The sequence below is a fragment of the Electrophorus electricus genome, chromosome 17, assembly GCF_013358815.1.
Source record: "Electrophorus electricus isolate fEleEle1 chromosome 17, fEleEle1.pri, whole genome shotgun sequence".
In the NCBI taxonomy this organism is placed as follows: domain Eukaryota; kingdom Metazoa; phylum Chordata; class Actinopteri; order Gymnotiformes; family Gymnotidae; genus Electrophorus; species Electrophorus electricus.
In genome coordinates, this window is record NC_049551.1 from 16,463,979 (window position 1) to 16,602,635 (window position 138,657).

General features: G+C 46.2%; 11 protein-coding genes and 1 long non-coding RNA gene across 24 annotated transcripts in view; 6 read left to right on the top strand and 6 right to left on the bottom strand.

The window, feature by feature from the left end:
- Positions 1-3,702: 3,702 nt before the first annotated feature.
- Positions 3,703-34,694, bottom strand: pi4kaa (phosphatidylinositol 4-kinase, catalytic, alpha a). Of its 2 annotated transcripts, none has more exons than XM_035535400.1 (55): positions 34,532-34,694; positions 33,702-33,818; positions 33,479-33,572; positions 33,304-33,392; positions 32,975-33,047; positions 32,598-32,857; positions 32,138-32,201; positions 31,712-31,863; positions 31,557-31,622; positions 31,368-31,464; positions 30,416-30,607; positions 30,215-30,315; positions 29,627-29,756; positions 29,339-29,468; positions 28,900-28,995; positions 28,590-28,773; positions 19,548-19,648; positions 19,290-19,458; positions 18,705-18,755; positions 18,440-18,548; positions 18,194-18,330; positions 16,828-16,961; positions 15,900-15,982; positions 15,743-15,813; positions 15,532-15,656; positions 15,232-15,313; positions 15,052-15,135; positions 14,880-14,969; positions 14,677-14,796; positions 14,434-14,526; positions 13,902-14,058; positions 13,404-13,531; positions 13,077-13,235; positions 12,456-12,607; positions 12,247-12,354; positions 11,974-12,101; positions 11,121-11,279; positions 10,598-10,677; positions 10,255-10,454; positions 10,057-10,147; positions 9,610-9,777; positions 9,184-9,237; positions 8,940-9,060; positions 8,491-8,620; positions 8,334-8,404; positions 8,121-8,193; positions 7,917-7,987; positions 7,255-7,364; positions 7,061-7,165; positions 6,696-6,821; positions 6,407-6,527; positions 5,845-6,004; positions 5,636-5,725; positions 5,438-5,521; positions 3,703-5,158 (listed from the first exon to the last, which is right to left on the bottom strand). In XM_035535400.1, exons 1-55 carry the CDS (start codon positions 34,625-34,627, stop codon positions 5,107-5,109), a joined length of 6,288 nt encoding a protein of 2,095 aa, XP_035391293.1. In that variant the 5' UTR covers positions 34,628-34,694; the 3' UTR covers positions 3,703-5,106. The 2 variants fall into 2 exon arrangements, with proteins under 2 accessions (XP_035391293.1, XP_035391292.1); XM_035535399.1 differs by having other exon boundaries at positions 11,881-12,101.
- Positions 34,695-34,804: 110 nt separating this feature from the next.
- Positions 34,805-44,920, bottom strand: slc25a1b (slc25a1 solute carrier family 25 member 1b). The gene is made up of 9 exons (XM_027032267.2): positions 44,783-44,920; positions 41,031-41,138; positions 40,446-40,545; positions 39,666-39,804; positions 38,203-38,287; positions 37,648-37,752; positions 37,455-37,570; positions 37,296-37,369; positions 34,805-37,024 (listed from the first exon to the last, which is right to left on the bottom strand). The coding sequence occupies exons 1-9, from the start codon at positions 44,892-44,894 to the stop codon at positions 36,910-36,912; spliced, it is 954 nt and encodes a 317-aa protein (XP_026888068.1). The 5' UTR covers positions 44,895-44,920; the 3' UTR covers positions 34,805-36,909.
- Positions 44,525-51,070, top strand: zgc:56235 (uncharacterized protein LOC393186 homolog). Of its 6 annotated transcripts, none has more exons than XM_027032270.2 (10): positions 44,914-45,318; positions 45,441-45,510; positions 46,814-46,885; positions 47,024-47,073; positions 48,168-48,320; positions 48,411-48,463; positions 48,554-48,775; positions 49,060-49,210; positions 50,069-50,126; positions 50,274-51,070. In XM_027032270.2, exons 3-10 carry the CDS (start codon positions 46,819-46,821, stop codon positions 50,363-50,365), a joined length of 846 nt encoding a protein of 281 aa, XP_026888071.1. In that variant the 5' UTR covers positions 44,914-45,318; positions 45,441-45,510; positions 46,814-46,818; the 3' UTR covers positions 50,366-51,070. The 6 variants fall into 6 exon arrangements, with proteins under 6 accessions (XP_026888072.1, XP_026888071.1, XP_026888070.1 ...); XM_027032269.2 differs by lacking the exon at positions 45,441-45,510 and having other exon boundaries at positions 44,914-45,177; positions 45,278-45,318; XM_027032271.2 differs by lacking the exons at positions 44,914-45,318; positions 45,441-45,510 and adding an exon at positions 44,525-44,804.
- A 98-nt stretch (positions 51,071-51,168) lies between these two features.
- Positions 51,169-56,315, bottom strand: tor4aa (torsin family 4, member Aa). Of its 2 annotated transcripts, none has more exons than XM_027032265.2 (2): positions 56,012-56,315; positions 51,169-53,414 (listed from the first exon to the last, which is right to left on the bottom strand). In XM_027032265.2, exon 2 carries the CDS (start codon positions 53,412-53,414, stop codon positions 52,191-52,193), a length of 1,224 nt encoding a protein of 407 aa, XP_026888066.2. In that variant the 5' UTR covers positions 56,012-56,315; the 3' UTR covers positions 51,169-52,190. The 2 variants fall into 2 exon arrangements, with proteins under 2 accessions (XP_026888066.2, XP_026888067.2); XM_027032266.2 differs by lacking the exon at positions 56,012-56,315 and adding an exon at positions 55,661-55,973.
- A 1,950-nt stretch (positions 56,316-58,265) lies between these two features.
- Positions 58,266-65,602, top strand: brap (BRCA1 associated protein). The gene is made up of 12 exons (XM_027032278.2): positions 58,266-58,620; positions 58,911-59,066; positions 59,203-59,395; positions 60,407-60,596; positions 60,807-60,920; positions 62,407-62,555; positions 63,021-63,096; positions 63,207-63,345; positions 63,483-63,592; positions 63,829-63,918; positions 64,038-64,141; positions 64,233-65,602. The coding sequence occupies exons 1-12, from the start codon at positions 58,542-58,544 to the stop codon at positions 64,600-64,602; spliced, it is 1,770 nt and encodes a 589-aa protein (XP_026888079.2). The 5' UTR covers positions 58,266-58,541; the 3' UTR covers positions 64,603-65,602.
- An 897-nt stretch (positions 65,603-66,499) lies between these two features.
- naa25 (N-alpha-acetyltransferase 25, NatB auxiliary subunit) lies at positions 66,500-81,906 on the bottom strand. 2 transcript variants are annotated; one of them, XM_035535837.1, is made up of 24 exons: positions 81,837-81,906; positions 77,591-77,676; positions 77,286-77,424; positions 76,814-76,932; positions 76,627-76,701; positions 76,413-76,520; positions 76,254-76,332; positions 75,976-76,087; positions 74,891-74,980; positions 74,025-74,197; positions 73,828-73,940; positions 73,332-73,539; positions 71,753-71,842; positions 71,290-71,470; positions 71,101-71,200; positions 70,863-71,014; positions 70,545-70,670; positions 69,931-70,201; positions 69,690-69,816; positions 69,545-69,610; positions 69,320-69,417; positions 68,799-68,909; positions 68,553-68,699; positions 66,500-68,378 (listed from the first exon to the last, which is right to left on the bottom strand). In XM_035535837.1, exons 1-24 carry the CDS (start codon positions 81,892-81,894, stop codon positions 68,256-68,258), a joined length of 2,952 nt encoding a protein of 983 aa, XP_035391730.1. In that variant the 5' UTR covers positions 81,895-81,906; the 3' UTR covers positions 66,500-68,255. The 2 variants fall into 2 exon arrangements, with proteins under 2 accessions (XP_035391730.1, XP_026888078.2); XM_027032277.2 differs by having other exon boundaries at positions 69,690-69,819.
- On the top strand, positions 68,893-73,398 carry LOC113591671. Of its 2 annotated transcripts, none has more exons than XR_003412224.2 (3): positions 68,893-69,086; positions 69,288-69,387; positions 73,324-73,398. It is a non-coding gene; the product is annotated as an uncharacterized LOC113591671 (long non-coding RNA). The 2 variants fall into 2 exon arrangements; XR_003412223.2 differs by having other exon boundaries at positions 73,295-73,350.
- A 155-nt stretch (positions 81,907-82,061) lies between the features above and the next one.
- ddx55 (DEAD (Asp-Glu-Ala-Asp) box polypeptide 55) lies at positions 82,062-86,913 on the bottom strand. Its single transcript, XM_027032264.2, has 14 exons — positions 86,532-86,913; positions 86,408-86,458; positions 86,252-86,338; positions 86,028-86,119; positions 85,876-85,938; positions 85,306-85,455; positions 84,998-85,187; positions 84,695-84,777; positions 84,457-84,588; positions 84,097-84,189; positions 83,867-83,981; positions 83,591-83,759; positions 83,045-83,334; positions 82,062-82,657 (listed from the first exon to the last, which is right to left on the bottom strand). The coding sequence occupies exons 1-14, from the start codon at positions 86,637-86,639 to the stop codon at positions 82,475-82,477; spliced, it is 1,806 nt and encodes a 601-aa protein (XP_026888065.2). The 5' UTR covers positions 86,640-86,913; the 3' UTR covers positions 82,062-82,474.
- A 461-nt stretch (positions 86,914-87,374) lies between these two features.
- tmed2 (transmembrane p24 trafficking protein 2) lies at positions 87,375-90,385 on the bottom strand. 3 transcript variants are annotated; one of them, XM_027032260.2, is made up of 6 exons: positions 90,044-90,385; positions 89,412-89,604; positions 89,229-89,279; positions 89,121-89,141; positions 88,456-88,563; positions 87,375-88,315 (listed from the first exon to the last, which is right to left on the bottom strand). In XM_027032260.2, exons 1-6 carry the CDS (start codon positions 90,221-90,223, stop codon positions 88,191-88,193), a joined length of 678 nt encoding a protein of 225 aa, XP_026888061.1. In that variant the 5' UTR covers positions 90,224-90,385; the 3' UTR covers positions 87,375-88,190. The 3 variants fall into 3 exon arrangements, with proteins under 3 accessions (XP_026888061.1, XP_026888062.1, XP_026888063.1); XM_027032261.2 differs by lacking the exon at positions 89,229-89,279; XM_027032262.2 differs by lacking the exons at positions 89,121-89,141; positions 89,229-89,279.
- A 392-nt stretch (positions 90,386-90,777) lies between these two features.
- On the top strand, positions 90,778-100,739 carry ptpn11a (protein tyrosine phosphatase non-receptor type 11a). The gene is made up of 16 exons (XM_027032259.2): positions 90,778-91,024; positions 91,776-91,898; positions 94,334-94,528; positions 94,647-94,839; positions 94,953-95,072; positions 95,361-95,474; positions 95,581-95,677; positions 95,839-95,918; positions 96,260-96,418; positions 96,705-96,836; positions 97,180-97,334; positions 97,435-97,502; positions 97,630-97,781; positions 97,958-98,070; positions 98,163-98,263; positions 98,427-100,739. Exons 1-15 carry the CDS (start codon positions 91,011-91,013, stop codon positions 98,230-98,232), a joined length of 1,785 nt encoding a protein of 594 aa, XP_026888060.1. The 5' UTR covers positions 90,778-91,010; the 3' UTR covers positions 98,233-98,263; positions 98,427-100,739.
- Positions 100,740-107,360: 6,621 nt separating this feature from the next.
- Positions 107,361-123,563, top strand: rph3aa (rabphilin 3A homolog (mouse), a). 2 transcript variants are annotated; one of them, XM_027032275.2, is made up of 17 exons: positions 107,361-107,579; positions 116,026-116,160; positions 116,890-117,019; positions 117,405-117,488; positions 118,233-118,401; positions 118,546-118,584; positions 118,677-118,895; positions 119,091-119,267; positions 119,429-119,508; positions 119,687-119,761; positions 120,598-120,707; positions 120,799-120,925; positions 121,006-121,065; positions 121,379-121,530; positions 121,843-121,924; positions 122,136-122,232; positions 122,702-123,563. In XM_027032275.2, the coding sequence occupies exons 2-17, from the start codon at positions 116,054-116,056 to the stop codon at positions 122,833-122,835; spliced, it is 1,842 nt and encodes a 613-aa protein (XP_026888076.2). In that variant the 5' UTR covers positions 107,361-107,579; positions 116,026-116,053; the 3' UTR covers positions 122,836-123,563. The 2 variants fall into 2 exon arrangements, with proteins under 2 accessions (XP_026888076.2, XP_026888077.2); XM_027032276.2 differs by having other exon boundaries at positions 118,680-118,895.
- A 6,577-nt stretch (positions 123,564-130,140) lies between these two features.
- ttc28 (tetratricopeptide repeat domain 28) overlaps positions 130,141-138,657 on the top strand; it is a 155,397-nt gene continuing 146,880 nt past the window's right edge. Inside the window, exons 1-2 of the mRNA XM_035535197.1 lie at positions 130,141-130,435; positions 136,488-136,775. Of these exons, the coding sequence (XP_035391090.1) occupies positions 130,406-130,435; positions 136,488-136,775 (318 nt within the window). The 5' untranslated portion in view covers positions 130,141-130,405. The remainder of the gene's footprint in view (positions 130,436-136,487; positions 136,776-138,657) is intronic.

The following is a 138,657-nucleotide window of genomic DNA, read 5'->3' on the forward strand; positions in this document are numbered from 1 at the left end:
GCCAGTGAGCACCTCCCTACCCCAGGGGAATACAGGGTTGGCATTTTTATGGCCCTTGTGCCGCCGATTCCACGAGGCCATTTAGCCCCGCCTCAAGTGGTGTCACATGCCAAATGACCCTGAATGGGGTCAGTTTCAGGCACAATGAGCTGTATGTTGATGCGGCCTCCCCCACTCTCCTCCGTCTGCTAAGTATAGATTAACTATAGTCACATCTGTGAGGAGGCCAAAACGCATGGAGGTCTGTTAGCACGGCCCTGAATGCATGAAAGGCAATTCAGCGGTCAGATGCCCCTGATGCGTTGACACCCCCCTGCCTGCCCTTTTCATAAATTTGGCATCTGCTGCCTCATGCAAATTTGCACTTCAGATTTTGAAACGGGCAAGCTTGCCAGGGGTGCCACAGCTGATCGCTCAACACTTTCAGAAAGCAGAGGTGTTCGTGTTCCCCACACCACCCATGCAAGTTCAGAACCTGCGTCCACGCTGTCCAATAGTTCCTTTCAGCCTGTTTAGCTGGCCTTGCATAAAAAAAAGTGAGTTTTTTTTTTCTTGTTCTCTTTAACCAGCAGTGTTGGAGCAGGTCTCTGCCCCATCACCACAGCAGCTGCCTCTCAGACCCTGGATTAATTCAAAAGACGGGGGGGAGGGGGGTGGGAGATAACATGTGAGCCCGTCCAGCAGTATTGAATCTATTCTTCTCCTTTCATTCTCCCCTCCTGCACTGGGCTGAATGTAACGGCCCAGTCTGCCTAGGCCGACGGCAAGAGCCCCAAAGAACTCGCACTACAGGTGGCTGGTACAAGGAGGCTGCACAGATACCATATTGATCCTTTCACATGGAACAGTACAGCAGCTCGGGGAGAGGGAGGGAAAGGAGTCCTCCCTCCTCGGCCTTGCGCCCATGGCACCACACAAAAACAGGCTTTAGAGCTCAGTATAATGGACTCTTTTCTCGAGCTGTAGAGACCAGGCCACAAAAGACTGGGCAAGAGAGAGAAAGATTCAAAGTGAAATCTGACATCTGTTTTTTTTTTCCCCCCCCCCGCCCGCTCACTCACTCTCGCTCTCTTTCACAATCTTCCTCTCCAGTCTCTGCTATACCAGACGCGGCATTGCTAGATGTGGCAATGCAACACACACAAAAAAAACCCCTCTTGATTCTGTTTTTTAAGGTGGCTGGAAAAGAATTTTGGAATTAACTGAGTCTTAAGAGCCGTTTCAACTGGGTTTTATGCTTTGCTGTACGTGGACTGACCTTATGGAAAAGGCTGACAGAACTTGGTGAAATCATGACCTTTATTTAACCCATAATGCAAAAGTGCCAGTAATTGTGAAATAAGTCCATCTTCATTATATGATGCACGTTATAGCAGTTGTGCCTCTGTGATTATGTTAACAGCCTTTGTTTGTTAAATGCTGTAAGTGTATTTGGTTTAGTGGTAACGTGTTCTAGTGCAAAAATTCCAATCAAAGGCTATAGACTGCATTTGATTAGCATTAATGGGTCACTGAGACAAAGTTCCTGCTCCCCAGAGCTGAGTGTATGCAGATTTAGAGTGGGTTCAATAGCAAAGCGACCCTAACGCGCACGCACACTCTTGTGCTGCATCCAAATTCACTAGCACCCTTAGCCCCATTCATCACTGTCAGTTTGTATTAGCTGTGTTGGGAGAGAGCAGGCTATGCGATAAACCTCATACCCCCACATGGCTCCTGTTTTCCTGGGCTTGAGGTAATTAGGAGGACAGCAGTCAGAAGAGATTCACAGCACCAAGATTCCAGGAATACTCCAGGATTCCAGGAATACTGCCCCAGACCAGGATCACCACTGTCCGAATGCTATCTGGGGGTTTTCACCTCATAATCCCACTCACCTGTAATCACATCTCTACTTTTGCATGCATTTCTGTATGATTTGCACCCCACCACACACACACCATGTAGTGCTCCAGTTTCTCAGCTATCTGTTAAGGAGGAAGAGACTCACACCCGCATCCACTTAAAGCAATTAGCTAACTGGAGTCCAAGCCGTTTATGTGCTCAGATTGTGCCGCATGCTAATAGACCTCTCAGAAACGACGTGTAGCTGAAAGCACCTTCTCACAAAACCTTAAAGCTTCTGATCTTGAAGCTCACTTTAAAAAGGGCTAACGTGAGCAGTCCGTTAATGGAAAGCTGACGCCCTCTTCTGCTCTCTGTAGTTGGAGGGTTAACCCACAGTACACTGAGCTCATATACTGTGTAATACTCTTAACAGTGACCTCTTGTGTATTTAGCATGTGTGAATAGCAGAAGTATGGCAAAGTGCTACAATATCCAAAACACAACCACAAATTTGATGCATTAGGTTGCATTACTGTGCAATGAAAGGTGGTCTGTAACAGTACGGGAAAGGATGTGAGGATGCGTATGGTCTGTTCTGCAGCGCGGCAAGCATCTCGGAGAGGGTCACTGAAAGGACTGTCAAAGATGCAGGCGTGTGCGCATGTCTGCGATTGGGGGCAGTGCTTTCTGAAAATTGCCCTGTCGTGAATGAATGGGTCATGTTTGAGGAGGAAATCATTGGCAAAACCTTTTACTGCCGTCCCCCCACCCCCTTGTGGCTGAGCTGAAGGAATCGGTTGCTATGGCAATCCAGTATTTGGCCTAATGTATGGATGGAAGTGGAATTCCAGTACACACTGTGGGCTCTGAGAGGATATCTCCTGTAGGAGGGGCGGTTCTCTCTCTCTCCGCTCCAAATCCGGGGCTGAAACACCACTCAAAGGCTCCCCTCTGACCATGGTACGTGTACTGGATTGAGGATGAATAGAGCGAGCGAGCAGGAGGGAGGGAGAAGAGCTGGTATTTGGAGACTAGAAGGTATGTGTTTGGGGGGGTGGATGGCTGCTTGAGGTGCATTAATGAGTTCTCTGGTGTTTAACGGGGGAAACTCCGCTGAGAGGGCAGCTCTTCCTCGTATGGATTACCTCAGCATTTCTCCACCACACTACATCTTCACTCCATTAATATTTCAGTGTAAGACCCAGTGTCCAAATAGCCTTCTGTGGCTATGACAGACTGGGCAGGAGCCGGTTTTCACAACAGCTATGATCTCTCATTGCTACACAGTATAACACTCTCAATTTCATTATACAGATACAAAATACCCCCCAAAAAAACCTTTTTTTCTTTTATGTTTAAATTAAAAATGTTTTTGATATGTACATGTGCTGTGGTATTCATTCACATTTTTCAAGCGAGACCTTAAAACTGTGCTTTCCCATGACTTATAATCGCATAAAGCAGCACTTGTCAAACGCTTTCGCATTGAGCAGCTCTGTGCTTGGCTGCAGTGTCTCACCAGACATTAACAGTCCAAACAGGGCAACAGCTTTCAAACACAGTAGTCATGTAGTAGAATCTAGTAGAGTATATATGTCAGTATAGATGTCTCTAGATCCTTTACTGAAAACATCCTCATTCACAATCCTTTGTCAGACTTTACTGATTTTATTTTTCCTGTCAGCAACCTACATAAACCTACACCTGCCCAATAAGGTCAGTGCAACCACAGCATCAGTTTTAATAAGGTCGAGCGGGGGGTGTGTGTGGTTTACCCTCTATCGTGTTAACTGTTAACAGTAAGTAGATTTCACATTAGCATACAAAACCTTTAAAAGGTTTCAGAGTTTCTAACAAAAAATAACAACCCACACCTTTCTTTCAACTCTTTGTATTTCGTTGGACAAACATGAACACATTGCTGGGATTTCAATCTGGAACGGAGTACAATTTCTAGCATAGGGGCACTGCACATGCTGAGTGGTGACCAGACCCCTGTTCTTCACGCCCTCAACCCTTGGTAAGGTCACACAGAACTTTGGCCCCGGGTCCATAGCGCAACAGCTAGTGAGCTCACGAAAAAAGAGAAGCTGTGTCTCAAATCCCCTTTCCATTTGGTATGTAACGCAACCCAAAAAAAAAAACCACGGCGACAGTTAACATGAAGGTTACTGCGCAGCAGTGTCTCACACCCCACAAACAAATGAAACACAGCGCAACAGCTGCAGAAGGCAACGATAAACCATAAACAGACCTACTGTTATATTAAGACTTTAAAAATCCTTAAGTGCAGGATCATAGATTATCATTCAGCGTTTCTCTCACATATAAGACATATTATATACACACACACGGTTCACTAGACTATTTTTGCTATACTAAAATTGTTTACTGATTATTGAATAATACCTTTTAAAAGAAAATTATTTAACAGACTAATGGATTGAATGAATTCTAACGCAGACGTGTGGGTAAACTCTCTGAAATAACCTTTAAATAAAGTGAAGCTGGTTGTCTTTGCAGACTTCCACCGGGCAGTCACCCGGCATACAGGCTAATGGTTCAGATCCTTTTAGCCACCCAAAGGTTTCTCTGTGATTACACCACCACAAGATCATACAAATACATGCAGAAATATTGCAATTACACATGTCATTCAGATACCACCACCATCTGAACCGAAGCACAATTAAAACACTTAAAAAAGAAAAGAATGGAAAAACAACACCATTGGTTTAGTTTCCCTTTAAGGTTACATGTACAGTGCACCGTTTGCAGCACAAACACGACCAACCTGCACAGGTCGACATATTGCATAACAGCCAATCAGCAGGGGCACACACATACAGTACTAGTAGTGCCAGGTCAAGTGATGGCTTCCTGGGTTAGACGAGCAGAAACCCAGCCCTGAATTTCAAAGTAGATTAGAATACATTGTTAGGTGCAAAAAAAATGGAATGTTACCAACAAACTAGAAGGAAAAAACAAACAAACAAACACGACCACATGTGACTGCATACATTATTCTGAGGAACAGTTTACAGAGAGAGAACAGACACTCGGGCGACTACAGGGGCCCCGTGCTGGCAGGAGGAAACTACTGATCTGGACTTCGCAATTACCTCTGCCGTGACGGGGCCTGTGAATTATTAAAATCTATAAAGTGCTTGTCCTTGCGGATGCTAATCGAACTAATATGGCTGTTGACGTCAGACAGAAGGCCGTGGCTATCCGGCGCGGAAGCTGGAGACGACCCGGAGCGGGAGAGGGGCGCGTGTCTCAGTAGGGGATCTGGTTTTGGTAATACTGCAGCATGTCATACGTTTTGCTCCTGAAACACGGAAACAGAAGGTGGGGAGGGGGGGATGGATTACAAGCAGCTCTGAGCTTAAAAAACAACCCAGGATATGGCTATCGACATGGCTATTGACTTACAGAATACATGACCACAACACGTGACCATGATTTTGGCTGTCTAAGGCATTTTGGATATCAAATCAAAAAGCATCGTAAAAAAAACAGCAGGCTGAGAGATGAGAAAGCGATGTTACGCTGGGTTTGAGGGCCAAAGCGGAGAACCAAGAAACCCGGTAAAACGCTGCATACGCACCTGCTACTGAGGAAACAGCGCTCGATGACTTTGATGATGAACGCTGCTGCCTCCTTTTCACTCATGTTGGGGTTGAACCTTTGCCTGTTGGACACAAACGACAGAACTCTGAAGAGGGTGTGAGGGCTCGCGGCCATCCAAACCCCAAAAACGGACATCAGTCGGGTGTGTCTCAAAACAACCGGACTTGTAACATACTTGAGCAGTTTTATGGTCTGTCCCCTAAAGCACGGAAGGCCAGTGTCCAGCATCAAGGTCACCAAGGATACTACAGCATCCATATACGGCCTGAGAGAGAGAGACTTCAGTTAAAGAGAAGAAACAATAGCTCTTCTATACACACTAACATGCGTGTGCCCTCAGGCCTTGAGCACGGCTCTAAAACATTTCCGCGTGGCCCGTCTCACCTTACTGCGAGGTAGCCGCGCACGCACATCTCCATGAACCATTTAAAGGGTGTGGCCTCCATTTTCCCGCCCATAATCATCACCATCTCGTCGGTCAGTTTGATGTCTGGCTCCCAGCCTAGGTTCCCGCCAGGAGAGCTCTCGAACATGAAGCCAAAATCTACAGCCCCGGACCGAACAAACACCGCACGTTACTCCTGTTACACGTCCATACTGGAACATGCAAACAGTCAGTTACTCTTGGTGTGCAGTTATTACTGCACCTGAAGCAACCTTGAAACCTGTTGCAAGAAAAATGCTTCCGCTTTTACATATACTGTGTGTGTGTGTGTGTGTGTGTAAGCATGCATGCATCAGCTTGTATTGAAAGCTAGAGAGTCCGTTGGCCCATTCTGTTTTGGGCCCGCCAAAACAGAATGGATTGTGATGTGTACATGGGTGGTGTTGCGGGTGGTGTTATAGGTGGAGATGTGGGTGGTGTTGGGTGTTGCAGGTACACCCAGCAGTGTTGCTGCAGGTGGTGGTGGTGTGGGTGGTGTTGCGGGCGGTGGTGCGGTCTAACCAATATGGATGAGGTGTCCTTTGCTGTCCAGCATGATGTTGCCGTTGTGACGATCTTTGATCTGCAGCAGGAACAGCAGTAGACTGTAGGCGGCCATGCTGCGGATGAAGTTATACCGCGCCTGGTGGAGCAGAGGGGACAGACCACACGTCAGCACCACCCACCACACGTCAGCACCACCCACCAGGGCACAGACCTCCACACAACCAAAATAATTCAAATTCTTCAAAGGGAGAGTTCGTTTCATTTTGCAGATAATTTCAGTGAGCAGAGCTGAAACGCATGTCACCTTCTGGAAGGCCAGAGTGGACTCGTCCCCGTACCGGTTCCTAAAGTAGTCGTACATGCCAAAGTCGGTCTGCCTGCCTAGCTGGTCACGGGACTTGCAGTCAGGGATGCACTCAATCACACCGCACTTGGGTAAAAACAAAAAAAACATGCATTTTATGCATATTCACTTTGTTTAATTCCATTTATTCTTCAATTCCTTCAGGAGTTCAAAAGCTCAAAATATAGGAGAGGTTTCGACTGCACTAAGGAAAGGAAATCCAATCCAGACCATTAACACACCGAACCACTCGGTTCCGAGGATGGCGTGCATCGTGCCTGACAGCGAGTGCTCATGATGAGTAGCACACGAGGCGTATAACTCACCCCGGGGGCTGTGGCTACCACTCTGTAGGGGAACACGAACAGGTCCAGCCCCACCAGCTGGAAAATGTTCTTAAACAATCCGATGATCTGCAACGCCAGCATGTCCTAGCACAAGGGACACAGAGGGGTGGCCTTTACTGGGACGTTCCTTGTGGCTGAAGTGAGGCCCTCTGAACTTTTCGAGCAAACCTGACCTGTCTGCAGTCGTCTCCCACTTTAAAGATGGCTGCCTGCCAGCAGACTTCCCGAGCGCTCTCCGAGCTGCTGTCGCCGTTTTCCGAGGAGTCGGAGCTGCGGCGCATACCTGCAATGGGCCAGAAAGAAACCCAGACTCCTTCAGTTCCACGTCGGTAGAAGCAGGGCGATGATCAATTTTCCATTTTCCATTATTCACGCATAACTTCCATTAAGGATACTTTAAATAAAGGTGTTAAATCACTGACGAAAGTTTGTTTTGGACTGCAAGCATCTTTCCAGACCAAAATGCCCACTGCTTGCATCAACAATATTTTAAGCTCAGTGGCAAAATAAAGTGGCCAAGGAACAATCACTGGAACATTTATAATCTCACAGTTCCAAATCCCAATCCCCTATTCCCAATCCTAATCCTCCTTTTCCCAACCTGGGCACATTTTAAAGATAATATGAAAAAAAGAAACTGGTATCAAAATATCAACCATAAGAGCCAATATAGTTAACGTGTCTCTGAGAAGGGTTCTTGTGTTAACAGGGGTATTAAGTAGCAGTCCTAAAACCTTTACGTACGTTTTTGACCATCAGCATAACCATAATGTTCAAATTTATGATCATCTCAGCTCAGTACACAAAAGGAAAGAGGAAGTCAGTCACTACACACCTTCTTTCTCCAGTTCACTCACTCCACATCTCTTGACTTTGAACTTTGCGAGATAAGGAGCTTTGGCGGCACTGCAAAACACAAACACGTGAATAAGAAGGCAACCGATTAGTGGGCCACAATCACTGGTGCTATAATCAGCTGTAGTGGTACATAAATGATGCATGACTGCACGCTATAGTCAGCGTTTCACACACATCGCACCTCTGCATAGGAGTGCCAGACTTGTAGTCGATATCCAAAACAATGGCTTCAGGGTTGCTTGGTAAGTAGCAGCCTGGGAGAGTAGAAGGAACAAAAACAGACCACGGACTGACATGAGAACAAGTCGGGGATGGCGAAGAAGGGGAATGAAGGGAATCCACGAGGAAAACACTCCGAGGTTTTTGTTGTGGAAGGTTACGGCGGTCCACTGACCTGGCTGGACTTTAATCTCGGACAAGGCTTTGAGACAAGCTCGCTTCCTCTCCTCGCCTTTGGGGACAGGTCTGGCCAGATGAACCCAACAGAACACAGCCACGTTATTAACGGAGAACAGAAGGATGGCATTAGAGGAGTTCAATCGTCAACGTACTTAATGATGGCGGAGACGTTGGTGATCTTGTTGAAGAAGTCAAACTCGCGCTGGTAGAAATCTTTGGCTGGGCCTGACAGGGACCCTATGATCTCCTCCATCATCTGCTCCAGCAGATCTCCAATGTCCGCTGGAGAACCAGGACAGAGGACAAGAAGCAAAAGAAAAACAACCCTTTAACTTCCATGAATGTTCTACAGCACCTACAGTGCCAGTAAAGACCCACTATGGGCTTGAGACCTCAGTCTCACTGCTGGGAAGTTGGGAACTGACAGTGGTCCACGGAGCACAAAGGATTATTTCACCCCAAAAATTAACTGATTGAACAATACTAATGTTGAAAGAATGGTTGCAGTGGTTTGCTGAGATCTTGTTAATGTGTACTGAATGCTTTGCAAGCAGTTATCTGTCCCATCGAAGAAGCTTTCCACTTTGTGCTCTGCACTTACGATCTTTCTGGTGACCCTCCTCATCCACGTAGATGTTGGTCTTCATATTCCAGATGAACTGGTGGGCCAGGAGTTGTGACTTCTGTGCAGCCCACAGTATGTACTCACGCACATAACCCATCTGCCATGGAGGAAGGAGGAGCATGAGTCAACAGAAACCACTGCCCTGCGGATTGTTATGAAAGGGCCTGGGCATGCTAGGGAGGGGCAGGGCAACCCAGGGCATAGCAGAGTGTCCCCCTACCTTGTCGTACCGGAGCGCTTGCACGATTTGAGGAATGTAGAAGAGAATTGCATCCTGTTACAGCAAAGAAAGGAAAGTTACACGGGCTGGGACGTTTCACGAGAACCACACGACTTCCCGGAGTAAAATCAAGACTGACAGTGTGGAATGATACACACATGTTCACAGCGCCTTCACACAGCTCAGAAAAGATAAAGGAACACCTTACTCATACTCAGTTGGCAATAGAGAGAGAAATTACAAAACGACTGATGGTGACGAGGAAAAGTGTGAGTTCAGCTCCAAGGAGCAACTCAACTCAGCTAATAATACACAGGAAACTGGGTGTAGGAGGTCACTGACACACATCTGCTTTATGGCTCCCCCTACAGCACTGATGAGGTCACTGCACGCCTCTCTAGCGCGCCTGCGGGCAGTAGAACGCACCGGCGGGAAGGAGCGCAGCACTTTCACCGCGTACTGGGCCGTGAGCGGGTGTGGCGGGTACATGCTGGAGAAGTAGGACAGGCCGGTGGGCGGGTCGGCGGGGGCCCAGCACAGGATGTGGCTCAGCTCGGGCGAGTCGGCGTCGATGGTGTGCCACGTGACCAAGAACTGGGGAGTGGAGAGAGACATGGCGAGGGCCAATGAAGACGCGAGGCAGGAGCAGCACAGGCCAGGGCCCTTCACGCCTGCCCTCTATCTTACATGGAGAGGTTTCTACATGGGCTCACGTGCCTGCACGCAGGATACCGGTACCTCCTACGCTGTGTACCTTCTACCACATGTGGTGCTTATTATTTCAGGCTTTACACTGTAGTCAAGATCAAAAACAAACAAACACACGGTTCACAGCAGAGTAAAGGGAAGGTTGCACGACCTCTCCTGCCTCACCTTGACGGCGTCTGGGACGTCACTGACCGATCCGGGGTCCAGTCGGACCAGCCGGGTCACTTCAGCTACGATAGCGTCCGTGTTTTTAAACCTGCAATACAGGTCAAGACGGGTCACTGCACCTGTCCCCGACGCAACGGCGTTATTAGGGCCAGCTGAGACTAGAATGGAGAAGCAGGAACGCTGCATGGGGCGCACCTGGCTGGCAACTGCAGCGCGAGGTAAGGAGAGATGCTCCAGGCCAGGTTGACGTTGTCCTTCCATTGCTTCTCACTTAGATTGATGTACTTGGACCTCCAGTTGGAGATGCTGGTCTCCACCGATTGCTCGGTAAAGATGCCCAGCTCCTGGGCGGACAGTGGGTTGTACCAGGTAGCGAGTCTCTCGATCTCGCTCGCCTGGACAGGGACAGACAGAAGAGATTGCCGATTGAGAACTTGGGTCTAGAGGGGGATCGTTTGAGCAAAACATGCTAACTTGGCTAGCAATAAAGGTGCTAACTGGTTAGACTACAGGGACAGGGACAGAGTGGCTGGCTTACCAGTAAGGCCAACAGTAGTGTTCTGCGCTTCATGTAGTACTTGTGCAGTTGAGTGCCTCTGTTGCTCTTCTTTGACATTCCTGAGGTATATGAACGAAAGGCATGTACAGGGGGTATTTATATAGCCCATGTATTTATAGAGGTATTTACATAGCCCAGGCATGTACAGGGGGTATTTATATAGCCCATGTATTTATAAAGGTATTTACATAGCCCAGGCATGTACAGGGGGTATTTATATAGCCCATGTATTTATAGGGGTATTTATATAGCCCATGTATTTATAGGGGTATTTACATAGCCCAGGCATGTACAGGGGGTATTTATATAGCCCATGTATTTATACGGGTATTTATATAGCCCGGTCATGCACAGGGAGTATTTATATAGCCTGGGTCGGTACAGGGGGTATTTATATAGCCCATGTATTTATAGGGGTATTTACATAGCCTGGGTCAGTACAGGGGGTATTCATATGACCCTGATCATGGTTGTGTTGCGGAAGCACCAGGGAAACCCGTACCCGATTTCTTGGAAGTGGTGGACATTCCGCTGGACAGCGGGTACGTGTTGATCCAGCCCTGGGTGCTCTGCTGCCGGGTAGCCATGGACACGTCCGTGGTGTTCCTGGGGTCCGCAGCCGTCATCACGGACAGGCTGTTCAGTGACGGGTCCTGGTTGTCTGCCAAACGTAAGCGGAGGGGGCCGTCAGCGACCTCCATTCACGGCCCCCCTTTTTAAAAATATTATTTCACATTTTTACTTTTAAACAGCTCTGTGTTCTGTATTAACTCGCCAACTGAATTTTCTCTTCAGTCTCATCATCTACCTTACGGACGAGCCCACCTTTCACTCCAGCTCCTCCTGGCTCTCCCTTTCGCAGTCTGATTGAATTAGTCAAATTTGCACTACAAATGGCACATTTAAACATATAAATATCAACAGAAACACTTTGTGGTGCTGTCTCAGTGGTACAGCACAGGGATGGAGTCTTTGAGGAGGTGGCTAGTCCTAAAATAGTCCTCTGATGTTTGAATGAACATGCATTTTACATGAGTGCTAATGTATGGGATGGGTGATGCTAAAGGGATCAGATGATGGGCTGGTGGGGACACCATTTCTCAATTTGCGTTCAGGGCCAAACTGAGAAATCGGGCGGGGCAAGATGGCAAGGGCGTGCACTTTTTGGCGTAGGGTTCAAATTTGCACGGCAGAAAATTTGAACTGACACAACATGCTCCCGAAACGTTGAAGCTCCCGCGGTTGGAGCGAGGAAGGCTTACTCAAGATCGATATCGGAGAAGTGCTGGAAACGATTAGCGATCCGAAAATCCCAGCAGACAAGGAGCTTTGAGGAGGATTGGCGCTAGGCTCACCAGCTGGCACGAGTTGGCTAGCGGCTAGGTACTTCTTGTCCGAGAGGATACTGGCGTAGAACTTGATCATGACACTGATGTCCTCACGAAGACACTTGTCCCCCTGAGTGGGGAACTTGGACGCCACACTAAAGAGGGAGACAAATCAGAGGCAATATTAAAAATCCTCCATGATTATAATGTTCATCACTACAGATGTTGGGTAGTAACATCATTATGCATTTTGCAGTAATCAAATCCTGTGTAGGTCAGTGGAAACACGTTCTGAAATACCTGAAGTAGTCGAAGGCAGTGGAGTAGATCTTCTCTCTGAGAACATTCCGGATGGTGGCATTGGTGACCACATCAGAATGGAGCAGGGAAAGGCCAAGGGTCAGCAACCTGCATACAAACCACATCAAAAGCTACTGCGTTACTGACCTACGGGCCCCCAAAAAAGGTGAAAGTGGGAATCCCAGAGCTGCTTGGCATCAGTTGGGAACCTGAAGCGCGGTCCGATGGCAGCGACGTGCCGGTTCAGGCTGCTCTTTGACCCGCCCACAGTGAGCGACAGTGACCTCTGCAGGAGACTGCCGAAAATCTCCACCTGGTCCACACTGGAGTACTTGGCGATCTCGAAGCGCTGGACAAGGAACTGTAGGAACATTTCAGAAAAGAAAGGTCAGTCTATAGACCGACTGAAAAATGAATACTATATATATCACACACACACACACACACACACACACACACGCACGCACGCACGCACACCAGAGCTGGAATGGACAATGGATAAATTTAGTCCACAAAGTGAATGAAACTGATTAACTTTTAAAACAGTACATATCATTTAGGGATTATATTTCTGATCATTGGTAGAACTGAAACCAAACTGTAAACCAAACAGAAACAGAACTGAATCCCAACCTTCATATCTGATTATCAATTTTTTGTTACAATATATAGAAAAATGTTCCTGAACTTATTGAATAAAGCATCAGAAGTGAGAGCGCTCCTCTACCAAGCTGAAGGTCTGAAGGACATTGGGTCTGCTCCTTCTGGGGTGGAGCATAAGGAGATTTCACGCTACGCAAATCCAATCGAGCAAGGTCCATGCTGCTGACCTCGATCCAGATGTAGTGGGGCGTGACGTCCGGCGGGCAGGGCAGAGGCTGGCTCTCCTCAGATGCTGCCAGGGGGTCGGCCTCCAGCTGGGCGTCTGAGAACAGGCCCATCTTCAGCTCTACTGTCATCTGCCACGCGCTTGCCATCTCACGCATGAACTGCAGGTGGGTAGATTCCAGGACAATTAAAATGGGGCGTCCACTTTTCAAAATGTCCAAATGTCCTTAATGGTGCATCAGAGTGAACGACTTGCTAGCACCTTGAACATCTAGGTGAATTACTTCAGAAGATGAGTGCTAATCTAGGCCAAGGGTAAAGAGACTTACCGGGACCTCCACGCCAGTTCTAGCTGCTAGCAGCCATTCCCAGCAGGCAATAGCTGTTTCCATGCCGTTCTCTGTAAACATCTTCAGTGGAGACCAGCACAAGTGGTGCAGGAGCTGTGGATCACAGTCTGCAGCACATGCAAATCCCGTCTAATTACACAGTACAGTCTGGACACACACTTCCCTCTCCTCGCACCACACCGCACAGCCTGACTGCCATCTCTGATTACTAGTATTGCTAAAATTCAGAAGAATTTCTTGGTTACGTGACACAACAATGGTTCATTTGTATAACAATCATCTTGTACAGTTGAAGCGATCACATCACATCTGCCTGCACTGTAAGATGAGGTGTGTGCGTGTGTTCTGGATCAGTAATCTGTGGTAGGGATATATGTGTGTGTGTGTGTGTGTGTGTGTGTGTGTGTGTGTGTGTGTGTGTGTGTGTGTGTGTTCGTTCTGGATCAGTAATCTGAGGTGTGTGTTCTGGATCAGTGCCTTTCGAGCTGATGAGGAGTGCTGCCAGTTTGAACATGGCCTCTGTGAAGGCCTCCGGCTGGCCCCCGTCCAGAGCCGCACTCAGCTGCTGGACCATCAGCTTGTTCAGATCTGACGTGCTCTGCGTGGCCTCTGAGAACTGGATCATCCCTGCCACCTAAACGATACACACACACACACAGACACAGGCAGCACTGTGAAAGTTGATACCTCTGCTTCAAACCCAATGGGATGTGTAATCCTTGATTAACCTTTAACCAGTTATTGCATGAGGAGTCGATGATAAACTACAGGAAAGGAGTTGAGATGTTGGGCTGCAGTTCAGAGCAGCTTCTCTCTGAAGAACCAACAGACAGGAAGAAAGGGTGGAGACAGAGAAGCGGCAGGAGGCAAATGCCGGGAATATAGCAGGAATGTAGCGAGGGAGGAATTTTTGGCACAGCCTTTCTCCCAAACATCCGTTATTACCTCACTCCCTGAAGTAAAGTGGTTGATATTGAAACTGAGAGATCGAATAGGAATGAATCATCACCTCCCCCGCATAGCGGTTCCTCAGGTTCAACGAGGCCATGAAGTTGGAATAATCTTTCTTGACACAGGCCGGCCTCTCCGTCAGCAGAGTGGTCTAAAGTCAGAACAGATCCGTTAGCAGGCACGAGACCCAACCTGTTCTCACAACAATCCATCCGTGCTTCACGTTCACTAAACACAGAAAGGTCAGTTCAGGTCAGCAGGTCAGCATCTGCACTGCTGCATTCTCCCGGCGGACACTCACGCCCAGGGCGGTGCTCTGCCGGTTGTAGCCCGCGAAGTGCAGGATGCTCTCGGTTGCCATGGCAAGGCCCGTGTGCTGGGACAGGCCGGACACCCAGTTCTGGTGCTTGTTAAGGTACTCCTGCGGCAGAGACGGACAGGTGAGGACCAGCTGTCGGCACAGTCGTCGTGGCGATCGGCTGTCGGGGGCGGTTCCGCACCCACCTGTAGGTGGGACTTGGTGACGGACGGCGCCCACTTCATGGCCTCCTTCAGGATCTCGCCACAGCGCGCGGCAAAGTCCTTCACGATGCTCTGCGTCAGGACAGAAAAGTGTCGGGCAAACTGGAGCCAGAGAGGGAGCGGAGCGGCGTCGGGACCGGCCACCTCTGCTCACCTCTCTGGCTTCGTACGTGTCAGGAACAGTGACGCGGTGTGGGGTGTCTGGGATGTCGTAGTACGGCTGATCTTTGTGGATGTCCTGCGAGGAGAAGGAACGAAAGCGTTACGTAGGAGGGACGGCACGGCCCGCGGCTCGGGGGACGCTTCCCGGTCGGCTGGCGGCGAGCACACTCACGGCACTGAGCGAGAGAGACAGGGTCTGCAAAATATCCAGCATGGTCTTCAGTACACGACCGCTCCACAGCAGATGAGGGAAGCTGGAATCAAACACTCGCTATTAACGTCCATCCTCATAACACTGATCACCAGGACTCACTACTGATCTGACAAGTATGATAATCTAATTATCTTAGTTATGTTTCTGTGAAAGAGCGCCAGAACCCCCAGCAGACATAACGGTTATATTCAAACTCCTTCACAGTCGTCCCTCAACCCCATACGCGAGTGCTGCACAGAGTGGAGGAGGGCCGCTCACGTTTCGGCCAGGCCAGAGAGGTACTTGTCCGCCACTCGCCGGATCCTCTTGTGGACGTGGTTGAAGTTGACCAGCAGGAACTGGGCGTGCCGTTCCAGTTCCTCCTCGTGCGCCTTGGTCTTGGGCTGAGAAAGGAGAGCGAACCGTGAGAGGCCGCAGGCCAGTGGCTCCGGGGAGCGGGGTCGGCACACATCTACGCCCCCCGCGTTACCTTGTCAGCCATCATCTGAAGGAAGACGTCAAAAACCTTGTCGCTGACGGCGATCACACACTGCATCATCCCTGAGGAAGGCGGGAAACGAGGAAGATGATTGGCTGGTGTCTGTGCCTCGGTGCAGAAAGAGGGACCGTTGCAGGCCTACACCCACCTGACTTGTCTTTCTGGATGGCTCGGTCTTCAAAATAACGAAACATCACCTGGAAGCGGTCAGAATCCAGAGAGCGCAGCATTCTGGAATTCAGAGAATGAGACTTTGGATTACATGAGCAAGCCTGAGGTGTTTTTAACAAACATAACGAGAAATGACAATCTATTAACCAGTTTCAGGAAGAGAACACTGAGTCACTTTAGTCGGACAGGTTTTAATCTGTTAGCACTGTTGGCACACATCAGAGCTATTCAGGCATGAACCTTCAGTCCAATTCAGATTATGGATTTAGTAAATTAAATTAATAGATTAAACCACCAACCACTTGTATCTTCTTGACTGCTTCCTCGTGATTCTTGGCTTCTAGGTAAAGGCGGGGTGGAAAAATCTACATCACCCTCTCGTATACGTCTAGAACGTCTGAGAGCTAAAATGCTCAGTGACTTTATTGTGTGAAACGCTGGCGGAATCCGCTATGATGTGGGCGATTTCTACTGAAAAATAATCCACACATCACAATAAATGTATAACTACACTTTGTCGTGATAGAACTTCCCTCACCCGCTGTGAAACTGCCGTGCAGTGAAGACACAGCTACAGGCCACGCCAAACACGACTTCAAAATTACCTCACTGTGAGGAACACTGGGACATTACGCAAATAAGATGCCACGGGCTTTTACGTTCATAAGGCATTCAACACTGCAAGATGGTGATAAGTAGAAAATAAGTGATAATTATAAAAGGCAGATGTGTGGATATGTAAAAATAACGCACCCTGTCTCGAGTGAAAGAGAAATTTAGGTCTGAAATGAAGATGCTATGAGCGTCTGCAAGGTACCATGTGACGAGCTCACTCATCACAATAATTGTGCAGATGATAACCGTGTATCAGAGTGACACTGAGGTCTAAGCGCACACATAAATACCTCATGTACTCCAGCCGGTAGACGGACAGCAGGTAGGTTGACATGGCAAAGTCCAGTTTGTTAATGAGAGCAGCGACTTCAGGAGGCGGATCCAGCAAATTAATGATGGTACTTCTCAGATCATTGAGCTCGGCCTGAAAACAGCCAGACAGCTCGGTTCAAACTCCCTCTCCCACACACACGCCCACTCACGCACTGCAACAATAACTAATAACCCACACCGGCTCAAACTCTCTCACACAAGCACACTCACTCACTCACTAAAACATCAGGAGAATCTAAATGCCATTAATGGAAATTAGAATCTGGGCCCAGCTGATCATATGCCACTTAAATCCAAACAGGCTGGTTTGGACCTTAAAATGTCTGTGCTGGCAGTCCAATTACTGTCACGGACAATTTCAAGTTTCCATAATGCTGAAGCAGGAAGTGGCAGAAAGCAGCTGATCGATAAACAGCGTAGACTTCATCACCATCAGTTACACGTCATCACTGACCTAATCTTGCACCTCACTATATACACGACTTGTTTTTCATGCTTAGAGGACGCAGAGAGTGTTAGAATATTTGACAAAGCCTATAACTAATACTGATTATTGACAATTATAGGTGATCAATAGTTCTAGGAAACATTTCTGTTAATGGAAGTGGATTATTTTTCCCCCGTAAGTGTAGTTAATAATGAAGTCTGCTTCTCTGGGACTGTATGCTACTTTCAGGCAGCACACGCCTCCCTAGTGCGTCCGGAAATCCTCGGCAAACAAGTTAAACTTGGCCTGGGACAGAGTTCTCCAGGCTACTGCACGTCCCCATTTTTGTGTACAGGACAGTCCCAGGTCCAGAGAACCACAGTGCAAAACACGGCCTCAGCGGGGCATCCGATTAAATAACTCCAGCCAGTCTGAAATGGAACCTTTCTCTAAGCAAACTGGTGGGACTGCCAAAGGCTCTGGACAATCTCACGTTATTGACATTACTGCGAGCTGCTCCCAGAGGAATGAGTCAGCCACGGTTGGGACAGACTTCATTTACAGAGGTTGAAATCTGTGATGGAATCGTGGTTACTCCAAAACGTTACTCTGAAAGTCCTCCAAAAATGGCTACAAAAAAACGGAAGATTTGAGAATTATATCAAACCCGCAACGATTCAATCCAGCTAACCTGGTAGTGCACATATGAGGAACAGGGCCCTGATTTTTAAGCAAACAAACACTGAAGCATGCAGCATCACAGCACTAATTACTACCAAGCACTCCTCCGAATTCCACCATCCTACTTTTTCTTTTTTGGACATCGCCCTTTATTTTGAGCTAATGGTGCCTATTAGCTGCCACAGCTGGGCCACGGCGAGTGCACCGAACCGTACTGGGGTGACGGTGTCATTCTTGAGGGCGGAGTTATACTGCAGCTCGGAGCGCAGGGGCTCCCCGCTGGGGAACGTCAGCAACGGCGACTTGGTGGCGATTTCACACACCCCCTCATACCACTCCTCCGGCCACAGTCCTGCAGGGAGACGTCACACGCTCAGAGCGCAGATGGAGTCACAGCGCAGGGCTACCGTGATTGCCCACACTTAAACGCCGGTTGCTAGGGTGCAGCCATGGCGACTCACCCGAGCCTTCCACGGCAAAACCCATGACAACCGAGTAGAGCCAGAAGTCGCGGAAGAGCTTCTGTAGGCGGGGCTTCGCCTCCTTTATTGGTGGTAAACGTCTGGTCAGCTGGATGTGAAATAAAGTAGACTGGGTTAAGTAGTGAGAGCGACACCAAAACAGCTTCCTCCTAGCGATACGCAGTGCACTACGGAGGGAGTAGAAGAGTGAATGCCTGTTAAAAGAGCATTTTTAGGTGGTTAAGAACCGGAATAAATCTCTTACCACAGCTATGACAGGTATGAGCACTCCCAAGTTACCCGCGCTACTGGAAGCCTGAAAGAGAATAAGAAAAAATGTGTCATTTCTCATGGTGGATGGGTAGGAAAGTTCCTTAAACGGCACGTAATCTTATTACCCTCACGGTCCCTCTCTGTCCAATCCATAATGACCCTTTAGTGGACTCTTTCACACTAACCCCTGTGAACCTTAACTGCTTTCTGCATTAGCATGTCACTGAGCGCCTCTACAGCCAAACCCTGTTACATACGCACGCGCACACACGGACCTCCGTACTTATCGAGTGCAGATTAACGCAGCTACCATGAGCAGCGGCCTATACACTTCCAGCAGTGTTTCAGTGGAAGGCCATAACTAAGACAACACATTAATAACCCAGCATCTGAAATACAGCGCAGGCTGAACCCCGCAGACAGTCCTGACTGGTCAGGCCTGTTCCAGTACAGGTACTACACACCTCCAGACCACGCACAGGCCAATCACATCAAAGCATGCTAGAGAAAATTTCAATATTAATGCCTTGTTTTCACTCATTTTCACAGCATGGTGCTGGGAGTGCGGGTCCGGTACCTTAAGCGCCGGGCCCTTCTCGCTGGCCCTCTCGCTGGCTCTCTTCCCCTCGAGGCCCAGCTGGACAAACAGCTCCAGCAGGTTCACCAGCAGTTCATCCACCATGTGCTCCGCCTGCAGGTTGGCGGCGATGTTGGCGAGCGCGTTGATCACCGCCAGCGAGCAGTGTCTGGACAACACACAAACGGCCATGGTCTCAGCCTTCACAAAACTGCTCCCACAGCCGAACACTGACAGGGATGACAGAATGACCGTTACCGGTATCCATGGTCTTTGTAGTCTTTGGTGGAGTACACCATTGAACTGGCCTTCACGCTTATTTGCTGAAACAAGTTCCAGACCTCCTGATATATGTATTGCTGAAAGAGTAAAACAAACAAACACAAACAAACAGAGAAAGATCAATCTTATAACTCTCAGCACTGAGACATGGTGACTGAGCTCAAAGTGACACGCCTGTCCGGACAGGATCAGGTTTGCAACGAAATGTTTTACGCCTCTCCTCAGTGGAGAATCTCACACGTTCTGACAGCATTAAAACTACAGGATGAACGAGATTACAGTGTGTTACCTGGATGTATGCAACAGTCTGAATATAAACAATCTTTTACAGTTAAACAGGAAATCAGGGATACAGCTAGTAGTTGTGATTATATTTATCATCTCCCCCTTAATAAGCCTGCGACGTTTCACTACTCTCAGAGATTTTTTCCTCTGCATGATGCTCTCCCAGACCGGAAGATTTAACCTGCAGACCATCTCTTCATTTCACAATTCAGGCCAATATTTGATTCAGGAGCATCTCTGGTGGATCTGCACGGTGGACTAAAAGCAGGCAGTAGCAGAAGACAAAAACCAGGAGACGAAAATGATCAGAAGAGAGTGACAGAGGGGAATGTCGGTAGGTGAGGCAGCCTGTAACTGTGTCGGGGGAGGACGGAGGACGCAGGCAGATACCTGTGATGTGTGTGTGTGTGTGTGTGTGGACCCACGTTCCCTGTGATGTGTGTGTGTGTGTGGACCCACGTTCCCTGTGATGTGTGTGTGTGTGTGGACCCACGTTCCCTGTGATGTGTGTGTGTGTGTGGACCCACGTTCCCTGTGATGTGTGTGTGTGTGTGGACCCACGTTCCCTGTGATGTGTGTGTGTGTGTGGACCCACGTTCCCTGTGATGTGTGTGTGTGTGTGGACCCACCTTCCCTGTGATGTGTGTGTGTGTGTGTGGACCCACCTTCCCTGTGATGTGTGTGTGTGTGTGTGGACCCACCTTCCCTGTGATGTGTGTGTGTGTGTGGACCCACCTTCCCTGTGATGTGTGTGTGTGTGTGGACCCACCTTCCCTGTGATGTGTGTGTGTGTGTGGACCCACCTTCCCTGTGATGTGTGTGTGTGTGTGGACCCACCTTCCCTGTGATGTGTGTGTGTGTGTGGACCCACCTTCCCTGTGATGTGTGTGTGTGTGTGTGGACCCACCTTCCCTGTGATGTGTGTGTGTGTGTGGACCCACCTTCCCTGTGATGTGTGTGTGTGTGTGGACCCACCTTCCCTGTGATGTGTGTGTGTGTGTGGACCCACCTTCCCTGTGATGTGTGTGTGTGTGTGGACCCACCTTCCCTGTGATGTGTGTGTGTGTGTGGACCCACCTTCCCTGTGATGTGTGTGTGTGTGTGGACCCACCTTCCCTGTGATGTGTGTGTGTGTGTGGACCCACCTTCCCTGTGATGTGTGTGTGTGTGTGGACCCACCTTCCCTGTGATGTGTGTGTGTGTGTGGACCCACCTTCCCTGTGATGTGTGTGTGTGTGTGGACCCACCTTCCCTGTGATGTGTGTGTGTGTGTGGACCCACCTTCCCTGTGATGTGTGTGTGTGTGTGGACCCACCTTCCCTGTGATGTGTGTGTGTGTGTGGACCCACCTTCCCTGTGATGTGTGTGTGTGTGTGGACCCACCTTCCCTGTGATGTGTGTGTGTGTGTGGACCCACCTTCCCTGTGATGTGTGTGTGTGTGTGGACCCACCTTCCCTGTGATGTGTGTGTGTGTGTGGACCCACCTTCCCTGTGATGTGTGTGTGTGTGTGGACCCACCTTCCCTGTGATGTGTGTGTGTGTGTGGACCCACCTTCCCTGTGATGTGTGTGTGTGTGTGGACCCACCTTCCCTGTGATGTGTGTGTGTGTGTGGACCCACCTTCCCTGTGATGTGTGTGTGTGTGTGGACCCACCTTCCCTGTGATGTGTGTGTGTGTGTGGACCCACCTTCCCTGTGATGTGTGTGTGTGTGTGGACCCACCTTCCCTGTGATGTGTGTGTGTGTGTGGACCCACCTTCCCTGTGATGTGTGTGTGTGTGTGGACCCACCTTCCCTGTGATGTGTGTGTGTGTGTGGACCCACCTTCCCTGTGATGTGTGTGTGTGTGTGGACCCACCTTCCCTGTGATGTGTGTGTGTGTGTGGACCCACCTTCCCTGTGATGTGTGTGTGTGTGTGGACCCACCTTCCCTGTGATGTGTGTGTGTGTGTGGACCCACCTTCCCTGTGATGTGTGTGTGTGTGTGGACCCACCTTCCCTGTGATGTGTGTGTGTGTGTGGACCCACCTTCCCTGTGATGTGTGTGTGTGTGTGGACCCACCTTCCCTGTGATGTGTGTGTGTGTGTGGACCCACCTTCCCTGTGATGTGTGTGTGGACCCACGTTCCCTGTGATGTGTGTGTGGACCCACGTTCCCTGTGATGTGTGTGTGTGTGTGGACCCACGTTCCCTGTGATGTGTGTGTGTGTGTGGACCCACGTTCCCTGTGATGTGTGTGTGTGTGTGGACCCACGTTCCCTGTGATGTGTGTGTGTGTGTGTGGACCCACGTTCCCTGTGATGTGTGTGTGTGTGTGGACCCACGTTCCCTGTGATGTGTGTGTGTGTGTGGACCCACGTTCCCTGTGATGTGTGTGTGTGTGTGGACCCACGTTCCCTGTGATGTGTGTGTGTGTGTGGACCCACGTTCCCTGTGATGTGTGTGTGTGTGTGGACCCACGTTCCCTGTGATGTGTGTGTGTGTGTGGACCCACGTTCCCTGTGATGTGTGTGTGTGTGTGGACCCACGTTCCCTGTGATGTGTGTGTGTGTGTGGACCCACGTTCCCTGTGATGTGTGTGTGTGTGTGGACCCACGTTCCCTGTGATGTGTGTGTGTGTGTGGACCCACGTTCCCTGTGATGTGTGTGTGTGTGTGGACCCACGTTCCCTGTGATGTGTGTGTGTGTGTGGACCCACGTTCCCTGTGATGTGTGTGTGTGTGTGGACCCACGTTCCCTGTGATGTGTGTGTGTGTGTGGACCCACGTTCCCTGTGATGTGTGTGTGTGTGTGGACCCACGTTCCCTGTGATGTGTGTGTGTGTGTGGACCCACGTTCCCTGTGATGTGTGTGTGTGTGTGGACCCACGTTCCCTGTGATGTGTGTGTGTGTGTGGACCCACGTTCCCTGTGATGTGTGTGTGTGTGTGGACCCACGTTCCCTGTGATGTGTGTGTGTGTGTGGACCCACGTTCCCTGTGATGTGTGTGTGTGTGTGGACCCACGTTCCCTGTGATGTGTGTGTGTGTGTGGACCCACGTTCCCTGTGATGTGTGTGTGTGTGTGGACCCACGTTCCCTGTGATGTGTGTGTGTGTGTGGACCCACGTTCCCTGTGATGTGTGTGTGTGTGTGGACCCACGTTCCCTGTGATGTGTGTGTGTGTGTGGACCCACGTTCCCTGTGATGTGTGTGTGTGTGTGGACCCACGTTCCCTGTGATGTGTGTGTGTGTGTGGACCCACGTTCCCTGTGATGTGTGTGTGTGTGTGGACCCACGTTCCCTGTGATGTGTGTGTGTGTGTGGACCCACGTTCCCTGTGATGTGTGTGTGTGTGTGGACCCACGTTCCCTGTGATGTGTGTGTGTGTGTGGACCCACGTTCCCTGTGATGTGTGTGTGTGTGTGGACCCACGTTCCCTGTGATGTGTGTGTGTGTGTGGACCCACGTTCCCTGTGATGTGTGTGTGTGTGTGGACCCACGTTCCCTGTGATGTGTGTGTGTGTGTGGACCCACGTTCCCTGTGATGTGTGTGTGTGTGTGGACCCACGTTCCCTGTGATGTGTGTGTGTGTGTGGACCCACGTTCCCTGTGATGTGTGTGTGTGTGTGGACCCACGTTCCCTGTGATGTGTGTGTGTGTGTGGACCCACCTTCCCTGTGATGTGTGTGTGTGTGTGGACCCACGTTCCCTGTGATGTGTGTGTGTGTGTGGACCCACGTTCCCTGTGATGTGTGTGTGTGTGTGGACCCACGTTCCCTGTGATGTGTGTGTGTGTGTGGACCCACGTTCCCTGTGATGTGTGTGTGTGTGTGGACCCACGTTCCCTGTGATGTGTGTGTGTGTGTGGACCCACGTTCCCTGTGATGTGTGTGTGTGTGTGGACCCACGTTCCCTGTGATGTGTGTGTGTGTGTGGACCCACGTTCCCTGTGATGTGTGTGTGTGTGTGGACCCACGTTCCCTGTGATGTGTGTGTGTGTGTGGACCCACGTTCCCTGTGATGTGTGTGTGTGTGTGGACCCACGTTCCCTGTGATGTGTGTGTGTGTGTGGACCCACGTTCCCTGTGATGTGTGTGTGTGTGTGGACCCACGTTCCCTGTGATGTGTGTGTGTGTGTGGACCCACGTTCCCTGTGATGTGTGTGTGTGTGTGGACCCACGTTCCCTGTGATGTGTGTGTGTGTGTGGACCCACGTTCCCTGTGATGTGTGTGTGTGTGTGGACCCACGTTCCCTGTGATGTGTGTGTGTGTGTGGACCCACGTTCCCTGTGATGTGTGTGTGTGTGTGGACCCACGTTCCCTGTGATGTGTGTGTGTGTGTGGACCCACGTTCCCTGTGATGTGTGTGTGTGTGTGGACCCACGTTCCCTGTGATGTGTGTGTGTGTGTGGACCCACGTTCCCTGTGATGTGTGTGTGTGTGTGGACCCACGTTCCCTGTGATGTGTGTGTGTGTGTGGACCCACGTTCCCTGTGATGTGTGTGTGTGTGTGGACCCACGTTCCCTGTGATGTGTGTGTGTGTGTGGACCCACGTTCCCTGTGATGTGTGTGTGTGTGTGGACCCACGTTCCCTGTGATGTGTGTGTGTGTGTGGACCCACGTTCCCTGTGATGTGTGTGTGTGTGTGGACCCACGTTCCCTGTGATGTGTGTGTGTGTGTGGACCCACGTTCCCTGTGATGTGTGTGTGTGTGTGGACCCACGTTCCCTGTGATGTGTGTGTGTGTGTGGACCCACGTTCCCTGTGATGTGTGTGTGTGTGTGGACCCACGTTCCCTGTGATGTGTGTGTGTGTGTGGACCCACGTTCCCTGTGATGTGTGTGTGTGTGTGGACCCACGTTCCCTGTGATGTGTGTGTGTGTGTGGACCCACGTTCCCTGTGATGTGTGTGTGTGTGTGGACCCACGTTCCCTGTGATGTGTGTGTGTGTGTGGACCCACGTTCCCTGTGATGTGTGTGTGTGTGTGGACCCACGTTCCCTGTGATGTGTGTGTGTGTGGACCCACGTTCCCTGTGATGTGTGTGTGTGTGTGGACCCACCTTCCCTGTGATGTGTGTGTGTGTGTGGACCCACCTTCCCTGTGATGTGTGTGTGTGTGGACCCACCTTCCCTGTGATGTGTGTGTGTGTGGACCCACCTTCCCTGTGATGTGTGTGTGTGTGGACCCACCTTCCCTGTGATGTGTGTGTGTGTGGACCCACCTTCCCTGTGATGTGTGTGTGTGTGTGGACCCACCTTCCCTGTGATGTGTGTGTGTGTGGACCCACCTTCCCTGTGATGTGTGTGTGTGTGGACCCACCTTCCCTGTGATGTGTGTGTGTGGACCCACCTTCCCTGTGATGTGTGTGTGTGTGGACCCACCTTCCCTGTGATGTGTGTGTGTGTGGACCCACCTTCCCTGTGATGTGTGTGTGTGGACCCACCTTCCCTGTGATGTGTGTGTGTGTGTGGACCCACCTTCCCTGTGATGTGTGTGTGTGTGTGGACCCACCTTCCCTGTGATGTGTGTGTGTGTGTGGACCCACCTTCCCTGTGATGTGTGTGTGTGTGTGGACCCACCTTCCCTGTGATGTGTGTGGACCCACCTTCCCTGTGATGTGTGTGGACCCACCTTCCCTGTGATGTGTGTGTGTGTGTGGACCCACCTTCCCTGTGATGTGTGTGTGTGTGTGGACCCACCTTCCCTGTGATGTGTGTGTGTGTGTGGACCCACCTTCCCTGTGATGTGTGTGTGTGTGTGGACCCACCTTCCCTGTGATGTGTGTGTGTGTGTGTGGACCCACCTTCCCTGTGATGTGTGTGGACCCACCTTCCCTGTGATGTGTGTGGACCCACCTTCCCTGCGATGTGTGTGTGTGCGGACCCACCTTCCCTGTGATGTGTGTGGACCCACCTTCCCTGTGATGTGTGTGGACCCACCTTCCCTGTGATGTGTGTGTGTGTGTGGACCCACCTTCCCTGTGATGTGTGTGTGTGTGTGGACCCACCTTCCCTGTGATGTGTGTGTGTGTGTGGACCCACCTTCCCTGTGATGTGTGTGTGTGTGTGGACCCACCTTCCCTGTGATGTGTGTGTGTGTGTGGACCCACCTTCCCTGTGATGTGTGTGTGTGTGTGTGGACCCACCTTCCCTGTGATGTGTGTGGACCCACCTTCCCTGTGATGTGTGTGGACCCACCTTCCCTGCGATGTGTGTGTGTGCGGACCCACCTTCCCTGCGATGTGTGTGTGTGCGGACCCACCTTCCCTGTGATGTGTGTGTGTGTGTGGACCCACCTTCCCTGTGATGTGTGTGTGTGTGTGGACCCACCTTCCCTGTGATGTGTGTGGACCCACCTTCCCTGTGATGTGTGTGGACCCACCTTCCCTGCGATGTGTGTGGACCCACCTTCCCTGCGATGTGTGTGGACCCACCTTCCCTGCGATGTGTGTGTGTGCGGACCCACCTTCCCTGCGATGTGTGTGTGTGCGGACCCACCTTCCCTGCGATGTGTGTGTGTGCGGACCCACCTTTCCTGCGATGTGTGTGTGTGCGGACCCACCTTTCCTGCGATGTGTGTGTGTGCGGACCCACCTTCCCTGCGATGTGTGTGTGTGCGGACCCACCTTCCCTGCGATGTGTGTGTGTGCGGACCCACCTTCCCTGCGATGTGTGTGTGTGCGGACCCACCTTCCCTGCGATGTGTGTGTGTGCGGACCCACCTTCCCTGCGATGTGTGTGTGTGCGGACCCACCTTCCCTGCCGTGACCGCGTGCTCACCTTCCCTGCCGTGACCGCGTGCTCACCTTCCCTGCCGTGACCGCGTGCTCACCTTCCCTGCCGTGACCGCGTGCTCACCTTCCCTGCCGTGACCGCGTGCGCGTACTCACGTTCCCTGCCGTGACCGCGTGCGCGTACTCACGTTCCCTGCCGTGACCGCGTGCGCGTACTCACGTTCCCTGCCGTGACCGCGTGCGCGTACTCACGTTCCCTGCCGTGACCGCGTGCGCGTACTCACGTTCCCTGCCGTGACCGCGTGCGCGTACTCACGTTCCCTGCCGTGACCGCGTGCGCGTACTCACGTTCCCTGCCGTGACCGCGTGCGCGTACTCACGTTCCCTGCCGTGACCGCGTGCGCGTACTCACGTTCCCTGCCGTGACCGCGTGCGCGTACTCACGTTCCCTGCCGTGACCGCGTGCGCGTACTCACGTTCCCTGCCGTGACCGCGTGCGCGTACTCACGTTCCCTGCCGTGACCGCGTGCGCGTACTCACGTTCCCTGCCGTGACCGCGTGCGCGTACTCACGTTCCCTGCCGTGACCGCGTGCGCGTACTCACGTTCCCTGCCGTGACCGCGTGCGCGTACTCACGTTCCCTGCCGTGACCGCGTGCGCGTACTCACGTTCCCTGCCGTGACCGCGTGCGCGTACTCACGTTCCCTGCCGTGACCGCGTGCGCGTACTCACGTTCCCTGCCGTGACCGCGTGCGCGTACTCACGTTCCCTGCCGTGACCGTGTGCTCGCGTACTCACGTTCCCTGCCGTGACCGTGTGCTCGCGTACTCACGTTCCCTGCCGTGACCGTGTGCTCGCGTACTCACGTTCCCTGCCGTGACCGTGTGCTCGCGTACTCACGTTCCCTGCCGTGACCGCGTGCGCGTACTCACGTTCCCTGCCGTGACCGCGTGCGCGTACTCACGTTCCCTGCCGTGACCGCGTGCGCGTACTCACGTTCCCTGCCGTGACCGCGTGCGCGTACTCACGTTCCCTGCCGTGACCGCGTGCGCGTACTCACGTTCCCTGCCGTGACCGTGTGCTCGCGTACTCACGTTCCCTGCCGTGACCGTGTGCTCGCGTACTCACGTTCCCTGCCGTGACCGTGTGCTCGCGTACTCACGTTCCCTGCCGTGACCGTGTGCTCGCGTACTCACGTTCCCTGCCGTGACCGTGTGCTCGCGTACTCACGTTCCCTGCCGTGACCGTGTGCTCGCGTACTCACGTTCCCTGCCGTGACCGTGTGCTCGCGTACTCACGTTCCCTGCCGTGACCGTGTGCTCGCGTACTCACGTTCCCTGCCGTGACCGTGTGCTCGCGTACTCACGTTCCCTGCCGTGACCGTGTGCTCGCGTACTCACGTTCCCTGCCGTGACCGTGTGCGCGCGTACTCACGTTCCCTGCCGTGGCCGTGTGCGCGCGTACTCACGTTCCCTGCCGTGGCCGTGTGCGCGCGTACTCACGTTCCCTGCCGTGGCCGTGTGCGCGCGTACTCACGTTCCCTGCCGTGACCGTGTGCGCGCGTACTCACGTTCCCTGCCGTGACCGTGTGCGCGCGTACTCACGTTCCCTGCCGTGACCGTGTGCGCGCGTACTCACGTTCCCTGCCGTGACCGTGTGCGCGCGTACTCACGTTCCCTGCCGTGACCGTGTGCGCGCGTACTCACGTTCCCTGCCGTGACCGTGTGCGCGCGTACTCACGTTCCCTGCCGTGACCGTGTGCGCGCGTACTCACGTTCCCTGCCGTGACCGTGTGCGCGCGTACTCACGTTCCCTGCCGTGACCGTGTGCGCGCGTACTCACGTTCCCTGCCATGACCGTGTGCGCGCGTACTCACGTTCCCTGTGATGACCGTGTGCGAGCGTACTCACGTTCCCTGTGATGACCGTGTGCGTGCGTACTCACGTTCCCTGTGATGACCGTGTGCGTGTGTACTCACGTTCCCTGTGATGACCGTGTGTGTGCGTGTGTACTCACGTTCCCTGTGATGACCATGCAGCCCAGCTGGTCTATGATGAGCACGTCCAGCTGAGAGGGTGGCTGGCAGAACTTCTGCTGGAGGATCTGTAGAATGGGCTCCATCACGCGTGGCGTATCTCTGAGGGCCACGGCGATGTGCCCTAGGGCCCGGATGGTGTGGTCCGGAATCAGGTGGGCGTCCCTGCAAGGACACAGCGTAGCAGCCGCGTCAACACGCCAACACAGCCTGCGCGCTCACGCAAGCGACTTGGCAGGGCAAGAAGGCAGATTTAAAGGGTGTCATCTCCCAAAGGACACAGAGACGTACTTGTCGTTTTCCTGGGAGATGTAGAGACGATTGGAGAGGCTGGCAAGAAACGCCTCCACGATGACCGAGTCCATGGTCAGACCCGCTTTCAAGCACCTAAAACGGACCACCAGTTATCAGAAACTGCAGTGGACTGAACAAGTTCTAAAGACTAAGTAAAGTCGTGATAAGATTGCAGACTGCATTTTACAGTTTATAGATTACAGTATTTTCAGGCCATGTTTTCTGATCTTTCCACCATGGGCGACCACAGTGAGCAGGCTGCCAAGTTACGCTCTGCATGGCAACTGCAACATACAGAAACACGTAAATACTGAGTTTCCAGCGTAACCCCGACTACTTACAGCCCAGTCTGTTCCTGAGCAGAGCAGTGCATCTGCTTTTCACACGGTTAATCTGCCAGCTGCACCTCACATACTTCAAACTGGCGTTCCCTCACCTGCAGATGTTGTCTATGGAGATGTCTCGGAGCTGCTCATACATGGAGGGCTGGCTTTTCTTACTGGAGTGTGCGCTGAAGGTGGACTGGGAGTGCTCGTTGGTCACGTGGATCTTGATCTCTCCGGTCCCTACGGGAGTGAAACGAGACTCGTTCAACTTCCAGAGGCTCGCTGTGGTCGGACCTCCCGATCAACTCACAAACAAACCCCCGCGTTGCCACGGCGCGTGCACACATGCAGGTGCAGCGGTGGTAACACTCCTCGTCCGCCGAGCAGGCGCGACTCACCAGTGGCGTATTGACTGTGGTATTTGTAGAGTTTAACCAGCACGGGAGAAGGAACCACCAGGAAGTCTCTGAGGGACATGGTGACAGAGTGGGCCACCACAGGGAAGCGCTCGCACAGACGGCCCAGACCCTGAAACAACACCCCTTCAACGTCACATCCATTCTTCACATAACACTGTGCTCACAGACCCAACACTTCATAGCCAGCCTCTAAGATTGGAGATCTCCGTTACCATGCAACAATACTTCCAATCTAGAAGGGTCCACAGCCTGGCGTCTCATGCATTCAAACTACTGGTCACGCCTTGTCACATCCCAGTGCTTCACGGACAGCGTTCTGTGCGGCTAAGGCTCAAGTCTAACTCTCAGCTGCAGGGCTCTGAGGAGGCCAGACGAGGATGGACCCCCCCCCCCCCTTTGAGTCTTGGTTCCTCTCAAGGTTTCTTCCACATGCTCTAGAAGTTCTTCCTTGCTACTGTTGTCCTTGGACTCTGACTTGTGTAAAGCTGCTTTGTGACAACAGAAGTAAGAAAGGCTTCAAGCACACCCCCTGGTCCCCTGCCCCACCCCCTGAGCAGGAGCACTCACCTGCAGGCAGCAGATCAGCAGAGGCATGTGGGCAATGATGACTTTACTGGACGTCTTGGACTGCAGCTTCTCTGACAACCTGGTGCAAAGATTCTCAGCACCTGCCGCAAACACAACCGATAAGCCAACACATGCCACGGCACTGCCAACGGACGTCCCACGCTTCCGGACGGTGGGGGGAGGTGGGGGCCGGGCGCTTACCTTGTTCCTCTGTGACGGCCCACACCATGAGATCCACGCAGGCGGCGTTGGCCTGGCAGCGGAGTTTAAGAGGGCTGAGCTGACTGGACAGGCCCTCAGCATCATGCAGCACACGCTGCAGCTCCGACTGGCTGTTGCTGAACTCCTCCAGCACGAAGTCGTGCACATCCTTCACGAAGGCCGTGTGCAGGTCTGGACAAGCAAATGCAGGTGGAAAGCAGGACCAGATTTGTCAGGACTGTGGCTTTTCTGCAGGTTTAGGTTGGCACACGGAGGGTTGGCGTCATGTCTGCTTTTCTGGATGGCAGCGTTTTCCCTCTTAAACCATTTGCATGTGGATGACACCATCACACAGCCCCCCCCCCGTGCGCTCTCCGTGGTGCTGAAGCCGCACTCCCTGACGGATTTCAGCAGCACTGTTTTGGACCTTCGGAGGAGCCAATGCAGCCACTACGGGGGAGAACCTGGTGCGGTCTCACTTTCGGCAGCGACAGAGACATCACCCGGGCACAGGGAAGAGGAAACGGGCTCCTCTCTAACCAGACTCTGTCTGACCCATCCCCCCCAGAGCCTGGATACGCCTCAGCATTCAGCCCTGGCACGCGGCGCTCCAGGAAAGTGACAAAAAACAAACAAACAAAAAGAAGCAAAAAAAAAACAAAAAACAAAAGCCCTGTGAAAATCCCGCTCCTCTGGAGTTCGGCTACCTTGGGTGTGTGCTCCGTCCTGACAACACACATGGTCGTTATTAGTCAGGTGGCTGGACTGGTGTGAACCAGTGTGCATTTGATCTAGTTTAGCTTTAAATGATGGAATTCAATTAATTGAGGAAATGAATGAATGTGACTCAGTTTCATGTCTCCTCATGCACACACACACACACACACACACACACAATCACCATCAACATGGAGTGTTACAGTACTAAAGAGTATTCCAATACACTTCTTACCTTTTGTATTGTACAGAGTGTCCCTCAACATTTTAAATATGGCCACATAAAGAGGATCACTGAAGGTTTTGTAGAACAGGGTCACACCTGGATTAGTCTGGAAGAGAAAGCACACATTAGTGTGAACGCAACTCCTCCGCCTCCAGACCGACACAACACCAAACAACAGCAGGGGAGTGTGTGGTCTACCTCCAGAAACTCAACCAAGGTCTGATCCACAGTCTTTAAAAACGACTCGGCCACAAACTGCTCAACCTGTCGGGAAGAGAGCATCAGTACACACGTGCGTCTGTGCCGAGGTGCGCGGGGGAGGTTACAGAAGTTCGTGCACGCGGGACACGGACCATGTGTAGGAGACGCCTCAGCACATCCAGGGGCACGTCGAAGCCCTTGGCACTGCTGCCAGTGAAGAGAGGAGAGATGGAGAAACTGGAACTGACGGTGGAGAAGTAGTAGACAGGGTCCACGGTGCTGCCGTCCGGCAGGTACGATCCAGCTGCGAAGTGCGCGCACAAACATTTAGTTCCCTGCCCTACATTACTGGCCTGGAGCAATTAAAATTCAAGCCACTAGACCGCTGGCAGAAGAGCTGCTCAAAGGGCACAAACGAACCACGCCTTCAGTTACACGATAAAGCCCATCATAAAGCTAAATGATTCGTGCTCCATTATACATCAGTGAGCACAGGCGCTTTAACAAGCTAGGGGGCGCCATCCTATTATGAAGGAAATGCACCGTAGGTTCTGAGAAGACGTCATAGCTGGCGTTACCTTCGAAGTAATGAGCAGAGGGGTTAGCGGGGGACCCTGGTAGCCCCGTGCGCTCTGGACTGGCCTGGTACCAAAACATGGAAGACAACACACTGCATCATTGTGTTCAACCTCACGTCCTGTCAATCACAGGTCTGATACACCCACTGAACCACAAAAAAAAGCCCTGAAAAAAACAACTTTTACTGTTTTACTATTCAGAAGCTGAAAGGCAGAATCTCTGGGGCAAAGCCTTGTATAGTTTTACACTCTTCAGGGTGTTATATAAAAATGCCAATAAAAAAAGAAACCATGGTGACACAATTGTGTTTGGCATGATATCAACTTTAAGATCGAGCTTGTGTTCCTTATTCGCCCGTTAGCATTACTGGCCGAGCCAGCACTGTAAGCCATCTATCTCTCAACTAAACAAAATCAGGTGTGCCCCTTGCTGGCGGCAGGTTGCACTGCAGCGGGGCACCTGGGAGATGCTGGACACACTGCTGGCTTTTTGCCGGAGCGTGTCGCTCTGGCAGGCGGTGAGGAGCGAGCTGGGAAGGATGGAGCGAAAGTCGTTGAAGGAACGCCGGCGTGTCGACTCGACGTCCTCGGCCACGCCCGCGGACTGCAGCACAGCCCGGGGGAACAGCTTGGAGAGCAGCGGCTCCTCTGTGTTACTATAGCGACCAAACGCCCGCGCCACGCCAATCAGGCACGGCACTGCATAGCGACATAGGAGTTCTGGGTGAAGAAATCATAACAGAGACATCTTTAAAAATAATAAAAATGCAAGCTGCACACAACTTGTGTTTACATGCACACACACGCACGCACACGCACATGCGCGCACACACCTACCTTTGTCTTGTCCTTCAGGGTTCCCGCATATCTCCAGGAGAACCTGCATGAGGTCCATAACAGCTTCCAAAATCTGTAGGAGACATCAAGAACATGCCACTCAACCCCCATCATTTAATGTTTGCTTCTTAACAGCTTACATTTCTCTGAAACAGAAGCCAAGGGGTCATAGCTTAGGTGAAAACTGAATTTTCAGGACAATAGGAGTTTCAGGAGTTTCACCAAGAAATCCAGGTCAGACTAGCCTAAAAGCTAGATGTGTCTAATTATTTACATAAACTCCTGCTGCTCTTGGTCACTCCAACAGGCTGTAGCACTACTGCACACACCTGAGTTCGCAAGCTCTCATCTCTCTGGGCCACATCAGAGAGCACAGTCACCAGGCAAAAGCAGAAGTTCTCAGCAACAGGGAGGGTGTCTGCAACAGTGACATGCACAAAGACAGTAAGAAAAAAGCCATAAGAAATATCAAGAAGTACTTTAGGAAACGTCTGAGCTGCCTGCCTCTCCCTTTCCGTTCTGAGCTCTCCTCGATCCACTGCACTCGCGGTAGTCCCTTCAGTAAACCCAGAAGGTAAGGGACAATTGTGTCTTTGTGCTGAAGAGAAAGAAAACAGACAAAAAAAACAGTTTGGTTCAAAGGCGGGGGCGGGGGGTAAAGGACACATTAAATATTTGCCACACATTCACTTGAAACACTTTTAAAGTTCATCATCTTTATTTGCACCTGCAGATCAGATTCCACTAGGAAGATACCCAGTGCTATTACAGCGTCTCTCCTCCGCTCGTCCAGCTGGGACACACCTCGGAAGTCCACTGGACACATGCATTGTAGCTTCTGAACCTAAATAGGCATCCATCAACCAGTTAGTTAACAAATCAACAAACTGGTCAGCATTTGTCCGTTTGTCGATATTAATTAACTTTCACGTAAACAGTAGTATGTAAAGCAGACTGGTGATAGCTAGGTCAGAGACGTCGATATATCACATATATTAACTATACAATCCGGTATTAATATAAGATAACTTCCAAAATAACACACATTTAAGGTCAACGACATTAAGCTAAAGAATACTCTCATACTGTCAGCAGAATAGTGACCCTTTTCGAAGAACTGATAAACAAGCTCCGACTGCAACACTAGTTTTTTTTTGCACAAACAGCTCGACACTGTTTCTTGGGTCGGAGCAGGACGGGCACATTAGCCCGCAGGCTAGTTAGCTGTTAGCTCCCTGACGCAAAGGCCGCTAAAGGCGACCGAGCTGAACGGGTCATTGGCCATTTCCGTTCAGTCAGTTCCTATTCAGTCATCTGGTTGCATTACTTTACTCTCATTCTTTTACAAAACCAAAAATTAATGAATAATGTCAACAAGTTACGTAGTTATCGAGCTAGGTAGCAAGCTAAAGACTGTGTACAGAAGGCTGACAGGCTAGGATAGCCAAGGCTAGCTAAACCCGTAGGGGACTATGGGAGGGAAGTTAGCATTAGCTTGCTAGCTAATGCTAGTTTACGTGACACCTATCAAATGTTAACCTAGTTACGATACGCTACCTTGTCAATGGGAGCTTGGCGATGAGCAGCCAATGACCGGGCCAATGACAATACTGTGTTAAAATAAAATCCTCTTGACCCCCCTTTTGCCGACATTGTTTATTTATAAAAGAAATAAATTAAACGTTGTTACATCTTCCAGGTAGTGAATCGCCTGCTAAGGACAAATATGTACCAACAATACGGAACGCTAGGAAGGCCACGGCAAAAGGACTTTGAAAAAAGCGATTTGTATAAACCCTTATTAATTTTAGGCGCAGAGTAAGTCAGTCATTCAATTTCATGTCACCACCATTTATTTAAAATTAAAAACAATCTAAAGGCACTTTACATGGTTGACTAAAATGCAAACATAACCATAACAATAATAGTACAGATTATCACTTTTCAGTGGTAATTCAATAACTTCATTTGCTTTAACTGACCAAAATTACAATAGTTATATTTCCAAAAGCAGATATATATCCAAAAGCAGATTTATGAAATCCCCTGAACAAAGTTGTTTCAAATAAAGATGGGTACCACATGTCCCACAACAAACAGAGTAAGCAGTTACATAATTAGATTAGATTATTGCAGAAGCAATTTTTCAGGCATGGACATAAACAATCATATATTAATCAGGCACCAGTATTGTTTTTGACAAACACTGAACAGAAATTTTCCCCACATCAGGCACAACATAGCACATATATCTACATTTCTGCATCCCTTTCTGCTTCCTGACTTAAAATGCAAATCATTTCCACAACAGCTGTCAGATATTGATATACATTTTGATTTCCAAAATTGCCACGAGTCATTTTAAATAAGGACCTGTATGATCTTTGTGTATTTTATAAAAATGTCGGTTTGCATGGTATTGACAGGGAGATGCTGAGCTGTCCTGTACTCAGAGAGTTATTGTAATGTCTCAATCCTGAGTTTTCAGTTAATAAATTTTTAGGGTTTCTTGAGGTAGAACAGCTAAATAAGTGGCACTGAAAAGCAACAATCAAAAGCAGCATGTCATTTAAGGCAATTTCTGCATATAATTCAGCATATAACTTCATCATAGAATTTCAGGCAATTTCAGATTCATGAATAGGTTCTCCTGTCAAATAGTTTGGACAGATTCTCTTTAGCATTAATAAATATTTTGTAACTTAGTAAAGCCACTATCAATTAAATGTGATCTCAAGCACATTCAAGTAGCAGGTCAGCAGTTTGCTGTGTGACATTTTGGTTGTTGCTCAGAGTCTAAGCATTATTAACGCAGGCAGGCATTAACCCTGCTGGTATATTACCACCACAGTGCAGAGGGCATCACTGGCAAAGGGGTGGCCAAGGTTTATGCACAATGCTACACACTGATCACGAGTACTAGTAAACATTGGTCTAGGCACTTAAAAGTAAGTTTGTTACCCATCTTAAATTAGTATCATGTCCATTTATGTTGGAAAGTGCATGTATTTGCTGAGGAAAGAATGCCCCAGAGAGTTAAAGGCTTTGGTGGTTCAATGTTACCAAGTTTTATGCACCTTTGGATCAGAGTACTTCAGACTGAGGCCAAAATCAAACTCCCAAAATAAGTTGATTATTTTAAGAAGCAGCTCACCACCATAAACAAACAAAAAGCGTAACCCCACTGAGAAAATGATTGATTAGGCAAAAACCAACAAACACCCAAAGTGCTAGGTCATGCCATAACATATTATTTTTCATTTTAAAATCAGTAAGTGTACTTTAATTTGTATGTAGTTACACTGTCTGTCAACAGCAGGAAATGAGCTCATGTTAACTGTATCCTGTAGCTTTATCATATAATACCACCTCTGTTGGTATTTTTGTATGGTACATTCATTTATGAAGCTGTTGGATTCATGGTGGTAACATGAGCTACACTTCCATGTGATGACAAATTATTTTTATCACTGCTAGTATATTATACATACTATGAATTTTAGTGTCCTCACATATGATGCAAAATCAATTGATTAGAAAATAATGGAAAAGTAATGAGAGGCATGAGCTTTCAGTGGCCTTTTAGAAAAAAAATCTCAAAAGTAAAACAAATACAAAACTATAGTAAGAAAGTATTTTCATTCTAAAACGACTGTAGCCTCTTTTTCTCTCTTCATTAATAAAGTTAAATATTTGGCTTTTCAAATAATCCATTACTAAAACCAACACCAATTTTTCAAGTATTGGCGTATCTCACATTATTTGTGGAAAATCCTTTCTGTTTTGGTTAATATTAAGGAACAAGGCTATGACACGTTGCTTTGCCACTTGTGAGCACATGTTTGGCCTACAGCAGGTTCTCACTGCTCACATCACGTTCTGAACGTCATGCCATGTTTAGCAGGATGCACCAGAATCCCAATGCACCATCTGCATTAATCTGTCTTCCACACCATATTGAGAACCTTCACCACCTCCTCATAGATCACAAACACGATGGCCACGTCCATGCAGACTCGGCCAAGCCTCGGGATAGTCCCTTTGTAGAACCTACAGCATAAACATGAAGGTGAAGGTAGGCGTTACAGTATGACTACAAGGTAGGTGTTGCAGAATATCTACAAGGGAGGTGTCACAGTATGACTACAAGGTAGGCGTTACAGTATGACTACAAGGGAGGTGTCACAGTATGACTACAAGGTAGGCGTTACAGTATGACTACAAGGGAGGTGTCACAGTATGACCACAAGGTAGGCGTTACAGTATGACTACAAGGGAGGTGTCACAGTATGACTCCCCATTCTTTGCAATGTTCACTTACGCTGCTGGTCCTTCATGTTTCATGATCTTAATGGCACAGTCCACAGTGTTCTTATATTTGTGAGCCTCCAGGCCCTGTAAACAAACAGTTTTAGATATAACCTAGATAAGGACAGATTAGACTTAAAACACCATAGATCTTTAAACTAATCAATCATACCTGCATTCTAGTTTTAATCACATCAAGCGGTGTGTTTCCAAACACACTGGCAGCTCCTGCTATGGCTCCAAACACTCCAGTCACCAAAGGGTTTAGGGATTTGTTCGGGTTGTCACCTGGTTTTGAAATGAACATCAGTCAACAGTCAACAGCTGCAGAATATGGAGAGTAAGTATTTAGAATAAACACAGACCTTTGTACCAGTTTCTCAAGGATGTCATAACAAAGAAACGAATAGCCTGGTTTGATCCTTGCTTCAGTACTGTTGCGGTCAGTCCCTGATATGTTCCCCTAAACCCTGGAAAGAATGGAATAATGTGATTTTGAATGAAAATGAAAAATCATAATGACATGTTTGTTCTAAAATTAGCTCTGTTGAGGTTCCTTTTGATTAGAAGACAATTGATTCGGGTCAAAGTGGGTAACGGTCAAATCACATGACTAAACAGGTTAGATAATCAATAATATATTGCATTCAAAGTATGATACCTGTGAAAACCTTAGGAACGCATTGTGCCAGTCAGTTTTTAATATAATATATGCTTTTGATGGCATAAATATTTGTATTATTAGTATACGTACATATAATGTGTGTGTTTATAAGCAAAATATACATTTTTCAGATTTAAAGAAGATTTCAAATGTTGAAACTTAGGTCAGCTAAGTCTGACAAAGCACGCTCAGTGATTACCTGCTAAACCTTAACCTTAATCTCCAGTAGGTGGCAGTGCATGTAAATATTACACACCTTGTGTTCTGACTATTTCTCTTACTCCATGAAAAAAGCCTCGATACTTGGGGTTTGCTGAGGTCTGATCATGAATAAATTTGACCTGAAATTGGAGTTAAAAAGATATTAAGATAAAAATAGTACTCAAAGATACAGTTTAAAGATCACTAGTTCAGTCTGGTTTGCAATCAATTACTCCCTTATACATCTTCGTTAATGTATGATCACAATGACAAGCTCAAGGACATTTGAGCTTTGAAACTTATTTGAACAGGATATTCACCAAATGTGGAGAAAACAGCCTCTGGAGACAACACGTACATAACTGTAAGCTGCCCCAGTCATTTCTACATGTATGTGACTAAACTGCCCCAGGCATTTCTACATGTATGTGACTGTAAACTGCCCCAGTCATTTCTACATGTACGTGACTAAACTGCCCCAGTCATTTCTACATGTACGTGACTAAACTGCCCCAGTCATTTCTACATGTACGTGACTAAACTACCACAGTCATTTCTACATGTACGTGACTAAACTGCCCCAGTCATTTCTACATGTACGTGACTAAACTGCCCCAGTCATTTCTACATGTACGTGACTAAACTGCCCCAGTCATTTCTACATGTACGTGACTAAACTGCCCCAGTCATTTCTACATGTATGTGACTAAACTGCCCCAGTCATTTCTACATGTACATGACTGTAAACTGCCCCAGTCATTTCTACATGTACGTGACTGTAAACTGCCCCAGTCATTTCTACATGTACGTGACTGTAAACTGCCCCAGTCATTTCTACATGTACGTGACTGTAAACTGCCCCAGTCATTTCTACATGTACGTGACTGTAAACTGCCCCAGTCATTTCTACATGTATGTGACTAAACTGCCCCAGTCATTTCTACATGTATGTGACTAAACTGCCCCAGTCATTTCTACATGTACGTGACTGTAAACTGCCCCAGTCATTTCTACATGTACGTGACTGTAAACTGCCCCAGTCATTTCTACATGTATGTGACTAAACTGCCCCAGTCATTTCTACATGTATGTGACTAAACTGCCCCAGTCATTTCTACATGTACGTGACTAAACTGCCCCAGTCATTTCTACATGTACGTGACTGTAAACTGCCCCAGTCATTTCTACATGTACGTGACTAAACTGCCCCAGTCATTTCTACATGTACGTGACTAAACTGCCCCAGTCATTTCTACATGTACATGACTAAACTGCCCCAGTCATTTCTACATGTACGTGACTAAACTGCCCCAGTCATTTCTACACGTACGTGACTAAACTGCCCCAGTCATTTCTACACGTACGTGACTAAACTGCCCCAGTCATTTCTACTCCCTTCATTCAAACACGTGCCAAAGCAGGACAGGAAGAGCACAGGATGCCCCACTGCCCCATAGCCAGCAGCTACGGCGTCAGTCACAGAGGCTGATTTCTTGGTTCTCCCAGGGTTTCACGCACCTTTATCGTCTCCATGGGACACACGACCACGATGGCCTCAGCAACGCCGGCCCCCAAACCGCACAGCAGACCACGCGTGCTGTCCAGCTTCCCTGATTCATCCCTCATCTTGTTGCTAAGGAACTCGAACACGCCGAACCTGGCGAGGTCAAAGGAACACCTGAAGGCACTGCGTGCTCTGAGCTCCCTCCAACAGAAAGAGCTCTGTACATCTTCCTCCAATTGTTCTCAGTTCACAGTTATTTCAACACCCTGTGTAATGCCAAACTGAGCCAAGTACAGCATTATATCTACACCTAATTCAGTAACTTCTTATTAACATCTTGGAACTTAAATTATGTAGCCTAGGAATCTATGAATCTGGTATAGCCTAGTTCCTACTGTCAGACACTTTATAAGAAACACAGCTTAATTGGCCACATATCATATGTGCATGCTGTCACACTTCATGGATGGTCAGGTTTCCCATATACACACTCTGCTGGGTATATTTGTGGACTACTCTCAACCTAGTCAGCGATTGTACACTTATAAAAAGCACCTAAGAGACAGGTGTACCTAACAAAGGGGCCATTGGGTGTAAACAAGGCAACAAGGCAGGTATTTTTCCAAAGAAGTGGCTGATATATAATAAAAACTGTTGAACACTTCCTTTAATAGCAGGTGATGTCCATCTTAAGTGAGCTACAATTAGTCCTACTAATCTCCCTTTGTGTGTTAGGAAGAAGAACAAGTTGACAGAAGGTGTTTCACTCCTACAAACGTCAATGGATTAGTTACCTGACTGCTGCTTTGGGAATGGACCCATAAAGGAGAGAACTCAGACCTCGGTATAGACCTTTCACCCCGTGGCCCTGGACTGTCTGCCTTACACAATCCACTGTGCAAGAGAAAGAGAAAAGGGTTTCTGACAAATTTGCATGAAATGTTACAAAATTTTATTTTTTTCTGTTCTGTAGGGGATGCTTTTTTCCCCAAAAGATGGCAACTTAAGTGGCAAATCATTGATTACGTCAAAACAGAGATCTGTGTGACCCATTATCTGGTCAAATGTGACGCACGAGAGCATGACTAATCTACTGCTTTACTGATACTGCACAGCTTTTCACTGGAAAGACTGGCACTCGCAAACAGGTGAGGAAACGGGGCTACCTTCAAAGTCCAGGGACTATGGCACACTGATAACGTTCCGATGAGCACTAGAGATATCAGAAGGGGCTCGAGCCATCACTGCTCATTGACCTTTGAACTCAGCATTGTGCGCCCTCTTACTGTTCCCACCCAGAAACCCCAGGGCGAACATCTACAGCACTTCCAGTGGCAACTTGCCATATGAATCTTAGGAGGGTTTGAGAGAAGACCCACCAATGCCCCTGTAGCGTGGCGGGTTGGCCTTCTCGTCCAACTGTAACTGGGTCTTCACATACTCGGTAGGGAATGTGATGCAGATCTCAATCCCTCCAGCAATGCCACCTGTAAAAATGCAAGAAGCCCTTGTTCACATCATCTACTGTTACTACACAATATCTGCTGTATGGAAATAACAGTAATGAACCGGATGATTTAATAAACAAGGCCTTTTATTTATTCAAGCAAAAGGATAGTTTTAAATATACTTAAATGCTTAAGTTTTATATAATAAAATGTACAGAATTATAGCATAGGTTGTGGACCTAAAGAACATTTAATTTGAAAATTTGAATGCTCATAGTTACATTGTTATTTAGAGGGGAATTAGCTGGTGCCACCTTAAAATTTCTTTGCGCTGTACAGCTGCAGTTGAACAATAAGAACAAGAGGACAAATGATTGGCTGCTATTGGCTCAGCAAGATTCTACCCACTGAAAACTCCCCTTGGCCTCTGTCCATTTCTGAAGGGGTGTGTCTGCAACCACAAGTAGTAATATTTAACAGGATATGACAAAATACCTGGCTTCTCAAACAGGCCACATGTCCTGTGCTACCTTTCATGCCTGTTAGAACACAGCGATAGTTAACGTAGCACATTCACACACTTAAGTTTATTAATATTCCATAAATGTGCCAAATGCCAGGAAGTAACTGAAAAATCACCATCAGCCTTTTTGCTCTGTTAAAAAAAATGGAGCAAATATGTAATTCTACTGAGTGGCTACTTTGTCAGATACACTTAACTAATGCAGACAAGAACCTGTCTTGCCTCCAGGGTATGCAAATTTCTTTGCGGCGTAGGCTCAACAAAGTGCTGGATACACTCCTTGGGGAACTCCTGCCGTTGGTGCAGTTGTTTCAGTCACACACTTCTGATGAAAACCTGCCCATCCATATCAACCCACGTACTTTAAATCGCGCAAACTGCGCAGGTCACTGTCATGTTTGCGAAACCTACTTAAGGTCATGCATGTTTGTTCCATCAGACGTTACGCTGTTTAGGACATCTTTTTGTAAAAGAGGAGACTGTGACTGAACAGAGTCGTAAGGTCAGTGATTCCTAGGTGCACCAAGCGCCTGATGGTCAGGTGGTATTATGAGAGCTACTTGTGCTAAGAAATCTTTCCTCACAGCAGGTCGGGTGCCCACTAAAGCTGCATCTTCCTGATTTTAGCTCGTAGATCTAACAGAAGGGGAACCCATTGTGGTCTTCCCCAGCCAATCCATTTAAGGGTTCAGTCTGAACCGTCAGATATGGCCTTCTTATAGGGTTATTATTTGAGTATTCGTGTGCTTTCTGTTGACTTGAATCAGCCTGGCAACTCTCCTTTGACCTTTGACCTCTGACCTTTGTCAATCGTATTTTTTTGGCTCCAGAATTGCTTTTCGTCCCAGTGCTCATGCTGCAGTCAAAGTGGCTTCGATCAGATGCTTTGACAGATTTAACGTTTATTTCAATATTTATTACAGCTCATGGTCATTTGAATGTATTTATCAGAAGGCCACCACTATAAAACCTAAAGTTCTCTGAATTTCATACTTCAGTCTTTGATTATGGTACTTTAGACAAATAATAGCATTAACATACTAGCTTTATTCTATTTGGAGTTACATTTACTTTTTATTTATGGCATTTAGCTTACGATTTTATCCAAAATGACTTACAAGTATGACTGAGTACAATTTGAGCAATTGAGGGTGAAGGGTCTTGCTCAGGGGCCCAACAGTGGCAACTTGGCACCAGTGGGGTTTGAACTGGCAACCTTCTGAGATTTTTTAAATACAACTTGGCTTCATACAGTATATACAGTAGAGCAGATCCCCTGTACAGAATATCACATGTAATCATGATTTTTACACTTTCAGTGTTGCATCATTTACCTATAAAGAATGTGTAATCTTGGATTTAGATACTGTCATACTGACACAAACTCCATGGCTGTGTTAGCGCAGTGTGGAGAATCTACCAGCTGTTAACCCTACCAGAATAAATCTGGTAGACTTTTGTATTACAGTAACTATAAAAGTGTGAATACTGCACTGGTGGGTTTGAGTGGTCCTGCACATATTACACCACCTATAGAAACATTTACACTATATAGTGTTAATATTACTCTATAATATTACTCTGTATTATCCTATATGGTACGCAATATGCACATATAGTACATTATTACCCAATGTGGTATTATTTTAAATACTACAAAATACCAAATAAAAAGAATGTACTTTATATTATATTATATTACTTTATATTATTGTTTTGTATAAAGTGGTAGCCTATACCAGTTTAACAGGCATCTGCACTAAACGACCTTCTCTACCTGTTTTGCAGGTTTGTTTAGTGAAGCGTGGGAAGTGGGACTGAAGGAATTCCCGATAATTGTACATTTTGACCACAAGGTCTCAGTTTGCTGTGGTCATCTCTGAGTTTTGCAGAGCCCTGTACTGTGACCACAGTCATTGCAGTTGCACGCTGAGTTCAGCATGAGCTGACATTTTAAGGAATGCCAGCAAATGGGAAAGGTTTAGAGACAGAGCAGTCTCTTTATTTGGAGTTTAGAGACAGAGCAGTCTCTTTATTTGGAGTTTAGAGACAGAGCAGTCTCTTTATTTGGAGTTTAGAGACAGCAGTCTCTTCATTTGGTATTATTCATTAGCTAAAGGCTTGCTGACTCCTGAATATCAGCATAAGTGCAAAGGTTATTGGCAAGTTAAGCTAGCAGTGCGTAACACACATCAAACTAAGGAATGCAACTGGCGAACTATAACTTCCAGCTACAGACTTTTAACTCAGAAATGGTACTCAGAATCACACATCACACACTTTTAATGCTAGTTTCTATTAGTACTGTGTAAGTTCTGGGGGGGAAAAAATTCAAATCCTTTTTCAATGATAATGTCATTTGATCTTCTATCCATGCAGGCGGTCAGGTGTGGGGTCACGCAACACAGCAAGTGATGAAAGAACTTTTCTACAGACTGTACCAGGCACAGCAGGTCTTAAGACACATTAGTTATAACAAAAACTTCATCCACTAGGCTTAAAAGAATATAACAAAAATTAAGTCAATTAAAGGAAATCAGGGCTTCAAGATTATATATTATCAAAGGTGCTAAATGTACTGGAATAAAGTTAAAAGGCAAATTTTCCCTATGAATATTCTGATTTAGAGTAAAACATATTCCTATTTAAAATAAGTTTTTTGTGCTTTGGAGGCAAGTATGGAAGGTCTACTGTATCATAAGGAAGCCAGGCTGTCAAGAACAAATAAAATAAAAACAGCTGTTTCAAATTCTGTAAAAGCAGAAATTCAGTAATCTATAAACCAATTTTGGTTAATAATAATTTGCATGCAAAAATAAAGTTCACAGGCAGAACATACTTTTTACCAAAGGGTTGGTTTATTTTTAAGAGTCAACACCTCCAGGCGTTCTCTTAAAAACAACATCAGACGGTTAGAAGTGCACAAACGGCTGCATGCAGGACACACCACATACTTGCCCGCAGTGTGCTGGTGTTTACTCGGGATGGTTTAGGGTCCTGTCGGGGGGCACCAGTGTTTGCTATGAGCTACGAACCACTGCAGTTACGGCTCAACAAGCAAGAGAAAACAGTGTTTATTAGACACGGTGTTTCACTGCTCCTTGGAGGGTCCTGGCGTTGAGGTGACGCGTAGGGGCAGAATGCGCAAACGTGAACTTACCCGCTAATATGGCTTTTCCAGGGTGCGTCAGCTTCGCCTTGGCCGCCGGGGCAGCCGCAGATAAACAGTGGGGTCTGTGGAAGGGGGTCACAAATGTCTTTTCTCCTGACATGTTTGGTCTTCAACAGGGGAATTTATAAACGGATTTCCACTACGGCTCCTTGCCAACCTTTAAATCTTTTTAAAAAGTACTATTTACAGGACTATCTTGGTCATTGGTTCTGGTACGGGCTCTCCAAAGCAGTATTTGTTGTGTGCGTTTGACAGCTAGAAGTTTCTTAGTTGCCCTGTTCCTGTCAGTGTTGGGCAAAACGCTGAACAATCGTGCTGAGGCGGGGCAGTCTGTTCCTCCGACGCCACGGAGCGCCATATTTTCGCAAACAAAATTGTTTAAGGTGGAACGACATATTTTGTGTTTTGATTCCGATTATCTTTTGTTGCAAACTTCTTCCAAAAAATACCTAAAAACTCTACGTGTTCTTCTGCGTTTAACAGCGTCCTTTTTAATATTCTCCTGCTTGTAGTTTTCTAGACTGGTAAGTAAAAGTCAGCACTGTTTTGGAGGGATACCAGTAAGAATATACTTACTTAATAACAATGCTGTGTGATTAAATGCAACATATTTATAATAATAACAAAGATATAAATGTTTTCAAAGCCACGGCCATTACCTTTGGGTCTTGACCATTGGCATTGACTGACTGAAGTGGCTTTGGCGGCCCCTACAGGTCAGTGGGTAGTTTTACGACGGGTTTTGGCATCCGTTATTTCCTTTGTAGACTATCATCTTAGCTTGTAAATTAAAAATGTTAAGAGACATAATGCAAAATTTACATCAGTCCAGATTGATCCCACGTATTCTGCTTGTACATCAAGCTTCTGTGCTTTCGTACAACCTTAAATTCTGTTTCAGGGTAATATTCTCATGGCTCCTAATTTAGTGTTAGTAAGTGCTCAGGGACTTTTATTTTAAAGTACAAAGACCTTTATGCATTTTTGCCTGTGGCCGCCTCATTCGATTGCGCAGACCGCATTTTTCTTCTTCAGTTTTATCCTACTTGGTATAGCAACTAACACTCAAAGCCATTGCAAGTTCTAGCTTTTGTCTCAGTGCTTGTGCTGCACCACGACGTCGGTATGAAATTTCTATTACTTGCAACACGAAAATGACTTTGTATCGTTAATGGGAAGTAGTGACTTCCCAATTACAACATTTTGTTGAGGCAAATATGACAGGTAACGTTACATGGAAAAAGCTAGAGTAGGTAGCGTTAGAAAGCTGGCTATCTGATATACGAAAACGCTAGTTTTGCTAGTCACTTAATTACTTTAGCTGTAAATCCGATGTCAGTTTTCCAAAGACATAATTGTATTGAATACATTATTGTATGCCGGTGTTGTAAGAATGTAATTTTGAACAAGTCGTTAACAACAAAGTGATGACAACTGTTCAAGTAGCTACTGAATCCGGTTTAGCACAAACCATTTAACCTACGTGAAATGAAATTTAAATGAAAACAACATATTTTGGAACTTATTTAAACAGTACAAATACTAAAGCATTTTTTGCATTCATGAAAAAGTATCCTGGCCATTTTTAAACGTCATACTCTTTTACATAATTAATTAATGAGGCTGACTGAGTAACTGTTTCTTTGAGTAAAGGTAACTATAAAGATATGCCCTAATGCTTTGCGTTCGTGACACAGCTTTTCGCAGTATGCTATTGTTAAACGTTTTATTGTTAAGCGTATTTGTAAGGCAAAAAAGTAACTTAATAAAAAAAGGTCACATGTTTATTAGATGGCTTACGATATTGCCAGTTTCACTATTGTTACGTCACCTCAAGAGTAACCAATGGTGTACTCGCTGTGACACCTGGTACAGGTGATCAAGGTCTTTAGAAATAACTGAATATTAGAGCTCGCCGTCAGGTCAGGGTTGGAGGTGCTGCCCAGCAGATGGTGTTCAGTAGCTGGGTTAGACGCCCCTTTATCCCAGGCGTGAGATATTAATCACCCCGTTTGTTAGGTGTGATGGCTGTTCCTCCTTCATACTGTGACCTGGGCAAAGCAGCGCAGGATGTCTTCAGCAAGGGCTATGGTATGATGTTGCCCAGAGTTTGGGTTTAATTTAGCCTGGTACTTTTTAAAATTAGTTGGATTTCATTTTTTTAGGGTTTTTTCCTCTCACCACCTTTTTTTGTGTGTTTTATTTTTTTATTTTTTTATTTTTTTGCAGGCTTTGGAATTGTTAAGCTGGACCTCAAGACCAAGTCCCAAAGTGGAGTGGTGAGTTAGTGGATTATTCCTGTTCCCTCTGCCCTCCATCATGTCTTTGTACTTCCCTTGTTTTATAGCACCTTGTATGTGTCGGTCTTTATCTGAAGCTACGTAAGACATGTATGTGGTGGTCTTTGTTTGGTAGCATTATGACTTGTTAAGTTTTGTAAAAGATGGTCACTGAATACAAAAAAGTGAACTAGCTGTTCCATGTTCAGAAATGTATACTGTAATTTGTTAATCATCCATGCATACTGATATTATGAAAGGAAGCAATATGCCACTTGCTTCTTGAATTGAAAATTGCTGATTTTCTTTTTTTTTCCTTTCTTTTAAATGTGTGCCATGTGATTCCTGAACTGTGGCTGGGCTCTTATTAGGTGTTTTTTAACCTCATTCACGTGCTCCAATAATTTTTTTATTTTTCATGGAAATGGTGCATCTAGGCAGTATTGCCAGATGTACTATAGTCACTTGATGTAGCTGGACAATCGCACAACTCCATCTTTAATTTGAAATGTACATTTATGATATTTGGCAGATGCTTTTATCCACAGCGACTTAGAAAAGTGCTTTGTCATTTATTCATAGAATGTGTCCTAGCCTGTACAGTAGGTTAGAGTCCAAGATACCACATATATGGTGTACTTTGTGGAACAAGCTTAGTTCTAAAATGTCATCTTTACAAGGTCTCTGACCAATTCCACTGGAGGCATTTGATTGGGAATGACTCAGTGACTTGTGTTGGATCGTTGCCTGGTTTCCCCATTGTACCATAAAGAATAGTGTATGTTTACTGGGGACTGTGTGTGTGTGGTGTTGGTGTAATTTCTTTCATGACTTTCCGCTGCCCCTCGATGGCTCTATTAGATGGTAAAGTCAATGGAAGAGTGGTTGTGTACGAGTTGCATAGACACCCCAGATGACTTTTTGTGAAGTATTTGTTGCTTTCTAAACAGTTCTACATGGTGCAGTGGAGAAGATGTTTCAGTGGCTAAAGCAGGATAACAATCATGAGCATATTTCAGTTCTCAGTTATCCTTGTGCATCCTTTGTTTTGGTTTTTATCTATTTCTATGATACTCTTTTGCGATTGACTACAGGAGTTCAGCACCTCTGGCTCTGCCAATACCAGCAGCGGCAGGGCTGCTGGGAGTCTGGAGACCAAGTTCAAAATGACAGAGCTGGGACTGAGCCTCAGTCAAAAGTGGAACACGGACAATACTCTGGCTACGGAACTTTCTGTGGAGGACCAGGTCGGAATGCTTCTCCTGAACATCTTTCATTCACAGATCCGTTTAGTGGTTAAATGAACTCCCTCGAGTAATTTCTCTTTTCCTCTTCAGCTGGCAAAGGGCTTGAAAGTTGCTTTTGACACCTCCTTTGTACCAAACACAGGGTGAGTGGGAAAACCACCAGCAGAGTGCCTTTTGAGATGCTTCTAGATAATATTGTGAAGTAAAAAAGATGGCCTTTCTGTCTTCCACAGAAAGAAGACTGGCAAATTGAAGACGGGCTATAAGCGGGAATACCTTAACCTGTCCTGTGATGTTGACTTTGATGGCCCAGTGTTGCACTCTGCAGCTGTCTTGGGTTACGAGGGCTGGCTGGCTGGCTACCAGATCGCGTTTGACACAGCCAAGTCCACACTTGTACAGAACAACTTTGCTCTAAGCTATAAGGAAGGAGACTTCCAGCTTCACACCAGTGTGTAAGCATCAAGATGTGGGAGTAAACCATTAGCCATGTTTACAGTTGAATGACCATCAGCAAATGCAGTATGAAAAGAAAAACTAAGCAGTTGTTTAAAAAAACAAACAAACAAACAAAAAAAAAACAAGTCAAAGCTAGCAGTGACTGGTTATTCAGATGAGACCCTGTTAGTTTTTCAGTGCTGGCATGGTTATAGATTTTGAAGTATTCTTTTAAATGGTCCAGTATTGAGCGTTTGTGATTCATTATTAAGGATGAGCACACCGGTCTTGTTTTGCCCAGAAATGATGGAACTGAGTTTGGAGGCTCTGTGTACCAGAAGGTCAGTGATCAGTTGGAGACTGCAGTCACTCTGGCCTGGACAGCTGGCAGCAACAACACCCACTTTGGCATTGCTGCCAAGTACCAGCTAGACAGTGATGCCTCTTTGTCTGTGAGTTCATGGGATTGATCTTTGTGATCTTTATTCACTTATTGTGGCCTTTGATGGGTCATGCATGTAGTAGTAGTAATAATAATAAAAACATTCAGCATTTCAAAGTGTTCTATGCATGGTTTTAGAGTTGCAGATGTCGAAGGGATTACCTTTTTGACGACTTTGAGCAGAGGAACGGCTATGTTGGTTATAACAGCAGCTGCTTTAGGGTAGATTCCACAAGTAGCATTTTAATCTCTCAGACCATTGACGTGGCAAAAAAGTTTACATATTTAGTAAATCTGTATTTCTGTGATCTGGAGTACTGATCAGGTACTCTTGGTATTAAAAATGATCAGACATGCCAGGACGTGCAAGAGCATGCAGAAATGCAAGCAACTCCTGAAGAAATGTGAGCGATTTAAGGGTTTGGTCCTTTGCGAAGTTTCAGTAGGAAATTGAAATAACCCAACTATGTCCAATATGCTGGTGTTGATTCAATCAATGTTGAAATTGTCATTTTGAAATTCTGCCCTGTGGAAATCTATGGGAGGTCATTTTGACACCAACTTCACCTCTAAAACCAAGCATTTGATGCAAATACTGTAAACCTGTGAGATGTCCCTGAATGCTGAGAAATTGCTGATGTTTAGCATTTAAATATTTTATTAAAATAAATGTTGTGGGCAAAAATGTAATTTACACACTTGCTGCAAACCTAGTTGATCAACCAACATGTTTAAAATTGTCCAAGTTGGTGTCATTGTTCCAGTGTCAACACTAAACATGATTACCAAGTGATAAAGTTGTAGTAGTATTATTAGCAGCATTGTGCAAGTGCCTGTTGGTATCGCTCCTTTATTTTTGCACTTGCAGGCAAAGGTGAACAATACCAGCTTGATTGGGATTGGTTACACTCAGCGTCTGCGACCGGGTAAATGCTTTACTTTTTCTTTTGCCATTTTCTGCACTTGTATTTGATCTGTTTGGGTTTTAGTGCTACACTTGTTTGAGTTTAGCATAATTGCAACAGTTCTGTGCTTGGCCTGACTTGTGCTCCTCACGCCTTGCTGTTCTTCAGAAGTGAAAGTCACTCTCTCTGCACTCATCGACGGCAAGAACTTCAGCGCTGGAGATCACAAGGTCGGACTGGGCTTTGAAGTCGAAGCATAAGTGTCTTCGTGGAGTGGAAGAGAGACAAGCACACTCCACCTCCACTCCCACTATTTCTGCTTCTCATATACACAAGTGCACCCCTTAACCACCCCAAGAATTAAGTGCAAATGAAAATACACTTGTGACAATAATCAATCAGAGGATAATGTTGTAATGTCATTTGTCTGATACCTGCAGTATGTTTACTACTACAAAGACTAAACTGTTGTAGGAAAAAATACTGTATGCACTATGCCTAGTGTTCACTGGCAGTGGAGTGTTTTATATGCTTAAGCACCTTTTTATTTCCTCCTGCCTGATGGTACATTACGCGAGGAGAGTGAAACCTCCATCACGCCTGTCTCAGGGCCATGCGGTCTGACTGCCAGGATGAACAGTCTATTACTGCACTACTGGGGCATTTTAGCACGAAACGGTCTCACACAGTCACATATAGAAATATACATAGAGCTGGGATGCTGGCTTATAAACATCTCACTGAGTAGTGAGTGAACATGTAGACACATTTCACCAGCATTCTGCAATAAACTGAACACTACTGCTTAGGAAAGTTGTTGAACATTATGGCTTACTTGGATTAATTTGGTCAATTTCAATGTGTTTTACCAACTGTTAGTTGGGTTTGAGCATAATCACCTCACTTCTGCAGTAGCTAACAAATTCCAATACAGAAATGAAATAAAAGGTGAGGGTTTTCCCCAACGTGCTGTCCCCTTTTATTCAGTTTAGAAGCAATCCTGGTTTAAAAGGAGCTCCATTTACTGTAGGCAATGTCCTGTCCTGCCTGGTAACACTCGCATCTATTTAGATTAAAGATGAAATATGAAGAAATAAGAACAGGATGTCACGTTTTATTGGTTAAACATTTTTGGAATATACCACTTACCCCAATATCTAGCAGGTCTATGGGTGGTGATAAAGTGTATTAAAGTACTATAAAAGTTCCTGTTTATAGCTCACTTGCATATAAGTTTGCTGAAGCTGTAACCAATTGCTCTGACCAGCTTTCTAATTTTGGTGTCTGTCTTTGGATTCAGTACAGAAGAATCAGAGGAGGGGTTTTTAGAACAAAGCATCAATGATAGTTAAAGAGAACCTTACATGAACTGATAATCAGAAATAGAAAGAAATGCTGAGAAGAGTTTAGAGTGATTTGAATTTGTAAGAAACGTACCAGCATATTGCAAAAGTTCAAGTTCAGAGAGATAATCCAACAGGGTGAAAATCTGAGGAACACCACTGCAGTGATTTCAGTTCTAAAACAGACATCCTTCAAAATGTATAAATAAAGGGTATATAAAAAAATCAGCTCAAGTAGTCTTTTCAACTTTACTTCTAGCATCTTGAGTATCTCACAAAAATCCTTTAGCCATTGCTCTCCCAAAACCTCCTGAGGACACGGTGGGTTGGCTGCGGTGCAATTTCATTCTTGTGTTTTCTGTGTATGGGAAATGTGTGCACTATTAACAGTCCTCCCTATTTGCACTTGGCCATCATGCTCCAATATGCATCTGCGTTCATGCAAAGTTTACCATTTACAGATAACAAGTAAACAAAAAACACTGTGTGCTTGAAAAGATGTGAAATGACATGTTCCACTTTAAAATGTAAAAAAAAAATAAAATGGTGTAATAAGATTTCATAAAATGTTTTTAACACATTCAACTTTAAGAAAGTTTTTCCCTTGAAAAATGTGGCAATAACCAGGGACCGTGTCAGTATCATCCTGCAGCCCTGGCCTTGCTGACTGGTGTATTCCTCAAGTATTTCCTTCTCAACAAACCTCAATCCAACACCACTTTAATAATCTTCCACTCTGGTTTCACAGAAGATTCACCTTGGCAACCACCTGTTTGCATCCAGTGCGTGAAAACTGTCGATCGCCCACAGCATAGTATGACAGCTCCTCTGTTAGTCTTTCTACATGGGAGCGGTCGGGGTAGAATCCTTCCCTGGACATCTCGTCAATAAAGCATTCCATGACGTGGCTTTTCTCTAGGAGCGTAAGAGGCAGCAGCTCGGCCTCCAGCCACAGCGCATGGTGCTTCTTCAGGTGGCCGAGCAGCAGAGGACTCAGTTGCTTGCTGAAGCGCCCTCGAGCTGAAGCAGTGATGCTCGAGGAGTTCTGCAGGATGAACTTCGTGATCTCGCCCTGCTCCAGGTTGCTGATGAGGATATAGATGGCATTCAGGTATTCATTGCTGTCTCGTTTGGTGACGAGGCCAAGCATGGTGTCCAGCAGCTCAATGGGCATGTGCTCCATTTCATCGAAGATGAAAACGGGGATCTTCTCTTCCTCCTCAGCCAGAGTGACCATTTCAGAGACGTGGGTGGTCAGGGTCTGGGTGCAGAGAGGATGGTCTCCTTGTGTGGGACAGTGGTGGAGAACATAATACTGCAGGACTAGCTGCTCACCCACCACAGAGCGGAAGTGCTGGGCCAGGAGCCTCCCCAGATGGCTCTTCCCCACACCGCTGGGGCCCAACAGAGACAACACCAAAGGTTTACTGTGGACATAGGTCGACAAGTAATCTCTTAAATGTCCCAAGAGACCCTCACTTGCCTCCTGCTGTCCAAAAACCTCCCTTTTGATGGTTTTCTCAAGTCCCTCCAGATCGTATTTAAGTACATGGTCATCCAGGTTCTCAATGGCATTGTAAACCTGCAAAAAGACGATGACACACAACAGGACCAGACAGCTCTTGGCACGGCTGTGCTCCTTGGTGGGCACGACTCGGCGGTTTCCGCTGGGAAAGAGGATACGAGCCTTCTTCTTTTTCTTCTTCTTGCCCGACACGATGGAACTGCCATCTGCAACCCCATCAAACGTGAAGACCTTGGGGCTAGTGGAACGTGCAGAGGTGCAGAAAGGAACTTTTGCAGACGAAATCTCCAGGCGTCTCTTTTTTATCGCCTGGTACTTCTGACGAATTCGAACCATGGCTCGCACAGATGAGGAGAACTCGGAGAATGACAGCGTCCCATTTTCCTTCCTCATCTCTGGTTCGCTCTCCGATACCTTTTCAGGGATGTCTTGGTCACTCATCTGTGAGAGACATTGAAAAATGAACATCATGTAGTGTCTGTGTAAAATTACTATAGATGTCATGTTATATATATATATATATATATAAAAAAATATAAATAAAACACAACAACATGAGCACTACATGGGCGTGAAGGATAAGAAGGAAATCCTGAGCAGGTGGCGCGAACACTTTGATGAGATCTCAAACATCGAATTCTCACATCTGCCAATTCTGGAAGGTCTTTCCTGCTCTGGACCAGTGCCTCCGATGGTAACTGAGGAGGTGACTGTGACTATTGGAAATATAAAGGACCGGAAGGCCCGAGCCCGGATGACCTGCCAGCAAGCTCAAGGATCTGCGCACCGAGGCGGCAGCTTGGCTGACCGTGTTCTTCAATGCCGTGGTCACTGCCAGCCAACCACTGATGGACTGGTCTACGAGCATCACCACACCAATCTTCAAGAATAGGGGGAACCCAGTGGCATGTTCCAACTACCGGCCAATACGCCTGCTCTCGCACACCATGAAAATTTTCAAATGAATCCACAACCGACACTTCCGCGACATCGTCCAGATCAGCGTCAACCAGTGCAGCTTCGTGAAAGGCTGTGGAACAACCGAAGCAATCTTCGCAGCCCACCAGTTGATAGGCACCACGAGAAAAACAAGCCACCACATGCCGCCTTTCTGAACGTAGAGAAAGCCTTTGATCACGTATCCCATCAGCTTTTTAGGTATGCACCCCACGAACACAGCGAGCCTCGTCGGCTGGACTAAATTGCTTTATTTGAATGCCAGCAGTTGGAGGTGCACAGCTGGGACGTCCAACAGCGGCATTGTCCAGGGCGCTGCACTGTCACCACAGCTGCTCATTCTCCTCATGGTCACCGTAACGCAGAACCTGCAGGGACGCCTGGACGCCGCTTTACGCCGACGACCTCGCGCTTGCAGTCACCACCCGAGAGGAGCTGCAGCACCAGGCACAAGCCTGGAGCAACCGTCTGAGCCAGCAGCTCAACGACGGCGACAAGTTAAAGAAAACCGGCACGTTTTGGCACCTTGGCTCCGTCTTGTAGAACGACGGCGGCATCGCCGGCGAGGTATGGGCGAGAGTCAGCGCGACCTGGCTGCGGTGGAAGGAAGTTACCGGCCTACTGTGTGATAAGAGAATTTCCAAGCGCCTGAAATCAAAAATCTACCAGGCTGTGGTCAGGTCCGTTGTACGCCATGGCTCAGAATGCTGGCCAGCGATGAGAGTGGCTGAGCGGTGCCTTCACGCCGTGCAGATGCGCATGGCTCGCTGGATGCTGAGCGCATCCCTCCACGACCATATTACCAAGGATATGATCTGAGGACAATTCGGCATTGGGCCCGTTGAGGCGAAAGTGAGATATATTGTATATACCAAATAGATTTTTTTTGGTTTGTTTGATCTTGTGGCTAGAGAGTAAAGAACAACAGTAATAACCCCAAACATCCATCAGTGTTTCCCGTTGTGATAGAAGCAAAAAACAGGTTTTAGACAAGTTTGATCATTCTCCTATATTTCTTTAAGAGATTTAGAGAGTGCTTTAGTTAAATATTTTTCAGGAATTACATCTGCTTTCTGACCATCTCCACCTACAATGTACAATTTTTCACACGATTCTTGCTAGAAAGTATTACCTTAGGCTCGCGGAGTATCTGTTCTGTGGAAGTGGAAGCTACAAGTACGCAATTATCACATATTCAATCAGTATTATGAATAATGTTATTAAATCATGTTCCAACTTATGTTGTGCAATTTGAATGACCAACTAGAAATGAACAACGTCATGTCATCACGCAATCAACTAAGCGAAAGGTGACTTATTTCACGGGAACAGCAATTAACAGTAATTATTGTGGAGTCTCACAATGCAAGTAATGTTATGTGCTTCGGTGAACAACGGCTCTTAAGATTTGTTTGACATTACAAAAACAAGGGCGGTTACGGCAGTTAACAATGAAGTTTTTAAAAATAATCTTCGGTTAATAATATCAAATAACTACCATGAGGCCATCATCTAACTTCCTACTCCCCGAGACCGCTTTCCCCCACAGTAAACTTTTAAACTTGCAAAAGTGTATCTTCTGAATCCATCAGGTGTTCCGCAGAAGGTCCTGCGTATCTGCACCCTCCATAATCACCGACAGAAACTCCACGCGCCCTGCATTTCTTTTCACTCAACTCAACCAGACGAGTTCCTTTCTGGATGTCCTGTACTGCGCCATGGCAACGTACCTTTCAGTTACAGTCCTGCTAGAAAGTCTGCAGAAGTCTGAAGTATAAACGCATTGCATGCTTGGTCAACAAGATCGCACAGCGTTCCTGGAAGTGATGCCGACGTTTGCATTAGCGCTATTGTGCATACAAGACCTAACAAGATGAAATAGCGGAAAGGTTTCAGCAGCGGCAGCTGTTTCGGGTCTAATCATTTAGATAAACCAAGCGAAACGGGAAGTTGAGGTGGTAGAGTACGACTAAGATAAGACTGTGGCCGCCGCTGCAATGATGCGGGAAAGGAAAGAAACTTCAAGCGTAGTTTCAGCAGCCTACATGAGCAACGACGCACTCCGCCTGTGGTCAACTCACCTTTGAACGAGTTCTGCGTTTTAAATCTCAAATGCCTTGGCAAACGTGGGCTATCGTGAAGAGCACTGAAAATGAGGAGCTTCTTTTCTCCTGACCAGCATTTCGAACAAGCTCAACTCCTCCTATGTCCTCTCTTCTACCCAGCCGCCATCCAAACCCCTCCTCTTCCCTTCACGCACTGAAGCTGTCGGCACAGCCTCACACTAACTCAGCACATTAACACGTCGGATTATCATGTGCGATATAAAAGCACACTCAACAATACCAGTATGTGTTTGTCATTTAATTAAAGTATTTTTTGAGAAGGCCTATAGCCTTATCTGTATTGCTTATGTTGAATTTCTTAGATTAACTTTATTAAACGTTGTTTTATCTCTCAAGCATTTGTTCTCGGAGCTCATAAAATAAATACTCCAGTCAAAAGTAAACTGCTTACATAAACTAGTATAAAATGAAGAGGGGTTGAAAAGTTCACTGAGAGGGTAGATGCGTAAGACCGCGTCACTGCAGAGACCTGGGCGGTGTTTGGCCTCGTGTAAATGCTTTCTGGAATGGCGCTCTCGGGAATTTAAATGAGATCAGATAAACATGCAAATTAAGCCCTGGCTGTCAAAGAGCTGTCTGTACTTTTTCTTGTGAATGGATTTAGCATAATTTCTTGTACTAACAGAGGTGACTGTGTTCAGTGACTGCAGTGCAGGGTCTATGAAATTGTTCTTTAACCAGCTTTAAGACTTGCCCATCCTAAAGAATCGAAATAAATAAAATGATTGCAATAAATCCTTTGTGTTGTTTGACTTGTACCCTAGTCTTGTCCTGACAAATAATAGATAGATAGATAGATAGATAGATAGATAGATAATATTTTTATTTGTAAGCCCATTTCAAGATACCCAAGTTTGCTGTACATAAAATTATGGTAAAAAAAAATAATTATAATATAACAATAACAATGATAGCAATGCACAATAAGACAGGAATGCAGTGAAATAAATGTTGCATATTAAAATGAAAATAAGACAAATTAAATGACAAAGAGTGAGTACTGAGAGTGCAGGCAGAAACAGGTGGGTTTTAGAAGACGGCACAGTGTTCTGGAGTCTAGGTCCTGCTACACTAGAGGCCCTGTCTCCCATGGTGCAGGACAGAGAGTAAACAGGAAGACTGGAGAGTACATGAACGTGAACACGAGTGAAGGAGGGCAGAAAGGTGCCTGATCATGTTCAATCTTAAAAACCAACAGTTGAGTGTGGAAGATATATGCTCCCATCATCTGGTGCAAGCAAGAATCCTCACAGCTGAGTTCTGCACATGCTACACCTGGAGGCCCAGAGCTCACAATAATCCACTCTATCAATTAAATATGTATAGAGAAGAAGCTCAGTGAGAAGAATGCAATCTAGAGATGTTAAGAAAGCAGTCTTAGCAACTTTTTTAAGGTGGCAGGCAAATGATTGTTTGGAAACTATAATGACATCAAAATCAGGAACCAGGACGAGGTGGTAAAATCTGGAACATTTAGTGTGTGCTGCCTAACTTTCTTAAGGGTCACTGGAGAGGCAGTTAGTATCGCCTCTGATTTGTCATTGTTTAATTTTAAAACAATCGTCAGCCTTCCAAGATTTTGTCTCCCATGTTGAGGAACTTGTGGCAGCATGTTTGAAGGCTTAGTGTGTATGCAAATTGTTGTATCGTCTGCAAAACAGTGGAACTGGAGGACTGATAATGTTACCAAGGAGGAGCATGTAAATAATAAACAGTAGCAGACCAAGAACTGGACCTTGAGGAACATCATGTGTGAGATTACACAGACCTGATTTAAACCTGTGAGTAGAGACAAACTGTTGTCTATCAATGAGATACGATATAAACAACACAAATACTCCATCAGTGATGCCAACTAGGTTTTCAAGTCTAGAAAGCAAAGTGTTGTGACACATTGTGTTGAATGTGGCAGTAAGGTGCCCTTAGCCTACTATCTGTACACGATGAATCTAATCTCAGCATGTAATGTAGCATTTTTAGGTGGTGGTGGACGTTACTTAGCAAGAACACGTTTTAGAATTTGGATTGAGTACTGTGTGCAAAAAAGTGACGTATAAATCAGATGGGTGAAAGAAAACCAGCGAAAACCTCGCCTTTGCCTCAGACGAGACCAGAACGGGTCCCGGGTGCGGACTCAGGTATTTGGGAAAAGCGTGGAAACGCAATAAGGGAGTTGGTGCTTTTATTTTGAAAGAAGTACGGCGTTTCATTCTTTACTCGGAAGTGACCGATGACAGTCACGCCACAACGACATTTATTTGTCACGCTTTCTCTCAAATATAGTACAGAATTACTGTGCTACAGTAATGTAGACATTTCTATCTTTTTACTAATCCCGATAACGTTTATCGCAAATGCTGGTAAAGTAATCTGGTTCGTTATCGTTCTGTCTCAGCGGTTTCTGTATATAGCTGGGGCTTTGTTGTGCTTGTAGGCGCTGCGTATCCAGTGTTCGGTTACGGCGAGATATCTACCAGTTTAACACATGAGCGTGTCACTGGTCGTGATCCGTCTGGAGATAGCAGACCAGTCTCTTATGCCACAAGGCTTCGAGTACTGCGCCGGTAAGATCATCACCACAACACTGGGTCTAATCTTAACCCGTAGCCATAGACCATCTGGCCAACTGCGCAGCTGACCCGTCTGTACTGACGCTGTTTCTGCGGGTCTACGGTCCCCTTTCCAACTGCGCAGATGACTTGTCTGTGCTGATGCGGTCGATTTGGTCCATTTACCACAAAGTGACGAAGCATTTTGCTGCTTGCACGCGATGTGACGTCGCAGATACCGTGTTTGTAAGGCTCAGGGTTGTGTCAGATTCAGTACGACCTGCTCCCTGTCCGGTCATCTGCAGATGAGGACATGTCAGAAGGGGAGATGAGAGAGAAAGCCCTGGCTTCTGCCAAGACTGCTTTGGTGGGCAAGACCGAGTTGGAGAAGTCAGCTGTCCTCCATCAACATATTGGTAGCAGAGCCATGTCAGACATGGTAATTGAGACCTTTGCACCAGGTTAGAACTGCGCCTTGTTTTGAGTGAAAATATGAGGTCTTTTTGAACAGTCTGTAGAAGCAGATTAAGGAGAGTACATGTATTTGTGATCCATATTATAATCCATCGCATAATCCCAATGAAATTCCACGTATAGATGGATCTGATGAGAAGGAGGTGCCCCAGCCCAGTAAGGACAGCAGCAGCGGTCTGCAGGTGCAGACTGAGCACAGTGGTGAAGACAGAGGCCTGGAGTCTCCCTCCAAGCACCTTCCAGACCAGATTTCCTTCTTCAGTGGAAACCCGTCGGTGGAGATCGTACATGGCATCATGCACCTCTACAAGACAAAGTGAGAACACTACAAAGTCAGCTGTTTGTGTTTTAACACCCACTCAAATACACTGGTGCCTTTGAGATACGTCTCTCTCTACTGAATTATAAACGACACATGGAGTTCAATCTATAAGTAGACAATTTAACAGAATTTTAAATAAAATGTTTAGTAGATACTCGGTTGCAAGTATTCTGATATTTTTCCCCGTTATCCTCTGTAAGAGCTGTATTGCTGTCATTTTCAGTTCCAGCCTGTTTCTGGGGCTTTTCTTCAGTAAATGAAATGTGTGCGCAGTGGGACTCACGGCAGGTGATTTTCATGTTTAATCCAGATCATTGCACTTTGTGACCTTGAAAACCTTCATAAGGGCTTTAGTACTGAGTTCATGTCATTGTTCTGCTGCAAGGCGGTAACGGCAGAAGACTCCAAATGTGAATTCCATGGTTGTCAACTCTTGAGCTTTCAGTTCAGCATCAGTAACTCACACCTGGCTAGCCAAGGGCGTGGGGCTAGCCAAGGGCGTGGGGCTAGCCAAGGGCGTGGGGCTAGCCAAGGGCGTGGGGCTAGCCAAGGGCGTGGGGCTAGCCCGGCTAGCCAAGAACACAGCCAAGAACGCAGCCACGACACGGAAGAACATCCTATTGTCCAATTATCTTGAGTCTCGTTAGGATGTATAAAAATACAAAGGACGTAAAGGTTTGTGATACCTATATATTTTTACTCCACCGTGTAGGTTTAAATACGCTCAAATCAAAGCTGTTATTCTGTTCTTTAACCTCAGAGTTTAACTTTAAATTCGATGTCCTGGACTAAAGACTCAGACACTGTGTCAATTTGATCATGGTCCACTCACTAATGAACTGCACTGTACATCACGTCCTGTTCTGCAAAACGCAGCCTGCAGAAGTCAGGACTGTCAGGACCGATGGTTTGAACCGGCACGCTGTTGGTTCAAACACCTTTTAGCAGACGCCTCATGCAAATGTGTTCCCGTCCCACCGGTCACGTCCGGTCGTGGCGGTGCAGTAAGATGACCTCGCTGACCGAGGAGGTGCGACGGAGTGCCATGCTGTGCGTGCTCACCGTGCCAACGACCATGACGAGCCACGACCTCATGAAGTTCGTGGCACCCTTCAACGACGTCATGGAACACATGAAGATCATCCGAGACTCGACGCCCAACCAGTACATGGTGCTCATCAAATTCAGCACGCAGGTGAGTCACCGTCCCTGCTGCTGTGGTGGAGTTACTGGCCTTCGCCAAACCTGTCGTCCTTCCCCTACGCGTTAGCAGTACCCCCACCCCTGTTTCAAGTCTTTGCTGATGGCTGATGCCACTTTAGATAAAAGCTGAAACGTCAGGACTGTAGATGATGTAAGTGGTTCGAGTGCCGTGTGCCTGAGTGCATAAAATGTCTTCTCACAGGCCGATGCCGACAGCTTTTACACAGCCTGCAACGGCCGGCAGTTCAACTCCATCGAGGACGCCGTGTGCCAGTTAGTCTATGTGGAGCGGGCCGAGGTCATCAAGTCGGAGGAGGTATGTAGTGTGGCGTTGGTGACCTTTTCATTACTGTACATGTTTAAAACGCCAACAGACCACGCTTACTTCTGAGGATACATCTGCCCTAAATCTGTACGCGTGTACACAGTGTTGATTAAGGGCACCTTTCTTTGTCACTTTTGTCAGAATTTCCTCTGAGACCTTTTGCTGCCTTTTCAGAAGGAAATGTATCACTTTCAGTTTTCCCTCTTGACTGGCTCTGTGATTGGTCAGTGATTTTTAAACTATTTCGGCTATCTGGCAAAATATTAGCCTAAAATATTAAATATATTAGCCTAAACATCAGCCCAGAAGATAAGTCCGAAATATCAGCAGGTTGACACTCCACAAACAAAGACCAGCTCTGAATGGATCCCTAATTCCTAAGAGGCTTTTCTGACTAGCGCCGCGCCTACAGTGTTGGTGTCACTGCCTGTAACGTTTTCCTCGCAAAGTGCTGAATTTTATGGCCCTCATCTTTAGCTGTCCAAAAAATGTGGCCAAAAATATTGGTACCCTTCCCTTTTTCTAAACCTCAATTGTTCAATGCTCAATTATTTCTCACTGACTGGGACAGAAATCACATGCACAAAACTATTGGTACCCTAAATGTAATATTTTGTAGCACAGCCTTTGGACTGCAGTCAGGTGTTTTATGTAATCCTGAACAAGATTTCTACACTCTGCTGGATGCTTCACCCACGCGTCTTCAGTACGCTACTCCAGATCTCTGTCACTGCTCCACCAGTGCTCACGGGGACTCGTAGCCGGCCACGTCAGAGTGCACCACTCATCTCGGTGCTTGTTCTTGTGTGTCTTCCTGCCGGGAGACTCCAGACCCACGACCGAGGCACAGATTTCCGACACTGGGCCATACTTTCAGATCCAAAATGCCTTGATCTTCACTGTGCCTCATATATACACAGCTTCATATATGCCCCGTGTCTGAGGCAGTAATGCAAGATTCCTACAGCCATCTGTTCAATCTGGGGCCAATTTTAATCTTGCGGCCACGTTGAGAAATGTTGGCTACATTCCTACGAGGCCTTAAATGTCTTAATAATATTGGCACCTGTGAGTGTGACAAGTACTTTCCCCATTTTAAGGTGTGAGTGTTTATAGGATTACCAATACTTGTATGCCTAATTCAATCAGAGGAATGTGATTAAACTATCACTGCTATGCAATAGTTTTTCACCTTCAGAAGGTACCAGTAATTTTGTCCACACTAATATTAGAACATCTTTGTAGACAAAATGGTTTTTACTTTGTAGGCAAAAACTTATTTTCAAAACATTTAGGTTTTGTACCAGTGCAAAGACACACCTGTAGTAGTAAAAGTGGTTTTTGATTTGAACGATGCTTTCCTTTAATAAAATGCAAGGGTACCAATATTTTTGGCCACATCTGCATCTCAAGGAGCAGTCTGAGGGCTGCAGGCCTGCAATCCTAATGTGGGGCTGCCATCGCTTGCACTCATCAGGGGGCCAGTCTTCCCGTGATGGACCTGACGGAACTGCCCAAGTGCACAGTGTGCCTGGAGCGTATGGACGAGTCTGTGAACGGTGTGCTGACCACCCTGTGTAACCACAGCTTCCACAGCCAGTGTCTGCAACGCTGGGAGGACGCCTCGTGAGTGACCCCCGCACGCACGCAACGCCACACTGCCACGTAGCCTCAGACCTGTAGTGTACGGTCACAGATGTCACGACTGCTGTGTAGCCACCTCACTGTGGTTTTGTGTGTCGGGTTTTCCGTGTCTTTCGTGTTCTCTCTCTTTCCGCGTTCATGACGATGCTTTGTGTAATGACGCATTGTTTACTGTTTGAACATCTGTTATTTGTTTACGCTCCACACGGTTGACATTTTGATTCTGGGTGGCACTTTCAATAAAGGGCTGCTGGTTAGTTCTTAATTCTGCCCCTTGTGTTGGTGTGTGGGTGGCTGTCATCTGTCATTGTGTTTTTGTAACTGATGGCCTTTTGACAAGTGAACAACGTGACCAGCACTTTCAGCAGGTACAACAGAATTGCTAACCGCTGGTGTTTGGGGGGCTTTAGTAGTTTAGAGTGCTCACAGTCAGATCTGCCTTTCCAGGTGTCCCGTGTGCAGGTACTGTCAGACCCCTGAGCCAGTGGAGGAGAATAAGTGCTTCGAGTGCGGCGTGCAAGAGGTAGCAAGACTTTCAAATCTGGCACTCGAATGCCCCACTCAAATGCCCCACTCGAGTGCCCCGGGACCCCCGGGGTGCCTCTACAGCCCTGCCCTCTTCTCTGCCTGTAGAACCTGTGGATCTGCCTGATCTGTGGCCACATCGGCTGCGGCCGCTACGTTAGCCGCCATGCCTACAAGCACTTCGAGGAGACACAACACACCTACGCCATGCAGCTGACCAACCACCGCGTCTGGGACTATGCAGGAGGTGCGTGTGCGCCTGGATACAAGTGACCCGCCACGGCAACCCGCCTCGCGTGCCCTGCCGGTTTGTTGACATGTACAATTCCTGTTTATTCGCTGGCCGGAGATGTGACCTTTCGGGCTTCTTGCTTACGCGAGCAGACAACTACGTGCACCGGCTGGTGGCCAGCAAGACAGATGGGAAAATGGTGCAGTACGAGTGTGAGGGAGATTCATGTCAAGATGAGAAGATCGATGCGCTGCAGCTTGAGGTGTGTGTGTCTGTGTGTGTGTGTCTGTGTGTGTGTGTCTGTGTGTCTGCGTCTGTGTGTCTGCGTGTGCGTGTGCGCGTGTGTGTCTGTGTGTGTGCGCGTCTGTGTGCGCGTCTGTGTGTGTCTGTGTGTGTGTGTCCGTGCGTACGTGCATGTCCGTCCGGATGACTCTAGTGCTTTTAAAGTAAATTAACTCTTTAACAAAAAAAACCCACAGACTAATTTTGTTTCTTTAGTATTCTTATTTGCTGACCAGCCAACTGGAGTCTCAGCGAGTTTACTGGGAAAATAAAATTGTCCATATGGAAAAAGAAACTGCAGAAGAGGTAGGAGCTAGTGGTTTTCTGGGTAGCGGGTGTGCAGCCTGTAGTCCTGGTGTAGTAGGCCTGTTTCACAGCTTTACAGCTAGCTCAGAGATGTTGACATGGGTTACTGTTTGTTTCAGATCAACAACATGAAAGCCAAGTTCAAGGAGACCATTGAAAAGTGTGACAACTTGGAGCTTAAACTGAATGAATTAGCCAAAGAGAAACAGACCATGGAAAAGAAGTAAGGTTTCCTCATCGTCTGCGAACATGCGTGCACGTGTAAGTAGAGTAGTTGTAACTCCCAGTCTGTGTTCGAATTCACTCTTCTCCAGATGCACACAACTGAATAACAAGGTGGCGAAACTCGGCCAGGAGCTGAGGGAGGAGCAGGAGATGAACCAGTGCTTGAGAGCCAATCAGGTCCAGCTCCAGGCAGAGCTTCAGGATGAGGAGAGGCGGGGTCAAGAAGCCGCCGCCCAGAAGGACGTCCAGATCGCCGAGTTGCAGGAGCAGCTCCGTGACATCATGTTCTACCTGGAGACACAGCAGCAGATCAACCAGATGCCAGCCGACGCCCGCCAAGAGATCCAAGAGGGCCAGATCAACATTGCTGCTGCCCCCATCCCCCCCCAACCTGGGCCCTCCAACCTTGGTACAGGCAGGATGGGTGGCAGGAAGGGGCGGTCCAAAAGAGGGAAGTAGCCAATTAGGGGAATGGGCTGGAATGAATGACAGACTTTTTGTTAGGCTTACTGGTGACCTGTTCCACCATGACACCACAGCAGATTGCAAAAACCTCAAGACCCACACAGACTTGCTTGCCCTGTGAGCAGTAGTTACCTTAGGAGGTTGGAACAGATGTATGGGCGGTAGGAAGAGTTCTGTTCATCTCACACTAATAAAGCCTTCACACCAGAATGGGTTGAATTTAGTAGAGTTCCGTATTGTACGTGTGATGGCCCTTGACAGTTTTCGTTCAAGGCAGTTTGACCACCTTCATGTGGTGAAGCTATGTCCAAACTTTTTTTTAGCTTTGTACACGAACTTTTGCACAGCGGCAGTACGCGCAAAACAATGGAGGTGTTGCAAGTAACTGGTCCAAGTGTGCGATTCGAAATACTTGTTTACTCTTTGGTGCCTAGGAAAGACATGTTTCGTACTTTTCTGAAGCCAAAAATGGAAAGTTTTAGTATAACTAAACTACTGCACGCTGACTACCTGGGGGGAAAAGGACCCACACCTTGTCATGACTTTGTCGATTTATTGCAAAATGGCTTTTTTTCCTTTAATATGCTGAACACGAGAAAGCTGGTGGATTGTGCCGCAGATGCTGCTGGCTGTGACCCTTTCTCCTGCTGCTAGAGAAGGAACCTTACATTTCTCGGGACTGATGAATCTCAAATTGAAAGTCCTGGAAGTTTCAAGTTTTGTGCAAGGTCTCACACATCAGACGTGGAGACAGAAAAAAAAAAAATACTGAAACGCTTGATATACAGGTTTGCGTTTTTACGGTGCAGTCCTTTATTTCGTCATGCTTGTGAATGCAACACAAACAGAATATTTCTTGCAATGTAACTGCATCCATTATAGAAAATGTACCAAGTGTACTTTTCTTTCCAAATATATATATATATATTTTATTATATACTATAACTGTGGCAAAGTTGTCAGATTTGCTAAATAAAGAATTAGCTACATGGTAGATCTTGTTTCATTATTGCAGAGTATCATTCCATATTTGTCTTAAAAGCTGTCCAACAGACCTTCTGTCTAGCAAGTTGCGTTGGAGTGAAAGGGTTTGTGTAAAAATTGCTTATTCCTTGACTGACTGAGCGTCATTGCTGTTCCACCTTCCAACAGGCCTTTGGAGACCCGATGACCCTGCATAATCTGTCCATCTACTGAACAGCTAGTCTAAAAACCTATTGAAACGGCACGTAGTAAGAGCACAAGGCAAGCGAGCAAGAAGATGGGTCAGTTTGTAGCCGAATAATGTTTAGTTATATTTCACAGCCATCATTTACTAATTACACACTTGGCATAAGCAAAGGGTAATGATTAATATTATTTTTGTGTCGTCTTTTACCATTTATGTCCACACGTATCATGCAGTTGCCAGTTCAAGCTCCACCACTGCCAAGTTACCACTGTTGGCCCCTGAGCAAGACCCTTAGCCCTCAATTGCTCAAGTTGTATTCAATCATAATTGTGAGTCGCTTTGGATAAAAGTGTCAGATAAATGCCATAAATGTAAATATCTGGCTATGCTCAACAAATATTTGGTCTCACTGAACTTAAAAATGTAATTAAACTAGTCCTCATACAGGGTACCTTGAATATATTTCCTGGTAGGAGGTCCTTCTTCAAATCAGAATTTATTAACTGGGCAACCTGAGACGATCTCTTAGGAATATCACTCTATTCTATCAATCTTTTCCACTTGTGGTTTTAGAAGTTTGTTGAATTAAATACTTGACTTTTCAGGCGCAGGTCAGTCGTAAAGTCGTTTTTCTTCAGAGGATCCCAAAAATGATTCTTGTATTTCTAGAGCTGGGGGCCCAAGGCCCCTGTATTGATGCTTAAATGAAGGTTCAAATTATGCCATAAGATTATGTATTTATTATACTTAAGTATTACATTCTAAAACTTTGCATTGCTTGTTTTGACATGGCAACTGTACACAATCATTTTTGGTACATTTACATTTTATTAAAAAACATCCTTTCACATTCCAGTGTTTTTATTTTATTTTCAATTTTCCTAACAAAAGAAAGTAGAGAGAGATGACAGATTGTCAGCACCTCAGTACAAGCTCTTCAGTCCAGACGTTGCCTACTGGAGTTTCAGTTGGAGAGCTTCAAATGTCAAACATCAGAACTCATTCGCATCACCCATCCTCTCTCCTCTCATCAGATTAAAATAAAAAATGACAAAGAAGAAATTGACCCCTTTACCCAAAACAACTCTAAGCAGAGCAAAGCTATAGCCTGTGGAACACTCCCCCCACACTATAAATATGAAATGTCATTTTTTTCTAATGAAACATGTAAACAGTTAAGCCTGATGTTGTAATCCCCTTGTTAAATGAGGGGGGGGAACCTACTTCAGATGTTTGTACTTGTGATGCTGCTTTTGTTTTGATATACTTCTTTGTGTATTAAAAATCATCCTCACAATTTTAGGGACCTCAGTGCAATTTACATATTTTCCCTAAACAGTATAAACAGTAAACGTTTTTTTTGTTGTTTTTTTTAAAAAAAGTGTTCGGCCCCTTTTTAAACAACTGAAACTCGTAATGCAGTACAACAGACGCCCCTGGTCGAGTCAGACAGGAGCCTCCACTTTGACCATCCAGATTTTCAATAACGTGAGCATGTAACTGGACGTTATTTCACTGTCCGACACTACGAAAGTGTTTCTCACTGTGAATAATGGACCACGCAGGTGGTTTCCTGCAGCTGAAAACAAACCGCAGGTACGAAAGCTACATCTTGCAGTATACACGGCCCTTGCGTTACGAGGTCTTTATGTATTCCATAATGTCAGTGCCCTACATAAGCTCACCTCATAGTAACGAGGACAAAAAAAAAAAAGATCAATGCTAATGGAAAATTTCTTTTCTGTAGCAATGTTCACTCCCCTCCGCAAAGGCCACTGTTAACGCCGCGTGAAGCGACGGTGAGACGGGGCGGTCCTGTGAGGCCTGGGAGGGTGGGGGGGACCGCTCTACGGCCACACCCAGGACGGCTGCGTCGATGCCCGCAGGGGTCATGGGGCTCGGTGGGAAAAAGCTGTGTCAGCGGAACCGAAGAACGAGCGCTAGACGAACGAACGCGTTTGAGGAGAAGCTACCGAGAGGGCCAGCTCGTGCTAGGTAGTAACAGGGAGGCCACAACAACTACAAGGACAAAGCAGAATTCACTTTAATTCTGGAAACTTCGGCGCGGATATTCGTAGATCTTCACACTATGTACAATAATTTATAGAGTAGCTCTTGTAAAATTGCTTATTTGCTTGCCCGTTTAGTTCACCAGGAAGAGGATGACGCGTGTATTCACTGGATTGGTGGCTCAGAGTGGCGTCATTGGCTGTGCGGAAGCAGTCGAGTTGTGGGAGTGGCTGTCTGTGTGTGTGTGTGTGTGTGTGTGTGTGTGTGTGTGTGTGTGTGTGTGTGTGTGTTCAAGATATGAAAGAGCAAGGAGTAGGAAAATAAATGACTGGACCATTCTGAAGCACAGAAAGAAAAAGAGTGAGTGTGTAAGAGAGTGAGTGTGTAAGAGAGTGAGTGTGTTTCGGGGAGCACTGAGGAGATGTGGACTGTGGGTTGTGTGGGTGGTGCTGATCACAGCCATGGTTCAGATCTTCAGGGATTTTAGCGTGTCGGCTCTTTTGCGCAGCAGATCTCCGACCTCCTGCAGTGAGCGCAGGTAACTGCTCTGCACTTTGTCCATGGCGGCCTTTATGAAGGTCCTCTCATCCTGCTCAAACACAAACATTATGTCAAAACATCCGACCTCAATGTCTGAGACAGGTCAGCACACTCAAAACACACAAGAAAACGTGTCTTCTGCAATATCGGCATCACAAATGGCAATATTGCGATAACGACTAAGCAACAATATATCGTGCATCCCTCAAGTGATGGCGCTAACCTCAGCCTGTGGGAGCCCCTCAAGAGATAGGGCCTCAAGCTTCAGCGCCGTCAGGCTGCTCTCCTGGTCCTGGATCTGCTCCACTGCCTGGCTGAGAAGGGTCTGCAGGCTGGCAGTAAACTCCTGGAATCCAGAGAGCACCACTGGCTGGGGAGGGAGAGAGAGGGAGAGAGAACCCAAGTTTCACCCAGCTATGGCCCCTCTTGACCGCGTGCAGCGATCCCAAACCAACCAGCTCGTACTTACTGTCACTGTACTGGTTTCCTTTTTCTTCTTTTTCTTCTTCTGCAAACTGGACTTTAGCGGTCGGAGCGTGCCGCTGCAGTGACTGGACACCCACAAGACCACACAGACGGTCTGGTTCAAGACATCAAGTGAGGTATTAACACAGGGCAAATATAGGGACCGGTTCTGGATATCGGAAATACCCTTTCGAGTGGCTCGGTGGAGGACGTCCAGGGCAAAACCAGCACAGCACTTCAGTAAAAGATTCACGCAGGGTTGGACTTGTTCTTGGATAAAAGGACTTATTTGGTAATTTTCCTGTTTTTTTAATCATTTTTCTCTCTACTTTACTTTCTCGTTTTATTTGTTAAAACACTTGTTTACACACTATATGCTAGTTTTAGAAAGGTGTCATATAGGTATAATGCGTTATTACTATTTCACTGATTAAAATCAGTGTCATCTACATCTAGTTAAAGTAAGCATGAATACATTATGTCTATAATGCAGCTCGTCTAGAGGATCTGGCATAACAAGCTCACCTCGACAAAGAAGACGAGGTTTTCTAGCAGAGAGGGCTGCGCCCTGCATCGGCCATCCGTCACTTCCAGTAAGTCACCTTTACATTTATTTAGCATATCTGGTACAGGAGAGAGGCAGGAGATCACTCAGTATACCTTACAGATCACATAGGAAACGTAATACAACATGATAGTTCAGAGACGTGCAGGTATGTTTACAACAAAAACATCAACAGCGCGACCCACCTTGAAGTTGTACTGTTAATGATTTGAAGAGATTTGCTATTTGGGCCTGAAGCTCTGCTGACTGATCTAAAACAAAGAGAGACGTGTGTATGAGCCGTAGGAGGGGGGCCACGCTGAGTGGGCGCGTGTTGTGACTCCAGCGTACCCAGGCCGGAGGTCTCCAGCTCCTGGACATGCAGGGGCAGCTGCAGGGCGACCAGCTGGCACTGGCATGACCCGTTGGCCAGAGCCTGGGGCAGGCGCGTGGGGGGCGGGCCCAGGAACGGGTACTGCTGCTGGGGTCACACACACACACACACACACACAGTCATCACCCCATGGTCACCAGAAGAGTAAACCAACATCGCCTGTCTGAGGCGAGTGGTGTGCATGGTGCCGTCACTCACGTGTGCGTGCTTGTCGGTGAACTGTGCCGCCTGGCCGAGCGTGCGCTCCAGCTGTCCCAGCAGCGGCTGCATGTCGGCGGGTTTGGACGCCACCCCGTTCTCTGCACTCTTCTCTGCGTTGCGCTGCGCATGGGGCGTGGCCGGGGGTGGGGCCTGCGGCGAGTGGCACAGGCCCGAGAGGCAGCCGGCCAGCCGGAGCGTGAGGGAGCGCAGGCGGAGCCACAGAGACTCCTCCTCCAGAGAAAGCTGCCGGTGCTCCTTGCTCAGCTGCCTGTGGCCATGTCCACACAGGTGCCCATTAGCACTCCGGCTTCCCACGGACATTCAAACCACAGATGTGGGCGAGGAACTAGAGTTCCGGTCTAAACCTCACATCCGTCTCTCTAACCACATTATGTTTGTCAGCGTAAGTAACCAACATCAGATCAAGTCATGGCACGATCACAGTGGCATAATTACGGAATGACATTTGGTTGGGACCTGGGAAAACTCCAAACACTGCTGTCAGATGCAGGTGGAACAAGTGTTGGCAGCCGTACAGGTAAATGCACTGTGGAGTGTGTGTGTGTGTGTGTGTGTGTGTGTGTGCGAGGATCAAGAAAACAATACTGTACTGGACTTTCGGGTTCCAGCTGACAAACACGTCGAGATCACGGTTGTCCCGCAAGCTGTCCCAGGGGATGTCGTCTTCTTCGGGACACAAGGACATGTTCTTCACACTTTCTTCTAACGTGGACGATCTGAACACAAGACAAAACACATCACACTTCTCGTTCCAAAAGCAGTGGGCAGATGGAAACAATGACGTTTAAAGAGCCAAGATGACAAAGTTAGAGTGTCAAGATGACAAACGTGGACAACGTTGAACTCAAGTTCGGCGCGGGCAACACGTGAGGGCAGGTCTGAAGATGTCTCGGGCAAAGAGCGCTCACATGTCAGCGTCCAGGTAGAGGTCCAGCAGCATCCGCTCTGTGCGCACCTGGGCAAAGTGCAGCGAGTTATTCAGGCGGTTCCTAAAGGCGATGAACTCGGGGATCTTCTCAAACGCGCCGTACTTGTATGCCTGAATGATGTATTCTGAGGTCTGCAAACAGAGCAACAGAGCCAAGTCAGGAGAGTAGCCCAGCAGGAGCACGGCCGGGTGCGGCAGAGCATGGTGCGCACACTTACATCTTTCTGGTTTGAGTGAAAAAACCTGAGGGAGAAGTTACACGCCTGGGAGGCAGCAGCAAACTGGCCCAAGGACTCGGCATAGCGGGTCAGTAAGTATCTGTGAACACAGGACAAATGGTAGCAACTTCACACGGCGGCGGGCGTGGGCGGGGCTGTGTGGCCAGGGGGCGGGGCCGGGGGGCTCACCCTATGGTGTCATGCTGAACATGCTTGGCGTCCAGGCTGGAGTAAAGGTCCACCACGGGCTCGAAAGCGCCCAGGCGACAGAAGAGGAGCAGGAGGAGCAGCTTGATCTGGGCGTTGGATGGGCTGTGTGCCAGGCCTTCCTCCAGGAGACCCAGACACTGCCACAGCACGTGCTCCTTACCTGTGTCCGAGTTACGCATGATGGCAAGGAGAAAAACACATGCGTGAGCCTGCATCCTCTCGCCGGGGTTCACAAGTCTGACTCCAGGTCAGTTTTATAACATGCAATGAATAGGCACAATACCGTAGGCCGCAGATCGGAGAAAGATCGGATGATTCTACCAATCAGAGAGTGTTTGTCAAAACGACTCACTCTACCATGTTACCACTATGTCACCCAGCCTCTGCAAGAACAAATCCCTAATACAACGCTTGCGGCATGCCGCGGGGTCACGGAGCTCACCCGTCTCTATCCACAGGTCAATGTAGACGTGGGCAGCCATGAGGCAGTACATGTCGGAGAACTGCAGCTCAGTCTTTAGACAGGATGTCCCTGTGGACGGAGAGGAGAGGAAGGGAACGGTGATTAGAGGGACGACCAACTCACACGTCTGGAAGGGACATAAGGCACGTAGAATCGGCAGACAGTGAAGTGGGCGGAGAAAGAGCACGAGAGAGAGAGAAACTGAAATAATCAGCTGCAACATACTGGAGATTCTGAAAGCCAGTGGAGAAGTTACCAGCAGCTGAAGATGTCTGCAGCCCAACTACACGTCTATATATCTATACACACACACACACACACACACACACACACACACACTTATTAGGTACACCTTGCTACTACTGGGTTGGACCCCTTATGCTTTCAGAACTGCCCTAATTCTTCATGGCAGATTCAACCTGGTGCAGGACACGTTCCTCAGAGATGTTGGTGCATATTGGCATGAGAACGCTACACAGGTGCTGGAGGTTTGTCTCCTGCACATCCATGACGCGAATCTCCCGTCCCACCATGTCCCAGAGGCACTCTACTGGACTGGGATCTGGTGACAATGAAGGCCATCTGAGTTCAGTGAACTCATTGTCATGTTCAAGCAAAGAGTTTGAGATGATCCGAGCTTTGGTGACATGGTACGTTATCCTGCTGAAAGTAGCCATCAGAACATGGGGACACTGTGGTCATGGTCAGCAGCAATACTCAGGTAGGCCGTGGTGTTTAAACAATACTTAGTTGGTATTAAGGGGCCCAAAGTGTGCCAAGAAAATCTCCCCAACACCATCACCAGTCTGAACCGTTGATTCAAGGCAGGATGGATCCATGTTTTTATGTTGCTTACGCTACATTCCGACCCTACCAGCCAAAAGTCTCAGAACAGATCATGTTTTTCCAGTCTTCTATCATGCAGTTTTGTTGAGCCTATGTGAATTGTAGCCTCAGTTGTCTGTTCTTGGCTGACGTTTTTTTTTTTACCCGGTGTGGTCTTCTGATGCTGCTGCCCATCCGTTTCAAGGCCCGACGCGTTTGTGTTCAGAGATGCTCTTCTGTACACCTCGGTTGTAACGAGTGGTTGAGTTACTGTTGCCTTTCTATCAGCTACGTTCAAAGTCACTTAAAGTCACCATCCTGGTGCTGGTTTGAGCTTTAACGGGTCATCTTGACCATGTCTACATGGTTGCTGAGCACCGAGTTGCTGCCAGGTGACTGACTGATTAGATGAGTTACATTTTAGATATTTGTGTACCTAATAAAGTGGTCACCGAGTGTCTCACACACACACACACACACACACACACACACCTGGACCTGTCAGAAACATCCTATTTCTCTGTAAATCAACCTACCTACCTATACATGTGTTAACAATAAAAATGTCATGACTGCTACTACCATCATCATCCCTATTATTATCATCATTTTAATAAACATATAAATCATATAAATATCATATAAGACACTTTACTTAATTAAACATCTTGTTTGGAAATATTTATTGTCTTTTAGATCAAATGGGTCTTCTGTGTTCCATGCAGCGTCTCACCGAATTGCAGGCCGTGACGGTAGTGTGCCCTGAGCTCATGGATAAGGGCCAGTTTGCCGTCGGTGCTGAGCGCGTGCTGTAAGCCCAGGCAGCGGCTGAGCTGAGCCGCGCCCAGGTGCCTCTGGAGGGCGCGGGTGTCGCCCGGCAGTGCCACGCCATCCTCGCCCACTGGCCCCAGCGGCACGGCCTCCGTCAGCCTGTTAACGAACTGAGGCCACGCGTATGGCTGTTAGAGAGTAAATCCCTCCACCCCTGGGGCTCGTTCAGCACCCTGGGGCCGCCCGGGCGACTCCGAGGGACCTTACAGAGCTACAAAACAAATGCCGCATCACATCTGTTTACTTGTGCTGCGCTATAACTAAGCAGGACGGTGACAGCATGTAGAAAGCGTACCTCAGGGGTTGTTTAGGTGTTATTAAAAAGAGAAGCACCCAAAAAATCAGTAATCAGGTGTGTGTGTGTGTGGGGGGGTGTATTTCTCAGAAACTGCAGCTACCTGGACATAATGGTCCGGCGAAAGGAGGTGTAGAAACACCTTCAAGTCCGTGAAGCAACATGGCTTGTCTCCAAATTTCACAAAGTACTGGAACATCAGCTCGAGAGGTTCTCCTACAGACAGCATCACAGAGCTCCAGTGAGCATCCTCCCGCCAGTGACGCTGCCGTAACGACTCCCCACCCCCCCGCCGCCTACCCAGCTGTTGCTCGTCAGGGGAGCCCCTCTGACGCAGGCGGCTGATCAGCTCCAGGCGGGCCAGGTAGGGGCCCCGCAGGGGCCGCGTCTCCTTCACCTCCTCGGACGCTAGCCGCTCCTCCACAAAGCCGATGGCCTGGGCCACGGAGCAGTGCACCTCGCCCTCGGCGGAGCTGCAGCAGACGGGGCCGGCGGGACAGACAAGAAGAGAGCGACACGTGAGCCTCGGATGACCACCAAACAACTAAGACTAAACCAGCGGTGGTGACTAGGACTGATCAGGACACAGGTTATTCACGGTGTTTCATTACCGCCGCTCCTAACCCGTGTAATGATGTGCAAATACTACATTTACACGAAAACACAAGTTAGTGATGGATTACTCGTTTTATTTAATTTACATGTGCCGTCACCACATTCTGACCCTCTTAAAAGAGCTGATCTAAAGTAACGGATCTCGCTGTGTCTGGACGACACCGCGGTGTTTGTAACGCTCACTGATCTCGCTGTGTCTGGACGACACCGCGGTGTTTGTAACGCTCACTGATCTCGCTGTGTCTGGACGACACCGCGGTGTTGTAACGCTCACTGATCTCGCTGTGTCTGGACGACACCGCGGTGTTTGTAACGCTCACTGATCTCGCTGTGTCTGGACGACACCGCGGTGTTTGTAACGCTCACTGATCTCGCTGTGTCTGGACGACACCGCGGTGTTTGTAACGCTCACTGATCTCGCTGTGTCTGGACGACACCGCTGGTGTTTGTAACGCTCACTGATCTCGCTGTGTCTGGACGACACCGCGGTGTTTGTAACGCTCACTGATCTCGCTGTGTCTGGACGACACCGCTGTGTTTGTAACACTTACTGATTGCCTTCTTCAGGTGGTGTCCAGCTCTGGTCAATGAGGTTGAATAAGGAATCAAAATATGATAAGTAGAACTGCCAGTCATCAGGGCTGAGGAGTTGGGAGAAAAAGGCAGAAAGTTGAGAAAAGAGGAGACTTTATTGATCCCCGTCAGCGGAAAATCGAGTGCTACCGCAGCACAGAAGAAAGAATGAGTAAATACACAAGACATAAACATCAATCACACAGATATAAAAATACCTCCCCACACACACACACACACACACACACAATATGCCCCTTGCGATTGAAGTTGACAGGAGAGAGATATCTTGTTAAAAGCAATGAATAATGGCTGCAGAGGTCTACAGAACCACAGTGTTCCAGTGAGCTGCTGTTCTCATGTCTGGTGTAAAGGAAAGGTCACCTGAGACTAGAGTTCCACCAAAAGGTTTTCTTTGGAATTGAAAATAATGGAATCTGGTTGCGGTGAATTGCCAATAAAATGAATGAAAAAGGAGAACAAAGAGCTGCAGCTCAACACTGGTCATTACGATGGGAGCTGCTCTACCCTGCAAACCAGCCCAGACCCCATGTCTCGCTCTCCTGACCCCATGTCTCGCTCTCCTGACCCCGGGGTCTCGCTCTCCTGACCCCATGTCTCGCTCTCCTGACCCTGTGGTCTCGCTCTCCTGACCCCATGTCTCGCTCTCCTGACCCCATGTCTCGCTCTCCTGACCCCGTTGTCTCGCTCTCCTGACCCCGGGGTCTCGCTCTCCTGACCCCGGGGTCTCGCTCTCCTGACCTCGTGGTCTCGCTCTCCTGACCCCATGTCTCGCTCTCCTGACCCCGTTGTCTCGCTCTCCTGACCCCATGTCTCGCTCTCCTGACCCTGTGGTCTCTCACTCCTGACCCTATGGTCTCTCACTCCTGACCCTGTGGTCTCGCTCTCCTGACCCCGTCGTCTCTCTCTCCTGACCCCGTCGTCTCTCTCTCCTGACCCTGTGGTCTCTCTCTCCTGACCCTGTGGTCTCTCTCTCCTGACCCTGTGCAGTCTCCTTTCCCGCACAGCTGGGGCAACAGACCCGTCGTGTGAGCACACTTACTTCTTCAGCAGCAGTTTTCGGGACAGGGCGTTGCACTCGGGCCACTGCTCCAGTCGACCGTACAGAAACATGCACTTGTTTTCCCGGCTTTGCAGCTCACTAGTGAGCTTCTCTAGAGAAGTAGAGAAAACACACACACACACATACACACATGCGCGCACACACACACGCAAATCATTTCTGCTTTGGACCAATTCTCAAGGTAAAATTCAATCATTCATTTCCAGTAAGTGCGGAGGAGGGTGTGGTTCTGGGTTTGGTCTGGGCTGCCCCCTCACCTCCGAGCTGTCCCCGCACGACCTCCAGCGCCTCCGCATATTTCCCCAGACGCTCCAGAATCATAAAATACAGCTGCACCTGGAAAGAACCACAAGCTCGTTATTCCCGCCCAACGTCGGGAGGACGTCGTTATTCCCATGCGAGCATCAGCGTCTCACTTCTGCCTCAGCCTCGATCTTCTCCTCTTTGACCATCTTCTCCACCATACGCTCAGCAAGAGGCAGAAACATGGTGTGGGAGAGCTTCTCGTCCTGCGCGGAGATGGCCTGAAACCGGACGTCGGAATTCTTTAGAGCAGCTAGTCATGGCTGCTGCCAGCCAGAATGAAACTGTGCTAGGTACAAATTTTTAAAAAATGGAATGTTCACATACCTGCATCACTAAACTCATCACTGACCAGAAGTAGTATGGGTTTTTAGGAACAATCTTATAGAGGGCCATCCCAGCCTAATGTAGAGAGAGAGAGAGAGAGAGAGAGAGAGAGAGAGAGAGGGAGAGCTCAATTATGAACGGCCTGTTGTTGACGGCTAAATGCAGTGCAGGTCCAAGACCAGCCAACCTGTTGCATTTTCTTGTACTCCCCGACACGGGCGTAAGCCATGAAGAGATGGGAGTGGTACTCCTCACTGGTCGGAACCTTCCGGACTGCGGCTTCATACAGCTTAGTCACCAACTCCGCTACGGACAGGAAGAACGCAAACACCTGAGCCGCTTTACCACAGAAAAAAGAGGAAACTCGCGTGTGCTGCATCTACGAGGAACAACAACATAATGTTTAAGTGCCAAAGTAACCGGAGTCACGCGGTAGGCGTGCACACTGTATTCTCGTGGCCCTTTCGTAGTGGTATTTTATCCTCTTCGTACACTCTAAGAGACTCTCCTGACATAAATCCATGCAGTCACGTTTTTCAACAGAAACAGGACGATCTCCAACCACGACGGATTAACCGCTCGCCATCACGATGCACGCGGCAACGGCAAGATCCAGGCACACGAGCACGTGAACATGGGGCCCGTGCGGATTCACTCACGTCGATGCATCTCCCGGTACAGGATGGTGAGAGCCTGCAGGGAGTTGTCGTCAGTGGGCTCCAGGCCAGCCACCTCCTGGGCGAGGGTGAAGGCTTCGTCCTGCTTGCCTGTGCGCTGCAGACCAATAGCCTTCAGGACCTGCGCACCATAGACAGCACATCCAGCTTCATGAGGTACACCACTGTATTAGCATCACGCTAAGCAGGAGAAAGTGATGAGGGCTTTGCAGATGAGATGAAGAATCTGATATGTGGGCTGTTCTGAGGGACGTTTATAACGTGATGCCGCCTTCAGTCTCGCCCACCTTGGCACAGTGAAGATCCCTGTGTTTCTTCAGAAGTTTTTCGGCCTGCTGGATTGCCATCTTGTTATTGCCATTGTCAAGGTAATCTGGGAGAGGGAAGAAAATTTGTCCAATTTGAATTATGATCTTCAACCATTATGACAGCTTTATAACACCCAACACACTCCCAACACACCCCAAACATACACCCGACATAGACCACACACACACACCCCAACACAGCCCACACAAACACCCAACATAGACCACCATAGTGTTGGTGAGGGTCAGTCCTGTTTTGATACAAGAGCAGAGCTGAAACCACCCCCTCACTTCTTACAGTGACAGACACACCCACATCCACACACTCCCCCACACACCCAAAGGCTTGTGCTGAAAGAGTGCGAAAGAGTATGACAGACAGGTGGCTGCCAAAATTAACCAGAGCAAACAAAGACGTTTTACAAATGACAATTCTTTGGTCTCTCAGCAGCCTTTGCAGCCAAGCAAGAGACGTCCTTCCCATCGTACATCTAGGGATGTCCCTCTGGTCGCAGAGCATAATGCCATGGCAGTGGACTGACTAATGTAGCTCCTTAATTGAAGAACTACTTTGTATACAAAAAAAACAAAAAAAAAACTTGCAAGCTGATAAAAGCTCACAACAAAACAGAAATCAATATGACCACATCAGTCAGAAACTCTCCGCACCAGTGCCAGTATGGGCATCAACCCAATACCAGCAACGCTGTATCCAGTGAGTCCATTGTCACATTGACGTCAGCTGTGAAGCTAAGCGAGGCTCTTATCCACACTGGTCCACTGGTTTCATGTGGAGCTGGCTCTTATCCACACTGGTCCATTGGTTTCACATGGAGCTGGCGCTTATCCACACTGGTCCACTGGTTTCACGTGGAGCTGGCGCTTATCCACACTGGTCCATTGGTTTCACATGGAGCTGGCGCTTATCCACACTGGTCCACTGGTTTCACGTGGAGCTGGCGCTTATCCACACTGGTCCACTGGGTTGATCGTACAGTAGCACAAACACATTTCATCCCAGAGCATGCAGACGTGCAGGACCCTGGGTGCAGGACCCAGGCATCTTGCGCGGTCTCCTTCACACCGCGATGCAGCAGTGTTTAGTCATTTAGCCGACGTTCCCTCCCCTGCTCCCAGTCTACTGGGCTAAATTAGGTTTGGAATTACAACCAGCCACCTGTCTCGCCCCCACACAGCTAAGCACCTGTCATCCTGTTAGCCTCGCTGACATTACTGACTCCACTAGGGCCGCACAATATATCATTTGTTAATAATCACCGCAATATTAGCCTTCGCAACGCTGATATCACAGGTTGCAATAAACAAACAAGCCCTCTGACTAATGCAACGTCCCCGACGAGTGTTCTGCGAGTGTTTAAATGAGCTCGCTTTGCCGTACTATGATTAGGTGACATCTCTCTGTACTGGGCCCATTCCTACTGGAACCTAAAGCCCTGTATGTTTCCACCCTCATGCCTTGGCTCCAACTCACTTCACCAAGTTCTTGTTGACCCATGCTTGTGGGAGGCGGTACGTAGAACGCATCAGTAACTCCGCTCGCTTGTTTAAGACTCCGGCACGGCCGTTGAGGCCATTTACAAGCAAACGTGTGCAGCGAAGGAATCATGGCTGTGCGTGTCTGTAACCGCTGCCTTGCACAGAGCTCTGCGGAACAGTTATGACTCAGGAGTGAGGGATGTCCCAGCACAGGCTTTCACAGTTCGTACTGGCTCCTGTTAGCGTATTATTATTATTATTATTATTATTATTATTATTATTAATAATAAGTTATTATTAATTAATTATTATTAGAATAATAACTGTTATTCTTGAGTGATACTTGACTTGTAATCAGAAAGTTGCCAGTTCAAGCCCCACCACTGCCAGGTTGCCACTTTTGGGCCCCTAAGCAAGACCCTTAGCCCTCAATTACTCAAGTTGTACTCAGTCATAATTGTAAGTTGCTTTGGATAAATGTGTCAGCTAAATGCCATAAATGTAAATGTAATATAGGCTGTATATTTAGGCCTCTTGGACATATACACCTTCTCTTTGGGCATGACGCAGACAGCCCGTCCACTGCCAGTTATAAATTCTCGCTGAACAGGAAACAGGAATATACCACAGTAAGAAGGTATAGCGTTGTTCATTAACCACCATGCATTTACTCACAGTTCAGTTTTAACTATCTGTGAGCCAATCCCGGTGAGTCAACTAACGATCAAACACAAGGGAAGGGTGAAAACCTAAGGGCCAATCAGACACCATGGGCCTGTGTATGAGAACCCTGCTGACACCGTCTAACCCTGCAGCAGGGATCCTCTTTCAGTGTCCTGCCACTATAGGACAGGTGTGTTTGGGAAGGGTGGCTCCTCCTACTCTGGGTCCACAAAATATCTCAAACGCCAATGGACATAAAAGATACTGCCATTTTACTACTGGTTCACACCTTAAAAATCCACAACCCCCCACCCCCAAATGGTCCTGCTCTGAGGTTTCAGTATAGGCGATCCTGTTACCTGGCAACACTTACACCCCACCACACCCTACCATTCTGCTGAGTCTCAGCACTTTACAGGGTTGGCAGTCGCATTTACCTCAGACCTTATTCAGAAGCACACAGTCCTGGATGACATCCAGAGGTACCATGGGTATAGTACACACTAGACAGCCTGTGTGCGTGTGTGTGTGTGTGTGTATACCTATGTTTCCTCCTTCCCTCTGAGGAGGAGTCACTCCTTAGTATATCTCTGAAGAGCGTAAACTCACGTCACCGACTAAAAGTTATTGCTTGGGCTTCTAATTGCTGGACAAAAAAACTCTGTTCTCTCGTCAGCCAAACTGGTACGGTACGCATCCAGATGCAGTCAAAATGCTGTCTCATTCAGTCTGCTCACTACCACCATACAGCACGACATTTAACCTTTCTCCATTATGGCCACAGGTCACGGCCCCATCTGCATCCTGGCAGAAACCCGCCTGCTTGCTTAAGAATGCAAAACACTCTTCCCAGAGGTCTTTGTCTCCTGGGTTCCACAGGAGTGTGTGTCCCATGTACAGTGCCCACCCAAGCTAATATAAATGTGTGTTAACACAGTCTTTCCCTGGTCGTTCAGTTGGCCAGATTGAGTAAAATACCACCAAATCCTCATTACTCATGACCTTGGTCTGGCATTTGTTCAGTGCTGAAGTGCTCCACTTGCTGAAAGTATACATGTATGAATAATGGAAGAGAAATGTGACAATTGAAATTAGACTATATACTGAGATGGCTGTGACTCCGAATCTCTGAGAATATTGAAAACCAGCAACATGACGCAAGATCAGACGTTACATGCACAACGTGCACTTTACGACTATTTTGTGTCTGTAGCCTGTGTGTTGGCTAAAGAACAGAGAAGAAACAAACTGGAAGTTTGAGACAACCCTACGTCTCAGAAGATCCCGAGTGGTATACAGTCAGTACAACACAGACAACAGAACACAGCCTAAAGACAAAATCAAATCAAATGGAGATTTGTGATGAGAGAAGTTCATTTAGGAAGCTAAAGTTCCCTGCAGACAAATGGCGACTTGTAAAAGGCTTTCACGGTCCAGTTATTCGGGATAAAGTTTAGTTTAATATGCAGCGACATGCAGAGAACGTTTAATAGCTTGCTGACATGCCACTGACAGATATTCTCCTTCATGGCAGTTTGGACACCCAGTCAGCTACTTTGCTGCGTCTCCTGGTTCCTCTGTCTGCTCACCATCTCTGATATTCAGGCATTTAAACACATTCATATACAACAAACGCAGAAATGGACGGCCGAGTGCCAGGAACTGCAGCCTGTGCCTGCTGCATGAGGGATGCACAGCCTGCTTAGCTCCGCAGCTAACAGTCACCAGCCAAGCTAGCGAGCCAGAAAATACATCTACCCGTTTTAGGAGACTTCTATCACTCGAACGCGCAAACAATAAAAGCCAGAACATTTTCAGTGTTAATGGTCAGAGGGCTGACACCCGGAGAACCGAGCGAGCGGACTGTTATCAGGACAGCGTCCGCCCAGGTGCCCTGTCACTCGGTACCGCAGGCTACGCGAGTCCGCGGTCGCGTCCTGAGGGCCTTGCCGGTGGCGGCGTCGTTTATCCGCGGTCGGACCGATTTCATCTTATACAGCTCAAGCTAGACGAGATCGATACATGACGAGAAAGACGTGTTACACGGACAACGGGTAATTCGTACCGTAAATAGGTCTCAGTCTTCTGTCGTTAGGGTCTTGCACATGGCCCCTTGCCGCCATGTTGGAGGTTACCAGGATTAATAACGGCGCATGCGCACTTGGGTCGGTCGGAGAGGCCAGCAGACGTGTGGCGCTGCGGGTTTTCCCAACGCGCGTGTTAGACTATGGTGCAGTAATTCTTTATCGTAATAATCTTTATTACTCAACATACTAATCAAGTCCTCCCATTAAGAGTTTATTTAAAAAACAAACAAACAAACAAAAAAACGTGTTGCATTAAAAATAACCATAAAAAAGAAATAGATATTCTATACACTTTTAGTATGGGTAAATTAAGTAAATCGATTGTAAAAACTCTTTTTGGGCCTGTTTAATTTTGTACTTTTTGGTGCAAGTGTGAATTTCTTTTATTCATTCTATACAAGATGTGAATTGTATATTTCTTTTCTCATTTGCACATCCTAACAGCACATGTACGGTAGTACAGTAGTACACGTGCCATTACACAACAGTAATAAAAAAAAAATTACTGATCAGTTACATAATCTTCTTAAAACTCACTGCAGCTCAAAACTCGTCTGTACTGATAAAGCACATTCAATCAAGAGACCCATGTAAGTGTGCACTGTTCCTGCCAAAGTCACAATTCATCCTCCATCCCTTCAGCGCTGTGAGACGGACCAGCTGGGTTCTGTGCCAACCGTCCTCCTGTACTCATACGCTTGTCAAACTCTTCTGCACTGATTTTTCCTTTCTTGAGCTTCTTTAGTAGGCGAGTGTCACACAGAAGCTCCTTCATGTCCTCGTCATCCACATCTGATCCCTACAAACAAAAGCGGCAGTGGGCGCTCAGTGGCGAAGGTACTGGTGACTTGTGATCAGAAGGTTGCCAGTTCAAGTTCCACCACCAAGTTGCCATTGTGGAACCCCTGAGCAAGACCCTTAACCCTCATTACTCACATTATACTCATAATTATATAATTCTTTAGATAAAAGCATTAACCCAATTCAATAAAAATATAGACGCACACCACCTGAAGTGTAGCAGGGAAGACTACATCATGGACTTGTGTACTTAATTGTATGCAAACTTCATTTCATCTCTTGTGTTGTGACAGAAATACACATTTGGGGACACAAAACCATAGACAACTTCTGCTTTTTCAATCAAGAGCGGTTGGTGAACGAGGGCCATGTGGTGAGCACCAACCTCATCCAGCTTCCTCTTGGCAGCCACCGTTCTCCTCTTGACCTTCTTGGATTTCTGCTTGGACCAAGCTTTGTTCTTAGGAAAGGTTTTCCTGGCTGGTGCCTGCGATTCCTTCTCTGCTCGCTGCTGCAGTGCTTTCCGTCTCTGTTTCTCTCGGTTCTTGTCTTTGTAACAGATAGAGTCTGTGTCTGGGATTTCTTCGAAGTCTGGGAATGTTTTGCCTCTCAGCTCAGGCATCTTGGGCATACGAAGAAGCGCAAAGCCCCGAGCTAACGATGCAAAGTCCAGATCTGACCAGTGTGGGGAAAAACCCATTAGACTTTTACCAATTAGACTTTTAATGCACCCACTCAAATGTAATGTACTGAAAACCTATATTGAAGAGACCTGATGTATTTTGAAGAAACTATATTAAAGATACATATACATATTGAAGACATGTATTTACAACTACAAAAATTTAATGTCAGAATTTTCAATACAAACGCATCTAAAAAAGGTAACAAAAGTACTTAAAATGTACAGCAGATGTCAATAAGCTCTGACCTTTGATCCGGAATATAAGACTGCATTCGTGTTTAGCGTAGGCTTGCACATAAGAGACAAAGGCCCTCATGCCTCTCTCGAACACGGCTCTGTCCCCTAGTGCCAAAGCCTTCAGTTTGGGCAACACATCCACCACGTCCTTCACAGCAGGATACAGCCGGAGGGGACACTGTGGGAAAGCAGGCACGGGGCATTTGACTTTATTTAGCTTCCTTAGCTACAAATCATCACGAATGCTTCTTATTGTTCAGTTATGCCAGCTCCATTCTAGTTTACTTTTTGGTTGATTGACAGGAAATTCACGTAGGATTCCTCCATCGGGAGCAGGAAGACAAGTGCGTTGCCTCGGTTCCCGATCCGAGCGGTTCGCCCGCAGCGATGCACAAAGGAGCTTAGGGAGAAAGATTCATAACGGTCATCTACTGCTGTTAGCCCCACCCCCTTACCTTGCACCGCTGTTAGCCCCACCCCCTTACCTTGCACCGCTGTTAGCCCCACCCCCTTACCTTGCGCTGCTAGGTGGATCATACTGGAGTACCCAGTTGACATCTGGGATGTCGATGCCTCTTGCCATAACATCAGTGCACACAAGTATCCCACTGCAAATTACACACACCACCTATTAGGTTTAAAGGAAATGTTTCTGCTGAATATGCTAATGTTACTAATAATGAGTGAAAACTTGTCCTTACCAGTTCACATTATGCTAATGAGATACTAAATGTCTCCCAGTAGTTTTAACAACCATCAAAAACTTTCATTTGACAACTGACATGAAACTTCTATTCTACATCTGCAAGGAGTTAAAACAAACCAAAGAGCAAGAAAATGTGAAAATGAGGGTCACGTGGCGGCAGCCCTCTGACCTCTTCAGCTCTCGAAACTGAGAGAAGATCTTGTTTCTCTTGTCCTTCATCTTGCCGTGGATACAGTGAACGGTGACGTTTTTGATTAAGACCTCCAAGGCTTTGCCAAAGTACTCCACACAGGCACATGTGCTAGAGGAGCAGAGCAGAAACAGAGCAGACGCAATGCCAAATTTGTTTAAGGTGGAAGAAATGCAATTGCTCGAGTGACTCACTCCCATGGAGGGGAGAGCAGTACCTGAAAAAGACGAGCTGCTTCTTGTGCTTGTGTTGTCTCAGGAACGCCACAAGCGTATTGAATTTATTTTCTGTTCTACAAATCTAGCAGATATAAGAAAGTATAAAGACACAGCAGTCACGGAGGCCAGTGACATTGAATTGAAGCAACTGAAGAACCAGTTAAGCACTTCTGTAATTACATTTACAGGATTGTACTTCAATCCATAAAATGATCCGTCCTCATTTCCAAGAATCAGTGTCTTGCTCTTCACTGTGCTTGCCCTCACCACGACCTTCTGTGGCCCGTGAAGCCCCCACTCACCGTGTAGTAGTTGCTGAGCTTTGCTGGAGTCTTCTGCAAGCTAGAGGCCACCACTCCCTTCTCCTTCACTGTAATACGAACAGGGTTCCGAAGGCCTGCCCTCACCAGCTTCTCCAGCTCCTGCGTCTGCGTGGCCGAGAACAGACCCGTGCGCCTCTGCTTGGGCAAGTAACCCAAAATGGTATTCAGGCTGCGGATGAAGGAAGCGAAAGGTTTGGAAGGTTCCAGAACACTCCATCCACAATGAGGGGAGATGTTCCTAAACGCTCCAGAGATGACATGCACTGACGGGAGCAGGAGCAGAGCACCTCACTTCGAAGCCCATATCCAGCAGCCTGTCGGCCTCGTCTAGGACCAGCACATCCAAAGCCTTTACAGAACTGGCGAGGTCCAGCCCATCAGCTTTCCTCCGGAACATGTCCTCCAGGCGTCCGGGGGTTCCGATCACGATGTTTCCACTACAATTAGATGTCCAATCTGAGTGTTGATGCACTTTATACTAGATTAGACAAATGGTCAAACTTTTCTTTCAACTTTATATATATATGTGTGTGTGTGTGGTTTTACAAATAATGATTGACATTTCTATATCATTAGAAAATAACAGAAACACTTATTAAATGGAATCGCATTTCTAATGGAATCCTGATGGTTACTGACCACTTTTTGCTCTCAGGCTTCTACTACAAAGGTGTTTCAGGACAACAATATTTATGCTGTTTTCTAAGTACAGGGACACATTACAATTACTGCCTGTGGTCAGTCACATGCTACAGACATAATATAATAATTACACTGAAAAACACCTGAGAGAACCACAGTGGATACAAGGCTGAAATGAAAACAAATGATGCAACAATACCACAGTCATTACTGACCCATTATCCTTGAATTTATTCACATCCTCAATTGGGTTGCTTCCACCAATTAAAAGAATCTGCCTGAAAAGATAAGAGCTAAATGTTACATTTTGGTTTCTTTCCTGAAAATCTCAGTCATGTACATGGTAAAATTTCATGGCTACACCAACCTGAACTGAGGAAACCTCTCAAGAAACTGGCCCATGACTTCACTAATCTGTGTCGCCAACTCTCGAGTTGGTGTGATGATCAAAGCCCCGACCTACAAAGGCAGCAAATAAATGAGTGTTTGGTTTGTGTATAAGAGCGATGAAAAGCCTCCTCACCCTGCGCAAACACTACATCACCAAGACGCTGGCCATGTAGCGCCAGTGCTGTGGTCGGAGATACTCGCCTGCCTTTTCTTCAGCCTGACTTCACGTCTCAGGAGAAGCTCCAGCACAGGAATAACAAACGCAAGGGTCTTCCCGCTGCCCGTCACCTGCAACGCGCAAAAGTAGTTTTACTGGTGTCCTGGAAATGTTTGGTAACAGAGACGTTAGAGACTTACCGCTTCGGCGGCGACGTCTTTATTGCCCATGAACAGCGGGATGCAGGCGGACTGAAATAAAACACATTCACACGTCAGCATAGCCGGGATGGATACCCAGGACATGTGTGAGTAGCAAGCATACCTGAACAGGTGTCATATAGGTAAATCCAATCTTTTCCAGAGTGAGTAATATACTGTCATGAAGCTTGACAGGCAAAGTGTCCCATTTTCCATCTGTTATATTTTCCATATTTTAAGTTTTACTTAGTCGACTACGATTTTTCTTTCACCAATCAAATTCCCATGCTGAAGACCCTTAACGTGCAACAGTATATACGGTCCGACTAGAAACCCAAGTTGGCTTCTTGATTTCCAGTTTCATTTCGACTTTTGCCTGTCCACTTTGATCTCGTACTATTGACACATGCCTTAAAGATCCTGTACACCATGTGCTGTCCGGTGAAACCAGTCTTGTTTAGTTTCCCTGTTTGTTATTAATTATAATTATCAGAACGTAGTTCCCCTGCCAGCGGTTCAAGGACTCTACTCCAAGTTTGTGAACCAATACTAATCACTAAATGTTGCCATCTACCGGCAACATATTACAAATGCAGCCAATCCTTCAGCATTCAAAACTTCATCCTTGTACCATTGTTGTCTCTAATAAGGAGCTTTTTATATAGATATTTCATGGTATAAAATATCAGAACAATATTTTATGGTAATTTATTAAATATACACATTATGCAGACAGTATGGATTATGTGCGCAATAATTAAAATACAGAACAAATTTCAATAAAATCTGTTGTCTTCCGATTCTTCTCCACGTTAATCTCATCGCTGGATTCTAACTACAGCCTCTTTATGTCAGAGGTGCTTTATGGCTGGAAACATGAAAACACAAAGCATAACAGCCTGTAATTAGGCTTGTTTTTCTCAATTTACAGTAGAAACAGACTTAACAGTAGAAAAAAATTAAGAAATATTGTAAGAATACCATGTTTTATTAAACCAAGTTCATATCTGACATACATGAGCATTCTACTTTACATTTTTACAGTTTCACCAGTACTTCTGCAGTAGTCTTTGCCAATGTTTTCTCTGTAGCATAAATGCTAAAGAATGTCCATACAGACATATCATAGTACAAAAGTAGATAAATTACTCCCCTGACCTTGTTAACAAAAATGCAACAAACATGACAATGTGACAATATTGATATCCCACCTAAACATTTAAAAATATAACTGTTCTAATACATAACCGGTCATATTTTATGTATTTGTCAGTATGTGATATTTTAACTATGTGCCATGGAAGTGGGAATAACAGTAAATTCGCACCTAAAGCTTATTACCACACCGCTTAATGCACCCTTTGTTTCTGACAAGTTAGCAATTTAACTATATTTCACCTTTAGGTCATTTAAAGCTTTTCAAATGCAATTTAGAACACAATGCTTAATCGTAAAGAGCCAATACATCAACTTTACTGTTTGTAAATAAGGTTGCTAAGTGGTTTGTGCTCCATAAGAAACACAAAAAGAAGAAAATAGCTCTACAAAATAAAATCTTCACACTTATGTAGTATACAAAATGTCAGGGATTTAAGAAATTAAAACTTGTCTGAAATTGCAAAACTTCCCAAACCAAATAAAAGGAAACATATACATAAGTATATATAAATAAAGCAAAAGAAACTGCAAGACTGAAAACAAATTCTTCTCAAATTTGCGAGAGCTGGACATTCAAACCAAATGACGTAGAGGAGCACTGTGTGACTTCAAAAGGGTGCGCGTTTTACACAACTCGCCGCACTTCAAAAAATCTCTTCAAGTAGTAAATTTGTCCCAGGGTCATAGCAACAAGCACCAGAGCTTCGAAAAACGACCAAAGCACCACTCTGCTGTTGGTGTTGTCATTGACTATGGAAGAAGGACAGAAAAAACACTTATACTCGAGTCTCAAAACGTGCAGGCAAGAGACATTAGGGCAACACATCCCATGTACACCTTTATGTAATAATTACGGAAAAGCTGTGTGTGCGTGTTCCGGGCAGACATACTTGCTCTGTGTATCCTTTCCCGGACCTCCATGTAGTCTTGCTCGTGTTTCACAGCCGTCATGGCTACCGCCAATTCATTGATCATCTCTTCTAACTTGTTCTGGTGAGCTGAAAGAAGAGAAAAAGGATGGGAACTGACTGAAACCATCAGATTCCTGGGACTATGCATATTTGCAACATGCAAACGAAGCCCCCTATCCTTACATACACGTCTCTTAAAAAACAGGCCTCTGTCTGACCAAAATATATGTTAACAGTGCAGAAGCAATTTCAGCAAAAAAAAAAAAAAAAAAAAAAATCTTTGCATGCAAGGGAACTGTTAACACTTGAATCAAGAGGGTAATGCGCTTCTGTTTACGCCCTGCTGAAATTGTCCTTATTTTTTATTTATGCTAAGAATCACATGCATAATTGGCTGTTAAGCAAACACACACCGAATTCAGTCAAAGAGAAAAAAACTCTTAAACTGACCAAATTATTCTAAACCTTTAAATGTCTTTGCACCATACATGTTAGGTATTGTTGTCAGCATCTTATTACCAGCACAATGCAACAGGCAAGACTGGATTTCATTAGCAGATACAAATCAAACCATGGCGCAGGTGAGAGTAAGGCTACGTTTTGCACATGTTAAAAAAAGCTTCTTTTATGCTGCCTATGCCTACCATCCCAGCTGTCTCCACCGCCTGAGAAGAGGATGGAACAACGGTCATGGAAAAGGCAAAAACATCCACATAAAAATGAGAATTCGAGAAACTCAAATACACCATCACCTCGAACAAAAGCAGGACCTTCAGTGTTCGAGAACTGCAAGTAAAATAATTCTGTACAAAAAAACGTGCCTGATTAGTTTTTAAATATTAAAACCCACCCAGTCATTACGTGTGACCATACTGGGGTCGAACTGAAGTGCAAAGCCAGTTTCTTTGGTTTGAATAAACCTGTCTGTCGGCTACCTTCTGTCTCCATGTCTTGACCTCTAGGAGCTTCGCCGATGTCAATGGTGAACATCACAATTTTGGGGGTCATGGTGGACATCCTGTTACTGAAGCAAAATCTATAGGTGCCGTCCATATGGGCTGCGACAGAGTACTTCCCACTGGACTCGCGGTCTCCTTTATAAATTTGTTTTCCATCGGGCCCCGTTATCTGAAAGCGAGTTTTAAAATGAAACGGTCAAAAGATAAATAAATAAATAAAAATCACCAAAAAAAAAAAAAATCTGTGACACCTGCCTCGAAGACCAGATCAGTCAGTCACGAAGGATGTAGCATCTGGGGGTGAGGCTAGTAAGCTAAGCTAGCTAGCATGTTGACATTAGCAAGCGTACGGTGAGGTTATAACTGGGGTATAACTATCGGTGTCGTGCGTACGGTGAGGTTATAATTCTCTTTTTTTCCCCCCGAAACTAGGTTAGCTAGCCAAGATAGTTACCCACTTAGCATAGCTAGCTAGCTAGCTAGCCTTCGTTAGCTTCCGCTGTAGACACGCGCACAACTCCCCGTGAGAAGCGGACAGGTGTGTTCCGCGCTCGCGCACAGCTCGGGAGAAGCGCACAGGTGTGTCCAGGTGCGCTCTTCACGCTCACCTCCACGTCGACGTCCAGGAAGCCTCCTTCGGCCACCTCGAACATGAGGCCCATCTTGGTGCCCGAGCTCACGCGCTCGAAGAAGCACTCCTCCGCGTGAGCGTCCACGCTGACGAAGTAGCCGGACGCCGTGGCGGACAGCAGCGCGAGCAGGGCGAGGAGCTCGGAAAACGTGAACATTTTAGTTTCGAGGGCAATCGACGACGTGCCGGCAATACCGCAGTCATGAAGAGCCGCTAAATACACCGGAAAAGTCCACTGTCGCGAGCGAGACGTGGGAGCTCGAGGCTATTGGGAGCTTCGCGAGCTTCACGGGTACTGCCACGTACAGCTTTCGACGGGTCGCACGTAGGTTCAAAATACAGGAAACGAGAATGCGGAAAAAAAAACCTGTCAACGCCTGCACTCCTCACACTGCACATACACCTCTCACCTTATTATGGCAGATAGCAGCCACTGTCCTTTATACTCTGCAAGAAACTATTTGTAAAAACACACAAGAAGGAAGAAAGGACTGGGCGACAATGAAATATGGGCAAACTAATTTCTTTTAAATGTAGTAGATAAATGCATAGGAAGTATCTCAATAAATATATCTAAAAGTTGCCCTTAGAGCAGGAGCTATGTCAATATTTGTGATTCTTCGTATATTTTCTCTTTTTTAGTGTTTAGTCGCTAAAGGGCTTTTACACGCGCAGCCACTAGAGGGCGCCGCCGCGCCGGCGCGTCGTCGCATGTTTGGTGACGTTTACCGCGGACTGGAAAGGTCTCGGGGCTGAGGCCTAGCGATTTGTGTCCCCCTCACCAAGTCTGGACAAATGTCCCTGTACGCGAACCCGTCCTGAGCGGGTGGTTTCCTTATGAGGGATTCTGTCGGAGACAAGCTGGGCTTTAGATATCCGTGTGGCCGTTTGCCGTCGGGTAAATTAACTCGGAGCAAGTATCTGGGGTGAGGAAGCCAGGGACGATGACATCTCGGAGGTGAGGGAAAGAACAACAAACGCGCCGATGCGCTTGTAATGGTTGCCTCGGCTGCCACTGCGATTACGGGCGTGAATCAAGCGAAGCTCAGGCGCGTAGGTGAAGTTTAAACGGTTATAGCTGTGTTTCAAACCTGCCCGTGTCGGCTGGGCACTGCTCTGGCTCTATGCTATGGCTAAGCGGCTAGCTAGCCAGCCCAGTGAGGCGGGTCGTGCCGGTCGGCTGGTCGGCTACCCGGGCTGAGCTGGCAACAAGAACACGTAGGAAACAGAAAGATGTAGGGTAGGTTAGACAGAAGCCCACGTCCTGCCAGCACGGCGCTTTATTCCCAACTTCTGAGGCTCTGGCACGTCGCAGACTCCGGGGGCAAGTGTGTTAGCACGAGTTAGCTTTGGAGAAGGCTTCATAACTGCTGTGACAGGATGAAGCCTTGGAGTATTAAACAATTTGTGCTACTCACTTCTGACTTCTAAACACACCGCTACTGAACTTCGGGGAGGGGGCGGTTGTGTTCATGTTTATTGTAATTACGCCTGCTTTCTTATCTTGGAAAATCCACTGACAGGTCGTGCTGCTGGTTTTATGTAGTTTGAGTTCGGCTCTCTCCCTCTTATTTTGTATTTCTACTATTGCGCAGCGCAAACGTTGGAAATTGAGTTCGTTAGTTTGTCCACAGTACTCACGAGCTGTAATCTCTTTTGTACCTTCTAAGGAAACAGCTGTTCAATAACAGTGTTATTAATGTAAATAGGTGGTTCCACCCCAATATTACTGGTGTGGAGGCCGAGAACCTTCTGCTAACCCGTGGAGTGGATGGAAGCTTTTTGGCCCGCCCAAGCAAAAGCAACCCTGGCGACTTTACTCTGTCTGTCAGGTGAGTGACAACTTCAACATGTGCTTATGAGACAATAGTTATAAGTTCTTTTATGTTCATTCAGACTGTTGAAGAGAGAAAGGATTCTACATGAAAAACATTTGTATATCCAAATCCACAAAAAGGCAGGGAATACAAATGAAGACCATACACCGTTACTTAACCTATATGTGTCCAGCACATTTAGAATGATAAAAGACTCGTTTTCTAGAGTAGTTTGTCTTACGTACGGTCATCTCACAAGTTGGGCTGTGTGTCAGAGTTGTGTGAATGCGTTCACTGTCTACGATCGTGACAGTTTCACAGTGCTTAGTGTTGCATTTTAAATTCTACTTCCTTTTTTACTCCTGTTTTTGCATGCAAGTCATTAATGCGTCCACCCAACATGTTTTGTTCCTTCGTGTCAAAGAAAAACTTCCTTAATTACTGTGTGCATCTGTAATAGCTACACACTCTCATGTGTCATGTTTCCATCAAATCCCATTGCTGTTTTTAATGAAAATTGCTTCAGTGCTTTAAGATGTTTGTTGATATAAGTTTGTAATGTAAGCTTTGTAAACTAGATTTTACAGGCAATATCGGTTTCCATTGCCCATATTGACAATCATTTTTAAGTGCTAAAGCAAGTAATTACTGGAAAGGAATGGTTGCCATACTTGAAGGACTTTTAATAGTGATGAACACCACTCATATATATAGCTACTGTAGTGCTGGTACTTTCTAAGTAATACTGGAATGTTTCCCAAGATCATATGTTAAGTTGTTCAAAGGAGTCATAATTGAATCTTCACAACTAATTCAGTGCTAAGTGAATCTTCATAATAGATTCAGTGCTAATTGAATCTTCATAACTGACTCTGATATTATTTCAAACACAAGTGGAATATCAGCATGTCATCCATACAGCAGAACAGAAGGTACTTTCCTCCTTTTTGGCATTTGTTACAGCATGCAGGGTATTCAGACTAACTATACATTTAGTTATTGACAAAATGTTTCACTTGAAGATGTTTAGTTACTGCATAACTTCCACAACTTCCACGGTCCTTTTTAAGAGACAGTCCTTGTGCTGGAGCTTTTATGAGCTGGGTTTGGTTTTTTTATGGTGTTTTATTGTTCATTCTTATGTTGTTTTTGGTGCATTTATGTTGTATTTTTTGATGTTTTGTTTTAAAGCACTTTATGACCTTGTCTTAGAAAAGTGCTACATGCATACAGTTTACTCACTTACCATGGAAAGTACTGTTTGATCAAATAAAACCTACACCACAACACTGTCAAGTGTTTTTGGCTTGACCTAATTAGTATGATAATTAGTATGCAATGTGCAGTATTACCAATGAGAGTTCTTTGTTCCTTTTTAAAAAAAAAAAATGTTTTCATTGTCATCATAATTCTAACTGAAATATAACTGACAGCAAGTCTTGGAAATGCACCTCAAATACTGTCAGCTAATTGGCATTAAATTAATATTACATGTCAAGCAGAGATTTAATACGACTGCCCTTTAAAGCTAATTGTCTGGAAGAATTCACCATAGCCGCACTGCTGTGACAGTTTGGCTTACTAGGCCACACTCCTGTGAGCAGGGCGTCTGCTCAGCTCTTCTGTGGTGGAAGAATTATTCTTGCGCACACAACAGTCCTGTGAGCTACAAGGCTTCTGACTGGTAGGGTTGGTCTGCGACATGATCGATGACACGCATCACAGTGTTGACCCAGCACATGTGATGCCACGCCCACGCTGTAATCCCTGTAATTACTATATTTATTACTAATTACTTACTCGGAGATCAACTAGAGCCATAGAACAGATGAATATGTATTTTAAGAAGTGTTCTTCCAACCAAAAACACATCAGCCAATTATCTTTTTTTACAATCAGTTATTTGTTTCTTTTTGATTTTGTATAATCTTTTACATTTTAACATTAAAATGCTAAATTTGCTTTGTGTAGACTTGCGTCATTCTGTAGGCATTAAAAAAAATAAACTTATGGTAATGCTTTAAATTCGTGTTTTTTATTTTGTAGATTATGTCCTGAAATGTGACTGAAATCCGTTAATTGCAATGAGGATGAATGTTTTTCCATTGTGAGCATACATTTAAGTAAAAAAAAGAAAAAGCCCAATAAATGGAAGAAATGCTTTATTTTAAACAGAACATCAAACAATGTCGTACCGGCTTTGAGTGATTTTTACCCCCCCCCCCCCAAAAGGGTTGTTTTGTTGGACAGACTTAATGAATAGTAATGAATGTGTTAATATAATTAATTGAATTGCAATTGAAAAATGTGTAAAAGGTGCAAAAATGTATAGAACCTTTAATATTCATTCCCATCATGACATTTCCCTGTAACACCGTCATACATCAACTACAAAACCGCACAGAGCAAGCCGGAATGTGAAGCTTTTTCTTCCTGCCTTCTTTGGTTAGGCGAAACGGGGCTGTCACCCACATCAAGATCCAGAACACCGGTGACTACTATGACTTGTATGGGGGGGAGAAATTTGCCACACTGGCCGAGCTGGTGCAGTATTACATGGAGCACCATGGGCAGCTGAAGGAGAAGAACGGAGATGTAATTGAGCTGAAGTACCCTCTCAACTGTGCCGACCCCACCTCTGAGAGGTAACTGCGCTTCACCCCCGTCGCCATGTCGCTGTTTCGCTTAGGGCGATGAGAACCATGCTTTATAGCTGCTTTGGTGTTTGGCAGAAGTCATCCTGACGTGGTCTTGTTCTCCAAGGTGGTTCCACGGACACCTTTCGGGTCGGGAGGCGGAGAAGCTGCTGACTGAGAAAGGGAGGAACGGCAGTTTTCTGGTGAGGGAGAGCCAGAGTCACCCTGGGGATTTTGTGCTGTCTGTCCGGACCGGCGACGACAAGACAGACAGCAGCGATAGCAAGCCCAAAGTCACCCACGTCATGATCCGCTGTCAGGTGCTTCCTAATGACAAAGAACCCGCAACCACAGGCCTGATTTGGCCAAACGTTCAGTATATCTGAAGGGGCCAGTTTTGGGGTAGATCATCAGACTACTGTTTGTTTTGCAGCACGATATGAAGTATGACGTTGGAGGTGGAGAAAAGTTTGACTCCCTGACAGACCTGGTGGAACACTACAAGAAAAACCCCATGGTGGAAACCCTGGGCACTGTGCTGCAGCTCAAACAGGTGCTCCACCAGGCATATTGATTTCACAAATGTTTTGGTAAAATACAGTTTAATTTGGTCAGCGGCCTGAATCTCAGGATGTGTATTATCTCCTGCACTCATTTATATGTAGTTTTGGACCATTTAAGAAAGTTTTTAAATTCCTATAGCATGATCTCCAAACTGGAATATAAGGTTTTATTGGCTGGGGGGAGGGGTGTTGACAACTTTATTTAAAACTTTTTTCCTTAGCTTATGTGTATTGGTTGAAGCATGGATGTTTACTGTGTGTTTTACTGCATGTCCCAGCCTCTGAACACCACGCGCATCAATGCCGCTGAGATCGAGAGCAGAGTGCGGGAGCTCAGCAAGCTTGCTGAAGCCACTGATAAAGTGAAGCAGGGCTTCTGGGAAGAATTTGAGGTGAGGGACCGTCTTCACGTTACCATAATGAGTCTTGTGGTTACATGGCACTGCCCTCTAAGTGCTGCTGGGTTTTAATGATGTCCACTCACACTTCTGATCACAGACACTTCAGCAGCAGGAGTGCAAGTTGCTCTACAGCCGCAAGGAAGGTCAACGTGCCGAGAACAAGAACAAAAACAGATACAAGAACATCCTTCCCTGTGTGTATCAGTGTTCTTCTGAGCCTCAAGGCTGCTGTCTGATTTGAGATGTGGGTGGGGAAGGATTATGGCAGATTGGAAAGTGGGAGGAGCCTGTTTTCCATCGGAGGCATGTGGGTAACAAAATGGCTAACAGATCTCTCCCTGAACCCTCTCCACAGTTGACCACACGCGAGTAGTTCTCAACGACGGCGACATGAATGAGCCGGGCTCTGACTACATCAACGCCAACACCATCATGGTAGTAAATGATGTGATGTTATCTACTCGTGATCTACACATCAGTGTAAAAACCCAAGGCGTTTTAACACACCAGCATTTTAGTCTTTAGGGTTAGGAAATGTTTGTGTTTTTGTGAAACACAGCAGGGAAGCACCCCTACCCTTTTCCCGCAAGACCACGATCTCTATTCCGAGACTTAAATACCATCTGGCGCAGAGCACCAGTACCCAGTTTGTTAAATGATCCGCTTCCACTTTGTCACACCCAATGACGTTAACGTGTAATCGTAGCATTGATATTACAGATGCTGCTGCCAGTGCTGGCTGCCCCGCCGTTTAACTGCTGTTATGCCCCCTGCAGCCGGAGCTGGAATCAAAGTGCAACAACACCAGGTTAAAGAAAAGTTACATCGCCACCCAGGGGTGTCTGCAGAACACAATAAGTGACTTCTGGAGAATGGTGTTTCAGGAGAACTCCAGAGTCATCGTTATGACAACCAAGGAGGTCGAGAGGGGCAAGGTAAGATCCGATTTCCTCTGGCGGCGTCTAAAATTTGGTTTCTGTTTTGTGTGCAGACATGGTTTGGTTTATTACGTTTTGTGAAAAACATTTACAGGGTACACATTAGAAATGCTCTTGTAAATCTGGTGGGTTTTTTTAAATTCACGATTTGATGAGAATTTGTTAGGTTTGTCTGAACTCTTGAGATAAATGGAGCGTTTTAGATTTTTATGGAGCATGACACTGTTACGTCTACAGTGATGGGATGAAACGTGGAGAACTAATCCCAGTGTTTCGCCCTTAGAGTAAGTGTGTGAAGTACTGGCCAGACGTGTCGGCACTAAAGGAGTACGGAGGCATGCGCGTGCGCAACGTCAAGGAGACGTCTGCCCACGATTACATCCTCCGGGAGCTGAAGCTTTCTAAAGTTGGACAGGTAAAGAAGTCTGGTTCAGAAGAACTGCCGAAAAAGTTGCACAGCTTGGCCACTTACCTGGCCCAGTGCAGTGCTCTAGTTTTGATTCATACTAGAAGTTGGGGCTTGAACTTGTTTTTGTACAGCAAAACCATTCATAATCATGCTTAATATGTCTGAGGCTAATGGGCCAAGCCAGCAGTCTAGCAATAAAGGAAAGCTACCAGCTAACTTAAGCATCATCTGTCTCTGCTTTATCGTCCTTGCTGTGTAAGGAATTCATGTGCTCCAGTAGGGTAAGGAAATTCAGCCAGGTCTTGTGTGAGCCTCTAGTCTGTGATCCAGCCCTGCTGTTGTGCTCCAGGGCAACACGGAGCGCACCGTATGGCAGTACCATTTCCGTGCCTGGCCCGACCACGGTGTGCCCACGGACCCCGGCGGTGTGCTGGACTTCCTAGAGGAGGTGAAACTGAAGCAGGAGAGCATTCTGGAAGCAGGACCTATCGTGGTGCACTGCAGGTGTGGGAGAGCCGTGCTGTTCCTGTGTCTACTTCTCAGTCCCTTTCCTACCTGCCGTTCTTGTGCTTCCTTATTAATGTTTATCTCGCCTTCCCAATAGTGCTGGAATCGGACGAACAGGAACGTTCATTGTGATAGACATCTTAATAGACATCATCAGAGAAAAAGGTAAAACCCGTATGGTGTTCCGGTTACACCACCTGCTCTTCATGCTGTGTCCGTGTGCCGTTCCGGTTACACCACCTGCACTTCTTGCTGCATCTGTACAGTGTTCTGGTTACTATTCTCACTGTAGGTGTGGACTGTGATATCGACGTGCCTAAGACCATCCAGATGGTGCGTTCCCAGCGCTCAGGAATGGTGCAGACCGAGGCCCAGTACCGCTTCATCTACATGGCAGTTCAGCATTACATAGAGACCCTGCAGCGACGCATCGAAGAAGAGCAGGTGTGTGTCGGGGGCGGTGTTGGAGAGTGAGACCCACGTGCTGTAGATTTCAGGTTTAGGTTCCCATATGTCACTGGTGTGATGCGTGGCTCCAGTTTGGCTCCTGCATTTCCACACTGTCCATTCTGGTGTCCTGCTGGTTTAAGCTGAAAAACCTTCTGTCGTTCTCCTTTCAGAAAAGCAAAATCAAGGGGCGGGAGTACACCAACATTAAGTACTCACTGTCTGACCTCAGTGGCGGGGACCAAAGTCCCCTGCCCCCCTGTAGCACTACGCCCACCTGTACTGAGTGAGTCTGAACGAGGCCTCAAACCCCACATTGCTGTACCATCACTGCACAGATGCATGTCTCACATGAGGGTCTCATTTTTGTGTGTGTAGTGTGCGAGAGGACAGCTCCAGGGTGTATGAGAACGTGGGTCTAATGCAGCAGCAGAAAAGTCACAGATGAGGCTCAGACTCCAGGACTGTCCAGTTCACAGGTACTCTTGTTACTGTGCCACACCCAGCACTGTCAGGAGGGTATTAAACACACTTCCTGTTTTTGTTGTTACGTCAGTGTTTACAATCTTTAAGTCAATGTGCATAATGAATGTGGTTTTATAATTTAATATATTTTAAGAAGTGTGTTTTTGTTTTTGGCAGGAACCATATGTTTTGTTTTTGCCAGCCGCACCTGAATGCCTGAAATGTGATCATTGCTACACGGAAAGAAAAAATAAAAGAGTACAATAAAAAAAAAAGCAGAGAGCCGTCTCTGAGGACACAGAACACGTGTGGAAGGAGTTGACTTCCACTTCTCCTCCCTCAAAGTAGCCTTTTAATCCCCCATGCTAAGAAACCACTGTGAACTATCGTGAAGCCTTATTCCTGATCCGGAAATGAGCGAGGCCTTCAGAACAGAATGCTCCGCCGCGGAGTTCTCCGCACTCCCTTCAGGCTACAAATAGAAAAGAAAAGGAATGAAATACACTTCAGCTGTCGTCTTCGCTTTCTTGTGTCTGTTTTTTTGTTGGGTTTTTTATTTGTTTGGCTTTTTTCCCTTTTTGCTTCTATTTGGCCACGTTCCCGTTTTTCTTTGTGAAGCGGTAAGAATTCTTCGAGGAGAAAGGCCCGTGTCAAACGCCCAGCCTCAGCCAGTCCTCCAGGTCTATGTTTGACCTGGGGATCGGGCTTAATGGAATCAGTCAGATTTTTCAGCATTTTGTAACCAGTGATTAAGTATCTAGTATTGAATGAAGTATTGGCTGTTTGCTCTAAGATAAAGACACTTAAAGATAAAGCCGACTCCCAGCCCAGCCTTCTTGTGCCCTGCCTGATCAGTGTGTCTGAGTGCGTTGGTTAGCAGGGGTGTATCTGCGTCAGCTCTCCTGTGTTAGTGTTCTTATCTTCAAGCTCATCCAGGGGGCGTGACCCATATTCAGCGGGAGGCTTGTTCAAAGTCAGCCCAGTCTCTCACAGGGTCACATCTGGTCCCTTGTGGGTGGTGCCCTGCCTGAAGGAATTCTGTGATTGGACAGTTTATTAGAGGAAGGCCTTTTTTTAAAGATCACCCTGCCCCCATTCTGGTTGTGTCAGACTTAGTGATTCTTTACTGTACACACCGCATACCACCTGCAGGCCTTGCTGTTACAGCTTGACTGCTAGGATATTTTTATTGTTTGTTTGTTTGTCTTTTTTAACAAAACGCTGTTTGCCTTTTCTTATCGCCTCTATATGTATGTGAACTTAATTTTTGAACTTAAGTGACTGCACAGTGAGAGGTTTAAATGAACCATTGTTATTCAGCCTGGGGTCCTCTGTGATGGAAAATCCTTGACTTTTGATGGCTCAGTTTAAATGTAGTCCCTGCCTACGGTATTTAACTTTGCAGGCATGTCTGTCTCTAGAATTCTTTTGGATTTTTTTGTTCTTGGAGCACCTCCAGCTGCCTCCATCCAGCCCCCTCCTTCAAGTGCAGGTTCAGACTTCCAGTTGCATCTTGTCTTCACATACTTCACTACACCCAAACGTTTTTTCCCTATGTTATTTCTTCTTGATGTCATTTTTAAAAAATTCACACTATTGTTATTTAATGTTTTTCGCGTGTACTTTATAACATTTATTTCTAGCCTCATCATCTCAAGTGTGTAAAGATTTTCCACCCACAGTTTACCCCATACATGTTTGATAGGGCCCTTTCAAACGGGCCGTACTCCTGGCCTTATGAATGTAATTATTCCCCTTGAATTATAGTCGTCGCGTTTGAGATTGGCCTTTACTCTTAGTACATTCATATGGCCTTGGAGACATGGCTTTCTGTGATGTCTAAGGAACTGAGTAAGTGTTTTTTAATTCTCTTTTGCAGTTCAGGATTACCCATTGGAGGGGTTGTATCCAGTGTACTGTAGTTGGTCCGATTATTGTACTGTAGTGTGTGTGCGCGAATGTGAGAGTGTTTGTCTTGTGTGTTTTTATTTTTTTTAATTTTTTTTATTGTGTGTGTGTGTGTGTGTGTGCGCGCGCGCTGATATGTGGTTAGCTCCGTAATGGTCCTGGTCCTCTTTATTGCCAAACAGAGTTTGATTTTGTCTGCAGCATTAACGTTTCCACACATCTTTGTGTACACACACAGAACCATCCCCTCCACCAGAATCACTACCATTATACCTGAGACTTAGAGACCCAAACAACTCATGTGAACTTCGTCACCCTGAAGAGAATACATGGAAAGTGATGAACTCAGTGCAAACAAACTATATTTTTGAACTTGTATATTGTACATGAATATCTTGTAGAGGAGAATGTACTTACTAAACATATCTAATTGCCAATAAAATATACCATATGTTTAACCCAGCAACGTTTCTCATGGCAGAACGTAAGCCTTGCTGAACCTGATGATGGTTAATGTGTTTGGCTACCAATGCAGTTAACCACTTAGCAAGTTGAGGATACAATAAACAAGCAGCTCACATCTTCATTGTCCTCTTTTCCTTTATAATCCAGATTTATACCGAGCAGTTAGTTTGGTTTCCATCGTATCCACTGGCTTCATGAGTCAAAGGCAGTCCTGTCTCCCTGCTTAGAGAACATTGTCCAAAAACTTGTATACTTTATAAGTGGAGTGCTTCCATCAACTGAAAGTTAAGTGTAAAAATAAAGAATTATTATTGGAGGTCATGCAGTTGATATAAATACAATTTGTGGATGAATACTAGAAAGTATAAAACCTTTTAAGAAAGTTTGCTGGGTGCTACGGAGTTACTATTTACTCCTAACCTGTCAAGAAAATATGTGATAGTTGAGTGGGGACTATTCATAGTTTTAATCTTCTGATCACTTCTGATATTTAGTGTTGGCAGGTTTATTGTTTGTGAATCAGGCAGTGTTCCATTTTGTCAAACTGTCCAAAGAAAAGGTGTCACCTGAATCTTTTTGTATGTGATGTGCTCACTAGCAAGGCACTTCAGTGAATTTATGTCGAGCATATTCCTGCAGGTACGTGCTCAGGACTGAAATAGGGGGTTTAAACACCACATGTGTCAGATAAAGGAGATGGTTCTTACTTTTGTCTTTCTCTCCTTGGACCACAAATGCCCAAAAAAAGGTATGACAGTTTTCCAACTGTAGTCCTTCAAAGCCTGCATTTGCCCTGGACTCTGATTGAGGCCAAGGAACTGATTCTGGATCAGAGAAGGAGGATAATAAGGGCAGAGTACCTAAATGACTATGGTCTGTGTCCCCACTTTTAATTGAGAAAAAAAAAAAAAATACAAACTTTTATCAGGATATTTATTGGAGTATTTGTAATTTTACTTGAGGATTGTGTACTGCCACCCCTGTTATTCAGGAGAATAATATTCAGTGAAAAGAGAATGACTGCAGGCCACGGCGTTGACTACAGAAGTGTTTTGCATGTGTATACCGCCAAGTCCCATTACAGAGTGTGAGTGGATGTAATGGAACACAGACAGCGTTTGAGGAAATCCTGCTCACTGAAGAAATTCTCTGAGGGATCTTTCTTAACAGAAACTAACTGCAATCAATACTAAAAAGTACTTTGCTAAAATGTTTTTTTAAAAAGTAAGAAAATGTAAACATTTTTATAACAATCTGCATGATTCTCAGTATAGCTCATGAATACATGTGCATCATCACAAATGTATAGTTATGGCCATGTTTGGAAAGAGCAGAAATGCCTTGGTCAGATTACCATGAAGAACGCAGGACTGGCAAAGTGTTTGTACTGGCAACTACAAATGCAGTGAAGTCAAGATGACAAGATGACCCTTTTTTTGTTATGGAGTCATATGATTGTGTCATGCGATTGTCATATGATTGTGTTATACATTTTTACGGCTATATTTTCTGTCAATACCCTTTTTGAAAATTCCGGAGTACCACACCATGTCACTGACTGTGCGCTCTGTTTAAAAGTTAGCTTGTCATCCTCCTCCGAACACTGCTAATAAAGGAAAGTGCCACCTCCTCCTCTCCTCCTCCTATATTCTAATTTCTTTTCCAGTCTCATCTTTTTCCTCTCCCCTGCTCTCTAATCATCTCCTCTGTTCTTCAGCTCTCCTCTCCTCGTCTCTTGTTCCCTAGGCTGCTCCTCTCCTCTATAAGTCTCTCCTCTCATGGTCTCTCCTCTCCTCTCATGGTCTCTCCTCTCCTCTATAAGTCTCTCCATTCCTCTCATGGTCTCTCCTCCCCTCTATAAGTCTCTCCGCTCCTCTCATGGTCTCTCCTCTCCTCTATAAGTCTCTCCATTCCTCTCATGGTCTCTCCTCCCCTCTATAAGTCTCTCCGCTCCTCTCATGGTCTCTCCTCTCCTCTATAAGTCTCTCCTCTCCTCTATAAGTCTCTCCGCTCCTCTCATGGTCTCTCCTCTCCTCTATAAGTCTCTCCACTCCTCTCATGGTCTCTCCTCTCCTCTATAAGTCTCTCCATTCCTCTCATGGTCTCTCCTCTCCTCTATAAGTCTCTCCTCTCCTCTATAAGTCTCTCCTCTCCTCTCATGGTCTCTCCTCTCCTCTATAAGTCTCTCCTCTCCTCTATAAGTCTCTCCTCTCCTCTATAAGTCTCTCCATTCCTCTCATGGTCTCTCCTCTCCTCTATAAGTCTCTCCGCTCCTCTCATGGTCTCTCCTCTCCTCTATAAGTCTCTCCGCTCCTCTCATGGTCTCTCCTCTCCTCTATAAGTCTCTCCGCTCCTCTCATGGTCTCTCCTCTCCTCTATAAGTCTCTCCGCTCCTCTCATGGTCTCTCCTCTCCTCTATAAGTCTCTCCGCTCCTCTCATGGTCTCTCCTCTCCTCTATAAGTCTCTCCATTCCTCTCATGGTCTCTCCTCCCCTCTATAAGTCTCTCCGCTCCTCTCATGGTCTCTCCTCTCCTCTATAAGTCTCTCCGCTCCTCTCATGGTCTCTCCTCTCCTCTATAAGTCTCTCCTCTCCTCTATAAGTCTCTCCGCTCCTCTCATGGTCTCTCCTCTCCTCTATAAGTCTCTCCACTCCTCTCATGGTCTCTCCTCTCCTCTATAAGTCTCTCCATTCCTCTCATGGTCTCTCCTCTCCTCTCATGGTCTCTCCTCTCCTCTATAAGTCTCTCCTCTCCTCTCATGGTCTCTCCTCTCCTCTATAAGTCTCTCCTCTCCTCTATAAGTCTCTCCTCTCCTCTATAAGTCTCTCCATTCCTCTCATGGTCTCTCCTCTCCTCTATAAGTCTCTCCGCTCCTCTCATGGTCTCTCCTCTCCTCTATAAGTCTCTCCGCTCCTCTCATGGTCTCTCCTCTCCTCTATAAGTCTCTCCGCTCCTCTCATGGTCTCTCCTCTCCTCTATAAGTCTCTCCGCTCCTCTCATGGTCTCTCCTCTCCTCTATAAGTCTCTCCGCTCCTCTCATGGTCTCTCCTCTCCTCTATAAGTCTCTCTGCTCCTCTCATGGTCTCTCCTCTCCTCTATAAGTCTCTCCGCTCCTCTCATGGTCTCTCCTCTCCTCTATAAGTCTCTCCGCTCCTCTCATGGTCTCTCCTCTCCTCTATAAGTCTCTCCGCTCCTCTCCAGGTCTTTCCTCCTCTTCTCTGCTACTTCTCCTCTCCAGTCGTGTATTCTCCTCTCATTTGTTATTAGTTATATATTTGTTTTATTAATTACCTCCTGCCCATTAGAATGAGACTGCGGCGATGTCATTACTTAATATTACCTATCAATCTTTGCTCCTTTTCTCACTCACCTCCGAGTCAACTGCTGTCCCTCACCTGTCCTGTCAGAGTCTTCACTCGCTACGCTGACTGAACCAGGTGAACATGAAGGAAATATTATCAGTAAACAGTTGGTATTTCTTTCCTTGATGTTCATTGATTACTGAAAATGTCTTATCTGACTGGTAATTCTTTCAGAAAGGCTGCCTCATTTTCTCACAGCTTACTTTGATTTTTTTTCTGATGTTTACTGCTGAATGTCACTGTCACTCTTCCTCTTATACAAGACTGTGAATGAAAGCTGACAGAAGCTGACTAAGAAAAATCTGCTTTCACTTTTTCAAACCAACACTAATAATGCCATTTATCATAAGCAGATACAGGTACACAGGATATTGTATGAAGATACACTAAACTAAACCTGCCACTCTCTACTTGTTCACATGCATTACTACAATGACTGAGACGTCACGTGGGATTCCTAGCAAATATAACAAAATATAAAAACATTAACGTTAGTTGAATATGCCTGTGTTGTTGGATTAGATCATTGTCTGATGCTGCATGAATGTGTGGCTAATTAACCTTCCAGGTAACTTAGTTTTGATGGTTAACATCAGTAGTGATCATTCGCAAATTGGCCCATTTTCACCAAAAATGTTATTCCCACTTCATACAAATATAGACACTTTTTAGCAAAATATTATTTATTTCTACAATTTCAGCACAAAATGATGCATTGACATAGACGTTACCTTTTCCTGCAGGTGAGAGACGTAAACTCGTCAGCAGAGCTGCTAGGGTGGTATGGAGTTACAATAATGATACAATAAATGTCCCATCAAAAACGGATCACACTGACAGCGCCTAACACTGGGCAAAGTTAGTGAGTGGAATAAATGTATTTTTTACCTCAGTATATTGGGGGGGAATATTTTGAGCATATCTCAGTATTGGTGGGACATCTCCCCCACAATATGTATTGTGACTACAGCCTTGGTTTTATTAAAAATGGAAGCATGTCTCAGATTAATGTTTTTGTCCTGATAAAAGCCAAGTGATGAGTGATGCACAAGATTTTCACAATGCTGTAATTAATTATATGGAAAACATCTGTGATATTCTTTTTCATTTATGGCACAGTATCAAATTGCATGGAACAGATACCAGAATTCATTCTGCACTTTGCCTTTTTATTATTCAGATCTCTGCCAGCAGGAGATTGACACAGCACTCCAGGGAAAAGGACACGTCTCAGATGAGGGCAGGCGTCAGGTGGCCTTTAAGCAGGCCACCGTCCATGAGCTGCAGCGTGTGGCTAACATCACCAGGAACACCCAGCTAATGGGCTACGTCAGCCCCGAGGTGAATTAGGGTGTGATCTAATTAACCAGCATTCTGACATTCTGTTTATTGCCCCATGCTGGTTTCTGGTTTACCTTCTTTTTAGCTAGGGTAAAAATAAGGCCCTGAAAAATTCTGCATCTGTTGTTTTTTTTACTATGTCAGCCAGGGTACACTGGTCATTAGCAATCTTACATCTGTGTTGTCAGACTGCAGGCAGTGGGCTCGTCGACTTCTCCAGTCAGATTTTCTGAATTAATGAGGTGAATTTGTCAAGCCTGAGGCCTTCTTGCTTTCTCAGGTGAAACTTGACTGTTGGCATGCAGCACAGGCACAGGGCTGTGCTGGGTACTTAACCACTGGGGCCCTACTGGATATTCGTCCTCTTCAGCTGGCTGTATGTGGGTGTGAACAATACGTTCCCTGCGTCATCCAATCAGACTGAATGAGCTTCATAACTAAACTAGCGCGTGAGCAAAATATATGGTTAACCTTTCTTATAAAACGCCACAATACTCTTCAAATCCCACGGGATACACCAACAACCTCTGCAGCCTTTCTCCAGGCATTGCTGCGTTGATCAGAATCCCTAGAATTTGGCAGGAACGAGTCAAAAGAGAGCAGGGAATTCAAACGTAACATCGTTGACAGTCATTACGCACACAGCAGCCGTCTTCTGATTGCACATTTAATATGTTTCATACGCTGTACCACGTTAGTGTCTGGAAGGTTTCTTAACCATCGCTTTGTGTAACTGGTAACGGGCCCGTTTATACACGCGCGACCTGCTGCAGTGCCAACGTGCGTAAATTGCGTTTAATTACGCCAGTATTGCGCTTGCGCCCACAGCGGACACTAAATAGCGCGTCAAAACGCAATTAAGACACTTTCGTCTCGTCGGAGAAGTTTAGTAGCTTCAAATGTGATTTTTCGGCATTAAAAGAAATGACCGAGACGTGGACCTTGGTGACCTCGGGTGGCTAGGGGTGCGGTAACCATTCTGTTTGATCGCACTTCTGATGTCAGGATATGAAATGGCTGTTGTGAGTGTGTTTGAGAAACATGAGGTAACTTAACCGGCAGACAGCTAAGCTATCTGTGTCTGCAAAAACTGTTTCAGAAAAACTGCGCTGCGTCGGCGTCTCTGAAAACGTGGCATAGCAGCCTTGCTAGAACACCAACCATCCGACATGTTCTTTATTTCTTCCCTTAAACAAATAATTTAAAAAAATATCTGTACGACATAAATATTCATAAAATTGTACTATTAGTGCTTTGCCGAATAGCGTATTCGGATCTGGCTCAACCCCCAGGACTTAAACACGAGGCTGTACTCTGAACACGCAATAGCAGAGACGTGCTGTTATATCCAAACTCTGCCAGTTCAAGTAAACCCCTAATGGAAGCACTCGCAGCTTGCAATAAGTCGTCTTCTCTTCCTTAGAAGACACCTTCTGGTTTTCAGTCTTGTTTTCCTGATCCAACACACCTGATTCAGCTCACAAGTAAAACGAGCCCGCCCTTCTGAAGAGATGTCAGGGGTAGAAGACAGTGAACAGGCAGCAGGCTGAGAGTAGACCCCACTCTTAAATAAGCCCCATGGCAGACACCAGAAACTAAGAAAACGTGAATTATGCAAACCATGTGCTGTGGAACTTGCGTCTCGTATCAGATTAAATGATTATTTAATACGTACTCCATGCTCGTTTTTCTCAGTTTAGGCTAGCTCTTCGGATTTTGTGCTGGCGTGATCTGAACTTTCTCTTCGTTTAGGATCAACACTTCTTTCCTTATAGCTGCAGGTCGCGTGTCGGATTGTACGAGTCACGTGCACTTACCACAAGATGGCAATAACGCTGTGGCGCACTAGAAGGGCATGTAAAGGGAGGGGCAATACATGTAAATCATATATCTCAATATATTTATATTCCAAATAGTTGTAGAATGTTATTAAATAAACAAAACGTGATGATGATCATTATTATTAACATAATTATCTTATATAATAATACACTGCAGGTTTGTGTTGCGCTACTGATTTGTGTGGGGGCAGGCTGGAAGGAGCTACCCTGGGAATGCCGTGAGTGTTTTAACGTTTGCTCACCTAGCATGTCGAAGTGGAGCCTTTTCGCTGTGCGTGCTGAGGGAGCGGGGTCGGTGTTGCAGCGGGGAGACGGCGAGCTGACGGATCACGGGTGCGTCTTTCTCTCCAGCGTCGGCACGCACCCAAGTGTCGCTGATAGGCGAGCGCTTTCCAGAGAACGTCGAACTGCGGGTAAGTTCTCTCGCACTGGCAACCAAACGCACACGGCGGACAATTAATGGAGTTATTATTGCATCTTTGTCTTCAGGTGAAGTTGGAGTATGGGAGAACTTCTAGTTAGACATGTATACAATGTCTTGATTTATGAATTTGAATAAGATTTTGGGAATAAAACATAGCAGCCGCAAACCACATTATTGTATAAGTTAATACCATCGTAGGTTGTAGGCTACAGCATTTTGTGAAGAGAGGGTCCTGTATTGTAGCTTCTTCCATTAGCTCTTATCATCATGCTCTCTAAAGAATATTTAAATAAGTATTAACAATCATCTGGTCATAACTGCTCTGCTGATGGTTATTATACTTTTTGGATCATTAACCTACGAATCATATGAATCTTAATGAAACTGGTTAATTGACCTATCTTCTCAGTTTATCAGTAAAAAAGCTCTTTTTCTTTTTTATTGTATATGCGCAATATGTAATGTAATCACTGGTAAGATGAAATGAGGTGGGTTAAAGGGTTCTAAAAGGGAAAAGAAGTTTGTCCGAATTGTTTAATATGAGTTGTGGAATTCTAATCCAGCTCATGACTCTTTCTTTAAGTGTAGTTTATCAAGCATGGAGATATACAGAAATTATGGAAGGCTTCTTGCATTTTCCAGTGCAGCTGCACAGTAGTAGTTGGAGAGCGCGTGAGTCACACACGCATCTTGACGAGGGCCATAATGGGAGTATTATATAAAGTGATGTGACTCTTCTACGGCTGTAAGGATTAGATGTGCCGACATTAAAAAGCAATAAAAAGTGATAGATTAGAAAAAAAAACTGAGTCATAAAGCTGAACATCTTTGACCTCATCTTTCTCATAGATAAAGATTCATAGAATCGCGTGTTCACCACCGTTAATGTGATCAGAGGCTTTGTGAGACCACAGATGACTATAATGAAGAAGAAACGGTGCCTCAAAGAAAGCAAGAGACAGATGTGGTTACATTTCCCCAGGTGATCCTTACAAACTTCATTCCCAGTTATGTCACGCTGGGGTCTCGGAGAATGTTGTTGTTACTGTTCTTAATGTATGATGATCAGAACTGCACTTACTGGATGTGAAGGCATGTACCGAACAGCTCAGCATGGTTTTGACTCTCCTGAAGTGAAATACTAAGGGAAATCAAACATAATGGAAGTCGTGAAAACAACAAATAAATAGATAAATAAATGAGATATTTGCTTAATGAAAAAGAGAAACAAACACAATACCATGATTATGGTACAGTTACGTGCAGTTACATGCAGATGCTCTGCAGACCTTTGCAGATGTTCACCAGTGTAGGACTATTTTGGGCAAGAACATCTCCAGTCGTGATTTTTACCCAGAGTAGGATTCTCTCACTTCCGTAGCCTCTCGGACAGTCAGCAGTTCAGTGGATGAACACATTGCATTAGACAATTCACATTTTCATCCCTCATGACAGATATTTCAGCAGACCATGCAAATGTCATGCTAATGCCAGCCTAGTGTCAGAATAATATAATATATGGTAATATATACATGGCAAAGCAGGAACTCGGTGACTAAAACATTCTGTCTGGTTACAGTAAACTGCGACTGTACAGCTGCTTGTAGTTTGGTATAGCTGCTGCGCTCCATGGCAGATCACAGGCTCTCCATCAGAGGAGATTAAGCCTCCATCACAGTCTTACAAGATGCAAAGTCACAAGTCCTTTTCACCTGTGTTGTGGTTATGAGAGGGTGTCCCTCACTGTCAGCTGACGTGAGGCGGAGGATTACTGAGCACCACGCACCTGGAGGACAAAGCCATTGTTCTCGTTTGGTGCTTTTGCTGAAATATAAACTACTGAATCATGTGATTCATGGCAGCATGAGCCTTACTGACAACACTCGCAATCAGACGTCGGCCTCCTCTCCTGATATAGAAAGATAGGCAGGGGCATGCCTCCTTTATGCTACATTGATAAATGTATCGGGACACACCTCTTAATCATGCAACTCAGGTGTTTCATTTAGTCACATTGTGAGAGGTACATGAATTCAATCTCCTAGCCATGCAGTTTCCCTTTACATACATTTGTGAAAGAACAGGTTGTTCTAAAGAGCTCACTGAATTCAACCGTAGTACTGTACTGGGATGCCACCATTGCCACTAGGCAGTTAATGAAATTTCTTCCCTCCTGGATATTCCATGATCAGCTGTGAGTGGTATTATCCAGCAGTGGAAAGAACCACAGCAACTCAGCTATGATGGGACGGACTGTGTAAAGTTTCCAATTAGGGTCTCTGAGTGGGTCTGCAAGTGTGTAAAAGTCGCCAACGCTCTGCTGACTCAATAACTGCAGAATTCCAAATCTCCTCTGGCATTAACGTCAGCACAAACTCTGCACCCAGAGCTTCAGGTCAGGGGTTTTCATGGCGGATCAGCTGCACGCGTGTTTTACGTCACCAAGCACAATGCCGAGCGTTGCATGGAGTGGCGTAAAGCACGCCGCCACGAGACTCTGGAGCAGTGGAAACGTTCTGTGGAGTGACGAATCTCACTTCTCTGACAGCCTGATTGTATTGTGCCAACTGTAAAGTTTGGTGGAGGAGGGATAATGCTGTGGGGTTGTTTTTCAGGGTTTGGTCTGGGCCCCTTAGTTCCAGTGAAGGGAAGTCTTAATACTTCAGCATGCCAAGACATTTTGGACAATTGTATGCTCCCAACTTTGTGGGAACAGTTTGGGGAAGGCTTTTCTGTTTCAGCATGACTGTGCCCCAGTGCACAGAGCAAGGTCCAGAACATGGTTGGCTGAGTCTGGTCTGGAAGAACTTCACTGGCCCACACAGAACCCTGTCCTCAACGTCATCAAACACCTTTGGGATTAATTAGTATGGAGATCGAAAGCCAGGCTCTCACATCCAGACGTCAGTGTCTGACCTCACAAATGCTCTTCTGGATGAATGGACTAAAATTCACACAAACACATTCCAAAATCTTGTAGAAAGCCTCCCCAGAAGAGTGGACACTGTTATAGCGGCAAAGGGGGATCCACTCCTTATTTAATGCCTATGGATTTAGAATGGCATGTCATAAAAGCTCAGGTGTAGGTGTAATGTGTAGGTGTCCCAATACCTTTGTCCATTTAATGTATTTCACCTTGCTTGTGTTCAGGGACTTTATATGAGCCCTTTGGCAACTTACAGGTCAGCACAGATTAAGAGAGGACCAGTAATGAACCCCTGAGGAACACATCATGGCCAAGTTAAGACACAAGTGGTATAGCTCTTGAGGAACTATTTAATTCAGATGGCACAAGAAAGAAAGCATCAGGAGCGTGTAGCAGCATGGCTGTATGCTGTGATGTAACTTTAGACCGACAACGCACACACGTGTAGACTCATAAGAGACCGTCATCAAAATGGAGCTTGAGATGAACTCATCGATGCTCTTATGACGGTAAGGTTCATCCTCCTGGGGAAGCCGGGGAGGCTGGTTCATCTCCTCTGCACTGATACAGATGTGGCAATAGTGTACTTGGGTCTATAAATACCCTTCAGTGTTTAGTAGAAATCTCGAACATATTATGGGTTAATACTTATAATAAATAGAATCATTTTATGACATTTTTATATTTTAAATCTAGTAGACATAAAAATTGAAGCGTTTTGAAATATTAGGCATTTAAAAAATCAGTTTTGCTGTGGACAGACCCTCAGAAGCTCAGAATGAAGACCTCCAGATCCTCGGTCCATCTGGTCCATTTCCCCCTTTTCTGTTCTCGTCAGTTTGCCCTTCCTTTTCCCGGACTAGTGACAGCTCCCTCCAGCACAGCGGGCAGCGGATGCAGAGGGATGGTGGCTTTCCCTGCCAGCACATGGGAACAGACCTGGCATCAGGCCTCCTGGCCACAGAGTTGGCCATTGGGCTTTTTTGCTTTTGATCACAGCTTCTCCAGTAATATCTGGCCAACTTATTAGTTCCTCAGCAAGCCCCACCGGGATGCCTTGGTCTGATCCATGGGATTCTTAGTCTTGTATCTGTGTGTGGAGTTTCACTGGCATGAACAGTGTAGTAACTTCCCTGCTCCATCATTGCTCAACTTGGAGTGCTTTGCTAATTTGCCAATTCTTTGAATTAAGTGTATTAGAACAAGAAATGTGCAAGGATGAAGTCTGGGGCTGGATTGGGCCAATTAAATATTGCAGATTTTTACAGTGTAGAAAACCTATTTACCAAGCGACACCATCAAATGTGTTTACAACCATCTTCTCTCTAATTGCCCTCTGGAGCCGGTCTCATTTCTCAGCTAAAGTTGTCCTGTCCATGCTACATTTGCCCTTATTTTTAGAATGTGAGTTTGAAAGTAAGAACTTTAGTCCAGTACTGTGAAAGAGGTCCTTGGTCTCTAAGTCATCAGAAGGGTGAGGTCTCCCAGCTATTAGCCATACTGTGATGCAGGCTTAGATCAGAGCATGCACTCATGCTGACACATGCACTTTGCATTCATTCAACAAAGAAAAACAAAACAGACAAACAAACACCAACACATTAATGGAGTGCTGAGTGCTGTCTTAGAAATACAGATGGAAACAAATTTGAATGATTCCGTATACAATATGTGTGTGTGTGTGTGTGTGTGTGTGTGTGTGTGTGTGTGTGTGTGTAGAAAAGTCCAGGGAGTAACTGCAGTGTACTGTAGATGATGTCAATATTGCAGTGAAGTTTGCAAGGTTTCCAGAGAAACAAGCTTCCAGAATCCACAAGGTTTCCAGAGAAACACAATGTTTGGGACAGAAGTCTTTCATCAGCTATGCAAGCAAAGTACTCCGATGAAGGACCACTGTCTGAAACATCCTGTATCTCTGAAAACCTTGGGTATTTCACTGCAATTTTGACTCTCTCTCGCTGTCTCTCTCATTACATATGTATGTGTGTGTGTGTGTGTGTGTGTGTGTGTGTGTGTGTGTGTGTGTGTGTGTGTGTGTGTGTGTGTGTGTGTGTGTGTGTAAAGGCCTTTTCCTGATCCCTCATCTACAGTCCCTTCATACAGACACTTTCATTGGCTTTGCCTCTGTAGTACATTCTACTCCGTCCATGTTGTGGTTTGTTCCAGTAGCCAGCCTACTTACCATCAAACTGTCCTGGTTCCTCAACATTGAATGCGGACCTTGTTAAGGTGGTCTCGTGTTTCAGTGGTAGACAGATAGTGGTTTGTGTAGCGCATTAATGTGTTTAGAATAGCCTTCATCTCGCCACCTCAGGCTCCCATTTATGGAACAACAGCTCTCGTTAATTTCCACACCCTGCTTTTGATCTGTGTGTCTCGTCAACCTGTTTCACCGGAATCTGCCTGAGGGCGAGGGCTGCTCTTAAACTGGGTTTGAGGTTTAGATGGATGGAGTTTTACGTTGGCAGACGTAATGGCTGGGGGACAGTGAAGCCTGGATTTAGCTGTGGGGGGGGGGCAGACAGACTGGAATGGTAGGAGCAGGTGTGGGGGTCAGAGACCTGATACGTCAGGGCTCTTTGTACGCAGCAGTATCATAGAGCTCAATAACGTCAGGCAATAGTCTGAGGGTGGAGCACTGTGGAGGAGAAACATCGATGCTGGGATCGCTTAGGTGTGGAGATGCGCGCGCACACACGCACATTTAAAAGCCGCTTCGGAGACAGAGTGGAGCTGATGCTGGTTTTCGTGTTTAGTATTCGGGGACCATGTAATCAGTCATGGCACTCACAACATGCGGCTTTGGCAGTGTGGTCCTGTTGTGTGAAATCATGAAATGGGCACCACTGCCTCCAACTCTCCCAGGGCTAATGGTGTGTAACCGAAAGCCCTCTGGAACTGACTTGGCCGTTACACCAGAAATGCCATGTACTGCTATATGAAACTGAACTCTCAATAGTATTTTCCAGCACTATTACAGCTCTAATTTGAGCTTCATTAAGCTCACAATTACATTTCACACATTCCATTGAAAGCTATAAAAATGCGTTACCTTACAGTCCAGTTGTTTGCTCATTATTTATTTCATGTTTCATATACTTGAACATGAGTGCATTAGAAATCTAGAGCTTAACGTACCGCATACCAGAGCAATGAAAGTCCTCTAGCTTCAGCTTTATGAATTATGACTAGACAAACAGGAAGGTCAGATCGATTCTTTAGCCTCATTACCATATTCAAGCTGTTCTGAAGCTCATTCGCAGATAAATAACCTCAACTGCACCTTCATTTGTATACTGGTGAAGCATATTACTTTCATCCAATCAGTGTGCTGAATGACATTTAGATGTTGGGAGTGATGCACCGCCCTTGTCACTGGTCAAGCTGGCCCAGTCGGCATTAGGAACCCAGATCTAATATTGACTGTGTGGATTCTAACTGGATATTAGTGTAAATGAAAGTGTTGGGGGTCACACTGCCCCAGTGTGTTGTGCTCTCTGTTAGTGATGCAGCCTTTCAGGCAGCCATACATATCATACATAAAAGATCCATCATTATAAGTTATCAGTGGCACTGTGTGTCACATATATATGCACAAAATTGCATGTTCAGTTCCAGATGTGATACACCAGAGTTATAAGGCCTGCGTTTGCTAATGTCTTTTGAATCTAATCTATTACTGCACCCTGAAAAGATGAAAGTACATGAAAATTATGCACCAACTTAACCCCGTAGTGCTTGAACCAGACAGTAAAATCTTTACAAAGACCTACGCAGGGCACCGATACCATATGAATAAACCTAGCTTATAAGTCAATCGCATTAGAGTCTTAATTTAGTGCACTGATTTAAACCTTACCCTCATTTCCAGCTCAGGAATGAACACACACACGTTCGAAGCTGCAGACCAATGTTATCGAGGGCCAGAATCTGCACTTTCTTCACGACTTGCATGATGCCTTTGAAAAGCCTTGATGAGATGAATAGTGACAGTGATGGGAAGTGCAATGTGGTTTCCGATCGCTGATCTTCCTCCCTCTCTCCCTCCCTCCCTCCTCGGCCTGATGCCTCTTCCACTCTGTGCCATCCACCCCTAGACAGCAGTCAGTCACGTCTTCTGCTGAGTCACCTCACTGTCCGGGTTCTCTCCTCCACATTTCAATCTGTGGGGGGGAAGAGCAGAATCACACTAATGCCGCGAAGCCAAAAAGAGCAGTGGGATGTCAAACGCTACACCACCAATGTTTTTCACTCATTTAATATTAATTCGGTGCAGCTATGTACTGGAGCAACTGACATGTATTTGGGAGAGAAACTTTATGAACCCATCAGAAATAACCTGGATTTCTGACTCCTGAAATGTGATTTGATCTTGTTTGTTATATAAGACACTATTTTTATGATAACTTGCAACACACAATGCTTTATGTTCTTTATAGCATCTGTATAGTAAATATGGTTTAACAGTCACAGTAATTGAGGTACGTGAATCTTCACTAGATGGTGTTCAGGAGGTTCAGTATCATTTCAGCCGTTTTCCTTGACCAAATAATAATCTATAAAATGGAAAAGAGGTCAGTGAAACACTTTTGTGCTTCAAAAATGTTTGATCAGATTTCAAATGACCGACACCTCTGATGTTCACTCATAGTTACCATAACATAATGACATTTATTATTTGCCTTTCACTTAACTGACAATACAACTGATGCCAGTCATTGTAAATAAAGTCATTAGAAATTTGGATGCAATAAGTCACGTGGTCAGAGCTGAGGTTGTGCGGTGGTTGACATCAGGAAAACTTGACTTTCAGATAGTCTACAAGGCTAGGATTTCTTTTGACCTAATCGTACCTCTTTGATAGCAAGATCAAGCGTAGAACTGATGTCTGACCAAGACCGGAGAAAAGGAGGAGGCATATATGCGAGTCATTAATGGTGTTAATGGTGTTAAATGTGTTTGATTAAAGTGTTTAGAAAACTGTGACTTTCACCATTGGTGAGTCAGCAATAAACCAGCACTGAAGGTCCCCCAAACTGGAGGAATGTAGTTAACAGTACAGCGAACAGCAGTAAGATAAACCACTGAATGTCATGGAGACAGCGTCCCACAACAGTCAGCATCTTACAGAAATGTTGCAACAGGAGGGCTTGTTCAGTGTCTGTTTGTTGTCCACGGTAGTCTATGTGAAGTCGCAGCGAAACAAGAACATCCAAGGCCATTGACCCAAAAGAGCCAAAGCCCTGAGCTGCTGGAATGGGAATCTTCACCCCAACAGTGGCCTTGGACTCACACACATCAACTCCCCAGGATTCTGGGTGTAATAAAACTGCTTTAAATATTCTATTTGATATAAGGTGTCCGGCGTTTACTGCATGTGCTGTATCAGTTGGAATACCGTGGCCAGCTAAAAGTCCCCCTTGCGGTTGGATGGCACGTTGTTGCTGCAGCAAATGTGGCAGTGTTGGTGGAAGCATGTGCCACCCATCTGCTCTCGCTGTGGCTGCAGGGTGCATTGTGGGAGGAACACCGGTCTCATGGAGGTCGCAGGAGCAGAGGAGCTGACGGACGAGGAGAAGGAGACCATCAACAGCGTGCTGGCTCGCGCCAAGCTCATGGAGGACATGGAGCAAAAGAGGATTGGGTGAGCATTGCTCCTTCAGCGTCTCATGGCCAAAGTCCGTGGGCTTCATCATGTGGTGCACATATTTGCTGTAAGCACCTGGTACTTCCATGCCAGGGATTCACTGGCTTGGTTCAGCTGTGCTGGAAGCTGACACAAAATAGAAATATAGAGCATCTGGGGGTCACCAGGCTGGGTTGAGGAACACTGTTCACTTCTATGGGTTAACACCTTTGGTTTTAAATCAACAGCTATTTCTACCAGGCCTGTAGAGGAGCTTGCTTGCACCTTCTCCATAGTACAATTCCATAGAATGGTTCAAAAGAACGATTCCTTAAATGATTCCATAGAACGATTCCATGAAATAATTCAGCATGAAACGTGCGATATGGGTGGATTGCATTTAGACTCCTTACAGTGGTGAAGGTACTGGACTAGTAATCAGAAGGTTGCCAGTTCAAGTTCCCATTGTTGGGCCCCTGAGCAAGACCCTTAACCCTCAAGTGCTGGAAAAGCTGCAGATTAGCTGTAGGAGTAAAGGAACGATGTGCAGGTCTCCTCCAGTCTCTCTGAGTTGTTAACGCATGTCCTTCCCTTCTCCTCTAGCACTCAGCTTGCAAAGTGTCAAAACTCTTGCTTTCTCCCATCAGTTGGACTTTAATACGGTCTGCTTGGGGCTGGACGGAGCAGCTGCGTGTGGGGGTGGGGGTGGGGTGCTGAGCCTGCGCCCTGACGTCTCATGTCCCGCAGGCGTCTGGTCAGGAGGCTGGATGGGATGAGGAGGACTGCCCGCGGCGATGGCCACTCGCGCTGTCTGATCTGCGGCCAGCGGTTCGGCTTGGCTGGCGTCAGCTCCGTCACGTGCCAGGAGTGTAAGAAGGTAGGTGTGCACCAGGGCCAACCTGAACACCTCCGGGCCTCCTCCTGAGGAGTCTGCATGGAGCTGAAACCTGTCCGTAACATACTGCCGGCTTGAGACGGCCAACATCTCGGCAGATGTTTTTCCACACGCTTCACATTTTTCAGATGAATGAGATTAGAGGTTACATTTTCGAACTGTAACACACGCTCTGGCATGATTACAGTTAAAATGTTACAATTAACAGTAAATAACTACAGCGCCTCGTCATGTCCGAATCTGTCTTCATCACCGACGGAGCGTAGCTCTAGTGCTGTGGCGGGACATGAGCGCTAGAATAAACGGTGCCGTCTGAGCCGTGCGAGTGTGTTGGCTGCACCATCACAGTCTTCTGTCTGTCCTGCAGCAAGTGTGCACCACGTGCAGCGCTTATATCGGCAACCCATCCTGCGCCGTCTGGCTGTGCAAGATCTGCAGTGAACACAAGGAGGTGAGGGAGCTCGGAGCAAAGACGCTTCCATGTCTGCTTGCAACGCGCCCGAGATCTTTCCAGGGTTGTGTGCCAGACCACTTTGGCGCTGCACCCTTTTGTCTGCTTCTGCGTGACAGTTTGGCACACTGACGTTCAGAAGCTCTCGTTCGATAACGAGATGGTTCACACCTTTGATGATGTAACCCGGTTCACCGCCGCTGTCACAGAGCGCAAAATCCGCCTGTCAACAGTAGGATCCTGCACACAGTTGTTTGCTTCTGATCCTGTGTGTCCTCATCACTGTGATGGCTGGAGTGTTCCAGATCTGGATATAATGGGTGTTTTTCAGGAAGGTGATCCCTTAGACACTCAACATTGTTTTAGAAACCTCTGTGCTTCTGAGTTCAAACTTCTGTAGCATCTCTGCAGTTTGTATTTCTGAAAAATACATCCTGTGATGTCATGACGTCGCCCACAGGGAGTTAAAACTAATGCTAATTATAAAGCCTTCATGGAAATTCTATGGTATAGAATTGAAAATCATGGTTTATAATTGTATTTGCAGTAATGTAATACAATCTTGAAAGAGATATCTAGAGGGACAGTGACTATGGAAAACAAACAAATTGTTTGTTTCATCTGGGCAGATTGTTTGAAGTTCAGATTAGTCTGTTTCACTGATATAATCAACCATACAACAACCATCTGCAGTCATACAGAGGAAATAATCAGAGATCTGAGATCTTCCTGATATTTCTCAAGGTGCTGAAGCAGACTGGTGCCTGGTTCTTCCGAGGGTTTCCTCAGCAGACCTTACCTGCACCCTTAGCCATCTCAAAGCAGCAACAGCTCAGCGCCTCTAACCCTGCATCTGAAGATCCAGCTGGCCAGAATACAACTGCTCACTCGTATGTCCATGCACAGAAAGGAGGTTAGCTTGCCAGCCCCCGTGAAAACAGCTTGCGTTGAAGTTTGCGCAAATGTGCAAATGTGTTAAATATGCATACATTCATTATGCATTATAAGTTGCAAAAATCACTGATTTACCCTGTTGTTTCTGATTTTTCTCATCCAGACAGTGCTCAGGTTATCAGCAGAGGGCAGCAGATACCAGGTCAGCGGCCGATACACATCAGTGGTGTTTAATGTCACAGATGAGAAAGGCCTGAAAACTGGAATATCAGTTTCCTGCTTCTTTGCACACAGCAGAAACTGAACCTCCCAAGCAGGTGAAGCAGGAGGAGGACGTGGTTGTCTGGGGGGAGACGGTGGTGGTAGGGGCCCGTCTAACCGAGCACGGGAGCTTCAGTCCAAGACAAGCATCTGAGGAGCGAACACTGAATCTGACAGTGGTAGAGGAAGGAGAACGTGTCCAGATCTGTAGACCTTCACAGCCAGCTCCTGCCTTCAAGCCAACCCAAAAAGGTAAACAGAGTGCCAAGGTTCGTTAACCTTTGCGTTTCCTTGGAGAGGCTTTTCTGCTTATGGACAGGCTCTGAAGCAGTAGGTTTGAGACCTGGTTGGGTTACACCTTCACTTAACAACCACGCCAGTGTTCTCCTTTGGTGGTGCTGTACCGCAGGGTTGAATCGAACATCGCGTAATGCATTTTGATTGCAGCGGGAACTTGTGATCCCGAGAAAGGAGTGCCTTGGGCGGAGTGCAGGTCGCGACCCCCAATGGAGAACAAGATGCCGTCCGTGTCCGTAAGTGGCGCCCTCGCCACGCTACGGCCCCCTCCCCCCGCTGCCAAGGAAGAGGAGGAAGATGCCGACGACTATGACTCGGATGACTCCAGTAAGGCCAATGTCGTGTTTCCGACGCTGCAGGTTCTCCACTGGACTAGACTGTTTGCCATGCGTCTCTTTAGCCTCTGGTTTTAGCCTCTAGTTTGTGGTTTGCGTTTGTCGTCGCCGTCCTGGTCGAGGCTCCACTCTGATGTTCGCTCCCTCTCTCAGCTACTCTGGGACTGCTGGAGTTCAGTCTGCTCTATGACGACAGCTGCAGCGCTTTGCAGTGCAGCGTCCTCAGAGCCAAGGTATCGTGTTTCGGATCCCGTGCCGGTGGGACGTTGATTTAAGAGAGCAATTCTGCTTTAAGTCTATTTTCATGTGTGGCAAAGCCTGCTCCATTGTTTTAGATGGATCGTATAGCAATGTGTGTAACCATAAGCCATGACTGAATGTTGTCTTTTTACCACAACGCCGCTTTTTAAGGGCCTCAAGCCAATGGACTCCAATGGACTGGCTGATCCTTACGTCAAGCTGCACCTGCTCCCCGGAGCCAGCAAGGTAACACGTGCGCGCGTTTGGTCTGATGGGTGTCGTCTTCTTTAAAAGGAACAAACAATTACACCTGCTTTACATGTTCTATCATCCTAGAAGACAAGATTCCCATTAGATCCATTTTTTATCCTTATGCTTGTCCCAGAAGTGGAGCCCTTTTGGAGTAATGGAGATTCTATGAAGAATATACATACATGTATATCTGTTACATGGCACTCAGCCACTGAACACTAATCCTGTAGTGGAATGTTTGTCGAGCTCTACCATGATAACATTTTCTTTTTCCTTGTTTTTTTTTTTATATCCCTTGACACCATCCTTCCCTTTCAGGACAACTTTCCTTTCTCCTCCCTTCCAGTTATTGTTGTCATAGAGTTTACAGTTTATTTGTAGTAGTGTTACTGTGTTAATCAGCTACATCCATGCGGAGGGTTGAAACTGCAAAAGCACTACGAGAGGTCATCAGAGGTCATATCTAGGCTATCAGAGGTCATACCTAGTCCCCTAATGACACTGTCAGAGGTCATATCTAGGCTATCAAAGGTCATACCTAGGCATCTAAAAGTATTCAGATCCTCTATATTTGGATTTGGGTCTTGCAGACCACATTTGATTTAAGGAACGAATCAGAAGACATAAAGGTTTCCTTCTGTTTAAATGGTCCACCCTAGAGGGCCACACCTGCACAGATATCTTAGAACGATGCTTATTTTAAATTAGTATGTGCACGATAATTGGTATTCAGGAAAAATCCATGACTAAATACACATTAATAATACTTGACATTAAAAACAACTGAATTTTTTAACAAGGACTAAGGGTGTTGTTTGTCTTGACCTCAGTCCAGTAAGCTCCGCACAAAGACTCTCTATAGCACTTTGAATCCTGTTTGGAACGAGACCCTGGTGTACCATGGCATTACCAAAGATGACATGCAGAGAAAGACCCTCAGGTAAGATGGCTGGTTTTCCGAGAGCTCACACTTTAAAAAGCCTGACATTTCCAAGAGCGTAAGTGCTTGGTGTCCATGTTTCCCCTGCCAGACTCTCTGTGAGTGATGAGGACAAGTTCGGCCATAATGAGTTCATTGGGGAAACCCGTGTGGTTCTGAAGAAGTTGAAACCAAACCAGAAGAAGGACTTCAGTGTGTGTTTGGAGAGAATGGTGCCGGTAAGCCACACTGCTCCTGCTGTTAGATCAATTACGTGTTCTTGGGTTTCACACACTGTCTTTGTTCCTCACACATGTAGGTAAAGCGCACAGCTACTGCTGGAGGTTCAGGCCGTGGCATGGCCTTGTACGTGGAGGAGGTAAAGATATATGACACACTGCATGGCTACTCCACTAGTGGAAGCCATTGCTGAAATTTTTGCATGGTTTTAGTGAGTGAGTGATCTTTTTTTTCTATAGCATGCACGCTCGGGTGGGCAGTCCCAGCCCTGGAGAGCCACAGTCTTGCACTGTGTGGCATTATCTGTCCTCAAACGTCCTTTTCATTTAATTCATCCCTGGCGCTTAGCTAATGAGGGCAGGGAGAACGAACTGTTCCGTGACCTTGCGCGACTGCAAGTGCCCGTTACAGTGGCAGCCTCTCTGACTGGCGGGTTTGACTGGTGGCTACAGGTGACAGGGGGCATGGATGTGGAAGAGCGAGGTCGCATTCTGGTGTCGCTCACCTACCACAGCCGGGAGAGCCGTCTCGTCGTGGGCATCGTCCGCTGTGCCCATCTGGCTCCCATGGACTCCAACGGCTTCTCTGACCCTTTTGTCAAGCTGTAGGTATCACCGCCTGTGTCTGAAGAGGAAAACAACCGCAGTCGTGACACTGCATGCCCTTGGGAGCGTCAATGAGCGCCGAGAGCCTTCAGACACACAGCTGAAGGAAAACTCAGTGCCATTAAATGACAGCTGTATATTTTACATTATGCAAATTAGGTTATGGTTAAACATTTTTATGGATTGAAATTAAATTGAGTTTGTGGCAGCATTTTACCTTAGTCACATCCCATGGGGTGTTATTTGATTATTAAATTTATTTTCCGCTGTTGTCGTCTTAATATTCTTCTGATATTTTTTCTGTTCTATAGTTGCCTAAAACCTGACACTGGGAAAAAGGCCAAGAATAAAACTCAGATCAAGAAGAAGACCCTCAACCCTGAGTTTAATGAGGTTTGCCCACTCTCTGTCTGGTTCATGCCTGTCTGTTGGGTTAATAGGAGACAGAGCATCAGTGCCCTTGGAATTATGAGATTAACATGACATCTAAAGGGAATATTTATGACCTGAAGTGTCGAAACAAAGCAGGTTCCTTGTTGTCTTCATATTGCATCAAAAGGCTTCTGCAGTGACTGTTTTCTTTGTTTTTGTTTATTTTTCTCAGGAGTTTAGCTATGACATCAAACACAGCGAACTCGCAAAGAAGACTTTAGACATCTCTGTCTGGGATTATGACATGGGCAGGTCCAATGACTTCATAGGTATGTTCAGATGCTTGGTAATGTGTTCAACATAAACGTGAGTTATCCATCCATACAGCTGGAAGATTTGAGGATACTGAGAAAACGTGTGTGCGCGCGCGTGTGTGCGCGCGCGTGTGTGCGCGCGTGTGTGTGCGCGTGTGCGTGTGTGCGCGCGCGTGCGTCTGTGTGCGTGTGTGTGTGTGTGTGTGTGCGTGTGTGTGTATGTGTGCGTGTGTGTGTGCGTGCGTGTGTGTGTGCGTGCGTGTGTGTGTGTGCGTGCGTGTGTGTGTGCGTGCGTGTGTGTGTGTGCGTGCGTGCGTGTGTCTGTGTGTGCGTGCGTGTGTGTGTCTGTGCGTGTGCGTGCGTGTGCGTGCGTGTGCGCGCGTGTGTGTGTGTGTGTGTGTGTGTATGTGTGTGTGTATGTGTGTGTATATATGTGTGTGTGTGTGTGTGTGTGTGTGTGTATATGTGTGTGTGAGAAATGCAGGTGGCTGCCACCTTGGCATTGCTGCCAAAGGCGAATGTTTGAAGCACTGGTACGAGTGCCTGAAGAACCATGACAAGAAGATTGATCGCTGGCATGTTCTGTTCAGCCAGAACAGCGTGGAGACTGACGACTGAAACACGTCTGCGTCCGCACACATCGCTTCGTCACAGTGTGATTCTGTGTTCCAGCATTTTCAGCTGCCCCTAAAACCATCCTAACCTGTGCTTGTAGTCTACAGCATGCTCTTCACCAAGCATTGCAGTCCTGTGATGAACTTTTAAATAACTAGGGCTTTAGGTAGTTTAAATAACTAGGGCTTTAGGTATAGTTATACTGACACTCTGTGTTGCATCTAGTTTGCGACTGCTAAGAGGAGACACCACGCCATGTTCTTAACCAGCCTGATGAAAACTGCAAAGTAAAAGGTCACAAAATATTTTAATCATAAAAAACTTTCACCAAAAAATGTTGAAATGTGAAAATGTGAATAACCTAGCACTGTACACTATATAGTACCACATCCTGCTTTGTCCATTAAAGTTCACATCATGTATATTTTTTAAATTATCCAAACTGATCAAAAACTGTGAACTTTAAAATTTAATATAACATTGGCCACACAAAATCTAATTATGAATATGAATTTGAATATTGTTGTCTGTAGGTTAATATTAACATACAAAATGCATGAGGATTCAATATTTATAATATTGTACATGGAATTCATGTTCATTGTCTTACATATTCTTGCATGTCACATTCCTAACTGATGATAAAAGCTGATTAACCACATTACCTGCTCGGAACTAAGTACTCATGTATGTGTGTATTATCTAAATATTACCATTAAAGCATCAATATGGGCTCCCAAAAAGACCACTGATTTATTATATCATGATGACAACGTTCATAATGGTATGTGGAACTGTCCCACGAAATCAAGGTCAAAGGTCACCAAATGATGTGCTCTGCCGTCTGACACAGGATTTGTTTGAATTTTATACTTTAGTGTTTCTGCTGATGACATTTTCCAGCATTATCCAAGTTATGTTTTGTTATGCGTCCAAAAAAAAACCCACCACAAATGCAGAAACAGAAGCAACTCGTGCAACAGAACGTATCAGAAAGCGTTTGGTGTGGACACAGAACAAGGCAGACCAAATGTTCCGGGCAGCATGTCTACTGAGTATTTAGAGGCAACTGATGTTTTCTACATTTACAAACTATGACTGCCTTCACAAACTGTTCATTCAACCAAAAGAAAACAATGACCCGTGATTCCACAGCTACACATCTTCACTGCTCTAAGGGTCTATGACAGTTCATGACCACCTGTTTTTCTGTTTCAGGACTTTTTCATCAGCTCAGTGCCAGAACATAAAATGGGGTGAACATTATTAGTACTGTTAGTAGCAAAATGTATTAAGGATAAAATAGCACGTATTATTTTGACATTTTAACATTTTTATTTAATTATTTTGTTTATTTTGTCAGGGACCATGCAGAAAATACATTAGAATCAAAAGAAGATAAATGCATCAGAATTAGCTAATAATAATAATTATATTAATAATGACAACAACAAGATATGTTCTGCAGTGTGTGTGCAGGTAAACACAATAAATACAATAAAACCCACAATATCAATTCAATATAAAGCCAACTCACACCTCCGAATTGACCCAAGCAACCCAGTTCAACAGTGGTCTGTTCCATAGAGCGTAACTCTGCTTTATGGTTTCACAAGAAAAACTCTTAAAACCTGCACAAGTTTTCAAATCAGTCTGTTTGTGGCCCTGAATGAAAAAGCCAGAGTGGTTGCTGGTGTGGAGCACTACACTGCCCCCTGTGGACAGTCCTCCGAGCGAAGCGGATCAGGGCTGAACAGGCTCGGCTGTGAGGGGTCATGGGTTTAGAAATGTTAAAGAGCAGATGGACATTTGAATACATAATTAGTAAACATCCATGAATTTCAGATAAACCCACTGCACTCCCAGTTAATGAATAAACATCCTCTACTGAAACGTCCCACGGGGTATTACAAAGTCTTTAGAAACAAGTATTACAGTGGCGATATTAAGCAATAAACAGAAAGCAATAAAAAGATGCCACGGGTTTTGTTCAAATAAAGGTTTTAGCCAATCTCTTAATATATTATAATTACTTTAAAAGTAAGTAAAAAAGCTTGAGTAAAGAATATTAAGGCCTTAGTTGTTTTATAATTACAGTGAAAGGTAGCTGCAACTGCAAATGTTAAATAATTCATATACATTACAATTTTATGTCCTGCAGTCTTATGCAAATGAAGCAGCATTGGTTAACTTAGCAGAAATGCTTCCAGTGGTGATAGGAGAGAAAACGTTATTCGGGTGAGGGTTGCACTACTCACCTCGCACGAACACACCAGAGGAACCTGGTGAGCTTCACTTCACTACAGTAACACTGTGCTGCAAGTTCCTTATCTTATCATTTTAATCCGTCACTACATAAAACATTGCGTCATGTGTCGTTAACAGATCAAGGTTTTGAGAGATATGAATCTGTTTTATACTCATAATCAATAGTGGATGTGATGAGGATGGGCACAGATTTATGTGTAAGCAGTAACATCATTTCCTCCCTAACGACTGCATTCTTTGTAGCTACAGCACAGCTCTAAGGGCAAAGTTCAAACAAAGTTCAACAAGCTCCACGGTGTGTGAATCGCAGTTTTCCTATCTTGATGTAATCACTAGATTAATGACCGGTGGCTCCTCAGTTTACCTGTGCCTCGTTACAGTTTTTCGTGATTTGTCTGCTGCCACTCATTTTGGGACGATTCCTAAAATGAGCACTTCCTGCTTCTGGGCCAGATCTGTCTCAGACGAACTCGATGTACCGCCTCCAGGCCGAGCAGAGCAGTGAGACACACGGCCTCATGCTGGACAGTACGTGGAAAAAAGACACGGGACGCAGGAGGCTGAGCATGTGGCTGCACAGAGTAGCAACATGGCCGTCATTACGGCTCCGCGTCGCAGCGCTGCATGAGTGGAGGCGTCCGATTCTTGGACACAAGACGTTTGAGCTTTGTGTGGCCATGAGCCGTCCGGCCGGAATCAGACCCTCAGTGTTGCGAGACGAGAAACCCGGAGAGCATCCACACGGATCGGCGTTCTGGTTCTCTGCCTCGATGCTGAGGTGAACAAGGAGGTCACGGATGATCACGGATGAGACTGTGATGTGCGGCTGGTGGAAAAGATACCGGCTTATCAGAGTTACGTCAGCAGAATATGCTGACTGCGTGTTCATGCTGACTGCGTGTTCATGCTGACTGCGTGTTCGTGTTGATGGCGTGTTCATGCTGACTGCGTGTTCATGCTGACTGCGTGTTCGTGTTGATGGTCTGTTCATGCTGACTGCGTGTTCATGCTGACTGCGTGTTCGTGTTGATGGCGTGTTCATACTGACTGTGTGTTCATAACTCTGCTCCACTTGGGTGTCACTAAGGACTTTCCTGTTATGACTGTCCTGCGGTGTCGTAGCCGTGTTGGAGAACTGCGGACACCTTGACTGCTGCAAGGACGTCACTGGTATTCAGCTATGGAGACGACAACATCAATTTCACCATATCGCACTGATCCTCTGACAAGCGAGTCTTTCTTCATCACTGAAAATAGCCTCATCAGTTTCACATTCCTACAGTATTCATTGCATAGCTTCCCGTAACATGATACAAGACATGATTTTGTGAGTTAGCTTTTTTTTCAAAGACTTCTTCTCTTACCAGGGACCAGTGACACTGGACTTCATTCTCCTGTTCTCTTAATGAACTCTGTACCTGTCCTTTAATGATGACTCGGTCAGTGTAGAAACTACGTTTACTTCAGCCTCCTTAAAAGGTGCGGCTTGGAATTCTCCCAGAGGACACATAGTGTAAGGGCCTGGTGGGACATGCAAGTGAACCACATAAAGACATGATAATGTATGCTGTAGTATATACCACATAGTTCAAGTTTTTAATTACATAATAATAATTACATAATAAGTCAATGTGATGTTTGTAAAAAAAAAAAAAAAAAAAAAAAAAAAAAGCACTGCAAAATGATCCATTTCTCTGGTTTTACTATTTATAGGTAGAAATAAAGTGAGCAAAACAAACCTTTTTGTTTTATTCCATAAACTACTGACAACATTCCCCCCAAGATCCAAATCAAATTTATTTGCAGAAAATGAAACCTGGTCAAAATAAAGAAAGATGCAATATTTTCATCCTTTGAATAATGTGCAGGAACCAGGCTGATGTTGAAGGAGTTCTTCCATCTCAGGTTATTAAAACCGTGTGTTTCGACACAGGACTGTCGCTTTGGCAGCTACGCGGCCCTGGATCAGTACATGCCCATCCAACAGCCCTGGGCCTTATGAAGCCATCACACGAATCTGAAATTTGTCAACTCAAAATGCAAAGCAACCAGCTGTGCCGGTAACAAAAGAGCGATCCTGAAAGAGTTTGATCAGTTTCTTGGTGCAGATTAACACATCTGAGCACATATGTGACACCTTACGATTCCACGATCCCTGAATTAGAAAACGAAACCCTGACGGATCCCTGACAGCGAACACTGGCTCAGTAATGTCCTCCGCTCTGCTCTCTGGAGGCTTCAGTAAAACCTGTTAAAGCAGCTGTCGGTGTCTGTAGCAGATCAATCAGAACAGCTGATGCTTTAACCAGACTCACCACACACAGGAGAACTTAGCATGCACCAAACATGTAGGTGCATCACACAACAAAACAGTAAATTCATCCCAGACACAAATGACAGATTCACTGGACACAAAAATATAAAACTTACTACAGGACAAACCACAAAATTCATCCCACATATGAATGATAGATTTACCACAGACACGAACAAAGGAAACCAAAGAACAAAATGGCAGACTCAACACTGGCACAAATGAGAGAATCACCGAAGACACAAACAACAGACTCACCACAAGCAGAGATGACACCACAAACTCAACCCAGACACAAACAGACTCAACCCAGACACAAACAAACTCAACCCAGACACATCAGACTCACCACAAGCAGAGATGACACCACAAACTCAACCCAGACACAAACAGACTCAACCCTGACACAAACAAACTCAACCCAGACACATCAGATTCACCACAAGCAGAGATGACACCACAAACTCAACCCAGACACAAACAACAGACTCACCACAAGCAGAGATGACACCACAAACTCAACCCAGACACAAACAACAGACTCACCACAAGCAGAGATGACACCACAAACTCAACCCAGACACAAACAGACTCAACCCAGATACAAACAACAGACTCACCACAAGCAGAGATGACACCACAAACTCAACCCAGACACAAACAGATTCAACCCAGACACATCAGGCTCACCAATGACACACATGCAGTCTGAGCCGTACACCCAGAAAAAATGTCAAAACTGTATGTGGTTATGTGCTAACATTGAGTTTATTCCACCATTTATTAATGTGCTGTCTTCTTTGCAGGTAAACTGGAAACGTCCCAGAGTTATGGACATATGGACTCCTGGCGTCACTAGATACCTGCAGTACAGGGAAAATGGGACCTGCAACCTGAACTTTAGCTCCACTGTCCAAAATAAATATATTTCCTAAAGGGATAGATTCATTAGTTGTGAGCTAATAAGCAGAACATAGGTTTTCTCAAAGCTAGACTACTGCAACTCACTACTCGCTGGTCTTCCTCTAAGAGCCATCCAACCTCTACAACTTGTCCAGAATGCAGCAGTACGGCTGGTCTTCAATCTTCCAAAGTTCACACGTTACTCCACTGCTGCGCTCCCTTTATTGGCTTCCTGTAGCTGCATGCATCAGATTTAAAACCTTTGCCTACGAAGCCAAAAATGAACCAGACCCCTCATATATGAGGTCAATGGTCAAAGCCCGATCCGTACCTCGAGTACTTCGAACCTCAAGTATGGCTCGGCTTGAAATACCTTGCTTCAGGTCTTATGGATGACAAGCATCAAGACTATTTTCTGTTCTGGCTCCAAGATGGTGCAATGAACTCCCACTTGCTGTCCAGACAGCAGAGTCCCTTGCAGTCTTCAAACGCAGACTGAAGACCCATCTATTTGCAGAATATTTAAAGGACAACTGACACTGCTCCCTTATTGACTGACTACATTAGTACTTATTGTAGGGTATTTATGTTGTTTAACAAACTCTTATTGTTTGCACTTATTGTTTATTGCACTTATCATTGTTAAGATAGACCTTATGTATTTTGTACTTCTAGGTATCAGCATTGATCACTGTATTCTACAGTATTCTATTTCATTGTTATGTTTAATTCTAACCTACTGTACTGTACTAGGATATTCTATGAGTAAATGACAAAGCACTTTTGTAAGTCGCTCTGGATAAGAGCATCTGCTAAATGCCATAAACGTAAATGTAAATGAATAGGATGTTCCTTTGTCGGGTTATTTTTATTAAGTGAACATGCCACAAGATGCAATCAATCAATCAATCAATCAAGTTCTCTCTACACACTCGTAGACACAGCACCTTCCTCTCTAAAGATACGTCTCTAACAAGCGTTGGAGAAAAAAAAGTGGCTGAAGGGCGCCATCTAGTGGGTTCCAAATGTAAATTCAAGCGGTTGCACTCAAACCATCAAGGAAGAAAAGAAAAATTCTTCATTCAAACTAAAAAAAAGAAGAAGTCTCAGGATATAGACTAGGCTGCACAGACCAGAAGTTGTTAAGGAAAAGCTTCAGGAATGTGTATACTGTATACATGATACACAGTGAATGTACCACGTACACTGACTACATATCTTTATTTAATACGTAGTGATTATTGGAACTACACATGAAAGCGCACTATACAATATACTTACCACATACATCTTAATATATAAAATGTTTATATATATATATATATATATATATATATATATATATATATATATATATATATATATATATATATATATATATATATATATATATAAAGCCAATAAAAAACCCTTATTGTAATATAGCCACATGTGTTTCCTTAAGTCTCTCAGCCATTTATGCACGTTGATTTATGCCCGTTGGATTTATGCATGTTGACAAACTCGATCAGGACCGTTCATTCACACCAACACATTGCGATGTCAGCCTCACACTACCGTGGACCGAGCGCATAGCACGAGGCAACAGGTAGCGGATGTTACACGCGCAGCAACGTGCTGCAGGAGGTAACCCAACTCTCTCCTGATGGCACGAGAAGCAGCCGAGCCCGTAACCGCTGTAGCCATGCAACTGTGATCCGCCTCTACCGGGAGAGAGAGAGAGAGAGAGAGAGAGAGAGAGAGAGAGAGAGAGAGAGAGAGAGAGAGAGAGAGAGAGAGAGAGAGAGAGAGAGAGAGAGAGAGAGAGAGAGAGAGAGAGAAGAAAAATCCGCTACAAGGGAAAACGCGAGGAGAGCGGATTTGACAACATGGCGCACTTTCCCCTGGATAACTTTTCCTGAGGATCCGCTGAGCGTTTCTGCAAAAACTGTGCATGCCCCACTTTCTGCAGTCGTACGCGCGGCCAGAAAGTCTCGCAGAGCGTCGTCCAGCTCGCGGCTGCAGCTCGTTTCCTCGTCGCTTTGGTGCGATACCGACCATGGGCTGAAAGTTGCGGATCGTCGTTGTTGAAAACCCGAGCAGGACAGGATGGAGAAACAAGGGACGAGACGAGAAAAGGTAACCGGCCGCCGTGCGAGACGTAAGAATGTTTTCGTGTCTCGGGACTTTCGACCGCTTCGCCTGTGCACGCGCTACACCGTGTTTAGGAGAGCGAGCTGAACGGCGTTAGACCGGTGACGGTCGGGTCGTTCCTTCCCATCGCTCGGTGTTATATCGTTGCTGATTTGCACGGCAGTTTCTTTTCTTGAGAAACAAGGTGCCATTACCGTTAGTAACGCGCCGCTTACCCTGCAGGTAATGTTCTACTGAAAAAACTATCGGAACATGCCGAACTTAGGACGAAGCACTCTAAAACGGGACCTGAAACAGCGAACAAGTTAGGAAGCGGACGAAGGGTTTTGAGTTTTAACTCTTGGCTGCGCTGGCCTTGACGAAGAGGCCAGTCCTCACGAGAAAGGCCCTTTCCCTCCTGACATTCCTGTAGTCATTCCCATTCCCACATAGCACGTCTCATAACAGCGTTAAGGCAGTTATTATTACAGTCATTCCCATTCCCACATAGCACGTCTCATAACAGCGTTAAGGCAGTTATTATTACAGTCATTCCCATTCCCACATAACACGTCTCATAACAGCGTTAAGGCAGTTATTATTACAGTCATTCCCATTCCCACATAGCACGTCTCATAACAGCGTTAAGGCAGTTATTATTACAGTCATTCCCATTCCCACATAACACGTCTCATAACAGCGTTAAGGCAGTTATTATTACAGTCATTCCCATTCCCACATAACACGTCTCATAACAGCGTTAAGGCAGTTATTATTACAGTCATTCCCATTCCCACATAGCACGTCTCATAACAGCGTTAAGGCAGTTATTATTACAGTCATTCCCATTCCCACATAGCACGTCTCATAACAGCGTTAAGGCAGTTATTATTACAGTCATTCCCATTCCCACATAGCACGTCTCATAACAGCGTTAAGGCAGTTATTACAGTCATTCCCATTCCCACATAGCACGTCTCATAACAGCGTTAAGGCAGTTATTATTACAGTCATTCCCATTCCCACATAGCACGTCTCATAACAGCGTTAAGGCAGTTATTATTACAGTCATTCCCATTCCCACATAACACGTCTCATAACAGCGTTAAGGCAGTTATTATTACAGTCATTCCCATTCCCACATAACACGTCTCATAACAGCGTTAAGGCAGTTATTATTACAGTCATTCCCATTCCCACATAGCACGTCTCATAACAGCGTTAAGGCAGTTATTATTACAGTCATTCCCATTCCCACATAGCACGTCTCATAACAGCGTTAAGGCAGTTATTATTACAGTCATTCCCATTCCCACATAGCACGTCTCATAACAGCGTTAAGGGAGTTATTATTACAGTCATTCCCATTCCCACATAGCACGTCTCATAACAGCGTTAAGGCAGTTATTATTACAGTCATTCCCATTCCCACATAGCACGTCTCATAACAGCGTTAAGGCAGTTATTATTACAGTCATTCCCATTCCCACATAGCACGTCTCATAACAGCGTTAAGGCAGTTATTATTACAGTCATTCCCATTCCCACATAGCACGTCTCATAACAGCGTTAAGGCAGTTATTATTACAGTGTAGACAGAAACTGTAATTAATCCACCTTACGACAACTCACTCAACCTGGCATCGCGTCTAAGTCTGGATCTGAAGTCCATTCCCTTCACAGGAAGCACATCCGAGATATATATATATATATATATATATATATATATATATATATATATATATATATATATATATATAAGTATGATATATACGGTCTGATTTAAGTATATGTGGTCTGATTTGAGTATGACATATATGGTCTGATATGAGTATGATATATGTGGTCTAATTTAAGTATGATATATATGGTCTGATAAGTATGATATATTCGGTCTGATTTAAGTATAAGTGGTCTGGCATATTTATATGTGGTCTGATATGATATATGTGATTTCATAGTATGATATATATTACATTTACATTTACAGCATTTAGCAGATGCGCTTATCCAGAGCGACTTAACAAAAGTGCTTTGTCATTTACTCGTAGAACACATCCTAGTACAGTACAGTACGTTAGAATTAAACATACTAATGATCTAGAATACAGGGATGAATGCTGATACCTAGAAGTACAAAATGCATAAGGTCTATCTTAAACAATGATAAGTGCATTAAACAATAACTGCTAGAGTTTGTTAAACAACATAAACAATACCCTACAATAAGTACTAATTTAATCAGTCAATAAGGGAGCAGTGTCAGTTGTCCTTTAAATATTCTGCAAATAGATGGGTCTTCAGTCTGCGTTTGAAGACTGCAAGGGACTCTGCTGTCTGGACAGCAAGTGGGAGTTCATTCCACCATCTTGGAGCCAGGACAGAAATGCTTGTCTTCCATGAGGCCTGAAGCAAGGTATTTCAAACCGAGCCATACTTGAGGTTCGAAATACTAGAGGTACTGATGGGGCTTTGACCATTGACTTCATATATGAAGGGGCTGGTCCATTTTTGGCTTTGTAGGCAAGCATCAAGGTTTTAAATCTGATGCGTGCAACTACTGGGAGCCATTGAAGGAAGCGCAGCAGTGGAGTAACGTGTGAACTTTGGAAGATTGAATAGCAGATGTGCTGCTTCGTGCTGCTGCATTCTGGACAAGTTGTAGAGGTTCGATGGCTCTTAAAGGAAGCCCAGCAAGTAGTGAGTTGCAGTAGTCTAGTTTTGAGATAACAAGAGACTGCACAAGTACCTGGGTAGCTTCCTGCGAGAGAATATAGTATATATATGGTCTGATATAAGTATGATATATACAGTCTGATATGAGTATATGTGGTCTGATATGAGTATAGTGTATGTGGTCTGATATAAATATATATAGTCTTATATATGTATATTTGGTCTGATATAAAGATATATGGTATATGTGAACTGATTTGAGTATGACATATATGGTCTGATTTAAGTATGATATATGCGGTCTGATTTAAATATGACATATATGGGCTGATTTAAGTATGATATATATGATCTGATAAGAGTATGATATATGTGGTCTGATATGAGTATGATATATGTGGTCTGATTTAAGCATGCCATGTAGCAGCCAGAATGCTCTCAGACCGAGTGCTGGAACTGAAGTTAGTTTCACTGAGTCGTGTAACTGCGTTTGAGCCTCCGTTGCGGTTACGGCCTACCTACCATGACGTGTTTTGTGGTGTTTTTATAGTTGCCAAATAGCAAAGGTAGGGCCTGTGTTCTTTTGTACTCAGACCAGGAAGAATTAAGGTCATTTTCCGGTGGATATTAGGATGATTCCGGAAACATCATCCAGCTCCTGATTTTTCAGTTGGGTGTGTTGCGTTTAATGTGAAAACCTTCTGCAAAAAAGGTCGTTGGACAGCACAGTTGTAAAGAACTTGCAGCTGCTTAGACTCCTAGACTGAATTCGGTGGTAACATGCCGTTACTGTCAGGTTGGAGGTGAAACTGTGGCTGGACTGAGTGCCATACGCAGTGTTCATTCCCTGGAATCCTACTAAATGACCATGAATAAGGCCTGTTAAAGGAATCAGTTTGAACTATTTTGAAGTCATACAAACCTATAATCTTGCTGGCAAGATGTGTTTTTCCTGACTCACCGTGGGTCATATAGTTGACATCGGAAGTATCCTCAACATAACAGGAAGTAACCGCCAGTGATCCCAACCAAGGCATTTTTTTTCACCCTGACTGCTGTAAGCTGTCATGTCTCTTTAGGAGTGTTCCGTAGACAGAACAATTCCAGGTACTGGAGATGGGATACTTACGCATAGGTAGATCAAAATGACGCCACTGAATGTCTCACTGCAAACGTTTGTTGTTGTCGCTGTGGTTGTCTAATGTGGCTTTTGCTTCCACTTAAAATTTTTTATAAAAATAAAAGAGGAAAACAGATTGTTTTGATGCCTGTTGGTTATTTTTTCTATCAACTTTAATACTGTCCATAATGTTCACAATAAATCACAATATCACGACAGCCAGTTAATACCCACATGTTCAGTATTCTGTTCAGCCTTTGAAGAGGAAGACTCCTTGGACGAAGAGCGCCCAGAAGACGCGCCCGCCCAGCGGCTTCCTCCGGCGTCTCCGTCTGTATCAGCTGTTTGATGCCAAAGCCGAGGCTTGTTTTCGTTTTCCCAGGAATGTGCCCCGGCTGCCTGACTCGAGCGGGGTTGGAGCGGCACAGGAAGCGGGTGTCGGGGTTCGGCCTGCGCGGGACGCAGAGTTGTGGCAGGCTGTCTTACGTCGAGTGGGTCACAGTGTTTGTTCTGCTGTTCTGCCGCCAAGGAGCAGGTTGCAAATTCCTCCTTTATGAGTTGAGGCCCGCAGTGTTATTGGAAAGAGTGTCCCGATCGCCTCAGCGCCTCAGACGGGATGGACAAGACATGGATTAGAGTCGAGAGGAATCATGTGGGAGAAAAGTGCAGCGTGCTAGCACGCCACGCGGCCAGAACAAACCAGATATCCGTTGGCTGACCTTTGGCTGCTGGCAATAACAAAAATATTCCTGATCTGTTTTGTGCAAAGTCTTCGAACAGGTGTTTGACAAATGGAGTGAAATATGTTGTTGTAAAGGGTGTACGATCCAAGAACATACGAGGAACTCGAATTAACCCATATTTCAGCTGCTAGCTGTTGTGTCTGGGGAAAGTTTACAAGTTATATTTGTACGTTTAAATGAGCTTCATGATCTACACGTGTTGTGTGTTTGCTCTTGCTGTGGGTCTGTGCATAGCCACTGTGATGTGTATTTATGTGCTTCTGGTGAGTGCGTGTGTACTGATGCAGCGTGAGGTCTACACTCTGTTGCCACAGCTGTGGAAGGCACCGGTCTCCTTCCCTGGCGTGGTGTGTTTGTCTGTTGGGAATGACCTCGACCAGGACTCTCCTTAAGTCTCCCTGCGCTTCCCATGTGGTGGACCGCCAGGATAAACGCACCCTATTGTGTTATCTGTGTCTGGCCCTGGATAACACCACAGCCAGACCGTCCACACACACAGCCTGCTACTCTTCAGATGAGGCTTGGTCAGGGAAGCAACTTTATGTAGTTAAAGTTAAATATTTGACAGCAAAATGAGGAAAAAAATAATAGCACCATCAAATGCGCTGTTCAAATGCAAGGTTCTTTCTGCTCTCAGGTGGCATGTGTGTGTCTCGGGGGGGTAACGTACTTTCTTACAAAAACCTTTTGCCTTCATCTGCCTCTTATCTGTCTGCCTGCGCTGGTCCCACCGACCCTACCATGCGGAGCTTTATTCTCTGAGCTGTCTGCGGCTCATCTTTCCTTTTCTCCCACGAGCCCAGACCAGAGCGCTTCTTATGCTATTGTGTTATCTTGTCTGATTTTTCTTTTTTGTACTTTATTTATTTATTCACTTACTTACTTATTTTATACGGAGGCTCTCTTTCTTCTTTCGACATTTTTCTTGGCCTGTTCCTGCTTGGTCTCGCTCCCTCGCTCGTCCCGGAGCCGCAGTGCTTTCTCTTTCTCTCTCTCTCTTGCTCGCTCTCTCTTTCTCTCTCCCCTCTGGAAGTAATTACCCTGCTGCGCTACCCAGAGTGCCTTCGGAGGAGGGGTGTGGCCTGTGCCAGAGATTACAGGAGAACGGATGCGGGGGGCGTGGCTGTCTGCTCCAGCCCCTCTCCCCGCTCCACACTGTCCCTCCCTGCTCTTGGGGATGCTCCAGATGTGAAGCTCTGAGCTGCCTACCCATAAATTTCCTGCAAGCTCTACAGTCTGAGGTCCTCCCCGAAGACCTGGCCTCTCGGCCGAAATAAAGAGGTGGAGCCTTTCAGTAGCATTATCCTGACATTTACATTTTTGTAAAGCCCCACCTCCTCGTCCCCGCCCCACCCCTTAGGCCCCGCCCCTCAGCCGCTTTCTTTTTTAATTCAGTTTCCACAACACCTCGGGTTCCAGCTGCCGTTACCCATTAACTGCGGACATGCCACAGAATGTTTGCCACCTGGGCGATGCCCGTTGGCTAACGCTCGTTTCCTGTCGTCCTCTCCCTGGGCAGTTTTCGCTCTTCGGGCCGCGGGCGCTGGGCAGGGCCGCACGTGCCGCCGGTGCCGGGCCGGGCCTCACCAAGGCGGAGTTCATGGAGAAGGTGCGTCAGAGCAACGAGGCGTGTCAGCTGGGTGACTTCCACGCAGCCGTGAGGCTGTACGGTGAGGCCCTGCGCGCTGACCCACAGAATTGCATCCTCTACAGCAACCGCTCAGCTGCCCACCTCAAACTGGGCCACTACCAGACCGCCCTGGACGATGCTGTCAAGGCCCGCCTCCTCAACCCCAAGTGGCCTAAGGTAGGCGGGGCTATCCTTTTATGGGGTTGTGGTTGTCTTTGTTGTTACTGGTTACAGCTCAGGACACAGACATCTGCTCACACATGACCACATCTGCCCGCTTATGGTCAGGACACTGGTGATACACGTGATCTCTGAGAGCTGTTAAATACTCTTCATATGTAAAAAGTACCAGTGGGATCGCCACGTGTTCAGATCTGACCCTGGGCCGGACAGGTAAGGTGGGTCTGTGCTACACCCAGGCTCAGCAGACTCACTGACCGCCAATTCCGTGCTTTCCTGCTGCACTCCTGATCTGCTGTCTAGCCACACATACCACCCGACTGGGTTAAACGTCACCTGAACTTGACTAAGCCTCCCCATTATTCTCGAGATTATGCTCGTTGGTCCAGCCCAAAAAAACATGGCAGCCAAGGCCATCAATGACAGTGATGGCAGACAGCACATGAGGAAACGAAGCTTTGGAGCTGAAATGCAGGAAAGGTCGTTCTGCTCTGTGAGACTTTTATGACGCTCAGGCTCTTAAAGTAAAGACTAATCACGCTGGTCCTGATGTAGGCGGCGTGTAGTGAAATGTGTTTGTGGACTGTGGTTACTTAATGACACGTGGCATCTGCTTTGTGTGGAAACCATCTTTGCGCCTAATCTCAGATTCGTAATCTGATGTGGATGTGGCTCAGTGTCTAAGCATGAAAGTCCAAACTTTTCTGGTGCCCAGACCTCCGAATATCCACATTTGTTTAATTACGTGTTAGCCTTCGTGTTCTATAGTAGGTGTGTGTTAAATACAGATGTAACCCACTGCGTATCCCACTGTGTGCTGAGATTAATGAGACACATCCATGTACAGTCACGCAGATTAACTGCACAGACATGGAGAAGCACCTGCGTTTGGCCTTTCTCCGACCACACGAACATCTCCCTGGCTCAGAGAGTGTGAAGGCAGGCACCCATCCTCATAACGCTGACCCCCCCCCTCCATCTCCATTCGCTGCAGAGAGTCGGGGGGGGGTGTGTATTTGGACCACTGGATAAAGGAAGAGGCCCGATATCAAGCTCTTGTGCCAGTGAACAGTAACAGTGAAGGCACAGTGAAGATGGGCGGAGCTCTGAGACACAGCACAGGAAGCCTTCCCAAGAGCAGAGCTGCAGCATGCCAGAGCTCCCAGCCCCGTTTCCTTTTCAAGTAGAATGGGAGGAAGTGATGGAGGTGTGGGGGTTGGGATGCGGGGAGGGTTCAGCACCAGGGAACCCTGGATGAGCTCAGCTGTGAAAGTAGAACTGCAAGGACGACGACAGCTGTGGCCGTCACACACCCCAGACGAGACCGTCACACACCCCAGACGAGACCGTCACACACCCCAGACAATACCGTCACACACCCCAGACAATACTGTCACACTCCCCAGACAATACCGTCACACACCCCAGACAATACCGTCACACACCACAGACGAGACCGTCACACACCCCAGACGAGAACGTCACACACCCCAGACAATACTGTCACGCTCCCCAGACAATACCGTCACACACCCCAGACGAGACCGTCACACACCCCAGACGAGACCGTCACACACCCCAGACGAGACCGTCACACTCCCCAGACAATACCGTCACGCTCCCCAGACAATACCGTCACGCTCCCCAGACAATACCGTCACACACCCCAGACGAGACCGTCACACACCCCAGACGAGACCGTCACGCTCCCCAGACAATACCGTCACGCTCCCCAGACAATACCGTCATGCTCCCCAGACAATACCGTCACACACCCCAGACAATACCGTCACACACCCCAGATGACACCGTCACACTCCCCAGATGAGACCGTCACACTCCCCAGATGAGACCGTCTCCCTCCACAGTCTGCCTCTCC

Bases quoted from the DNA above. Each gene is read 5' to 3' on its own strand.
- tmed2 (XM_027032260.2), bottom strand. From the start codon at position 90,223: ATGTTCACGTTTTCCGAGCTCCTCGCCCTGCTCGCGCTGCTGTCCGCC. The intron at 89,280-89,411 runs GTAGCCGACAGA...TTTTTTGTACAG, and splicing joins TCAAGACATGGAGACAGAAG to AATTATTTTACTTGCAGTTC. The intron at 88,564-89,120 runs GTAGGCATAGGC...CTCTTCTTTCAG, and splicing joins CGGTGGAGACAGCTGGGATG to CTCACCAGAACAAGTTAGAA.
- rph3aa (XM_027032275.2), top strand. From the start codon at position 116,054: ATGGAGGTCGCAGGAGCAGAGGAGCTGACGGACGAGGAGAAGGAGACC. The intron at 118,402-118,545 runs GTTAGCTTGCCA...TTTCTCATCCAG, and splicing joins TGTCCATGCACAGAAAGGAG to ACAGTGCTCAGGTTATCAGC. The intron at 121,925-122,135 runs GTTTGCCCACTC...TATTTTTCTCAG, and splicing joins TCAACCCTGAGTTTAATGAG to GAGTTTAGCTATGACATCAA.
- tor4aa (XM_027032265.2), bottom strand. From the start codon at position 53,414: ATGAGTGACCAAGACATCCCTGAAAAGGTATCGGAGAGCGAACCAGAG.
- ptpn11a (XM_027032259.2), top strand. The intron at 95,475-95,580 runs GTGAGGGACCGT...TTCTGATCACAG, and splicing joins GCTTCTGGGAAGAATTTGAG to ACACTTCAGCAGCAGGAGTG. The intron at 97,503-97,629 runs GTAAAACCCGTA...TTCTCACTGTAG, and splicing joins AGACATCATCAGAGAAAAAG to GTGTGGACTGTGATATCGAC.
- pi4kaa (XM_035535399.1), bottom strand. From the start codon at position 34,627: ATGTCGGCAAAAGGGGGGTCAAGAGGATTTTATTTTAACACAGTATTG. The intron at 29,469-29,626 runs GTGAGTCGCGCC...TCACTCCCGTAG, and splicing joins CCACAGTCAATACGCCACTG to GGACCGGAGAGATCAAGATC. The intron at 18,549-18,704 runs GTAAGAGATTTA...TTTCACATCCAG, and splicing joins TCATACCTGTCATAGCTGTG to CTGACCAGACGTTTACCACC.
- brap (XM_027032278.2), top strand. From the start codon at position 58,542: ATGAGCGTGTCACTGGTCGTGATCCGTCTGGAGATAGCAGACCAGTCT. The intron at 59,396-60,406 runs GTGAGAACACTA...GTGGCGGTGCAG, and splicing joins ATGCACCTCTACAAGACAAA to TAAGATGACCTCGCTGACCG. The intron at 60,597-60,806 runs GTGAGTCACCGT...GTCTTCTCACAG, and splicing joins TCATCAAATTCAGCACGCAG to GCCGATGCCGACAGCTTTTA.
- naa25 (XM_027032277.2), bottom strand. From the start codon at position 81,894: ATGGCGGCAAGGGGCCATGTGCAAGACCCTAACGACAGAAGACTGAGA. The intron at 74,981-75,975 runs GTAAGTGTGCTC...CCAACTCCTCAG, and splicing joins CGAAAACTGCTGCTGAAGAA to CCCTGATGACTGGCAGTTCT. The intron at 71,015-71,100 runs GTAAGTGTGCGC...CTCTGTTTGCAG, and splicing joins TTCACTCAAACCAGAAAGAT to ACCTCAGAATACATCATTCA.
- zgc:56235 (XM_027032271.2), top strand. From the start codon at position 46,819: ATGGCTGTTCCTCCTTCATACTGTGACCTGGGCAAAGCAGCGCAGGAT. The intron at 48,464-48,553 runs GTGAGTGGGAAA...TGTCTTCCACAG, and splicing joins TCCTTTGTACCAAACACAGG to AAAGAAGACTGGCAAATTGA. The intron at 49,211-50,068 runs GTGAGTTCATGG...TTGCACTTGCAG, and splicing joins ACAGTGATGCCTCTTTGTCT to GCAAAGGTGAACAATACCAG.
- slc25a1b (XM_027032267.2), bottom strand. From the start codon at position 44,894: ATGTCAGGAGAAAAGACATTTGTGACCCCCTTCCACAGACCCCACTGT. The intron at 37,370-37,454 runs GTATGATTGATT...GTTTGTTTACAG, and splicing joins TGATTAAAACTAGAATGCAG to GGCCTGGAGGCTCACAAATA. The intron at 37,025-37,295 runs GTAAGTGAACAT...TTTATGCTGTAG, and splicing joins AAACATGAAGGACCAGCAGC to GTTCTACAAAGGGACTATCC.
- ddx55 (XM_027032264.2), bottom strand. From the start codon at position 86,639: ATGGAAAATATAACAGATGGAAAATGGGACACTTTGCCTGTCAAGCTT. The intron at 86,459-86,531 runs GTATGCTTGCTA...GTTTTATTTCAG, and splicing joins CCTATATGACACCTGTTCAG to TCCGCCTGCATCCCGCTGTT. The intron at 86,120-86,251 runs GCGAGTATCTCC...CTGCCTTTGTAG, and splicing joins TCAGGCTGAAGAAAAGGCAG to GTCGGGGCTTTGATCATCAC.